The following is a 144,179-nucleotide window of genomic DNA, read 5'->3' on the forward strand; positions in this document are numbered from 1 at the left end:
TACTTGTCACTGACCCATAGCGTCCCAAAGTTTGCGTTGCTGCGATCACATACAATAAAGTCGGATCACTCCCAGAGAGGTGAGTTAATTCCAATGTTGATAGATCCTAAGTTCTAAGCCCCTAAGACTACTGTAAAGACATGGATAAACTAAGGGAGGCTGAGTCCCTAGCAACTGGCAGGCATACAGCAGGCCGTCAGTAGACATTCCCCGCCCCGTTTCTCTACTTTCCAACGACATTTTGGCATGCTGTAACAACATAGTCCTTTTGACCTCGTCTTCTCTTTTGTTTTTAAATATAAAAATCTGTACCTATGTATGTATTCAGTTTGATGAATTGTCTAACGGGGGGTGGACCATCTTTGCTGTCCAGGGTGTGAACTCTTTGCAGGCAAAATCCATGACTTACTCGCTATTGCATCCCTACCCTGTATTTTGCAAACAATAGTTATTAGTAAATGTCTGAATTAAATTGGCCCTGCTAAGTCTGAAATACGGAAGCTAAATTTATTGTGGAGTGGTTTACACAGGTTTCTCAGTGAACTGATAAAGGGGGTCTCGAGATGCATGCAGCGTAAGTAGGAAAAACAGACTTAAAGTTTGGGCTGATTGATTGTGAGACCAACATGGCTTGAGGATAAGAGACCCTCACCTGCCCAGCCTTTTCCAAAGCCCTATGATCAATGCACTATGAGTTCCATACAATCATATATTCTTGTTAATTTTGTCAAATCAAAATCGATGGCAACAGCTTTCTGTTTCCACTCCAGTTTGCTCTTCACCTCACTTTGTCTGGCAGTGGGGGCTATTGCAGTGGCTAGACATACTTTTGCTTTCCAGTACAAGGGAAACAGAGCTGAGAATACATTTAATCCAGTTAGGTGCTTTGCACTTACTTTTATCAACAACTCTTCCAGTATATAAATGGTTTCCAGTAGTACTTTTTTTTTTTTTTTTTTTTTTTTAGCCCATGCTGTCAACCAGTACAGCACCATGACCAATTTTCAGGCCCAAGAGTTGGGTCTGTGGAACATAACGGTATTGTAAATATGTGCATAGTATACAAAAAACAAAGTTTGAAATATATATCCAGCTGTTAGACTTGCAGAATTCTTCCAACCATCAGATGTATAAAAACATGGGTGGGAGCCCCATTTCTAATCAAAACAGAAGTCACCTCCTGGAAGAGGTATCCCTTAGTGATTCAGTACATAAATTATAAATGCGTGTGGTGAATTCAATAATTAGCTCAATTCCTTTGCATCTCTAGTCAACCCCATAGTTATTATGATCTCATTATTGGGAAATTACACTTGCCTGATCCTTGTCCAGTGGCTCATAAGAAGGAATGAGGTAAAAATATCAATGCACCAATTCTGGCCTGGGCATTCAGAAATAGAACACAGTTCTGCTTACCCGCCTCTCCTCTGCTATTGCCATGACCAAAATTGTCCTGGCTTGCTCCCAGTCCTAAGGCAATAAGAAAAATATGGAGTAGAGCCACCCAGCTGACCCACAGAACACTAGTAAGAAGCAGGGTTGTTCCAGCCATCTAGCTGAGCCAGCCTAGACCAGCCAAGTGCATCAAGTTGTAGACCCATGAGAAAAAGTAATTCTTGGCTAAGCCATTGACTTTGGTATAAATTTGTCAGGCAGTAGCATTAGGCAGTAGTGAAGTGATACAATACAATCACTATTTTTTTTTAAGATTTATTTATTTATTCATGAGAGAGAGAGAGAGAGAGAAGCAGGCCCCCCCTGCAGAGAGCCAGATGTGGGACTCGATCCCAGGACCCCAGGATCACCCCTGAGCTGAAGGCAGACACTCAACCACTGAGCCACCCACGCGTCCCGTGATCACTATTTTTTGATGGAGATTATACGACATACGATTTATTAGCACTGAAAGGTTTGAGAATACGGCAGTTGAAGTCTAGAGTACTAAGTGCAAAGCTGCATGTTTTATGCATCCAAGTATCTGTAATAAATTTTGATCAATAATAGAGATTAGGGGTGCCTGGGTGGCTCAGTCAGTTGAGCTTCCAACTTCTGGTTTCACCTCAGGTCATGACCTTGGGGTCCTGGCATCAAGCCCTGTGTTGTGTTCCACCCTCAGTGGATTCTCTCTTCCCCTCTGCCTCTGCCCCTCCTCCTGCTCCTGCTCTCTCTCTCTCTCTCTGTTAAGTAAATAAATAAATCTTTAAAAAACAGTAGATATTAAATTACCTCTCTATTTTTTTCTATGGAAAATAAAACAAAGTCAGGACAATATGAAAACTTCAAAGAGATTATAAACGCATAAGATACTGTTCATGCATGTGTGTGTGTGTGTGTGTGTGTGTGTGTGTGGTGTTTCTGGAAATGTCAATTCCTTTAAATTTACTTTTATTTTTCCAGTTCATTTTTAAGCTACTTTATTAAACTTTAGTTGTCCTAAAATAAATGGTCATGTTTCAAGTATATAATAAGTTTTGATATGTGTATACATCACCATAATCAAAAAATGAATATATCTATCATGTCAAAAACTTCCCTCAGGCCCTTTGGAGACCCTGCCTCCCATCTCTGCTGACCCATGACCTCCTTCACTAAGCAACCACTGATCTGCTATCTGTTGCTCTTGATCAGTTTGAGTTTCCTAGAATCTTGTGTACATAGAATTATTTGTTCTTTTTATGGCTTTTTTTATGCAGCACAATTTATCCATGTTGCTATAGCAATGGTTGGTTTCTCTTTGCATTTCTTAGTAGTAGTCTGTGGTGTGAACATGCCATCATTTGTGTGTACATTCACCTTTTGATGGACATTTGGGCTGTTTCCAGCCTTTGGGTAATACAAATACTGATGACATGAACATTCATAGACAAGTCTCTACATGGACATACATTTCCATGTTGTTTGGGCAAATACCTAGGAGGGGGGCAGCCCCGGGAGGCGCATCTGTTTAGCGCCTCCTGCAGCCCAGGGTGTGATCCTGGAGTCCCGGGGTTCCAGTCCCACATCAGGCTCCCTGCATGGAGCCTTCTCCTTCCTCTGCCTGTGTCTCTGCCCCTCTGTGACTCTCATGAATAAATAAATAAGCTCTTAAAGAAAAATACTTAAGAGGGGAGTGAATGAGCATATGTTAGGTGTGTATTTAGTTTTTTAAAGAAACCATTGAACTGTTTTCTAATAATAATTATTTTCACGCACTTTGTTCTGTGAAAGTTCAAATTCCTACCTATCCTTGCCTAAACTTGGTATGGACACCCTTTTTCTTTTCCTTTTGTCATTCTAATGGATGGGCACTGGCTTTTCATTGTGGTTTTCAACTGCATTTACATAAAATGACAAATGAGTCAAGTATCTTCCAAGTAATAAATTGCTATGTGTAGGTCTTCTTTGGCAAAGTGTCTATTCCAAATTTTTGCCTACTTACCTACAGGGTTGCTTTTCTTATTTTTGAGTTTTGAGTTTTGATCATTAAGTGCTCTTTTTTTTTTTTGGCATATAAAATTCTTTGTCAGATTTCCGATTTGCAAATATTTTCTCCCAGTCCTTGGTTTGTTTTCTGTTTTGCAACCCCCCTCCCTCCCACTCCCTAGTAGTGTTTTCTTGGGGGCAGAAATTTTAATTTTGATAAACCCCAGATTATCAATTTGTTATTTTATGGATCATTCTTTTGGTGTTGCATCTATAAAATCTTTGCCTACCCTATAGTCACAAAGGGTTGCTCCTATATTTTCTTAGAGAGTTTTTTAAGTTAGGTCTGATGTACTCTGAGTTAATATTCATATACGGCATGATGCATAAAGCTTATTTGTTTGTTTTTGTCTTTGCATTTTATAAAGACTATCTTCTTTTTCACTGAATTCTATTATCATTTTTATTAAAAACCAATTGATTTTACACATGGGGCTATTTATCTGGAATCACTCTTTTATTCCAATGATGCATCTGCCTATCTTAACATTAATAACATTATTAACCACTGCAACTCTATAATAAGTATTAAATTCAGATAGTGTACCTTTCCCAAAATAATCCCTTTTTTCAATGTCATTTGACTATTTATTTATATTTCCATGTAAATTTTCCATGTAAAATTTTAAATTCACATGTCAATTTCCACAAGAAAATTCTGTTGTACTTTTGGCTGAAATCACATTACATCTATCTACAGATCAGTTTGCAAAAGATTGACATTTTATATCAAATTTTCTGATTCATAAAAATGATGTATTTCTCCATATGTCCTTCTTAATTACTCTCAATAATATTTTGTAGCTTTTATTGTAGAACCCTGCATAAATTTAACATGATTTATCCCAAAGTGATTCATATTTTAATACCATATTATAATTTAAATTTAAAATTCCATTTGTTCATTGCTAGCATATAGAAATACAACTGAATGTTATATGTTGATATTTTATTCTGAAAATTTATTCAGCTCAGTAATTTATTCTACTAGCATTTTTATAGAATCCATGAGATTTTTCATGAATACTAGCTTGTGAACTGTTTTTATCTCTTTTTTAATTTCTTTTTCATGCTTTTTTGCACTCATTAGAATCCCCAACATAATGTTGAATTAATGTCTTGAGAGTTACATTCCTGTCTTTGTCCTGATATTAAGGGAAAATCACTGTCTTTTGATATTAATGATGTTATCTGTTTTCATTTATGCCCTTTATCAGTTTTTAAAATTCCTCCTTTATTACTACTTTTTTGAAAAGTTTTAGGGCAGCCTGGGTGGCTCAGTGGTTTAGTGCTGCCTTTGGCCCAGGGCCTGATCCTGGAGACCTGGGATCAAGTCCCATGTCAGGCTTCCTGCATGGAGCTTGCTTCTCCCTCTGCCTGTGTCTCTGCCTCTCTCTCTCTTTCTCTCTCTCCCTGTATCTCTCATGAATAAATAAATAAAATCTTTAAAAAAAAAAAAGAAAAAAGAAAAGTTTTAGCAAGGGTAAATTTTGAATTTTTATATGTTTTCATACATTTGATCATAGTTTTTCATTTTTAGTCTCAATATGTTATATTACATTGATTAATTTTCAAATATTAAGCAATTATAAATTCCTAAGTGAATTCCTTCTACTTATTGTATGTTATCTTTATATATTGTTGTATTTGGTTTGCTAGAAATTTGTTAAAATTTTTTGCACTGATTTTATGAGGAATATTGTTCTGTGTTTTTCTGGTAATATCTTTGGTTTCGATATCAGAGTAATGCTAGCCTCATAGAATGAACTGGAAATTTCCTGTTTTCTTCAGTTTTCTGGAATATTTTGTATATTTTGCATTACTTCTTCCTTAAATATTTGAAGAGATTTTCAAGGAAATGTTTTTAACAATACATTCTCTTTCTCTGATAGATGTAGAGGTAGTCAGGTTATCTATGTTGTGTTTTGTGAACTTTGATGATGTCCTTAAGGAAGCTTCTGCTTCATCTATGCTGTTTGATTCATCATCTTGAAGTGGTAATACTTTCTTATTATTCTTGTAATACCTTACTAACATTTTAATAGGTTTTATTATAGATAAATATTCACTTTGTGTTCATACCTTGGTATTTTTTGTCAAAAGAAGGCCTTCAAATTATTTCATCTTTTGGATATAATGGAAATGTTCCTGTTGCTAATGTGCATCACCTTGGTGTGGATTCCCTTCTCAAAGGCACTTAGCTAATTTAAAAACATTTGCAAGGACATCCTTACCTAATTGTCCTGGCATCAAGCCTCCTTTCACCTGAAGTTCACTGGTAATGAAGATGTGGCCAACAGATAGTTTTAGAAGATCACAGTTGCTGTGAGTAAGTCCTCTTAGTGCAGATCCATTCATTTTCAGAGTCAACCCTGAAATGCTAAAACTACTCTTGACCTAGAATTCGTTCCATCAAAACACCAGAATGATTTAAATTCCGCCTATCATGTGTACTAGGTAGTACTTTCATTAAGAATGGAGTTTAAGAAAAGAGGAAGAGCGATTTCAGTCACATGCCTGCCATGATTAGCTAATGTATACCTGTTCCTGGCATCTTTTACAGCAATAGTAAAGTAGAATTAAGAAAATATCATGAAAAAAATGCAAAGAACAAGAGATAAGTGATGAATTACTCAGTAAGATTCAGCAAGTCTCACTCATAGGTCTTCTGTTATGATTTTCTGTCCCACTAGTACCTGAGCTTTTGGCTTCTATTTACTTCAAAGTATATTATTGAACATTATTTCCATTATTAAAAAGGAACTTCAATTTATTTTTCAATTTCATGGTTTATCTGTCTATATTTTGGTTTTTGAACAATTTCTCTACCTGCTTCCTCACATACAACATCTCTGTCACCATTGATTCTCAGGGATAGATAATTCAAATTTGTCCGTAACCACTTAACACAACCCCAAACATGTTTTGGGTAAATTTCCATCTAACTGTATACTTAGCCATCATGTCATACTGGCTAACTTTGTGCATTACCATTTCTATTACTCCATAGAAATGTATATGTAATGGTATTCCAGGATTCTTTCACTGCAAAACTTTTAGAGACATTAGTAATATTTGTTCTGAAATTTTTTTTATTTATCAAGTTTTATTCTACTTGTCCAATAATTGATGATTTTGAAAGTATAAGATTAAATATTTGGCACCAGTTTCATGGTCCTACAAAACTCCTGACATCTGAATCACATCAGGAAAACCCTCACAGCACAGATGAAGGATTTTAATAGACCAAAGAGCCAGGATTTTGAGGACTGGTCCAGCTCTCAAGTAGCATTCCCCTGGGGTATGTCCATGTGTTCACATACCAAGGAAAATGAATGACAGCATAGCCAGGCAGAAAGCTGTGATAAAAATGAAGGAAAATGGGACCATGTTACTGACAATATGGGCAAATGCACAAAGACTGAGGTGACAGCAAGTTTTACTTCCTCGGCAGAACTGAAATCTCGCGTGCTGGGAACACAAGGCCTGCTGTCATCCTAAAGGAGCTTCTTGGACAATGGCAGTAGTTAATAGCTTAGTGGTTAATAACAAACTTTTATGCCATATGAAATTCTGGCTCCTCTTCTTCATGTCTCTGGGAGAATCTTTAAAAACCTCTCTAATTGCAAATTCCTCAATCTATATAATTGTGATAATAATAGTACTTAGTTAACACACTTCAGTGAAAATTACAGAAGAACTAATGAAAAGACTCAGTGCTGAGTCTGACAAAAATGAAGGAAAGAAATGTTAGTGTTACAGGCTGAATGTGGGTATCCCCCAAAAATTCATATGCCAAAACCTTAACCCCCAATGTGATGGTGTTAGGAGGTGAGACCTCTGGGAGGTCATGAGGGTGGAGACCCCATGAATGAGATTAATGCCCTTATAAAAGGAACCTCAGAGAATCCCCATGTCCTGTCTTCCACAGAGAGAACACAGGTGTTTATGAACCAGGAAGTGTCCTCTCACCAGACACCAGATGTGCCGGCATCTGGATCCTGGACTCCCAGCCTCCAGGACTGAAAAAGAAGTCTGTGTTGTTTATAATACTTTGGTATTCAGTTACAGAAGCCCAAATGGACTAAATATTTAGCATATATTTTCCTCGTTTAGGAAGAGAGACACAGAGAAGTTAAGAACACTGCCTGTTCCCACCCCAAGTGAACAGCAGCTTCAGGGCTCAAGCCAGGCTCCGACCTGAGCTCTTGCACACTACTCTTCCTCTCCTACTGACTTATTCTGTCTCAACTTTTGTCAAAGCCTCACACTTGTTACTATGTTCTTGTAACAGACATCATCATATAAATCTTCAAGGTATACAAGTGACTTCACAGTCTATGGAGATTATGTGAACCTACACCTGTGTCTAGAGAAACTACCAGTGGTGCAATCAAGATGTGCAGTCAAGTGAGAAAACCCAACGTTGCAAAGAGCAAAGGCAGAAAAGCACAAGATAAGTAGAACAACTCAATACTTAGCAAGATGAGAGAGCTAATAAAACAGAAGGAAAACAAAGCAGTAAGTATCCTCACAAATATTCAAGATGACATTGTTCACATAAAACAAGGAAACGATACAGTGAAGAAAGAAAGTTGGAGCAGAATGACCTGAGGTATGGTGAAAAATTGCTGTTTTCACCATGAACAGTTCTGTAACATTAGATTAGTATTGAAGGATAGCATAAAAATTATGGGTAAATAGCTTGAGCTATTATCACAAAATCATAAAATCAACACTTCTAGGTTAAGGAATAATGGCAACCCAGCATAACAGTAATACTATATTATGTTTTCATTACATACGTCTATCATTTGGATTTCAAAGGTTATAGGCATTTATTAATGATTACATTAATTATAGTTATAATTATATTCATTTATATTTCACCAGTGGGATCAGTTTTCCTAGGAGTTATTTTTTAAATAAAAAAACAGAATAGAAAATTCAGGATTTATAACCAAGAAAACTCCAGCCAAAAAGTCCAACTGGTAACTCTTCTGAGGGTTTATGCATATTCCCCATAATAATAATAGTATAGAAAGCGGATCTCAACTTTATAAACAGATTCCAGTGAGAATGACCTTGTATCAAACAAAAAAGGCAGAGAGAGAAAGAATCATGCCTTCTGTGATTTTTCTAGACTAGAAGAGAATATCCATTTACAAACAACACAGTTTACTCATTTGTTTTGCTCCTTCCTCCTTTGGGAGTAGTGTTTTGACGTTAGGAAGAGGTGCTTGTGAAGGTCTGTACCTAATAGGAGCCCTGAGACCAAGGCTGTCTTCCAACAGACATACACTAATGGAAAGATTGCAGTTTGAGTGGATAGTCAGATCCGTGGTATTCAATCTTAACACTGGAAGAATGTGAAACCATATATTTTGACACTAGATGCTTCATCATAGTTAGTCTGACGGGATGGGATGCCTGCCTGAGGAGATAGAGAAGGGATCTCCTCAAGCTTCTCTCTCAGGCCCTCCCACACTGTGGCTGATAGGAAGCATATCTGCAAAAATCTGTTCCTTCTACATAGAAACGCTTACCTCCCAGAGAGACCACCTCTCTACCTCACATATTTGGTAAAACGCAAGAATGGGAAGAAAATACTGCATCTTTAATAGATAAGTTCCACAAGCTTCTGTGATGATTAATTTTTGTGTCAATGGGACTAGGCTATAATTCCCAGATATTTGTTCAAACACCAGTCAAGATATTGCCGTGAAAGTGTTTTGTTGTTTTGGGTTTTTATTTGTTGTGCTGTGAAGGTGTTTTGTTGTTGTTGGGTTTTTGTTTGTTTGTGTTGAGAGAGAGCGTGAGTAGGAGCTGGGGTGGAGCAGAGGCAGAGGGAGAGGGAGAGATGAATCCTAAGCAGGCTCCATGTTCAGCACAGAGCCCAACGTGGGGCTCGATCTCATGACCCTGAGATCATGACCTGAGCCTAAGTCAAGAGTCACATGCTTAACTGACTGAGCCACCCAGGTGCCCCACTGTGCAGGTATTTTATTAGAGATGATTAACATTAGACTCAGTAGACTTGGAACGGACACGCTATCCTCCTTAATGTGCGTGGGCCTCAGCCAACCAGGTGAGGGTCCCAAAGGAAAGAGTGAGGTTCAGTGAAGACGACTTTCTGTCTGCAGATAGCTTTCAGGTCTGAATCGTAGCGTCGCCTCCGTGCCGTGTGTCCGGCCTGCTGGCCTGCCTTGCAGAACCTGGACTTGCAAGCTCCACAGTCGCATGGGCCAGCTCCTAACATAAAAAAATCTCTCAGTCTCCCTAGCACTTGATAGAACTCTATTTCCATCTACATCAATACTGACTGCATTACGTCTCCTCTGAGTGCAATTTACATGTGACTCGAGTTAATTCATCAGGACAGGTGAGGTCTTCCTGCCCTTCAATCGTACTGCGTGGCTGCCGCAGTCAGAGGGGACACTTCTCTTCATCACTGTCATCACAGCTCCTGCTGCTGGGGACCCATCTCCTCGAACGCACGCACCTACAAACGTGACTTGTGCACCGCCTTTTAAGGTTTCTGCCCAGAAAGGACTCAGTCACTTCTGTTCACATTTCATTGGCTGACACATGACATTACACCTCACTTAACTTCAAAGAAGGGTGAGGAGTGCGATTCTATCACAGACCCAGAAGGAAGATAAATTGATTTTTCTTTTTTTTTCCACAAGCGAAAGTAACAAAAGCAGTCTGTGTGCTGCTAAGCACGACATCTGGTTCAGTTCACTTTCTTCACATGAGATACGCTCACCCTGTTCCCCGGGTTTAGAATCTAAATCCTATCATGGCACAGCGTCAAGGTCAAAGTCGAGGGTCTCTGAATGACACACATTTTTCTCACCTGATATTCCACCATCGTTGCTCTTGACAGAGAGAACCTGAATCCCAAAGGAATCTCCCTTGTACTCACACAACCCGCAGCAATAGAACAGGAACAATGTCACCACAATAAATACCGCCTCCCGGAAAGGGGAACGTTGTGAGGCCCACAGATGTTACTGGTCCACAACATTCCTACAGGAGCACAGGGAAGATGCAGAAAGGTGTGAAGCGCATTCTCTGGTTATGCCTGATTCCCATCTGCAGAGGACTAGGGGTCTGCTGTGGGGAGAGGCCTTCCACTTCCATTCTCCCTCTTGGACCTATTTGCATCAGGCAATGGAGAACACGCTCTCCTGGGGCCCGCGCAGGCTCTGCAGGCTGCTTCCCCCCAATAGAACATGGGAAGCCTCTGTGTCACTGGACATACTGCATAGTCAAAAACCATTTTTGAGACCAGGATTTGAGTTTCCCTTAAAACAAATCTTATTTATTTAACTACAGGCAATCTTTACTACAACATTTTTTTTTCAATCTGAGGACTCACTGCCTCCATTTTCTTCCACTTACGAATATGCTTCATGTACACTGTAAATAACAGTGTAAATGGGCACTTTCCCTAAAATGGGCAGAGATTCATTTCCCTGCCCTGATTTCAGAGAAAAACCTGGTATAAGTAAGAGCAATAAACCAGAAGCAATTTTAGTAAAAGGATAAGAAGAAACTAAATGCAGGTCATTAATTCCTTGAAGAAATAACAAATACAAATCCAGTTCAATCATAAAATTCATAAGTACTTTATTCAGAGAACGAGCAGCTGAAGATGTTCAGGAATGCAAAATTTTATGATTTGAGTGAAAAATTATGATTTGAAAAGGAATTTTCTCTGTTTGAATTTTACCTGATAATGGCAAATATGACCATGTCAGAATGACAAAAATATAATTATTTGTAGAATTCCTCGAGAGAGCATGCCTCATTTCTATGTGCAAAATAGATATGAATCCATAAATCTGTTGTCCAGTGAATGTAGATTAACTTACCAAATCACTTCAAAAGGTTTTGGGCTTTTAGGATTCCACTTTATAAAATTATATAATTAGTGGAGCAAATACTCCATAATATTAGAACACTAAGAAACTAATGTTTCTTGTGCCAATATTCTTATATTTGTAAAGAAGCTACTTATTTGGAAGAGGAAGACAAATGTGGCATAAATTCCCCATATTTTTAAGTGAATATCAGAAAAAAAAAAAAACCTTGCCACTGGGATTTAAAGAATAAGCACATATATGTCTGTTTTAATCAGTATTATTCAAATATTAAATGTACAGTTTAATATTTCTTAGATTTTAAGTAACATACAATTTTAGTAAAAAGGTAAAATTGTGCATCACATTCAGATGAAAAGTACATTTACTAACACTCCAGAATTAGAATTCTAAAGATGAAAACTTGACATCTTTTAATTTTAAACTGAAGATATCATAAAATATTATATTAATATAAAAATATTCTATATATATCAATGTAAAAATATGAATGGCAACTAATCTTAATTAAATATTGACTCTAAACATGTGTGCTGTTAAAATATATGCTTATTTAATAAAAATATTGTTAGTACGTGCCAAAAGTTTTTCTAGTAAGGCGAGGTAAACTTTCATTAAATCAAACTTTATACTTGAAATAATCATAGGTTCAGGGGAAATTGCTATAAATAATAAAAAGAGATCCCATTGACCCTGCACCCAGTGACACCAGCAGGTAAGGCTACAGCACCACACCACCATCAGGATACTGAGCGGAGGCCCTCAGGTGCAGACACTTCCAGCAGCTCCAGAATCCCCACTGCCTGGGGGCCTTCTAAAGCCACACTCTCTTCTCTGCCCTCACCCCCACCCCAACACCCATCTGCTATTTCTGCATTTTATCATTTCCAGGTCATGACGTAGGTGAGTTTATACATTATACAACCTCCCTGTGGTGGTGTTTTCCCTGGAGACTCTTCTAAGTTGTTGTTGTGTGTGGGTATTTCATCCATTTCTGTTGCTAGGTATGGTTTCGTGGTATGTCTGTACCAGTGTGTTTAACATTTACCTATAGAAGGACAGGTGGGTTGTTTCCACGTCGGCTTATTAAATATAAATTTGCTGTAAACATTCACAAATGATTTTTTTTTTTTTTTTGGTATGAACAGAAGTGTTCATTTCTCTGGGATAAATTCCCAAGAGTGCAATTGCTGGATCATGCGGTGGCTGCATACTCAGCTTTTGAAGAATCCGCCAAGCCCGTTTCCAGCGTAGCTGCCCCATGTTACATCCCCCTCGGGAGTGTATGCCTGATTCACTTTCCCCACACCTTTACCAGCCTTAGGATGTTGTCATTATTTATTTATTTGTTTATTTTATTTTTAGCCATTCTGATGTGTGGGCAGTGATACCACACTGAAGTTTGAATCTCCATCACCTTAGTGACTAAGCATATTGAAGATCATTTTATGTGCTTATTTACAGTTTCTATGTCCTCTGTTGAAATGGCTCTTTTGCCCATTTTCTAATTTTATTTTGTTAGTTAATTCTTCCTGCTGAGTGTTGAGAGTTATGTATATATTCTGCATACTGGTGTGGTTTGCAAATATTTTCTCCCAGTCGGCAGGCTTGCCTTCTCAACATCCTAAAGGGGTCTTTCATAGAGCAAAAGTTTCAAATTACGCTGATGTCTACTTCATGCATTTTTTTCCCCTTTATGGTTTGTTCTTTTAGTGTCAAGTCTAATGATTCTCTGACTGGCCCTAGATGCTGAAGCTTTTATCTTTTCTCTTTTCCTAAAAGTATTAGAATTTTAAGTCTGAGATCCATTTTGAGTTAATAGCTGCATAAAGTATAGGGTTTAGGTAAAGGTTTCCATCTTGCCTATGGATGTGCAATTGCTCTATTACTGTATTTTCAAAAGGCTGTCCTTCCATTGACTTGTTTCTCTCCCTGGGTCGACAATCAGCTAGGCATAGCTGTTCACATCTACCTGCAAGTTCTCGGTTCTGCTGTGCTACTCTTTGCAAAACTCCCTTTAAGAATTAAAGAAAATATCACATGAAATGTATTTATTAGTTAATTCCCTTTGCTAATTGTGATTTGGAACAAACTGCTATCATATTCCATTCTCACTCTTCCCGGAATAGAGTCAGCCTCTATTGAGCATATGTGAGATCATGTCGATGAGTTATACGCATAGGTTTTACTTGTGGAATGTGGAAAGATTTTGTGTATATCCCTTACAGTCTTGGCTCCTAAAGTCTCTTTGAGAATCTTTCATGCTTTCCCTCTTCCATCTGCCAGCTAAATAAGGAATACTGAATGACAATAAAGGAAAGTGGGGACATAGGACATGAGGGCCATGAGCTTCTGAATGACTCCTGTGCTTCCAATACATGCGCAAAATAAACATTTACTGTCTTAAGATTTGGGGATTGTTTGTAATAGCAGTAGCTCATCCAGACTTTCCTATCCCCTCATTATTAACATCCTGGGATATTCCATCTCTCTATAAAGCATTGCCATAACTCTAAACCATTATTTTACTCAGAGTCAAGCTTTAGTAGTTACTAGGGATGGATAGAGATAAGAAGTCAAAGCCAGTGCCATCCTGTTTGATCTCACTGCCTGACAACCATCAACTCAGGCTACTGACTCTACTTTATCAAGGTGAGCACATTTTGGTTTTGGAGCGACTGGCAAACCCCAACTATACATGCATTATGAGTCGGCCTGGGATTTTTTCTATCAACAAATAAGGAAGTCCGGTTTCCTTCACACCTGCCAGCTTCAGGCATTCCCAAGAGGGAGAAACTGGTTATAAACCACCTTTTATATTCTCTTCCCAATTCTCACCTTTTATTCTCTTCCTAATTCCTTTGGTTGAAATGCTCTCTTCTATAAAGGATATGACTTTAAAAAAATATGTATAAGGTTCAAACTTCAACATTTTAACTAAATTAGTCAAATTTAGATGATTAAAAAAAGTAAAGGCAATGATTGGTTTACTATGCAATGAAGAAAGGACAAGTTAAATTTAAAATGCCTTATATGATAACTGTCCTTAAAAAGTTAATAAAGCAGGGACACCTGGGTGGCTCAGCAGTTGAGCATCTGCTTTTGGCTCAGGGCATGATCCCGGGGTCCAGAGATTGAGTTGTGCATTGGGCTGCCTGTAGGGAGCCTGCTTCTCCCTCTGCCTGTGTCTCTGCCTCTCTCTGTGTCTCTCATGAATAAATAAATAAATACATCTTAAATATGTTTATAAAGCAAAATATATAAATGACCTGTTATTTGGTTATCAGTGTTTGGGGAACTTGGCATATTTGACATTCTACTGGCAAAGTCTAAATACAGAGAGTTGAAAACATAATCCCACAGTCACTATGCTAAGTCTTTTTCATTTATGTTAGTTTTCAGTTTCATCCATCTAAAATTTTTAAGGAACTCTTAATAAATGGATCTCTTGTTATTCAGGTAAGCACAGTTTAGACTGCCTTCTAAAACTAGGAGAGATGCATTGTATCCTTCATGTTTTCTTTTTAGATAGCTAATATTTATCTTTTAAAATTCTGTACATAGAAAGCACTACTGCATAAAATGTTTTATAGTATACTATTAGAAATAATATTGATGTATATTTTTAAGTTTTTATTTTAATCAGCTGGTGTTCATTATGACACGAGCACTCCTTAATCCCCATCACCTATTTAACCCATCCCCCACTCCCTCTCTGGTAGCCATCACTTTGTTTTCTATAGGTAAGAGTCTGTTTCTTGGTTTCTCTCTCTTTCTCTTTTTTCCCCTTTGGTCATTTGTTTTGTTTCTTAAATTCTTCATATACTGTAAAATCATATGACATTTGTATGACATTTGTCTTTCTCTGACTAATTTATTTCACTTAGCATCATACCTTAGCTCTATTTATGTCATTACATAATGACATAAATCTCAAGAATGACCGATATGTTAATTTTTAAAATTATACTAAAATCTTCTTGGAAGTTATCTTTATTCTGTGTACTATTTTCTTTGAAATTCTCTAACAAATATACCTAAAAATAGATTGAAAGATTATATATTAGATTATATTATACTTTAGCATATGCTTATGTATACAGCTACACACAGAGCAACTCACTTTGTGAGAAATCTAGAAACTAGCTGAGTGACTTCTACAAATAAACAAACAAACAAACAAACAACTCACTCACTCACTCAACATCCAAACAAGCAGGAAAGGCTAAGACACAATCTTATCACAAACTGCACCCCCAGCATAGCACCATACAATCAGAGGGAAACCCTGACTCCAGCTTCTTCCCACAGAACAAGGGGTTTGGAGTGCACACTAGCATGCCAGTCTAAAACTGTAACAGGAGACATCACTATGTGATGATAAAGGGGCCAATCCATCCAGAGGATTGAGCACTTATAAATATTTATACACACAGCATCAGAGAACCTCAATAGATAAAGTAAATATTAATAGATCTGAAAGGGAAAATGGACGGTAATACAATACTACTAAGGGACTTCAATACCTCACTTTCAAAAATGGATAGATAATCTAGAGAGAACATCACAAAGGAAACACTGGAATTGAATTGTACTTTAGACCAAATGGACCTAAAAGACATAAATAGGACATTCCATCCAACAGCAGCAAAATACATATTCTTCTTTAGTACCTTTGAAAAATTTCCAGGATAGGTCATATGTTAGGCCACAAACAAGTCTTAATAATTTTAAGAAGACTGATGTCATGCCAATTACCTTTCTAACCACAATGATTTGATACTAGAAATCAATTACTAGAAGAATATTAAAAAATCCACATACATGCAAAAGTTAAATAACATGCATCTGAACAACTAGTAAGTCAAAAAATTAAAATAAAGTGGAAATAAAAAATGCTTGAGACAAATGAAAATAGAAATACAATAAACCCAAATTTACAGGATGCCATAAGCAGTTTGAAGATGGAAGTTTATAGCAATAAATACCTACATTAAGAAAAATGAAAGATCTTAAATAAACAACCTAACTTTATACCTCAAGGAACTAGAAAAGGGAGAAAAAACTAGCCTAACTGAAAGTTATTGGAAGGAAGGGAAAAACACAGAGGAATAAATGAAATGAAACTAAAAGAAATAGAAGAGACCAGTAAAACTAAGATACATTTTTTAAAAGATAAAATTGAAATGCACCAGGTAGACAAGCCAAAATAAAAAGAGAGAAGACTCATAGAAAATCAGAAATGAAAGAGGAGATATTACAACTGACAACAAATAGCAAGGATCATAAGAAAATATCATGAAATGCCATATGCCAACAAATTAGATAACTAAAAATAAGTGGATAAATTTCTAGAAAGAGAAAACCTTAAGGACTCCACCAAAAAACTACTAAAACTGATAAATGAATTCAGTGAAGCCACAGGCTACAAAATCAATGTACAGAAATCCATTGTATTTCTATACACTTTTAAGAACACAATCCCATTTATAATTACACCAATAATAATAAGATTCCTAGAAATAAACTTAACCACGGAGATGAAATATCTGCACTCTGAAAACCATAAAAAATAATAAAATAAATTGAAGATGACACAAAGAAATGGGAAAATATTTCATGCTCATGGATTGGAAGAACAAATATTGTTAAAATGTCAACATAACCCAAAACGATCTACCCATGTGATGCAATTCCTATCAAAATACCAAAAGGGTTTTTCATAGAACTAGAACAAATAATCCTAAAATGTGTGTAGAACCAGAAAAGAACCCCAATATCCAAAGAAATCTTAAAGAAGGAGAGCAAAGCTGAAGACATCAAAATTACTTACTTCACGTTATGCTACAAAGCTGTAGTAAACAAAACAGCTTTGGTACTGGCATAAACACAGACACACAGATCAATGTAACTGGATAGAGAGCCCAGAAATAAATCCACAATTTTATGGTCAATTAATCTTCAACAAAAGAATATGCAATGAGAAAAACACAGTCTCTTCAACAAATGGTGTTAGGAAAACTTGATAGCAATGTGCAAAAGAATGAAATGGGACTGCTTTCTTACAACATAAACACAAATAAACTCAAAATGGATTAAAGATGTAAATGTGAGACCTGAAGCCATAAACATACTAGGAAAGAATGTGAGCAATAATTTCTTTGATATTGACTGTAGCAATATTTTTCTAGATGTCTCCTGAGGCAAGGGGAAAAATAAAGCAAAAATAAACTTTTGGGACTACATCAAAATAAAAATCTTCTGCACAGAAAAGGAAATAACTAATAAAACTAAAAGACAACCAACTGAATGGCAGAAGATATTTGCAAATGACATATTCAGAAAAGGCATTCAAAATATATAAAGAAGTGTTAAAACTCAACAACAAAACAAATGAATAATCCAATTTAAAAATGGGCAGAAGACATGAATAGACATTTTTCCAAAGATGACATACAGATGGCCAACAGACACATGAAGACACATGCAACATCACCCATCATCAGGGAAATGCAAATAAAAAATACAAGGAGCTACCCCCTCACACCTGTCAAGTGGCTAAGATCAAAACCACAAGAAACAATGGGTGTTGGAAAGAAAAGAAATCTTGCACTGTTGGTAGGAATGCAAACTGGTGCAGGCATTGTGGAAAAGAGTATGGAGGATCCTCAAAAAGCTAAAAATAGAGCTATCCTATCATTCAGTAATTTCACTGCTGGGTATTTACCCAAAAAAGAGAAAAACACTAATTCAAAAGGATATACACATCCCTATATCTAGGGCAGCATTATTGACAATAGCCAAATTATGTTAGAAGTCTAAGTGTCCACTAATAGATGAATTAGACACAGAAGCTGTGGTATGGGTATACAGCGGAATATTATTCAGCCATAAAAAGAGTGAATTCTTGTCCTTTGTGACAACATGGATGTGGCTAGAGAGTATTATTTCAGGTGAAAAAAAAAGTCAAAAGAAGACAGATACATATGATTTAACACATATGTGGAATTTAAGACAACAAAACAAATGAACAGAAAAAGAAATATAGAGAGACAAACCGACACAGACAACCATAGAGAACAAATGAACAGTTACCAGAGGGGAGGTGGGTAGAGGAATGGATGAAATAGGTGATGGGGATTGAAAACACACTCATCATGATGAGCACTGAGCAATGTATAAAATTATTGAAAACTGTATCATACACTTTAAGCTAATATAATCTTGTATGTTAACTATTCTGGAATTAGTTTTTTTTTTTTAAATCATTAAAAAATTCCTAGAACCATACAAAAACAAAAAACCAGAGTAATTATAATTAAGGAGATTGATCAGTAATCACCCCCTGCCCCCAATGAAAAGTTCAGGGAAAGAGGTCTTTACTGGTGAATTTTGCCAACATTTAAAGACAAATCAATACTAATCCTTCTGAAACTCTTAAAAAGTATAATAGGAGACAATACTCTCAAATTAATTAATTATATGAGGCCTTGTATTACCCTGATGCCAAAACTATACAAGAACACACATACACAAAGAAAATTACATGACAATATCCCTAATGAACATAGATTCAGAAATCCTCAACAAAACACATGCAAATCAAATCAATGGTAAAGGATCAAACACCATGGTCAGGTGGGAATGCCCTGGACACAAGGATGGCCCAACATACACAAGTCAATAAATGTGATTAGATCACATTAAAAAAATTAAGGACAAAAATCATATGATCACCTCTGCAGAAAAAGCATTTGACAGAAATCAACATGCTTTCATGATTAAAAAAAAAATCTCAACAAATGGAGTATAAAAGAACATACTTCAACATAATAAAGTCATATAAGAGGAGCACACAGCTTACATCATATTTAACTTAGAAAAGATAAAACCTTTTCCCTTAAGATCAAACAACACAAGACAACAAGACAGAGGTGCTCACTTTCACTACTTTTATTTAACATAGTACTGAAAACCCCAGCCATAGCTATCAGGCTTAAAATGTTCCTTAATAATACTAAGTATTTATTTTAGAGATGAATTTAAAGAGAAAAATTCTCTTTTCATTCTGCCTTTAGGTACAAAACAGAGATATCTTTGTTAGAAAAAACAGGCGATCTCAAGTTAGAAAATAGTTAACAGAGTCAGATAGGAAATATAAAATGTAGATAATATAGGATGAACATTAAATTGGTAGCCACACTATGATTATAATTCACAGAATGCTTTTAATAGAGAAAATGGATTTTATTAATAGCAAAAAGCATTTTGAAACTATATTAGATTGTATTTAAGGAATGTCTACATTTCCCTCATTAAATGTTGATGAAATGTCCTAATTTAAAATTTTTCTCTTCTAATATAAACCTATAAACTCTTTTTTGAAGATTTTATTTATTTATTTGAGAGAAAGTGAGAGTATGAGAGAGAGAGAGAGAGAGCATGAGTAGGGAGAAGGGCAGAAGGAGAAGCAGAGTCCCCTCTGAGCAGGGAGTCTGATGTGGGACTCGATCCCAAAGATCATGACTTGAGCTGAAGGCAGATGCTCAGCCGCCTGAGCCACCCAGGTGCCCTGAACCTATAAACTCTTGACACTGTCTTTTATTAAGCTTTCTTGAGGTATAATTGACAAATAAAATAGCAATATATTTAAAGTCTAAATATGACGTTTTGATATACATAGACATTATGAAAAAATTCCTACTATTGATACCTCACATATCTATCTCTTTGTAAAATTTTAACACTTAAGTTCTAATGTCCTAGCAAATTTTAGTCATACAGCACAGTGTTAACAAACAAGGTTACCATACTGTTTTCTGTCGTTACATCTTTTGTAATTCATCATGATCTTTGTCCAAATGCTTGTTGATATATCTAGAATATAACTCCTTAAGGACAGAGAGCAGAGATATTTTTTAAATATTTTATTTATTTATTCATGAGAGACACAGAGAGAGAAAGAAAGAGAGAGAGGCAGAGACACAGGCAGAGGGAGAAGCAGACTCCCTGCAGGGAGCCCGATGTGGGACTCGATCCCGGGATCAGGCCCTGGGCCAAAGGCAGGTGTTAAACCGCTGAGCCACCTGGGCTGCCTGAGAGCAGAGATTTTACGGCATAATGTTAGTACAGTCCTAGAAGGAATGGGTGTGTGTGCGTGTGTATGTAATTTGATTAAATGATTGAATGAGTAGTTGGCACTCAGTTAATATTGGATAAATGAATAGTGCAAAGCAGGCCCCAGGAGGCCAACGGAGAAATAACAGAAAGCATTGGAGGGTTTTGACCTACACACAAAACATCATGTTTAACATGAGACTCACCACATCCATGCCATGGGCTCATCAAACACAAGAGGTTCAGTCTCCCACATGCCAGACAGAGGGATAAATGGTCATCAACGGAGAGCCCCAGTGATTACCAAAAAAATGCAATGATGAATATTCATCACAAAATATTTCATTTTTTAAATTGTATTGATTGACCTAGGATAGGAATTATATTTACATGTATTTCTATCAGTGGTTATCAAACTACAATCCTATATAATAATTTGAAAATTGGTATATCTGTTTAAAAGAAAATCGAAAATAAGTTACTTTGACCGTAGTTCTAGGTTATCCAGGTGATCACTGCCATGGGCTGAAGGCTGTGTCCCCCTAGAACTCATACTTGAATTCCTAATCCTCAATGTGATAGCATCGGCAATGAGGCTTTGGAGAAGTCCTGAGGTCACGAGGATGGCACCCTCATGATGGGATCAGTGCCCTTATAAGAAGAGATAGGGATGAGCATGCTTCCTTTCTCTCTCTCTCTCTCCATCATGTGAAGACACCAAGAATAGGACACTTACCAGAGCCTAACCACACTGACACCCCGATTTCAGACTTCCCAACTCCAGAACTGTGAGATGCAAATGTTTGTTGTTTAAGTCATTCAGTCTTTGGCCTTTGTTATGCAGCTCAAACTAAGACAAGAGAGTATAATGAGGTCCTGTCGCATGATTCCAGTCCCAGGCTTGGTTTTTGTTTGATAGCTTTATGGGGCCAAGTGATCAAGTACAGTGAGCACATTTAACTTGTAAGATACTGGGTGGTATGTTAGCTGCCAGTAAGTTGTCACCCTGCAGTGTCAAAATGACAACAGTGTGGCATATTTATAAACAATATTCTAATGTATGAAGTAGTTTAGGATGGAGGATTGTTAAGTGAGCTAAATTAAACGAATTAAATTAAAAGGCTTTACCACTTGAAGCTGTCATTCCTGGGTGTCACAGACCTGACAGGACAACTGGGGTGTCTGAGGGTGGAAATCACAGGTTTATAGAGGAATAGAGTAAGACTGACCCTTGTGCAACTTTGCCTTCTCACTTTTGACTCCTTGCTTTTTTTTTTTTTTCTTCCTGAAGGTTGTAAACCCAAAAGTACATTGGAAAAATGGCTCTCTATATATTTCATTTATATTTCACTAAGTATCTTTGATGATATCTTGGTGTCCCACTAAGCTTATTGTAATGGAAGTCTGTGTATAATCCACGCCTCTGTTCAGGCCTGAGACTGTTTCTTTTTTTTTTTTTTTTTTAGATTCAAAAATCTTAACATTCAGCAGCTATAAGCTGAGAAAGCACATCAGACAAGTGACAGGTTTAAACATAAACATATGTGTATGCCCAGGAGTGGAGCAGAAATCCACTCTGGTATGTGGACTTAATCTAATCTGCAAATGCCATATCCCCTTGAGTGTCTACTTTGTAAACTGTCCTAAAATTTCAACCCTGGAAGGGCTTCACTCTTCATCTACTCTTTATCTCCTCTTTCAGACAAGTGGTATCATAGCCCAGTAAAGGTAAAAGATATGATCAAAAGTGCCTAGTTTGCTTGTGGCAGAATTAAGGTTAGAATTTAAATCCCTTGGCTATACGGGCAACTGAGTGGGTCAGTCAATTGAGCATCTGCCTCTTGATTTCATCTCAGGTCATGATCTCAGGGTCTTGGGATTGAGCCCTACGTGGAGATCCATGCTCAGGGCAGAGTCTCTTGTCTCTGCTCCTCCCCTGTGACCCCTCTCCTGTTCACAGGAGTGCTCTCTCTCCCTCAAATAAATGCAATCCTTAAAAAAATTAAGAATAAAATTGTGTTAAATAATAAATCTCTTGACTATCGATCTGAAGATGTTAAAAAGAAGACATTACATTATGAACAGTATCATGTTTAAGCGTATTGATGACCTCTTTTTTTTTTATATTGACCCACTAGGTAGTAACAGTGCTTAACTGACATGATTACTGGAGGCTTGCAACCTGGTGAAGCACTTAGTACTCAGTGTTAATCGACAACAACAACAACAACAACAAAACAACAACAACAATACCATTTAAACCTCACCAGCATGGAAGGTCATCTAAAGCAGGAGCTTTGACTTTTATGTTCACTATTACATTTTCAGCTGGTAGGACAGTATGAGGTAAGCACTTCATAAATGGTAAATGTTTATTGAATGAATGATGTGACATATATAGGAAAGATCTTTATTTCTCTACCTATCCATCTCTTTTTTTCTACCTCTGTATCTATAGTCTTATCCAAAATCAGAATTAGGACTATGAAATTATATAGACTCCAAAACCTATATTCTCAACAGTAATATAGGAAAAGTGCTTTACATAATCAAGATACTCTGAAGGGCAATCTTAAAAATATAAAACCAGATCTAGGATAGAAAATATTTCACAGAAAACAAGGGGAAGTCTCTGTATTGGATTGAATGATGGCCCCTCCAAAATGTCCACATGCTAACTCTCAAAAACTGGGCATGTGACCATATTTAGAAAAAAGGGTCATTGCAGATATAATTAAGTTAGGGAGATCTTGAGATGAGATCATTCTGAATTACTGGGGGGGAGGGGGCATAAATCCAATTATAAGTGTCATCAGAAGAGACAAGAGGGAAATTGTAGAGGAAGAGAAAGGCATGTGAAGATAGAGGCTCATGCTGGACAGATGACATCACAAAGAATGAAGACAGCCTCTAGAAAGTGGAAGAGACACAAAGGAATTTTGTCTGAGGGTCTTCTGAGACTCTGCAGCCCTGCTGACACCGTGATGTTGGACTTCTATGATAGAATGAATTTTTACTGTTTTAAGCTCTTCCGTTTATGGTAATTTGTGATGGCAGCCACGAGAAACTAATACAGTCCCCAAGACCGAAAAACAAGCCCAACTGAAAATAAGGGACTATACTCAGTAAGTGAGAGAACCATGAGCACTAGGTGAGAAAGGGTGGCACAAGCACCAAGGCTGATGCTTGGACTGATGACAGCCCATCACAGATGTGCACAACAGGATTTGAAATTGCTGAGTTAAGGTATGACTTTTGAAAGACACTAGGCAAACAGGATTGCTACAGAAAAAAAAAAATCAAGCAATTAAAAATTACTAACACACAATGAATAAAAGTCAGAAATAACAAATAATTTGGAGTCTGAAAGCATAACCTTAAATATAAGATTACTTACAGCTATAAAATGAAAATGAAGACACCAATTAAAGAAATAAAAATAAATAAAGGAGCTAAAAATAATGAGTAGGCAGCAGGGGACTCTGAAAAGGGACCACAAACATAGGAAAAGAAATAATATTGTATATTAAAATGTGCTACTTTTAATTTAAAACTGGTGAATAAATTAAATGACAAGTTCAACACAGACCAGTGGAAATCCTGAATTCAATGGTGTATCCGGAAAAAAAATTACCCAGAAATTAGTGTAAAGAGAAAGGAAGAGAGAAACTATGAAGATAAATAAGAGATAAAGACAATAAAATGAGGATCACTATATAGCTAAGTAAGGCCCAGAAAGAAATTCTAGAGTGAAATGAAGGCAAAAAGTATTTAAAATGTTAAAAAAAAAAACTGAACATTTTTTACAAGACATGAACCCAAACACAGAGGCAAAGGAACTATCAGTGAAAATAAAAACAAATTCACTTGTAGATATATTAATGATGTATTTTTAAAATAGCAAAGACAACTCAAGGAAAATAGACATCATAGGAACAGATTCACAATCATATGAAAACATGAGTCATGGCATAGCACATGGGGCAAAATAATTGCTTATTTAACAATGATCCTAGAACAACTGGTTATCTTCATGGAAAAAAAATAAATTGGATTGTTACCTTAGGCCACAGCTTAAAATTGATTTAGGTATATTAAAACTTAAATATAGAAAGCAAAACTTTAAACTTTAAAAAGAAAATATTGAGAAATATTTTTAAGTACTTGAGGAGTGAAAAATTGATTATATACCACTTCATCATCACTGTAACTGAACTACATTAAAATTCAGATCTCCAATTATCCAGCTCTGTGGCTTTGAACAAGTAATTTAATAATGATAATAATAATAATAATAATAATAATTATTATTATTATTATTATATATTTCACAGAGTCAAATTAATTATCAGAAAAACAAAATATATAATGTTCAGGACAGTACCTCATACACAGATACACATGCACTGTTTAGTTTTTATAATTGATGCTTTCATAGATTTTATTATTATTTTGGGCACAATTCCGCATTTTAGAAATTGTTCCTCCACACGTAATCATGGGACATCAGACCACCTAATCCACATAGTTTATTAAATTACCAACATATTATGACTGCCTTGGCCTAGAGTCCTTCACTTTAAAATTATTACTTATAAACAGGAAACTTAATTGGGTACAACAGGCGTAGATCAAAGATGTTCCAGTTGAGGACTGCTTGGAATAGGAGGTGTGAGTTCTGGTGAATTTAGAAAAGCGACCCAGGACTTTCAGAGTTAAAGAAAGCTCTAAAATGGATAGGCTTGCATTTTGTTTCATTAAATTTTGATAAGGTGACCTCTGACTATTTGAATGATATTCTTTGCTGACCTGGTATTCCACCGGCAGCCAAGAATAAAAGACCTTTTGCTCCTCCTCTCTAATCTCTGTGGTGCATTCCTTTAAAATCCTGTGGAGTGTTTCAGAATTCTAAAATCAACTCTAAAATTGAGTTCTGCCCATTTACGTAGCCTTTTGTTTAGAAAATGTAATTGTTCACATAATCAAACCAAATTATTTTCTTTGTTACGTAGGATTTTTTAGGGGAAAAAATCATGAGGTTGCATGATTTTAGTAGGCTTTATCAGAGTAATAAATTTCTCACTCAAATCTAAGACCTGTGTATGTGTCACCTAGGTTAGCTCTCATCCATATGGTCTCATCTCACTTCATCATATTGGTTTATAAGCTAATGGAGGAAAGGGTGATTTTTATATCTCCCACATTGCTTAATAGTGTCCTCCTTTAGGTAGGTGGATGATGAATTCTTATCTGGTGAGTGAATCCAAGCATGGTCAAAATAGTTTTTGAATGATGCAGTGATTCTCTTTGAATAATTCTGGATAAGTGTTTCTAAATAATGCTCCCCCCCTTTTTTTTTTAATTTGAAGGATTCAATTAAAACCGTAAGCATCTTCCTCCTATAGAAAATATGATATGAATTGATTTAAAATTAAATATGTTAATGTAAAATATTAATTCAAATTTAGGACATCTTTATCCTATTAATGTTGTGATTATTTTCCCCCATTTCTGATAACATGCTATACATGCAGCCCTATATTCACTGCAAATAATCAGAACATTAAAAAAATGCTTTTTGAAACTCTGCTTTCTATGTAGAATACTAAACTGTGTTTTGAAAGCTGACTGATGATATGGTTTGTCATGAACTTTATCTACTACATATATATATATATATTATAACTCTCTCTATATATATATACAAATTATAGTATATAGTAAAATAGCTTGAATTTCAAATAAGTAACCAAGACCATGTGAGTGAAAATTAAACAAAATTACTTAACCCTATGGCCTATGGTAGTAGGGATATTTTTCATGTGAAAAAAATTAAATTGAACAAAACCTTGATGGGTGGATGTTATTTATGAGGCTTAAATAGCATAATAAATATGTTGCAAGCAGATGAACAATGTGAATGTGGGGGCCAAGGTCAGGCTGCCGCCAAATGTGCCAATACGACGTAGTGATTATTTTAAAATAATGTTACTTAAGGAACAGCCAATGCAAGAACTGCACTTTGACCCCCTTTGTCTACAGAAATCAGGAAATGAAACTCCCTGTACCAGAAGGTAAAGAGACACCCTTATCACCAAAGATAGGGAATTCAGAGCTGAAAAGGTTGTAAAAAAACAAATCTGTTACTTTTACTAATTTACTACCCTAGCCCAAATTTAGTTTAGAATTCCTTAATAATTACAGTTCCTAAACATATGTTTTCTTTGTCCCATAAATTCCTCACAGATCTATTGTTTCTTTGACTAAAAAGTATAAAAGTTGCCTGCCTTCATTATTTCTTTGGGTTTTGATTTTATTATCGGGTCTCTGTAAGCACACAATTAAACTTTCTTTCCCCCCTCCCCCCGTTAATCTGCCTCATGCCAATTTAATTTTTAGAATAGCTAGAAGAACTTTAAGGGATAGGATAAAATTTTTCTCCCAACATGAGTAAAGGAAATGATGCTTTGTGATGAAAACCACCCATGTGAGTCCCATACATGTTAAGTCCTTGCATCTCTTACAACACAGAATATTTTTATTATCTTCAATAACTAAGTACTACTTAAACAAGTCATATTAGTATAAATGACAGTATCTAAATCAAATCTAGCTTTTATTAATTAAATGCTTATAGAGATCACCTGATGGAATTCCTGAAAATAAACAAATCAGGAGGCAAGAATATTTAATGCGTTATTCATATGGTGTTACTGACCAACCAACACAGTCATGGGAGTCTCATTATATAAGTTTAAAAATAATACTGTAATTGCCTAAAATGTGGATATGTCAACTGTATCCCTATGTAATGATTATAAAATTATATATAAGACATACTACAGCAGTTTACTTCCCTGAAGATGGATGCCTGTGGATTAGAATAAAATTTTTACCTATTATGGTTTTAAAGATAAATAGAAATAGTCTAGAATAATTTCATCAAACATGAACCTATAGACAACAAATCCTTAGAGTTTGTTATGTCTCATCAGTCCTATGGAACAGCCCCACCTTTACTTTCCTATAAAATCTTTCCCTAAATTCTTCAAATGTGAATATGTTGCCATCTTCATCACATCATATCAAGGGCACATGACATCTTAGAAATCATACTTGATCATCTGACTAAAGTGGTGTAAGTCAAATTTCTTTAAAGTTGCTCTGTTTCCCCCAACTGTTCCATTCTGTCCCATTTAGAAGTAAGCTACTGTAAGCATCTGAAATCTATGGATGGAGGGATTATAGTCCGCCTCCAGGAGGTCAGAATATATACCTTAATTATTGGAAATTCATATGTATGGGACAGTTGTCCCTTTTCTTGCATTGACTTATTTATTCAATTCTTAATTTATAAAAGTTTGGATTCATAAATAAATTTTTAGTTGAGGTTAATCCAATATAATGATGATGATGATGATGATGATGATGATTATGCTCAAATTATCCTCATGTGTAGCCTTTTCATACTGCTTCTATCATTTAGCAAAATGCATTTAAGCATCCATGATGTCTTCTTATGGTCGGAAAGCTCATTCCTTTTTATCACTGAATAATATTCCTTTGTATGGATATACAGTTTATTTAGGCTTTATCTCATTGAAGGGCAACTTCTATGTTTTGATGGTCTTGTAAATCATGTTTTGTTCATTTCAAATTAAGATTGTTTATTGATGGTATTTAAGAAAGTAATTGACTTTTGTATATTAACCTGGGATCTTGCTATATTCATTTACTTGTTCCAGAACTTTTTTTTGGGGGGGTGGTATTTCTCTTAATTCTTTGGGATTTTCTATATATATGACGATTATGTCATCTGCAAACAAATATAGTTTTATTTTTTTCATTCTCAATCTATATATATTTTATTAACTTTTCTTGATTCTTTGTACCTGTAATTTGTAATATGATATTGAAACCAGTAGTGAGACAGAATATTCTTGACATTTCTCTGATCTTAGGAGAGAAATGTCCATTTTCTTAGTACAAAGTATATTAGCTATGGGTATTATGTAGATGTTCATTATACCAAGTTGAGGAAGTTCCTCTCTTTTACTGAGAATTTTTATTATGAAAGGGTTTGGATTTTGTCAAATGCTTTTCTGCATCTATTGATATGATCATATGACTTTCCTGCTTTAGCCTGTTGACATGATGGAAGCCATTAATTGATTTTCAAGTATTGATCTAGACTCACATATGATGTGAAACAAATGTCTGGTGGTCACGGTATATAATTATTGTATACATTGTTGGATTTAATTTTGTAATATCTTGTTGAGGATTTTTAAGTACATATTCATGGTCTATGCTTTGTTGCAGTGTCTTTTTCTGTTTTGGTATGAGAGTAATGCTTATTTTACAGAATGAGTAAGAATGTATCCCCTTTGATTCTGTTTTCAGGAAGAGAAATGAAAAACTGATATTAAAAAAGGAAAATTGATATAAATCCTTTCTAACTGTGGAGAATTAACCAGTGAAACCATCTGGGCCTGGTGCTTTATTTTTTTTTAAGTTAATAATTATTGATTCCTCTTCTTAAATAGATATAAGCCTAATCAGATGATCTTTGTCTCTCTGCGGGAGTTTGGGTAGTTTACCCCTTTCAGTAAACTGGTCCATTTAATCTATGTTATAAAATTTACATGCACTTGGGAAGCCTGGGTAGCTCAGTGGTTGAGTGTCTGCCTTTGGCTCCGGTTTTGACCCTGGGGTCCTGGGATTGAGTCCTGCATCGGGCTCCTCACAGGGAGTCTGTTTCCCCCTCTGCTTGTGTCTCTGTCTCTCTTTGTGTCTCTCATGAATAAATACATAAAATCATTTAAAAATAAAAAAAATAAGCATTGTGTGAGTTTAAGGTGTACAATATGATTTATGATATATATGAGAAATGACCACAGTGGAGTTAATTAACACCTCTATCATTTCACATAATTAGCACTTTGTCTTCTTTTTGGTGTAGTAAAAACATTTAAGATCTATGCACCTAGCAACTATCAAGTATATAATAATGTTAACTGTAGTCAGCATGCTATATACTAGGTATATAGAATATACTTATCTTATAACTGGAGGCTTTTAGGTTTTGAGCAATTTTCCCCACCCCCATGCAGAGGGTACTACCAATTCATGCTGTTTCTGTAATTTTGGCTTTTGTAGATTCCACACATAAGTGAGATCATACACTACCTGTTTATTTATGCCTTCCTTAATTCACTTAGCATAAAGCCCTCAAAGAGAATCCATGTTGTCAGAAATGGCAGAAATTCTTTCTTTTTAATGGCTGAATAATATTTCAACATATACGTATACCTCATTTTCTTTATCCATTCATTCCATTGCTGGACACTTAGGGTTTTCCATATCTTGGCAATTGTGAAGAACGCTTCAACAAACATGGGAATTCAGATATCTCTTTAAAATAGTGATTTAATTTCTTTCAGATATATAACCAGAAATGGAATTGCTGGATCATATGGTACTTTTATGTTTAATTTCTGAGGAAATTTCATAGTGTTTTCCATAATAACTGTAACAGTTTACATTTACAGCAACAGTGCATAAGAATTTCCTTTTTTCCACATTCTGCTCAACACTTGTCATTTCTTGTCTTTTTAATGAGACATTCTAACAACTTTGAGGTAAAATATCATTCTGGTTTGGTTTTCATTTTTCTCAATTAATAGTGCCGACTATATTTTCATGTACCTGTTGGCTATTTATATGTCCTCTTTGGAAAGATGTCTATTCTGGTCCTCTGCCCATATTTCAATCATACTGTTATCATTATTTTGTTACTGAGTTGTATGAATTCCTTACATATTTGGATATTAGTTTCATCAAAAAAAAAAAAAAAGAAAGAAAGTGGATCTGCAAACATTTTTTTCCTATTCTGTAGGCTGCCTTTCTCATGGCCTATTATTTCTTTTGCTGTGCAGAAGATTTTAAATTTGAGCTAGGCTCACTTGTTGGTTTTTGCTTCTGTTGCTTATACTTTTAATTCCATATCCAAAAAATCATTGCCAAAACCAGTTCAAGGAAATGTTTCCTTCTTTATTCTAGGAGTTTTATAATAATTTCAGGCCTTGTATTTACCCTTTAAATCCAATTTGATTTAATTTTTGTACATAGTATAGGATGGGAGGGTCCAGTTTTGTATTTTATTTTTTATTTGTATTTTTCATTTTTGTGATTATCAAGTTTTCCTCACACAACGTATTGGGGAGACTATCTTTTCCTCTTTGAGTTTTCTTGACTCTTCTGCCAAGTATTATCTAGCTTCATAAGCATGGATTTATTTCTGAGCTCTCAATACTGTTTCATTCATTGTTCTATGTTTTTTTATGTCAATAGCAAACTGTTAAAATACTATAATCTGTAGTATAGTTTGAAATCAGGAGATGTGGTGTCTCCAATTTTGTTCTTCTTTCTAAAGATTGCATTGGCTCTTCCTAGTCTTTTCTGATTCTATAGGAATTGTGGGCTGCTTTTTCTATTTCTGTTAAAATTGCTATTGGAATTTTGATAGGGATTGCACTGAATCTATAGACAGCTTTGAATAGGATGCACACTTCAACTATCTCAATTCTTCCAACCCATGAACATGAAATATAGTTCAATTTATTTTTGTCTTCTTCAAATTCTTTCATCAAAGTATTATAGTTTTCAATGGATAGATCTTCATATTTTTGGTTAAATTCATCCCTAACTAAAAAAAGTGTTTTTGATGCTATTGTAAAGGAGATGGTTTCTTTATATATTTTTCTTATAATACATTGTTAGGGTATAGAAACGGATTTCTGTATATTAATTTCTGTATGTCAATTTTACATGTTGTACTTTGTTGAATTTATTTTTCAGTTCTAAGTTTTTGATGGAAGTTTAACATTTTCTATGTATAAGATTATATCATTTACAATGAATGAGAATTTTACTTCTTCAGTTCTGATTTGGATGGCTTTTATTTCTTTTTCTTAATTGTTTTGGGCAGCTCTTCTAGTACTATGTTGATTAGGAGTGATGAGAGTGAGCAATCTTGTGTTTTTTTTCTGACTTTAGGGAAAGTTTGCAAACTTTCATCATTGACTAGATGATAGCTGTGGACTTGTCATATATGGCCTTCATTATGTTGAGATATATTCCCTCCATATCAAAATTTGTTGAGCATTTTTGCCATGAAAGGATGTTGTATTCATCAAACAATCTTTCTTCACTTACTGAGATAATATTATTTTTGTTTTTCATTCTATAAATGTTTATCACATTTATTGATTTTCATATCTTGAAACATCCTTAAGTCACAGGACTATAACCCATTTGATCATAGTGTATGATCCTTTTAATGTGCTGTTGAGTTTGGCTCCTAGTGTTGTTTTTTGTTTGTTTTGAGAATTTTTGCATCTATATTTATCAAAGATATTGGCCTGTAGTTTTCTCACAGTCTCCTTATGTGGCTTTGGTATCAGGGTAATATGTACCTCAAAAATGAGTTTGGGAATGTTCCTTGATACTCAATTATTTTGGAAAAGATTAAGAAGTACTGGCATTAATTCTTCTTTATTTTTAAATTTTATTTATTTATTTATTTATTTATTTATTTATTTATTTATTTATTTATTTATTTATCTTTAAACATCTGGTTGAATTCATCAATAAATTTATCTGCTCCTGAGATTTTTGTTGTTTCTATTGAGAATTGTTTTTATTACTGATTAATTTCTTACTTATTTTTGTACTGTTTTGTTTTTCTATTTCTTCATGAGTAAGTGTTAGTAGGTTGCATGTTTCTAGGAATTTATCCATTTCATACAGTCTTCCTTATTGGCATAAAATGATTTATTTGTACTTCTGTAGTGTCAGTTGTAATGACTCTTATTTTTGATTTACTATATTTGAGTCCCCTTTTTTTTTCCTTATTAAGTATAGCTAACAGTTCATCAGCTTTGTTATATTTTCAAAACAAAAACAGCTATTAGTTTGAATTTTTCCTAATGTTTACTGGTCTTGCTTTCAGTTTTTTCTACTCTGACCTTTGTTATTTTTTTCTGTAATGTTGGATTTAGTTTCTTCTTTTTTTAGTTTCTTAATGTGTAATTTTAGGTTGTTTATTTGAGATTTCTTTTTTTCTTAATGTAGGCTTTTGTAAAATTCCTTCTTGGAACTGCTTTTGCTAAATCCTATAAGCTTTGATATGTTGTTTTCATTTTCCCTTTTCTCAAGATTTTTTTTTCCCATATGATTTCTTTCATTGCTCCATTAGTTTCTCAGGAATATGTTGTTTATTGTCACATATTTCTGAATTTTCCAGGTTTCCTCCATTATTGAGTTCAAATAATGGTTGAAAATGGTAGTTGGTATAATTTCAGTCTTCTGATATTTGCCAAAACTACCAGATGATTTATCTGGCAGACCAGTCCATGTGCACTTGAGAAGAATGTGTGTTCTACTGCTATTGGATGGAATGTTTGTGTTAGTCTGTTAGGTCAATTTAGTCCAAAGTATAATTCAAGTCCAATATTCCCTTATTGATTTTCTGTCTGGATGATATATTCATTGTACAAGGTGAGGTATTCAAATCCCTACTATTTTGTTGTTTATCTTTTTCTTCAGTTCTATTAATATTGTTATATTCAGTTCTATTAATATTGTTAATATTTAGGTGCCCCAATGTTGAGTGCATAAATATTTACAAATGTTATATCTCTTTGATGAATTGACCACTTCATTATTAGATAGCGACCTTGTTTGTCTCTTGTTACAGTTTTTGGTTTAAAGTCTATTTTGTCTGATATACGTATAACTATCCTGCTTTCTTTTGATTTCCATTTATATGGATATCGATTTCTATCCCTTCATTTTGAACCTCTGTGTGTCCTTAAAGCTAAACCGGGCCCAAGGTAGGTAGCAAATACGTGTTTTTTTGTTGTTGTTGTTGTTTTTTTTTTTTTTTTTTTTTTTTTTTTTTAATGATTTAAGCACTCTATGTCTTTTGGTTGGAGAATTTAATCCATTTAAATTTAAAGTAATTACTGATAAGGACTTATTTTTCTTAAAGATTTATTTATTTATTTATTTGAAAGACAGAGAATGAGGCAGACAGAGAAAGAATGAACAGGGGAGGGGCAGCAGAAGAGAGAGAGAATCCTCAAGCAGACTCCTGGCTGAACGTAGAGCCTGATCTGAGGGCTCAATCCCAGGACCCCTGGGATCATAACCTCAGCTGAAATCCAGAGCCGGCCACTTAACTGACTGGTTCGACCAGGCACCCCAATAATTAAGAAGTTATTAATGATATCTTTAATTGTGTTTTATTTTACAGTTTTTATTTTCTTCCTGAGTTACCGTCTTCATTTGTGAGTTATTTTCTATAGTAATTATGTTTTGTTTCCCTTCTCTTTATCTTTGTGTATCTACTGTAAGTTTTTGCTCCGTGATTTTTCTGAGGCTTACATAAAACATTTTATAGATATAATACTCTATTTTACACTGATAATTTTGATCATATATTAAAACTCTACCATCTTACTCCCCTGCATACCTTTCATGTTTTGGATGTTACAATTTGCCTCTTTTGTGTGTATGTGTGTGCACCCATTAACAAATTATAGTACCTAAACTTATTGTTAATATGTTCAACACTTTATCCATTATATTAAAGTAGTTAACACACCACCATATTACAGTCCTAGAACATTCTGAATTTGCCTAGTATACTACCTTAATCAGTGTTTTGTATATTCTCATGCTTTTGTGTTACTAATTAGCGTTCTTTCATTTCAGCTGGAAGATGTTTTTTCATCATTTCTTGTATGGTAGGTAGACCTAATGATACTGAACTCCCTTCAGATTTTGTTTGCTTGGAGAAGTCTTTATCATGTCTTCATTTCTGAAGGACAACTTTGACAGATAAAATATTATTGGCACTTTTTTTTTCCCTTTTCCTTTTAGCAGCTTGAATATATCATCCCATTCCCTTCTGGCCTGCAAGGTTTTTTTGTTTTTGTTTTTGTTTTTTTTTAATTTATTTATTCATGATAGTCACACAGAGAGAGAAAGAGAGAGGCAGAGACACAGGCAGAGGGAGAAGCAGGCTCCATGCACCGGGAGCCCGACGTGGGATTCGATCCCGGGTCTCCAGGATTGCGCCCTGGGCCAAAGGCAGGCGCCAAACCGCTGCACCACCCAGGGATCCCGCCTCCAAGGTTTCTGCTGAGAAATTTGCTGATAGCTTCATGGTGATATCTGCTGGTAGCTTGTATGAGGTTTGTTTTTGTTTGTTTTGCTTTGAAACTGTCTCTTTGTATTTGAGTTTAGACAGTTTCATTATAATGTGTCTTGGAGAGAAATTCATTTTGGACTGATTTTGGAATGTCATATTAGCTTCATGAGCCTGATGTCCAAATTGCTCCCTAAACTTGGGATGTTCTCACAGCTTTCTGTCCACTTCTTCCTCTCTTGTACTTCTGGGAATGCAATAATTCCTGGATTATTCCTTGTAATGGTAACTATAGTTCATGGAGACTTTCTTCTCTCTTTTACTCTTTGTTCTTCTCTGACTTGGTAATATCAAAGGTATTCTGCTTCACAGATTCTTTCTTCACTTTGATCCAATTTGATGCTGATGGTCTCCTTTGCATTATTAATGTCATTCACTGTAATCTTCTGCTTCAGCATTTCTGCTTGACTCTTTTTCTATTATTTCTATATCTTTGTTACACCTCTCATTTGGTTCATGTTTTGTTCTCCTGATTTCACTGAATTGTTTTTCTGAGTATTCTTGTAGCTCACTGAACTTCCTTGAAAGAGCTTTCTGAATTCTTTATTGGGTAAATCACAAATCTCTAGATCTTTGGTGTCTTGTTGAGAAATTTTACTGTGTCCCGTTGGTGATGTCATGTTTCCTCTAATTGTCATACTTCTCAAAGTTTTTCATGCCATTTTCACATTTGAAGTAGCACTCATCTCCCCCAGTCTTTAATGACTGACTTTGGGATATAATTTCTCTCCATTTTGCTAGAGATTCTGAGGCTTTCACAGTCGTTTTGTATTGATATGCCTGCTCCACACTTCTTGCTCCCTCTTGTGGAAGAATTGTTAACCTCCTATGCCTTCTCTCAAGGCTGATAAGCCAGTCTGGATGCTGACAGAATGCTAAATGTTCAAGTTTCTGGTTTCTCCCATGCCCCCAGAGTCAGGCCAGTTTTCTGTATTCAGTAAATATCTGTAAAATTTCACTCCTTCAGAAGCATGTACAGGGAGTCCGTAATAAGGAGTGGGGGATGTGTTAGTGAGTTCTCCAGACTGTTCTTCTCATCCTATCTCAATGTGTCCAACTCAGATTGTATTTTTTTTTTTCCTCTAGCAGTATAGCTGTGGCTTATTCACTATCCCCTAGACTTCCACAAAGGCTCTTTTACCCGTGGGTGATTGCTTAAACTGGTGTTCCATTACTTGATGCATGGGTGGACACAAGTCCTCCCAAGTCCCTGAGTGTATCGTTCTGGTGGTGGAATCCATCCTAAACTGGGATGTAGCTAAATCCTGAGGGGTAGAGAACTGTGTCCAGGTCTGTAGCTGAGCTCATCACTGATGAGTCTGCCACCTGGGTGTGAGTCTTTGTTCTCAAAATGGCTCTCCACGGTCTCAGATTGCACTGGCGCTTCACAGTCTCCTACCTGGATGGCAAAACTCTCACAATAATGTGCTAGCCTGGAGACAGATGACACATTGTTGTTGAGGACATCATTATCTCTATATGCTTTATAAGGCTCTGTTTGAAAGCCCAGAATATAGACTATCTTAGTGAAAATCCAATGTGAGTTGTGTGAGAAGGTACATTCTGCAATTCATCTACTGTTGGACACTATATTACATCTAGTTGATTGAAAGAGCTGTTGAGGTCAACTATATCTTTACAGATTTCCTACCTGCTTGTTCTATCAGTTACTTAAGTATGGATGTTGAGATCTCCAGCTATCATAGTGGATTTTCTATTTCTCATTTCAGCTCTATCAGCTTTTGCCTCACATAATTTGATGCTCTGTTTGTAGGTATATACACATTTAAATTATTATGTTTTCTTAGAAAATATGCCCTTTTATCATTATGTAATTCCTATCGTCATTCCTGATAATACTCTTTGTTCTGAGGTCTATTTGTCTGAAAATAATACACCCACTCTACCTTTCTTTTATTATTATTATGACATGTCCTTTTGCTCTTATTTTATCTCTCTTTATATTTAAAGTTAATTTCTTTTTTTTTTAATTTATTTATGATAGTCACACAGAGAGAGAGAGAGGCAGAGACACAGGCAGAGAGAGAAGCAGGCTCCATGCACCTGGGAGCCCGATGTGGGATTTGATCCCGAGTCTCCGGGATCCCGCCCTGGGCCAAAGGCAGGCGCCAAACCGCTGCGCCACCCAGGGATCCCTAAAGTTAATTTCTTGGAAAAAAATATTGTTAGGCCTTCTTTAATTCTGAGAATCTCTGTCTTTTAATCAGTATATTTAAAATTATTAGGTTTAAAGTGATATATAATGATAGTTAATAACTACCATGTTTATAACTATTTTCCATTTGTTGCATTTTTCTTTGTACCTTACTCAATATTTTTGCATTTTCTGACATTACTTGAGTTTTTTAAAAGATTTTATTTATTTATTCATGAGAGACACACAGAGAGAGGCAGAGGGAGAAGCAGGCTCCATGCGGGGAGTCCGATGTGAGACTTGATCCCAGGACCCCAGGATCACACCCTGAGCCAAAGGCCAACGCTTAACTGCTGAACCACCCAGGCATCCCTACTTGAATTTTTTTTTAAAGATTTTATTTATTTATTTGAGAGAGAGACACACACATTGTGTGTGTGTGTGTGTGTGTGTGTGTGTGTGTGAGAGAGAGAGAGAGAGAGAAGAGAAGAGAAGAGAAGAGAAGAGAAGAGAAGAGAAGAGAAGAGAAGAGAGAACAAACACAAGCAGGGGCTAAGCATAAGGGAAGGTGGAAAGGCAGAAGGAGAAGAAACAGACTCCCATGCTCAGTGAAGATCCCAACATGGGGTTCAATCCCAACATCCTGGGATCATGACCTGAGCCAAAGGAAGACTTTAACTGACTGAGCCATCCAGGCTTCCCTTACTTGAACTTTTTATATGACTGTATTTTCTTATTTCTTAGCATATAAATTATATTTCTTTAAACAACATGTAGTTGTGCTTGCCCTAGTGCTTCTAGTGTACACTTTAATTTAAATTCACTTACAAATGACGCTTTAATGATTAACATTCAGTGCAGATACCTTATAAAAGTATTCCCAATTTCCTTTTCCCATCTCTTAAGACATTGCTGTTATTCTTTTTCCTTATTTGTATTCTATAATCACCCAACACATTATCACTACTGTTATTTTAAACAAATACATTACTGCTATTATTTTAAACATTCATCTGTATAACAAAGGACACAGTCAAGTGAAAATCGACCTACAGAATGGGAGAAGATGTTTGCAGATTATGTATGTGATGAGAAGTTAATATCCAGAGTATATAAAGAACTCCTACAACTCAACAACAGAAACTCTTTAAAAATTGCCAAAGGACTTGAAAACATATTTTTCTAAAGGAGACATACAGATGACCAACAAGCACATGAAAAGATGCTCAACATCATTAGTTATTAGAGAAATGTAAATCACAACCACAACCATAATGAGATACCACTTCACAGCCATTAAGATGGCAACTATATATTTGGAAACAACAACAACAACAACAGAAAATTAGAAGTGTGGAAAAAGATGTAGAAAAATTGGAGTTATCCTATTTCTGGGTATACATCTAAAAGAGTCAAAAGCAAGTTTTTTTTTTTTTTAAGATTTATTTATTCATGAGAGACAGAGAGAGAGAGAGAGAGGCAGAGACACAGGCAGAGGGAGGAGCAGGCTCCATGCAGGGAGCCTGACGTGGGACTAGATCCCAGGATCCTGGGGTCACGCTCTGGGCCAAAGTTGGTGCTAAACCACTGCGCCACCCAGGCTGCCCATCTGAAAGCAAGTTCTTAAGGAGATATTTGTATACTCTGCCCATAGCAGGATTATTCATAATAGCCAACAGGTGGAAGCAACTCAAGTGCCCATCCACAGATAAATGGGATAAGTAAAGTGCGGTAGACACACACACACACACACACACACACAGGAAAACTTTTCAGGCTTAAAAAGAATTGAAATTCTGACCCTTGCTACAATATGGATGAACATTTAAGATGTTGTACTAATTGAAATAGCTAGTCACAAAAAGACAAATATTGTGTGATTTTACTTATATGAGGTACCCAGAAGAGACAAATTCATAGAGAGTGGTGGATGCCAGGGTCTGGGGCACGAGGAGAAGGCAATGGGGAGTTATATTTAATGGTTATGAAATTTCAGTCATGCAAGATTAAAAGAGTTCTGGAGATTGGTTGCACAACAATGTGAATGTATGTATATATCGCTACTAAAATCTACACGTAAATGATTAAGATGGTAACTTCTATAAGTATTGTAGGACAACTAAAACACAATTCTTAATAAAAGAGATTAAAGAAAATAAAATATTTTAACTTCATTTTTTTTCCTCTTTTATGTCCTTTTTGTTCTGTAGATGGAGGATTCTAATCTATATGATTTCCTTCTTCCTGAAGAACTAACATTTCTTTCTTATGGGTCAGTTTTATTTGTCCAAATAAATTTCTATTTATTTGTCTAAATAAATATTTTTCCTTATTTTTGAGGTTAATTTCATGGGATATGGAATTTCAGTGTGTTGTTTTCTCCAACATTTCAAAAAATTTTTTTTAACATTTCAAATATTTTGATCTACTTTTTCCTATTTGTATGGTTTCTGGTGAGAACCTGCCATTATTTTTATCTTTGTTCCTCTGTAGGTAAAATATATATATATATTTAAAATCTAACTGATTTAACAATTTTCTCCTTGTCTTTTGACAAAGATTGACAAAGATATGAAAATTGAATATGACATGCCTAGGAGTATGTGCCTTTTATTTTTCCTGCTTTGTGCTTTTGAGCTGACTCTGCTTTTTCTTGTGTCTGTCATTAATTTGTAATGTTTCCAGTCATGATTACTTCATAATTTTTTTTCTACTTTGTTCTTTCCTGCTTCCCTTTTTGGTATTCCAATTTTGTGTATGTTCTCTTCTAAAATTGAACTACTATTCTTGGATATTTTAATCTGTTTTCTTTTGATTCTTCATTCACTTCATGTGTATGTGTGAGAAGTTTCTACTGACCTATCTTAAGGCTCAGTGATCCTTGCCTTACTGTGTCTGGTCTACTGATGAGCCTAACAAGGGCATTCTTCACTTAAGTAATTTTGATTTGTGATTTTTCTTCACTTATTTTGATTCTAGTATTTCCTTTTGATTCTGAGAGTGTCCAGCTCTGTGCTTACTTATATCCACCTGTTCTTTCATATAGTGTATTTTTTCTTCCATTAAAACCTTCAACATGTTAAACAGAAGTATTTTAAATATCCAGTCTGACAATTCCAACATCTGTGTCCTATCCAAGTCTGTGTCTCATGTTGCTTTGTCTCTTAAAATTGTTTTTCATTTCAGTATGCCTTGTAATTTATTGTTTAAAGCTGAACTTGAAGTATCGGGTGATAGGAACTGAGGTGGACAGGCTATCATGAGGTTTTGTGTTGTTCCAGCTAGGTCCTGCGGTTTGTTTAATACTTGCTGTAGCCCTACGTACCAGAGATACCAAATTCCTCCAGGGTTCTTGTTTTGATCCATGCAATTGACTCTGGGGTCCCCTAAGCAATTTTTCTCAGAGTGAATCTGTGTCATGATGCTCTTTCCACTGTAATCCAGTGTTAGGACACTGCATCCCTGTTGGATTATTTATAAGATGGATGGAGGGGAGAGTTCTACAGTCTTAGGATCAGATCTAAGTCTTATTTTTTTAATTTTATTTTTAATTTATTTGAGAGAGAGAGAGAGCAAAAGAGAGAGAGCAGAAGTGAGGTGAGGGGCAGAGGAAGAAGCAGACTCCCCACTGAGCAGGAAGCGCCATGTGGTGCTCCATCACAGGACTCTGGGATCATGACCTGAGTGAAAGGCAGATGCTTAACCCATTGAGCCACTCAGGTGCCCCAGATTTCAGTCTTATAATGGACCTGTGCTTCTAAGGCTGCAAACATCACTAGTGTTTCTCTCGTGTCACAGATTTTCCCTTCAGTCTTCTTTGTTGAAGGAGGGTTAGAGGGGCTGGAGTGGAAGCACTGTCCTTTCTCCAGCTGGGAGAAGCCTCCCTTAAATCTCTTTCCCCAAAGACTGTCTTTGTTGTGGAGAACACGTAGTGTGTTTCACAATTGTTACCTTCCCTTTCCTCCTTGCAGAGCCAGTGAGAGATACCTCCTGCCTCTTTGTGAAAACCTAGCAGGGTCCCTAGAGGTAAAACCTGCAGAAGTGTAGGCGAGCTCCCAAGCCACCGACCCCAGGAGTTCCTGCCACACTCCGCCTCCAGCAAGTCATCAAATTTACTATTTATATGTTCCTCCATGGCTTCGGCAGCTTCTGCTTTGGGTGACCCGGTCTCAGCTCTAACTTTCTGGATTCCCCTGTGCCTCTAAAGTAATGCTTTACTCTGCAACCTCAGTTCTCTGATGTGTCCAGGAAAGGTAATTGATTTTTGGTTTGCTTGGTGTTTTCTTGTTTTAAAGATGTGAGTGGCAGCTTCCAAGCATTTTATATGTCAGAGCTGAACCAGACAAATAAAGAAATCCTCTGCGTGGCACATATGTGAAAAGACACACAGAAAACAAGTATTGCAGTGGTTTCTGATGCTGGATTAGGGAAATAATTCTAGCCAAATTTCACTGCCTGATTAGCATTAATTTACTCACAATTTGAAAAAACAGCCATTAGTTTAGGAGTATCAGACTTCAGTAGTGGTAGGCCAAGTACCAGCCCTTGCCAGCTTCTTCCACTGCCAAGATTTAGAATGCCTGCCTGGATACAGAAGCACATGATTGTTGGCCACTGTTTTGGCCTTCGCCATCTGTCTTGCTTCCCATATAAATTCTCTCCCCTGCTGACTGATATATATGGCATTCTGTAGAAGGCCCATGCACAAATTTCTAAAAGGAGTTCTCAGGAAAGAGCTTTTCTTGCCATTCACGTCTGCCAGGTTTCTGCCATGACTTGCTTGTGTCCTCATTTGTAAGGCAACGTTCAGTGTAGCACCCGTGTGCAACATTTGGGGTATTGGATTATTTATCGCTTCCTGCTGCAGCCCAGGCTCACCCACTCCATGATTCTACACAGCGTGATTCAAAAACGAGTTTAACATAGCATGCATGGTATTTTGGTATCACTGCCCATATGAAAGTATGGGAAAACCCCAAGACATATATCACATTCACTAGCACAACACCACAATTGTGTTTGTCAGTGCATGTTTGTCTAATCTCTCCTCCTCTTTGGAAATATTCCAATGGCTACAAATGCAAAAATAGAGATATGTAGGTATTACCTTGTGGTAAAAGCAGATTTCCTGGGAATGGGGGAGAGTGGGTGCTCATGGTGATTGACCATTATTGCCAAAGATTTTGTTGGAAATAAGCCCAGAACTTTCTATTTTATTTATATTCTATTCAACATTTTGTGCTATACCAAGGTAAAATGAATAAAAAAAAAATCTGTTACTAACTTTACTCGTGATTCATTTGTCTTTTAAAGAACTGAAGACTCACTCTCTGGGTGTCCAAAGAAGGGGCGATATGTTAATCCAATGCTGCCTTTAGCTCACATACTGAGGTAACATAAAATATCTTTGAGAAATGTGTGTCCCAGTGACACTTTCGCTCTCCTTATGTTACTGAAAAAAATTTCAATAAAATTCACACTCATAAATTAAAAGCATGGGGAAGATCTAACTGAACTTCTATAATATGAATATCTTTAGTTCTCAATCACCTTTCTCTTCACATCTAATTTCAATCCCTAGAATATAGAAATAGAAGAGGAGAGGGAGGGACAGAGACAGAGAGGGAAAGGGAGTGTGTGTTTAGTACTAACAAAAGGTCTTAACAGTAGTTTATCATGTTAAAAAATCAAGCATTCCATCCACTATAGCTTTTCCCTCTACTCCTCCCTCAAAATACTTTTCATTACTGTGTTTTCTACTTTGAGAAAACTTAAAAAAAACATGGAAGCATTTTCTCGAGAACTAAGTGCTAAATCTAACCTCAACCAAAAGCTAAAGTCAAATTCATTTAAACAAGTGACTTTTTTTTTTAACTCAGAAAGCCACATCACCTGCATTAAAAAAGCTAAGAATCTTGAACATCATCGTGATAATGACAAAATACTTGACCACACAGTAGTCAGCAGAAAAGGGGATCATGAAATTAAAACAGCACTGTCACTTGTTTTATTTCCTAACAAATTCCCTTTTAAATATCAGTGGATATAGAATATGCACCTCAATTGTCTAGGATACTTTGAAAACAATATTAGAAAAATCCTAAAATACTAATTATTTAGGAGGGACGTAGGAGGTGATAAAAATAAAATGGAAAGGATCGTGAATGTGGAGTCTGACCCTTTGATTGAGCATTTAGTCTCCACTCTCTGCTTATGTGAGACCAGAGATAAATTGAAGCTCAGTTTCCCCACCTGCAAAATGCAGGCAATAATAGTATATTCTTATAGTCATTGTCCAAGCTTAATCCACAGTGTCTGTGAGCACACAGCAGATACAGAGAAAATATTTGTAAACAGAAATAGAGGTATATCCCCAGAAAGGGCCACACTTAGAATGGGGTATCACTTAAAAAATACTTCTTTTGTAGCTTCTCCTGGAGAAGAGAGTTGAATTCTCAAAAAGTTGTGAGAGAATAACAATCTCGCATGAAAATTGTAGAAGAGAGTAAACAGAGGGAATATTTTCAAATACACTTTATGAGACTAGCAAAGTGTTACGCCAAAACCTTATAGGACATTCCAATGAAAGAAAATTAGCAATCAATATTTCTCATGAACACAGATGTGAGAATTAAACAAAATGTTAGCAATTGGAATACGTTTACGTGTATAATAATGGGAAATAGCTTCAAGTAATGGGATTCATTCCCAAAGTACAAGGATTATTTAATATATTTTAAAATAAATGACTATAATTCATCACATTAGCAGAATAAGGTAAAATGATAATTTCAATAAATATAAAAAAGAATTTCATAAAATTAAAAAAATAAATATTTCTTGAGGTGCCTGGGTGGCTCATTTGGTTAGGTGTCTCGATTCTTGATTTTGATCCAGGTCATGATCTCAGGGTCCTGGGATCCAGCCCCAGGTCAGCTCCCTATTTAGCTTAAGGGGGAGTCTGCTTACTCTCTTTCTCTCTATCCCTCCCCCTTCTCTAAAAGAAGTACATCTTTAAAAAATTATTCTAAAAAATATTTCTTGATTAATTCTCAGCAAATGAGGAATAAAAGGGAATATTCTCAGTCTAACACAGAACATGCTAACATCATATCTAACAATGAAGTTTTTCCAAGTTTTTCCCTCACGGTTGATATGAAACATGGATGAGCACTGTCACCATTTCAACCCAACCTTGTACAGAAGCCCCTACCTAATGTCATAATGAAAGTGATTTTATCTTAATGGGGTCCCTGGAAACAGTCAGTACAAAAGTAATCAATCATATTTTTATATACCAGCAAGACAAGGTATGCAATACAAAAGACAGTTTATGAAATAAATCAACTAAAGTATGTGCACACTATAAACTACAAGATATTCTTTTTTTTTTTTTTTAATTCATGAGAGACAGAGAGAGAGAGAGAGGCAGAGACACAGGCAGAGGGAGAAGCAGGCTCCATGCAGGAGCCCGACGTGGGACTCGATCCCAGGACCCCGGGGTCATGCCCTGGGCTGAAGGCAGGCGCTAAACCTCTGAGCCACCCGGGCTGCCCAATTGCAAGATATTCTTGAGAAAGATTGAAGAAACCCTAAATTATTGGTGAGAGCTAAGTAGTGCCCATAGATCAGAGAACTTGATATATGCTAATTCTTCTAAATTTAACTATAGATTCAATGCAATGACATTGAAACCACAAGGATTCCTGGTAAATTAACTTTCTTATTCTAAAATTCACATAGAAGTGGGGTACCTTAGTTGCCCAGTCAGTTAAGTAGCCAACTCTTAATTCAGCTCAGGTTGTGATCTCAGGGTCCTGGGATCAAGCCCTGAGTCAGTCTCCTTGTTCAGTGAGAAGTCTGCTTCTGGTCCTCCCTCTGCCCCTCCCTCAGCTCATGCTCTCTCTCTCTCCCTCTCTCAAATAAATAAAATCTTAAAAAAATTAAATTAAATTAAATTCACATATAAGTACAAATATCCAACAATAGCTATGAATGTCCTTAAGTTGAAACCTACATATCTTACCAAGATAATAATGCTTTCTGTAAAGGTCCAGATTTTAAAAGTAATGGCTATTGACAAACAGGCCGGAAGATAGAATAGAGGGTCCAGAGAGAGATCTACTCACATCAGTTAACTGAAAGTATGGTATTCTCAACTAATGATGTTGGATCACTTGCATCGTTACTTAGAAAATCAACAAAATTTACCCTTGAGATGGATCATGTACCTGAAAGCAACGATAAATAGTTTGAAGCTTCTGGAAGAAAAAAAAAAACTAGGAAAATAGCTTCGTAACCAAGCTAGATTTATTACATAGAACTCAAAAAACACTTTGCCAGGACGCCTGGGTGGCTCAGTGGTTGGGCGCCTGCCTTCAGCCCAGGGCATGGTCCTGGAGTCCTAGGATCAAGTCCCACACCGGCCTCCTGCACGGAGCCTGCTTCTCCCTCTGGTGTGTCTCTACCTCTCTCTCTCTCTCTGTGTCTCTCATGAATAAATAATATCTTAAAAAAAAAAAACACTTTGCCTACCGGAAAAATTGGATAATTTGGCTTTAAAATAAAAACTTTCTCTCATAAAAATTCCATAAAGTGGGTAAAAAGTCAGGCCTCAGATGGGATACTATATTTGTAATATATTTACTTAAAATACTCATGTCCATCAAAATATAGAACAGTTTCGAATCAACAATAAAGAGATAAACTAATTAAAATGAGCAAAAGGCTTTTAAAAAAGAATATTCAGGGCAGCCCGGGTGGCTCAGCGGTTCAGTGCCTGCCTTCAGCCCAGGGCACGATTCTGGAGACCCAGGATCGAGTCCCACGTCGGGCTCCCTGCCTGGAGCCTGCTTCTCCCTCTGCCTATGTCTCTGCCTGTCCTTCTGTGTCTCTCATGGATAAATAAATAAAATCTCTTAAAATATTTTTAAAAAAATTAAAAAGACTTTAAATATCCATTAACATAGAAAAAGTTTTAAAAATATTTATTCATCAGAAAAATGAAAATTAAAAATTGATATCAAATAATCCTCTATGATAGCTGAAATTTAGAAGACAGACAGTATCTAAGATATAAAACAATGGAAATTCTCATGTATTTCTGATGTGAGATGCATAGATAGAAGAAGCATGTGGAAAAATGTGAGTCGTGTCTATTGAAGCTAAATATGAGCATAAATGGTGCATAATGTGCAACAAAATGTCTATGTCCATAAAAATGCAAGATGTACAAAGTACAAGAATGTTCCTACCAGCTTTATTTGTAATAGCCTCCAAATGGGAATAATCTAAACATATCAAATGTAAAATAGTAAATTGGGGTATACTCATACAGTGGAATAGCGCAGTAATGTATTGAAACGTTGTCATGTTGGGCTGAAATGTCAACAGTGCTGAGGTTGAGAATATCCTAACCCTGGCTTCAATGAATATCTACTATGACAGCCTTGGAGAGAGGCAGAGACACAGGCAGAGGGAGAAGCAGGCTCCCCATGAGGAGCATGATGTGGGACTCGACCCCAGGACCTGACCCCTTCTCTGAATGTAGGAAAATCTTAGCTCCAGAGCTCCCCAGAGGATTGGCTGAGTCTCAGCAGTCACCACAGAGCAGATCAGCTGTCTGTCCAGTCCCACTTTCCCATGCCCTTGCAGATGTGACTCCCAGCCTCATTCCCCAATACACCTTCTTTATCACAGTCTGTTTTCTGGGAGCTCAATCAATTACACATAATTATTTTGTTTATGCAATAAATATGTATTTTGAATATTTATTTTTTAGAGAGAGAGAGAGCATATGTATAAGGAGGAGAATGGGGTCGAGAGAAGAACCCTGAGCAGACCCCCTGCTGAGTGTAGAGCCCTACATGGGGCTAGAACTCAGAACCCTGAGATCATGATCTGAACAAAATCAAGAGGTGGATATTTGACTGAGCCATCCCGGTGCCCCTATTCAATAAATAGTTTATTAAATATCTATCACATAATATAATGTGCTAGATCCTGGGGATATGACAGTTAAGGATATTAAACAATTATGCAACATGAAGAAGACTCCCTCATGGTTGACACTTGTTTTGAACAAAAGAAAGGGTCAACTAAGACTTGTACTTTCCTTCAACCACAAAATTTTCGAATATCTTCTAAACTAAATGTGACATGTTTGTTCTTAAATCTGTCATATCTTAAAGTGGTTGGTGGTGGATGGGGTGGGTAGAAGAGTATGCCAGGATTTTAAGTGTGGTTTATTTTTTCTAAACAGTAAAAAGTCACAGAATAAAATTCTAACCTCAACTCTCATACTAATTTTCCATATAAATTAGTAAGTCACTTCACCTTCTTAAAGGTCATTCTTCTGATCTCAGAATGAGGCTGTGAATTTGTCTTTGAGATTAATTTTAGTACTGGATTTTTATGAAATTAGCCATGGAGGTTTTCCAGTGGCCATAAGGTAAGGTCTTCTGTTTGAGTGATAGGTGTGGGAGGAACAACTCTAAGACAAGTTATGTAGTTATACAAGTAGCAAAATTTGAGGAATAATCAGAACTTTGTGGTGTTTCTAGGTATTTCAGTATTTAGATGTAATAGTTCATATTCCCTAGTTTCGTCCTTTTATTTCCTAAATGTTGGCAGACATTAAAATAGAAGATGGAATTGGAGGATTCTTTTTAAATTTTATTTATTTATTTATGATAGTCACACAGAGAGAGAGAGAGAGAGAGAGAGAGAGAGAGGCAGAGACACAGGCAGAGGGAGAAGCAGGCTCCATGCACCAGGAGCCCGACGTGGGATTCGATCCCGGGTCTCCAGGATCGCGCCCTGGGCCAAAGGCAGGCGCTAAACTGCTGCGCCACCCAGGGATCCCAGAATTGGAGGATTTAAAGTGAGAATGGATCTGGATTTTTTAACCTCACAGAAAAATATTACTAGAAATTGATAGCACTTTAAATGAGGGGGAAGTGACAGACACACATCTGTAACATAAGAGCATGTTACAGTTTCAACAATTTCCTGATTTATATGTATTACATAAATATTATACAACAATAAAAAGTAATTTTTAAATGTCAACTACTGACTTCCATGAATTATGTTTTTTTCATTTTCTATCATGTCACAGAAAACAATGGAATGATTGGTCTGACTCTAATTTGAGAAAAATTTCAACACAGCTAATTAGACTCTTACAGCATCTCTCTGTTGGAGGCATTCATTTGTTTAAGAAATTCTGTTTTCATTTCTGCCTTGGTGCTCATGAATGAATCAAATCTACCACCTTTTTTTTTTTTTTTTCCATGAGACATTTAAACCTTAGTAACAAGTTTTTGGTCTGTTCTTTTCAAATGTGGTATATGAATCTAAGACCGAGTTGCTCAATCATCAGGAATGCAACCTGTACCCACATTGTCAAATTATAAGTGCGTGCTTTCTTTAGATACTTGACTTGGTATGAAATGATCTAAGAACACATAAGAAACTTATAAATCTGATCCAGAATACTCCATAGGTCTACTCTTCCTGCATCCTGAGAAATCACTTTGGAGTAGATTCCTTGCTTTTTATGGAACAACATGGAACAAAGGAAACCGTGCCAGCTGATTTCATACACAGAAGGATACAGTTTGTAAACAGGAATGAAGCAAAACAGAAATTGAAAGTGGAAGATGTGTCCTGGAGTTGGAGGGGCAAAGAGAGAAGCTGCTTTGGCAGAGGACGTTGGACTGTGTGCCCAATACTGGGATCTTGGAAAAGAAGGTCCCAGAGAATAACTAGGACTTCAGAAGGGAAATTGCCCGAGGGAGGTGAGAACTACTGAGGAGAAACTCTCAGATACCGTGTGTGAGAGAGAGACGGAGGGAGAGAGGAGAAATATATTAAAATTCACTTTAGAAAAAATAGAGCTCGGGACACCTGAGTGGCTCAATGGTTTAGCGTCTGCCTTTGGCTCAGGGCGTGATCCCGGGGACCTGGGATCGAGTCCTGCATCGGGCGCCCTGCGTGGAGCCTGCTTCTCCCTCTGCCTGTGTTTCTGTCTTTCTGCATGTCTCTCATAAATAAATAAATACAATCATAAAACAAAACAAAAACTGTGGGTTCTCCTTATTGCAATGCTAAGAGACTCAAGACTGCTGCGAGAAGTCTCTAGTTCTCTCTCAGTTGAGCGAGGCTTCCCTGTGTGTTGCCTACATGTTGCAGGGGGCCTCTTATGTTTTTCTTAAGGATTTCCTCTATGTTCTCTAGACTTTTTGGTTCTTACAGCTTAAGATCTCAGAAGCAGAGATGCAACCCCCTAGTGTTTGCAGGGAAGATCCAGATCCTTGATTATGTGAACGTTTCTGGACAAATGATTGGGTTGAAGTAGATGGTGGCCCTCTGGTCAGCTTGAGCCACATATTTGCCATGATGGGGAAGGAAAATGCCTCGTGTATGAGAGGGGACAATAAACATATAAACAAAAATAGGAAGCAAGAGCATAGCATAGAGAAGTCAAGTCACTATGTTGTGCACCTGAAACCAACGTAAGGCTGCGTATCAATTATACTCAAATAAAAAAAAAGTTACTAAATAAAAATTGGAAGCAAGATAGGTGACAGTCAAACCTATGTCTACCACATTTAGTACTATATCATTTTCACCGTCCTCTCTGTATCCATCAGCACATGGCTAGGCATGAACTGTTTAAATGGGTCAAGGCAATTTAGAAAGATAACGATCTGGAATCAAATGCCTTGATGAAAGTAGCAAAGAGCCAAGGTAAGGGCGGTGGACACAGTGGCTCTACAGTAGAATAAAAATCGAGTTTGAAAGACAGGTATAGGCAAATATGGTCAAGAAACTGCAAGAACATAGCTAGAGGTTGGGCATCTGAATTAGAAACATGACAGAGATCACTGATCATCAGACTTAGGTCTTTGGCCACAAAGATGAGTTTCATAATTTTGTACTAGACTTCCTTCAATCCCTCCTTCCTAGTTCCAGGCAATGGGAGAAAAGCTCTCTCCAACAGTGGGCTCTAGGAAACAGCAGTGACTGGCAAAACTAGATAAGCCCTGAGAATTTCAGTGCTTTTGACAGACATACCAATTCTTCTGTTTTTCAGAAACAGGCATTTCTAATTTTGTTTCATATAACATCAGGCTCATAGGTATTGTAGAATTTTCAGCTAAGCAAATGCTACTTAGGTCTCATTCTGCTATTGCTTAATTCATTTTCCTCTCCTCTTATTGATCGAGTTAAATAATGTAATTAAAGCAACACAGTTGGGGTATTGCCTGCAGTCAGGAGAGTATTCTCCTTTTTTTTTTTTTTTTTTTTGGAGTTGTATATAATTATATTAAACTTCAGCTTTTCAGAGTAACTCAATTGATCCTCAGTAGAATATTGAATTAAGTAATTGATGTCAGAAAAGTTTTTTTGGTGGTTATTATATTTTATTCACCCTGAGCGGAATGGCCCCCGATATTTTTGTTTGAATGATTCCATTCATGTCCATTATACGTTATATGCAACTTAACTTCTGTTCAAACCTCATTTATTCCTTGTATTTATTTATTTCTCTGTATATTTGTATAAATTTTGCCTGTAGGCTGCTCTGACCTTTCAGAGTTGCTGTAATTTTGTAAAAGTGGACCAATCCTTCAATCTTCCAATATTATAATTTAAGACAAAACTTCCATTGCCATCAATCATTCATAAAAACTTAATACCCAAAATACTGAAATACTGAAAAAAAAACGAAATAGCAATCCAAAAATAATATTTTCAACATTAAAAGAAGAAACAATGGCAAATTATGCATGAATGTGAACAGTGTAAGCTCTTGAGTGCATCTGATGGCTTTGTTAAATATTGATATCACAGAAGAGGCCTCCATTATATTTGACAAGTCTTACTGGAACACCCTGACATCATATTTATGGTGAAAGAACTGATGTATTGATAGCAATATCTACATTTGTAAGTAGGGTCAAAAATACCTCGGTGCCTATATTAATCTTTAAGACAAGAGTCTTTGATGAAAAGTAATTACGGGTGAGGCAAAGCTCTGAGTAAAGCTGTTGCAAACACACCCATGAGAGACACTCTGTGAGTTCAAGTTCTCCTGGAAACAAGCACGGTGAGAAAGTAAAAAGCAAGAAAATAGAGAGTGAAGCTTAAAAATAGGCATCTGAGTCAGCAGTGAAGTCTAGCACCGTGTGTCTTAGAGCAACTCATTACTTCCATTCCCTTAGCGCTAAACATCAATATGTCTGGGTACTACTTAGCTTACTGGAAGGAAACTTGAGAGTCACAATGCAGAGCGGCAGCTGCAGTATGAAAAGAAGGGGGCATGAGTGCTTCTCTTCTAGTAGTTAGTCCTACTGCCCACTTTTATGATCCTTTCTCTGTCCTATCCTACACGAAAACCCTTCAATGAATAATCTTACCCCATCGTGCAGTTACATAATTTACACTAAGGACAGGACAAATCCTTAAGGTCAAAATGTTTTAACTGGGGTGGGCCAGGTTTCCATTTGAGCTTCAGATAGCCTTTGAATACTGGATTTTTGTGTGTGTGCGTATTGACATACATGCATACATACATTTATTTATTTATCTATCCTGGAAAGGACATCTGTGGCATCACAAATGATTCTTAGTAGGACCTACAAAACATTTAAGAATTACTGCTGTTGTAGCTAGATACAAATAAAATTATTTTGGGGAGAGTAATTATGTTTTGGGGAGGCAATTCTTCATGGAGCTCTTGTGTTTCTACTGTCTCGCAAGCAGAAGTACGGATTGTTTGTGCAGGACTATTTTTACAAAAATGTTTGTATAGCAAATCTTCTTGGAAGGTAGAGAAGTAGTCTCCCTCTGGAGCAAAGAGAAGTTTTGCATAAAGCCCTACATGATGCAGAGCGTGCCTCTCTCTGGAGCCAAGGGCCAATTTGCTTACTGTAATTATGGCAAAAACTTTGGGCTCCCTAATCTAAGGGCTCCTTTCCTATAATGGAGGTCACTGCATGTGCAATTGTCACCTGGATCTCTTAGCATTGCCCTGTGGGAACTGGGACTCAGAGAACCAGGACAAGAAAATGCTGATACTTTGGCTCTTGTACTGCTCTGCGCAATCAAGTCCTTTGTCTTGACTCAGAAAATCTCATGCCTTCAGCCCAGCTAGCATCCATGAACTTATGGCAGGCTAACCGTACAATATCATTACCTTCACAGTTTGGGCCATAAGCATGGGGATGCTGACAAAGGCATGACTTTCAGAAAGAGGAAGAATAAAAAACCTCTTGGAAAGATTAATAAGATTCGAGGGAAGTCCATGGTCATTAGTAGCACCCATACTGGCCGAAATGCACAGTCAATTGCACAAGAAATGCACAGTGAATAGTTCTTCACACCATGGCTATCGATTAGCAGGGGCCAGGAGGTAATTGAGCACCGTAAAGTGGGCTAAAAGCCCCGTGTCCAAAAAAGTGCTTTAGTCGTGGCTAACTGTCCTAAGGAAAGGGGGACTCCCTGGCTAGTCTGATGACAGGCCCAGGTTTGTCCCTACTGTAAAACCAAACACTCTAATTCTTCTTGGGGGTGTAGAATTTTCCACCTCTTTAGACAAGAGTTGCAGATATGCGTACCCATACTGAACGTGAGAGGAGAGACATTTGCGACCACTGTGGGCAGAAACCAGGCACAGTGGGAAAACGTTGACTGGCTTGCTTCGGAGATGAGGGTGTGGGGTACAAAGTGTTTTGTTTAAAAAGGATGGTAACACCCATCTGTCTTATGGGTTGGCTTCTTCTGCAATCTCTCACACCAAACTTCAGATCATTCAGAGACAAGAATAAGGGGAGCTAGAGAATTTTGCAGTGTGTCCTGGCTACTATCAGAGTTTTGATCCTTGGAGGAAGATTCCCTGAGACAGAAAAATTCCTATGGGAATTCGGAGAAGAAGTTGACTCTAGTATAAGACTCTCGCCCCCCTGGGCTGGGTTTACAGTACAGATAAATATGACCCATTTGAGAATGAGACAGAACAAAGACATTTTAGGTAAATTATTCTAGCCATCCCTGCATTCTCAGAAGAGCCTCCTGACCCATTTGTTGGAAACAGGAAAGAATCTAAGAAGAGATGTTATCATAGTAGTGGGACATAGACGTGCAGATGTCTTTTAAAAAGATGCCATTGTGGGAGACTGGCCCAGGTCTCCCAAAGGGCACAATCCCTGCAACCCCAGAGACCACGATGGCTATAAATGCTGAGTCAAGAGGTCCTCAGAGCTGACTGAGATGGCGTCACTAATGATGACCTCACTACTTAATACAGGGAGAGCCAAATACATTAATTTTATTTGGTTGAACTTCAAGCAGGAACCACACCACTCCGTAACAAAAGCCCATGTGTCTTGTGTACTGCTGTGGAGATGGATTCTCTATTCATGACCCCATCCTCCCTTCCCCGTTCCTTAGACCTCAGATGGCCTAACGGAAAAGATGATTAGGGGATGAACCTAGGATCTCAGATTTCAGGGAAGGGAGGAGCTCCACATGCAAAACTTTGTTGGAGCTCTGTGACCAACCTACTTGATGCTGTGGGGAGAAGGGACGCCTTAATTCAGCTAAGTGAGCTTCAGAATGGTTCACAATGGGGAAAGGAGGTGAAATTAGCCTTAACCTTGGGGGTGGGAGTGATGGACGAAATCTATGTGCTTTATTTGCTTTTCCCACTTTTAAGCATGCAGTAAGAATCCGGGTGTTCTGTGCTGGTCCATGCATTTCAGAAGGTTTCTCTCAATGAGGTGTGCCTCAGGCAGAGAAGTGCCAGCACCTTTGCAACCCTGGAATCACGAAGATCACTTTCAGTTTCTGACTGAAACTCTTGCCCAAATGGAGCCTCTGGCAAAGGAAGGCACTCTCTACCTGGAGCCAACCCTCTAGGGTTTTGGGCTTGTCACCCCATTGACTCAGCTACCAGGCACACCCAGCAGCCATTAGCTCCCTAATGGTAATATGGGCTTTGGTTCAAACCAAATATCTGACCCAGGAGAACTTACGACTGACTTGCTCATTTGGGTGTGCCAACCAGACGCAAGGACCCACCCTATGGGATGGGTGTGATGATCCTCCCTTCTCAGATGGAAACGGCATATTCAAAAATGTGATAGACTCTTTCCTTGACCAAACTCCAGTCAGCATCCTCTGAGCCATCTTCCTGACCAGATCAGGCCTCAGCCGTGGCCTGTGAGAACTTCAGACTCTCAGCAATGAGTATTTTATCCTCCTCAAAACTAGGAGACTTGAAGATAAGTATCTTAGTCAGCTCAGGCTGCTATGTAAAATACCGTAAACCAGGTAGTTTAGACAACAGAAATTTATTTTTCACAGTTTCAGAGGCTGAAACTCCAAGATCAAAGTGCCAGTTAATTGGCTCCTGATGAAAGATTTATTTTTGGTTTGTAGACTATAGACTCTCACATGGTAGAGAGAGAGCTCTGATCTCTTCCTAATTCCATCAGGGGGCCTCCACCCTCATGACTTCATCTAAATCTAATTGCCTCCAAAGGCCCCACCTCCTAATAACATCACATTGGGAAGTAGGGTTTCAGCATATACATTTGGGGGAGTTGGGAGGCACGACATTCAGTCCATAACAAAACACTAGCATGGTTTCTAAACTCAAGACCACATCCCAGGATGACCCCAACCCCATTTAATGTGCGTACTGGAGAAAGGTCAGTGCTGCCAGGAGAATTTACTGTTTCAGTCAAAATTTGATGATAGGCAGATAGGCTCCTGAATCCAAAGACATGAACAGGAATCTCACAGAGGAAGACATAGACGTGGCCAACATGCACGTGAGAAAATGCTCTGCATCACTGGCCATCAGGGAAATACAAATCAAAACCACCATGAGATCCCACCTCACACCAGTGAGAATGGGGAACATTAACAGTCCTGGGGTAATGACTTTAGAAAGCTTGTAATTATAAATCTTTCTCTGCCCCTTTAAGATGTAATTTTTTTACCCTCCAAGGCTTTCTTTTCCAGAACCTGAGCACTGTCTCAGCAATCCAAACACTCAGAGTTAACTCCCTGTGAGAGGATGGGAGCCCGACTTCCCTAAGCCCTGTTAGCAAACCCAGATTTACCAAAACTCCACTCACTTTTTGGTAAATTTCCACTTCCCTAACTTTGAGTCCCCAGTCTCCCTTCTCTTCTCCCTCCTCTATTTAAAGCATTCACTCACCTCTGCACGAGTCAAAGTTGAGTTCAGTTCATGCTAGATCCTTTCTTCTAATATAATACTTATTACTGAATAAAATCTACCCTTGTCATTTTTAACTAGTGTCTAGGTTAATTTTTGTTTAACTACTGGGATTCTCTTGTTGAACTGGCGTGGTCCTGGATTGTAAGGATAATGACAATGTGTTTGAGTTCACCGCTTCCCAAGGTGCCCATCAGTAGTCTATGTGGGTCAAAGTGTTGACATGGTGGGTGTCTATAAATTCTACTAATATGCTCTCACAATTCTCACCCTGATCTTTTCAGAACATGGTCTGTGTGTGAGGAGAAAATTATAAGAAAAATATAAGGTTACTAAAATGGGGTACTCCCTCCTCTTTTCTTTCTTTCTTTCTTTTTCTTTCTTTCTTTCTTTCTTTCTTTCTTTCTTTCTTTCTTTCTTTCTTTCTTTCTTTCTTCTTTCTTTCTTTCTTCTTTCTTTTTCTTTTTCTTTCTTTCTTTCTTTCTTTCTTTCTTTCTTCTTTCTTTTTCTTTCTCTTTCTTTCTTTCTTTCTTTTCTTCTTTCTTCTCTTTCTTTTCTTTTCTTTTCTTTCTTTCTTTTTCTCTCTCTTTTCTTTTCTTTTCTTTTCTTTCTTTTTTTTTCTTTCTTGGAGGATAACATGCTCAGCACCTTGGAAGGGTAGCACCTTCTACCCTGAGATATGGGGGAAAGAGGAACATTAGTGATCTTTTGCTCTGGTGATCTTTCAGAGCCACCTGGATCCTGACTCAAGCAAGGAAATGCCATGGTGTGGTTCTCCCAAACTGCTGCAAACTCCTTACATTTAACTTGTTCCTGAGTTTAATATGCACCTCTGATGGCTCTGACCACGGTTTGATCATCACTGCCCTTAACCGTACAGAGAAGTTTAGTGACAACACAAGTGGCTGGCCCTTATTCCTGCACTTCCCACACAAATCACCTCCTCTTCCCATTGCTAGTTAAGTCACGAATGTTAGAGGCCGCTCAGATGGATGCAGAAACAAACAGCTCAGGCTGCACTGGCAGCCCTCTTGCAGAACCTACAATAACAATTAGAATCAATGGTTCCAACCACACTGGGAATCACAGGGTTGCTGGATATGCATGAGAACATGTTGGAGATACTGTCAACCTATGCCTCCCAAATGGTGGATTTCCCACTTCCAGGGACCCTGAAATATCAAATAGCACTTTCTTTCTAAGGGCACCATCTACATCCCTAAGATGGTATGTAGTCATTGTGTGGAAGTCAGCCGTTAATGTGTTTCTTCCCAGGAAGCATGATGACCTACAGCCTAGAGATGCTCATGAGCCCTCCAAGTGTCGAAGGGAACACCATCAGTGCATCACATAGATCTCAGATGACTGTAAAGGGCTCTTCCACATGAGGCTACTAATGGTTACATGGGGAAGTTTTGTGAAGGGATTGCTTCCTTGATATTTATGAACATAACACGGGCAATTATTCCTAGAACGAGAGTCATCCAATTAGAAGAAGTGCAAAAAACTCTGTCCCTGACATTACTCAAGTGGTCAGTGATGACCCAGACCCTGGAAGGCATTCAGTTCCACTCAGCCAGGGACATTAGAGTAGTGAGTTCCTCCTTGTGGGCCAGGGCAGAGTCAGTACAATCACTAATACATCTTGCTATGCCTGGATTAATGCCACAGGCCAAAGGAAAAGGTCGTATAGAAGCCTGGGGAGAAAACCACCTGGCATTCTAGGGGGGGCCCTGATGGTTTTTGACACTTGTTCAGGACACTGAAGCACATGCTTGAGGTCAACACTGCAGACTGACCTCATCTGCACACTTGGAGACCTTTTGATGGTTCCCTTAATTGGGTGCTGTCTGAGACAAATTGAATGGGTTTTGTCCCACCCCCTTCAGGTCATATTAATCAGTGTGGCTGGCAGAGTGGCTTACTCTTAGGAAATTTTGCCAAAAACTAAGACAGTTCAGAAACAAGCAGTGTTTATTATCAGCAGACAATTCCCTATGGGCTGCTCACATTTCTGCTTATCTTGCAATAAAGCAGAGGTACTGACTCCATTGTTCTATAATATCTTTGTTCCAAAATATCAAGGATGTTTTCATGGTAATCAGTCCTGGAAGATACAGAGAGCATCTCCGTCAAGAGCAAAGGGCACATTTATTTACTGGCCATTATAAAAGACTTATGCTCCCAAAGCTGGGCTCCCTCTCCCACAGTGGATGCAACCCAGTGGATGTGTAGGCATCACCCGGCCTCGTCATGCTGCTCTGAGGGAATCGGGGCTTGTGGAAACAGATGCAAGGAAATGCTGATGTTCTCACTTACTATGATTTTTGTGAATAATAATGCCCTATATTTCAATCTAGGAATCTTATGACTCAGCCAACATTCATGAAACACTTTTAGCTTGCAGGTAGGGTAAATTAAAAAAACCTTTCTTAATTCTTGACATATGTTTGTTTTCTGTGATTTTTTTTTCCTATCAAATCATTTATTTCAACAATTTTTTTATTTATCAGCTAAGTAGGAGCAGGACTGAGTAATGAATTGGGGTTACAAGAAGGTATTAAATATTAAAGAAAAATATACTGTTCTTTAGAAGCTTACTCTATTCTACATGCATTAATTCATTTAGTGAACAAATATTGTCAACAATGCTTCAAGAGTTATAGGAATACACATGTTTCTATGGAGTTAAACACACGTATTAGTTCACACACTTCACTGTGTTATAGCTAAGCTGAGGAGAGATAAATATCTGGTGCTTTGCATGTTTATCTAACTGAGGCACACTCATTGCAGTCTAGTTAGGTAGCACAGAAGTTGGTGCTGGGGGTAAACTAACAACTTTGTAGGCTGACCTCAGGTCCTCTTGGCCTCACCAACTTCTGTTTCATGTTTCAGCCACTATTCTGAAAGGGATTCACCCAATTTTACTCAAATGAAATATGACAGCATCTTTCCATAAGCCTCTCATCTGCCTAGAGCTTCCCATTTGACACTGAGACACAGGCGACCTTTGGAACCTCAGGATGGGCAACTGTGAACATCCTGAAGTCTAGGTAAGATCATGCCCTTGGGGTAAACCTTGGACCAGCGGAGTCCAGAGCGAGCAGATACATTTATACCCCTTTCTCCTTTAATATGGCCCAGCCCATGGAATATCCTGTAGGTCTATGTCATGCTGGAAAATAGTCTGATGAGAGCAAACACTTGACCAATAACAGGTGGCAAACATCCGAGAAATGTGGCTTTGTTTTGACTCACTCCTTTCTCAGCCTCACTCCTAATTCACGGAGATTACACGCCAATAAAGTCCTAACGTGTAAATGTTTGGTTGGGGTTGTGCTTTCGGAGAACACAAAGAGATGTGGATTCTGAAAGAGATAGTATATGAGTTGAGGGTGGTCACACACAAATGTTGGGTCGAGAGGCAGTAAAGTCAGAAACGAAAGGCCGTGCTAGCTGAATTATATCAATCATATCAGAGGGAAATGAAAGAAAGTGTGTGCAAGAGATGACAAGTTGAATTTGAATGTTTTATGTATAAAAGTCAGCTATGGTAACTCCGCACTGAGATTCTGATCATTCTGATGGAGGGATTCGTGGTCCCAATACAGAACCTACATGGCAGAGAGCACTGTAAGCAGGGTGCTAAGGATCCCGAGACAAAATTCCAGCTAATCACGTAACTGAAAGGAAGGCAAGCTGGCAACAAGGATTAGCAGCAAAGAAAGGAAATGTCCTCTTCAAAATCCAACACCTCTTCTGTCACCTTATGTTCAGCCTTGTTACTTTCAAATACGAGCCTGGAAGAGATTCCTCTGGAAGTCTCACTGGCCCCTCGGGGTTCTTTGGTTGTCTTCCACACAGCTGATGTTTGCTTTGGCCTGTCCTAGAAACGCAGAAGATGGATAGAATAGGAGCTGCTGCTGGCAGCACGGGGAGCTGTACACAACCTTGCTTGAATGGTTTTTACTCAGTCACAGGAGGATGAGGAGGTGAATGGAAGTAGAAACAATGGACAAGAAGAGAGACTGAGCAGGAAAGCTAAAAATCAGGCATTTAAGAGACAATGAGGATGACAGGAGATTCACTAAGGATACTTAACAAATTTAAACTCCAAGTTAGCAACATGGGACCGCCAAAGGATAAGGAAATGCGGAGAGAATCACTAAAGGGTGGAATAAAACAAAACAAGCAAATGAAAGACCAACAAACTTTGAGCCACAGGGAAAATAACCTATAAAAATATATTCAATTTCATTAGTAAACGAAGAAGGAAAAAGCGCCTTAAAAATAGCAAATTGTTTACTACAGCTTTGTACCATAACTTCAGGTCTGGAACTGTGACGCCTCCCACTTTGCTTTTCTTCTTTTTGAAGATTGCTTTGGCTACTCAAGGTCTTTTGTTGGAGACAGAGTATGATGCTAAGTAAAATAAGTCAGAGAAAGACAGATACCATATGATTTCTCTCATATGTGGTATCTAGGAAACAAAATAAACAAGAAGAGGAAAGAGAGAGAGAGAGAAAAGAGAGAGAGAGAGAGAGAGATTGGAGAGGCAAACCAAGAAACAGACTATTAACTCTAGAGAACAAACTGAGAGTCACCATAGGGAAGGTGGGTGGAGGGAGAGGGGAAAGAGGCGATGGGGATGAAGGAGGGCACTCACTGTGATGAGCACTAAGTAGCGTAGAGGATGTTGAATCGCTGTATTGCACACCTGAAATGAATCTAACACTGTATGTTAACTACACTGGAATTAAAATAAAACTTAATGATTTTTTTTTTAAATAGCTAATTGTTTTTAAAAGAATAGATCTAGGAAGCTTGAACCTATGAGCTGAGTCTCTTTCTTGCATTGATCTTGGGAAAGTCATTTGCTAAAATGTTTTGGGAACCATTAAAAATGTTTTATACTCAACTCACATTATTGAACTCCTATATGCGCACAGTTGGCATTTATTAAATGCATGCTATCTTTAAAATGCTCTGCTGGTGGTTTTCTGAATGTTACGTCTTTCCATTCTTTCCCACCCTAGAAGGTAGGGAATATCTTCCTCTCCAATCTTCAGACCAAGAAATCGAGGCTCGGTGATGCTAAGTAATTTGCACAAGTTCAGTTATAGTTTAAGTGATGGCGTCAGATCAGAATTGACTTCAGAATTATCACTTTTAACTACTCACTGCATGTGCTTTGCCCTAATTTATCCTAACTGGAATATGGACATGTCAATGATTATGAAGGTATTCTTGAAGCACGCAAAATAATTAGGAACAACCTCTATGTTCAACAACATAGGACTACATACGTGTTTTCCTTTGGGAGCATTACAAAGTCTTTGCAAATAATTGTAATGGGAAAAGAACTCACAAAAGATGATATAATATTCATGATACAGTCAGTTCTGCTATACACCACGTGCTTTGAAAACATTAATTTGTATCAATAGGATTGATATATCGGGAACAATGTGAGCATAACAGGAGTTCTGTGTGTTGTTTATGTGCATTTTCATCTACAAAAAGACCAGGCAAATGTGTAAAACCACGTTCCGATTAACTGAGCTGGATCAGAACACACAGCGTGCACAGACACACACATCCTCCCCCCCCCCCCCCACCTAGCTACCTCAGTTTGCCTCCTGTTTAGGAGGAACACGCATCTACCTCTGTCGTTCCAACTCCCATCCTATTCAGCCCCCCACCTCCCCGGTCACGACTTCACCTTGGCTCACAGCTGCAGCTCTTCTGAAGCCCCTTATAGAAGCAAAATCGAGATCTTTATTAAGGGAAAGTACCTGTTAACTATGGTATTATGTATCCTATAGTCCTTTACCATGTAAAACTGTGCTACTAGCTTTACCAGATTCCTCTTTTTTCTAACTGAGCCCTATCGGAGTCATTGAGTGGTGTGACCCCAGCCCTGTTTTCCCCTTAAGCTGTTTTGTTTTGTTTTGTTTTGTTTTGTTTTGTTTTTAACTGTATGATTTTCCATAGCACAGGAATGTGCAGGGACACCTATGTTGATTATAGCAGAACTAACCAAACAATGGAGTTCTATATATAGTTTATTAATTCTGTGTATACAGTAAAATAATGGAAGCAACCACATCAAAATATTGCATGATTGTTTCCCGGTGTTCCCATTTCTGTAAGAATTCATGGTTTGCAGCCATTTCTGGTATCCTTTTCAAATGTTCCATTTTTTCACCTTTCTCCTTTCTCTGTTGAATCTGAATTGCTCTCATTATGAAACAAAAATTAAGATGGGCTGAAATTTTAACTTTTTAAAATAGTTTTGTTTATTTATGTGACACAGAAAGAGAGAGAGAGAGAGAGCACAAGCAGGGGGAGTGCAACAGGCAGAGGGAGAGGGAGAAGCAGACTCCCTACTGAATAGGGAGCCCAACAGTGGGGCTCAAACCAAGGACCCTGAGATGTGACCTGAGCCAAAGGCAGACGTTTAGCTGACTGAGCCACCCAGGTGCCCTTGAAATTTTAATTTCTAAGTAAAGGACCTTTTATCTTCTAGTAATAAAAGTAAAATGCTAAGTGACCCCATAGCTTAAAATCCAGCGGCATTTATAGTTTGAAATCTCCCTATATATTGTTGTGAGAGAGAATATCCTTACAAATTTATATCAGACACAGAAGAAAACAGTGGTTCAGTTTTGAAAGGTGAACACATAGGAACAAAAGCAACCACAGCTAAATATTCCAATACGAATGTGAGCTAATGCTTGTTTGCTTTAAAACTATTGCTGAGCACTTAGTTACAAGAATTACAGGATTTCTGGCATGATATCCTGAAACTCTAAGAATTGAATGTTATTCAAAAAAAAAAAAAAAGAATTGAATGTTATTCAATATTTCTTCCAGATTCTTTGCTTACCAGTTACCCTACTGGGAATATCCCAACCTAACACAACCTGGAATGTTATACTGCAAGATTATTATGTGAAAACTTTAAAATTAGTTATTTTTTAAAGGTAGTGACCACTGATGATGGAGGACTGCTTACAAGCCAACTAACTTACTTGAAGGTGACAAATTAGGCTCACTTGTATCACCCAGAATCTCCACCTACCTAAAAGCTCAGTGAAGCACATATATTATGGGGTTTGCCCTGCTTTGCATTTTGCTGTGATTTCAACATGCGTAAGTCCCTATTAACTCAAGTCCTGATGCTCTCAGAATGGGGGGTGTGGTTCACAGGATGTGAGGTATGCGAGCTAAAATCTTGAAGTCCTCACTTCAGAAATTTGCTTTACAAGATTGAATGTCCCTGAGAATGCGTAGTATCAAATGCTGTGTAAGTAGCCCCTTAAAAGACTGATCTTTAGGGTCAGTTCTCTTGTTATTTTATATGGTGTTAAAAAAATCTTCATATCAATATCCTTTTATTGCATTCACAGGTAGTGGCTGTAACCTTGGTCCAACCTCCTGCCTCCTGTACATTTAATAACATTAAGATAAGAGAGAATTGTAGTGACCAGGTTTTATTTTTATGCTTCCTCAGATAGTACTTTAAAAGGTGATCTTCACTGTCCCAGAAAGCACCCAATTGAGGCTGACTATGTATTTTCACCAGGGTTGGAGGCCGGGTCATTTATACGAGTCTTCTTCCTTATGTATCACTCAAGACCAGCAAGTGTTAAATATATATTGAGAATACTCAGGTCAGTCACAAATAATTTCTTGGGTTCTAGAAACTCATATAAAATGAGACAACTGTCATCCAGTGTGAGAAAAAGATAAATCTGAGGAAAGAGAATTATCAATATAAGCCAAACAGGAATCCCAAGGAAATTTTTCAATATTTGTGTGCTGTGCACTAGATGGGTTTTTTAATATCAGCTCTGCCATTAACTGGTGTAAGAAAATTCCTTGTTTGTAAAATCTGAATAAATAATTCCCAATGGTGATATGAGGCATCGTTAAGAGAACTATGCGAATAGACTCAATGCAGCATCTGTCACACTCTGGTGGTTCTATGTCTGTGCTCATGTGGAAGAGAAAGACAAGGACGTTCACATCAGCTTCAGAAGCACATGCGATGAAACCAAATGAGGTATTTTCACTAAACTAGCAAAATGGCTCGACTCTAGGATAAGTTTGTCTAATAAATTTTCCTAGATAGGTTTATGTACTTTTCTGTAGATCATGTCTTAAGTGACCACTGCTCCTCATCCAGACCTAGGATAGAAATAAAAATAGTAACTCATTCATCTAACTGATTTGCACAAGTGCCTATCGTATTCTGGACATTTTTTTCTGGGCACTGGGAACAAATTAATGAAATAATTATTAATACTTCCATTTTGGAGTTGATTCTAGTACATTATGAGCTAATGCAAATGAAATTATATTATTGTCATTAAGACAACGCATATATTTCAGTGGACCTGCTATGATCTCTGAATGTGCCCCTCAAAAATTCATGTGTTGGAATCTTTACCAACCAACGTGATGATGTGATGGTGATTAGGAGGTGGTGACTTTGGGAGGTAATTAGGTCATAAGTGTAGAGTCCTCAGGACTGGGATTAGTGGCTTTATAAAAGAATTCAGAGAGCCTCCTTGCATCTTCCACTATGTGAAGATACAAGTTCACAACATGGCAGAGGGCCCTCACCTGACCATGCCGACACCCTCATCCCGGGCTTCCAGCCTCCAGAGATCTGAGAATAAATTTCCGTCGTTTATAAGCTATCCACTCTATGACGTTTTGTTATAGCAGTCTGGATGGACGGAGACAGACCATATACACAACATAAGCATGCACGCAAAACAGTGACCAGAGCCACAATTACTGCATGTAGGCTCCAGCTTCAGAAACAGAACACTGATGGGTGGCTTAGCTCCTCTAGGATATCTTGAGAGAGACAAGAAATGGTGCAAGGCCAGGATAACATCCAAAGCTGCACTCGAAAGTCAGGGGCTGCACGTAGGAGCAACCCTTCCAGAGAAGACGACTGTAAGAAGCTGCTCACCACACCTGAGGCTACGGATCATTGAAACACGCATCCATTACAAGAAGAAGAAGGACTTGGTAAGGCCACACACTTGTGTAACTGGGTCTGGGGTATCACCTGTGTCCCAGCAGGACATAATTCACAAGTGGCCAGCATATGATCTGGTTTGAATGTAGCCGAACAGAGGTTCAAGTCACTACGTTAGTATATATGCTTAGTATTCAGTGGAAGCACAAAAAAATGCCAGGAGCGTAGGAACTCCTACTGTCCGTATTACTAGCCACAATAGGAGAAATTCAATAGTCATAATGGTAATGATAATAATAGCAATCATGATTCCGTGATAAAATATAAGCTAATAGGGCAGCCCCAGTGGCTCAGTAGTTTAGCTGCCTTGGGCCCGGGGTGGGATCCTGGAGACCTGGGATCAAGTCCCATGTCGGGCTCCCTGCATGGAGCCTGCTTCTCCCTCTGCCTGTGTCTCTGCCTCTCTCTCTCTCTCTCATGAATGAATAAATAAAGTCTTAAAAAATATATAAGCTAATAATTTGAAGACAACGATGAAGACATTTTTGTAGAAATGTAAATTACCAAAATTAATTTAGAAAGAAAATTTAAAAACAGAATATCTTTAAATTCCTTAACTGTCCTCCCAAAAAGACATATCAGGCTAAAATAATTTTTTTCAAAGATCCATTTTACCCGAACATTGAAGAACAGATAATAATTGTGATGGTTATTTGTATAAGTCAACATGACTAGGCCATGGGCTGCCCAGATGTTCTGGGTGTTGTTTGTAAAGTTTTGGATGAGATTAACATTTCTTTGGTAGACTGAGGAAAGTAGACCGCTCTCCCTAATGCGTGTGGGCCTCATCTTATCAGTTGGAGGCCTCAATAGAAAAAAAAAGTAAGGTTGAGTAAGAGGCGAGTCTTCTTGTCTAACCTCTTAACCTGAGACATCCATCTTTTCTGGCTTTTGAACTAAAACACTGCTTTTCTTGGGTCTTGCTTGAGCTTGCTGGTTTCACCACTGAAACTATATTATCAACACTCCAGGTCTTCAGCTTGCTAATAGGACATCTTGGGATTTCTTGGCCTCTATAATTGGATGAGCCAATTTATTATAATAAATTTTATCTAGATCATCTAACTATCTACCTATCTACTTAGAGAGATACATCCTAACGGTTCTGATTTTCTGAAGAATAGTGACTAATACTGATCTTCTACATATACATAACTGGATCTGAATGGCTCTATAGGAAGAAAAAATAAAGTGAGATAGGGTAGTACGTGGATAAAAAAAGACTATGTTCACATGTGAACAAAATCAAAATCAAAGATGTAAAAGTCTTAACTAAGATATTAATGAATAAAACATAGCAGTGTGTGTTCCAGTCTATGTGTGTCTATGAGTATGTGTGTGTGTGCGTGTATAACTGTATATTCCCTAAAGTTTTAGTGCAGTCTCAAGCTTTCATAACTTCTGAAGTATAAATTCTAAAATGTTAAGATAACCACTATTTGAATTAACTTAAAGTGTAATTATTTATATTTGTTAATCACTTATCTGGGTGATGTTTTAATAATGTGTCTTCAGTTTCTTTCTTTGTGTGTTTTCATATGGAAAATGTGAATTAGCCCATCTTTGAGATTACTGATTCTTTTCCCAGTTGTGTCATACCCACTAATGAATCTTTCAAAGACATTCTTTATCTCTGTCACCACCATGCTTTTCTCTTCCAGCATTTCCAGGCGATTCTTTTAATTTCCATCTCTCTGCTGAAATTATCCACATATTTGTGCATGTTTCTTTCTATCTTTCCTTCTAGAGCCTTTCATATATTAATTATTATTTTAAATTAAAAATCATATGAAAGTCCAAACACCTGGGTCATAGTTGAACCCGGTTCTCTTGACCAGTTTACCTCTTGAGATTTTATTCTTCTTCTTTGTAGATCATGTAATTTTTGGTTGAAGACCAGGCATTTTGTGAAGGACAATGTAGACTGAGGTAGATAATATGTATGTCTGGATATGGGATGTGTCTTCTCTTGCCAAGCCTCCTTCTCTTGTTTTGAATGTTGAGTCCATCTGGTTGGGAAATGAGGCAAATTCAGTGTTCCTGTGCTGTGGTCATCCACAGCACACCACAGACTTAAAATGCTGAGTGTCACTTTGCACTTAGGTTTTCCTCAAGATTTGTTCTCCATTCTCTGCCTGGGGTCTTCAGAACCTTGTGCTGACTCTTGGAATTGGTCTGTCCCCAGACTCTGTCTCTCCTTCAGCACTTACTGCTGTTATATATTAGCTGACTCTTGTTAGCCTAGCGGGGCAGGGAGGGATCCTTCTACTGTCCCGGTTCAGCATCATATTTAGGCAGGTAACACATCCTTTGGCCTTGGTCGAGGCTTCTTAATGATCTGATCTCACGGTATTTTTAAGCTCCTCCCCAAGAGAGGGGGCTAGGGTTTGTTTGTTGTTTTGTTTTGGTTTGTTTTTGTATTTTTTTAAATTTTCTTTTGTCTGTTAGTTTCATTGTTTTTAGCACCTTTTGTTGGACTCTATTGGGTCTTCATCCACTCCTTGAAGATGACGGAGTTTTCTTCCTTCCCATAGCAGTTTAAAGCTTTTGTCCCATAGAGAAGACAGAGAAGGATTTATATGGCGCTTCATGCTGTTTCCACAGCAGCTCCCCCAGACCTGGGCCAAAAGATTTGCCTCTCTCCTGCCTCTTGACCAATCCTCCTTTTGACCCAGTGGGGCCTGTGCAGAAGGGATGCAAGCAGATGTAAACCCCCTTTTAAGCAGCCCCCAAGGACTCTGTTCTCTCACACTAATGTATACTTGGCCTTTCATAATTGGTTAAAAAGTTTAATGGAGTTAATCTTATTGGGTGATAAGGAGTCCAATGTCCGTTCCAGTGAGCACATGCTGTCACCCTGTCTCTCTCTGGAGCTGCCTGTCTTTCCACAGATTTCAGCTCTCAGGTGGGTCAAAGAAAAGTTGTGATTTTGTAGATTATAAGCATTTTAAATAGGCTATACATATAGTTGTAAGGGTCAGAGCAAGGCTTTATTCTGCTTTTTGTATTCCGATAGAAGTCAAAATGATTATATATATATTTTCACAAATAACAACTTTTAAATGTTTGTTTAAGTCCCTCTAATTGAAGATAGGAAAACTGAAAACTTAAAATTAAACCTTTTTTTCAAAGTTTACAAAATTTCAAAATAACACTTTTTTAAAAAAGTACCAATTACATGTTTGAAACTATAAAAGCTTAAAACTGCACCAGATTATTTTTATATATCTCTGTGTATGCACTTACACACACATATGCATGCACATAGCACATTAGTTTCATAAGGCTGTTGAACAAAGGGACAGCCTAAAGCAACAGAAATTCTTTCTCTTTCTGTTCAGGAGTCTGGAAGTCCCAAATTAAGGTGGTGGTAGGACCACGTTTGCTGAAGAATCTAGGGAAGTATTGGTTCCATGATTTTCTCTTTGCTTCTGGTGCTTTCTGACAATCATTTGTGTTTCTTGACTTGTACATGGAACACCTCACTTCCAGGCATCTCTTTGTAAGGCTTTCTTCTCTTGTGTACCTGTTCCTATATCTCTTTTGCTCTTCTTATAAGGACAACAGTCACATTTGATCAAGACTTCATCGGACTCTGGTATGGCCTCGTCTTAAATTAACAAACTGCATTTGCTTGACCTCATTTCCAAATAGTTAACATTCTGAGTAACCAGGGGTTACAAATCCATCCTATCTTTGCAGGACAAAATTTAATCCATAACACATACACACATACACAGTGATGGCAGAGGTGTTCCTCTAGGACTGGTCCAACATTGGAGATAATATGTCAGCATAATTTATTGTATTGCTATTCTTACAACCATCTCATTTGATGATGGAGGAACCATGACATTTAAATTTATCCATCTTGCGGTGATACTTATATAAAAAAGTTATCTCCTAGAAATCCTTATCAAATAGGTTATTATTTATGAAACTTTAGGACCACTCCCACTAGGATCGGAAGGGAAAATAAATGTCAGCCAATCTCCCTCTTGGTATGGTGTGTCGTTCTGGAGTTCTTAACAACTTCGGTTAAAACAAAGTAGACTTGTGTAAAAGTTAAAAAAAGAAGAAGCATTTTAATTAATTCAGATGATCATGTATTTCTAGAATTTCACATAGACTCATCAAAATGTATAAATATGTGTAATTTTTTCAAGGTCAATCATGCCTCACAAAAGCATGAAAAACCAATTAGGAGCTTAAGGAAGGAGAATGTCACTGACTTCAGTCCTTTCATTATACAGATAATAAAATAGTGATTAATAAAATAAAACCAGCAATAAAAAGTAGAAACACATTAAGGAAGTCTTATTTGTTCCAAGTGGTTATTATTTATGGTTTAACCATCAGAAAAGGCTGAGAACTGAGATTTAGAATCACAGAATGCAAGTCAGAAATAAGGGCCATTTTTTTTTTTTTTTTTTTTTTTTTTACTATAAATAGCTGTATCTAAAAAGAAATACTCAGCAGTATTCGAGCTGGATAGCATTGGTTAGTAACTCTAAACACCCATTTTTTCACACCTATGTGTAATATTTCTGTTTTATATATTCAAGTGTAAGCAGACTATAAGAAAGCATATCTATTGCACCAGATAGATTTAATTTGTCATATTATTTGCTGTCTTCCTATAACCTAAAGATCAACCACAACTATTATTAAAGAGAAAAATTGATCTTGGCGGATACAAATAATTTTGTAGCTACTATTATAGCATCCAGGTGTGCACTTTTTAATCTTGACAAACTATATGACAGACAACACTCGATGTTTGACTTTGAATGGCTTATGAGGCTGCATCGAGAAAATAAAAGAGGCTAGGAGCTGAACTCCAGGACATGGACCATGGCAGAAGCATTGGCTGGGCTGGACACAAGCCCTGTTGTGTTAATTATATGTAGTGGTCAATTACCCACACCAATGATGCCCTTTACAGCAGCAGAAAATAAAAAATTCCAATACTTCACTTAGATCACATACAAATCAGGTTGATCTTGAGTAAGAGCATCTTTGAACATGAAGGACAAAAAAAAAAAATAACCCTTTAATTACCATGTTTATGTCTCCTTTTTTAGTTACCCACAGAAAGTAAACATACTTAAGCGCATCTTAGCAATTACAGCCTGCTTTTCAGACTCTGTTTAATTATGAGTGAATCAATCAATATGCCTCTATTCACTGCCTCATTTCAATACTTTGCATTAGTTTCAAAACTGAACCTTTCCTATAGACTTGGGCCTGTGTTTCCTGCTTCTATAGTATTCTAATGCTTAAATATGATTAAATATACAAGTGTCCTGGTACTGGCTCCATGGTATTGCCTTCTCCCCAAGCTGTTTAATGCCCGTCCTTTTCTTTACACCCATCACATAGCCATTCCTGCATAAAGATGGCATGATTTCACCCGCCTGCCCAGAATGACTCTCTTACATATGCCTCAATGCCCACACTTTCACTTGCTCCTTAAAACTGAAAATTTTTAAATCAAACAATTTAGTGTATGCTAATATCTGCTATGCCACAGGGAAACTACCCATGACCTTGGACCTAGGGAGTGTCAGTCCCCCCCCACCCCATCCCCGGGATTGGATGCGCACTGTAGGCTTGCTGCCATTTTTCCTTTATTATAGCAACTGACTTTTTCATCATGCATAGAGTCCTATCTTGACATCCACACTCTCTTGAAAAACAAGCTGGGATTATCAAAAGACAAAAGAAAACAAGTGCTGGCGAGGTTGTGGACAGAAGGAAACTCTTGCACTCTGTTGGCGTGAATGTAAATTGAGAACGGCCATTGTGGAAACAGGCCTGAGGTTCCTTAAGAAGTTAAAAATAGAACTGCCCTATGATCTAGCGATCTCACTGCTGGGTACATATCCAAAAGAAATGAAGCCACTAATGAGACTGAAGAAAGAGAAATTAAGGAGTCAATCCCATTTACAATTGCACCCAAAAGCATAAGATACCTAGGAATAAACCTCACCAAAGATGTAAAGGATCTATACCCTCAAAACTATAGAACACTTCTGAAAGAAATTGAGGAAGACACAAAGAGATGGAAAAATATTCCATGCTCATGGATTGGCAGAATTAATATTGTGAAAATGTCAATGTTACCCAGGGCAATATACACGTTTAATGCAATCCCTATCAAAATACCATGGACTTTCTTCAGAGAGTTAGAACAAATTATTTTAAGATTTGTGTGGAAGCAGAAAAGACCCCGAATAGCCAGGGGAATTTTAAAAAAGAAAACCATATCTGGGGGCATCACAATGCCAGATTTCAGGTTGTACTACAAAGCTGTGGTCATCAAGACAGTGTGGTACTGGCACAAAAACAGACACATAGATCAGTGGAACAGAATAGAGAATCCAGAAGTGGACCCTGAACTTTATGGGCAACTAATATTCGATAAAGGAGGAAAGACTATCCATTGGAAGAAAGACAGTCTCTTCAATAAATGGTGCTGGGAAAATTGGACATCCACATGCAGAAGAATGAAACTAGACCACTCTCTTTCACCATACACAAAGATAAACTCAAAATGGATGAAAGATCTAAATGTGAGACAAGATTCCATCAAAATCCTAGAGAAGAACACAGGCAACACCCTTTTTGAACTCGGCCATAGTAACTTCTTGCAAGATACATCCACGAAGGCAAAAGAAACAAAAGCAAAAATGAACTATTGGGACTTCATCAAGATAAGAAGCTTTTGCACAGCAAAGGATACAGTCAACAAAACTCAAAGACAACCTACAGAATGGGAGAAGATATTTGCAAATGACATATCAGATAAAGGGCTAGTTTCCAAGATCTATAAAGAACTTATTAAACTCAACACCAAAGAAACAAACAATCCAATCATGAAATGGGCAAAAGACATGAACAGAAATCTCACAGAGGAAGACATAGACATGGCCAACATGCATATGAGAAAATGCTCTGCATCACTTGCCATCAGGGAAATACAAATCAAAACTACAATGAGATACCACCTCACACCAGTGAGAATGGGGAAAATTAACAAGGCAGGAAACAACAAATGTTGGAGAGGATGCGGAGAAAAGGGAACCCTCCTACACTGTTGGTGGGAATGTGAACTGGTGCAGCCACTCTGGAAAACTGTGTGGAGGTTCCTCAAACAGTTAAAAATATACCTGCCCTACGACCCAGCAATTGCACTGTTGGGGATTTACCCCAAAGATACAAATGCAATGAAACGCCGGGACACCTGCACCCCGATGTTTCTAGCAGCAATGGCCACTATAGCCAAACTGTGGAAGGAGCCTCGGTGTCCAACGAAAGATGAATGGATAAAGAAGATGTGGTTTATGTATACAATGGAATATTACTCAGCTATTAGAAATGACAAATACCCACCATTTGCTTCAACGTGGATGGAACTGGAGGGTATTATGCTGAGTGAAGTAAGTCAGTCGGAGAAGGACAAACATTATATGTTCTCATTCATTTGGGGAATATAAATAATAGTGAAAGGGAAAATAAGGGAAGGGAGAAGAAATGTGTGGGAAATATCAGAAAGGGAGACAGAACGTAAAGACTGCTAACTCTGGGAAACGAACTAAGGGTGGTAGAAGGGGAGGAGGGCGGGGGGTGGGAGTGAATGGGTGACGGGCACTGGGTGTTATTCTGTATGTTAGTAAATTGAACACCAATAAAAAAAAAAAAAAAAAAAGAAATGAAGCCACTGTCTCAGAAAGGTATGTGCACCCTCTTGTTCACGGCAGCATTATTCACAATAGCCAAGACATGGAAACCACCCAGTGCCCATTGACCGATGAATGGGTAATGACAATATACTCTATACATACAGTTATTCAGCCATAAAAAAGGGAAGGAAATATTGTGAAAACGCAGATGAACCTGGAGGACATGATGCAAAGTTAAATAAGCCAGACACAGAAATAAAAATACTGTATAATCTTACATGTGGAATTTTAAACAGTTCAACTCATAGAGCCAGAGACTAAAATAGTGATTGCTGGTGGCAGGATGTGGTTCACGAGGTAAAAACTTTCAGTTATAAGATTAAAAAGTCCTGAAACAAACAAACAAACAAACAAAAAAACATGAATAAGTTCTGGAGATCTAATATATAGCATTGTGTACTTGAAATTTGTTAAAAAAAAAAAAAAAGGTTTCTTGTAAGTGCTTTCTGCTGCTTTCACCATCACCAAAAACAAAAAGGTAACTGTGTGAAGTGATGACTGTATTAATGACTTGATTGTGATAATCCTTTTATATGTTTATGTATATCACATCATTAAATTATATACCCTAAATATATATTTTAAACACCTACCCTCCTATTAAAATAATAAATGAGTCAGGTTTACAATGTTATCTTGGACAACAAATTTGGAATCATTGGTTAGCAGAGGCCAGCTCTACTGATGAACTAGAATTTAACATTTTTGAGTCCCGTAATTTCCTGCTGGCCAGAGTTGGTGCATTCCTAACAATGACCTAGCCATAATTATGGCCTCAAAAGGTGAAGGGCAGATTTTAAGATAAGATAAATATCCCCTCAAAGACATTTGCCTTGTGAAATAATATCCCCAAGAAGTGTTTTCTCATTCTTCCCAGGGAGCCTGTAAGAACTGTGCACCGCATTACGGGATTGGTTGATACCTAACCAGGTACTCTTGTTGTTATTGTTCATTCGTTTCTTTTTGTCCTTTTGGTGTGTTCAGCATCTTTGTTTATTCTCTCCTGGGTGCTAGAAAAAAAAATGTAAAGAGAAACACAAATCTCATCCTGTTCTCTTATTTTAAATGGACATGTGATGACATCATTCAGCTGGGAGGTGTTTTGGGGTGGAATATAATGCCCAACCCAGGGCTGGCTCCACTACGGAGTGGCTGCTATGCTGCGCGGAACTGATATCAGAGAGATCGTGTAGGTTTATTCGTGTCAAAGGATTTGCGTGTTGAGAACAACTGGCAAAGCCACAGAGAGGAAACTCACTCACGGCGAGCCTGCAGGAAGCAGTGCACCTTCAGGAAAATGGTACTTGTGCAAGGTTTGTGAGCGCCCAGGGACAAAATCGAATCCTTTAGTCAAGACAAAGCAAAAAGGGGGCAGAGCTGGTTCTGTCTTCCTTGGCTTTATTTATTTATTTATTTATTATTATTATTATTTTTTTTTTTTACTTTTTTTTTTCTTTTCTTTCTTTTTTTTTTTTTTTTCCCTTGGCTTTGGACTTGATGGTTCCTACCTCTGTGTCCCCACACCCTCCCACCGCTCGTCCTAAGACTGTCTGTTGGTAAATTTTCCTTCATTAAAAATAGAGATAAACACAGGCGTCGGAATTCTAACATCGTCATGGCCTGTCCTCTCTCATCCACAAAGAGACACCTTCTCATGGTGACTGGCCAAACCGCTCGTGCTCCAGGCAGAGCAAACGTCATTCATGCTTTGACTGAAAATCCAATCAAAAGCCAACCTTAAATTTGCAATATTTTGGCAGATTGTTTTGAAATCCCCCCAATGCAACAATCGAATAAATAAAACTTTCCCTGGAGAACCAAATTCATGAAGAGAAGACGTTGAACATCTATGGTCAGGTGAGAGAAGGGTGGAGCCCAAACCAGCAAGCGTTCCAACTAGTGGAAGTGATGGAAAATGGAAAATGATTCAAGACAAGTATCTTGGGCCCCTGGGGGGCTCAGTGGTTGAGCATCTGCCTTGGGTTCAGGGGGTGACCTTGGGGTCCTGGGATCGGGTCCCATGTCAGGCTCCCCAGCAGGGAGCCTGCTTCTCCCTCTGCCTGTGTCTCTGCCTCTCTCTCTGTGTCTCTCATGAATAAATAAAATCTTAAAAAAAATATCTTAATGTCATGCCAAATTATATGCTGTAAAGTATCAAATTGTTTAAATATACATACGGCAATCATAGCCTATAAAGTTGTTAAAAGTTTTAACTTTTTATACCAAATATGGAAGAGAGCACTTTTTGTTTCTGAAACGATTTAATACCGTAGACATCGTTTCCTACTTAGTGTGAAACATGTTCCGTATTTTTGTCATCACACACGTACACAGACATAATCCTATTCTGTCCGCATAAAATGCTACTGCATCTTTTTGCTTATCACAGTGGCACGTATTCTAAAAGCAAGGATCCTGAATCTTAAAGGTTCAGGAATTTGCATTTTCCACAAACTAACCCCACATTTTTTATTGGAAAATGTAACTATAATGTGTAGACTGACAGTGTTTGAACACTCAAACAGGCTGTTTCTTGGGGCACTTGGGTGGCTCAGTGGGTTATACCTCTGCCTCTTGGTTTTGGCTCAGGTCATGACCCCAGGGTCCTGGGACCAAGCTTGAGTTGGACCCTGCACTCAGCGGGGAGTCTGCTTCTTTCTCTCCCTCTGCCCCTCCCCCTGCTCATGGTCTCTCTCTCTCTCTCTTTCTCTAAATTAAATAAATAAATCATAAAAAAAAAAACCAAAAGCAAGAACAAAAAAACAGGCCATTTCTTGAACGATCATTGAAACAACATGTAAACGACAGCCTACACTGAATGTGTGGCCACATGCAGGCAAAGGGGTCACAGAAGGACACAATTGAACCCAGCCTTTTGGCACATCTCATGGCATATTAAATAGGGAAAACTGAGCAGACTCATTAAAAATGACACGAAGAAATGTGCATTGATTTATTTGTGCATCATTTTATCGGTTCTTTTATTTTTTTAAAAGATATTTATTTATTTATTTATTTATTTATTTATTTATTTATTTGAGAGAGAGAGAGAGAGAATGAGCAAGGGGCAGAGGGAGAAGCAGACTCCTGGCTGAGCAGGGAGCCCGACGTGGGACTCGATCCCCAGGACCGTGGGATCATGACATGACCCGAAGGCAGATGCTTAACACTCTGAGCCACCCAGGAGCCCCTTATCTTTTCTTTTAAAAATTGAGAAAGATCGATACTGCTTTTAATAAAAAGAAAATCATCCCTTGGAGAATGAAAAACGGACAAAAGATGTATCATTTGGAAGTTACGGTTGAATTATGTAACTTTTTAAAAGGTGATGCACTTTAGGTTCACCTTCATCCATATTTAAAAAAATATATATCAATGCAAAGATACTGCTCAGATAAAACAAAAGATAAAACAAATCTCTTATGTCTGCGGATAAAAGAGCCCGTCTAATAGAAAATGTCAAAAGTAAATAAGTATAAAGGGGAGAGGGGTGGGTAGGATACAAATCATAAGTTACAAGAAAGGAAGACAATAATGATATGGCCGGCCGGCCCTGGGGAGATATTTGTCATGTGCCCTGTTGCAATTTTAGCCATGCAAAACTAAAAGTGAAAAAAAAATTGTTTATGGCAAAGCGTAGTGTACAAACAACGCGTGCAACGTGCAGCCATCCTGTGAAAGGCTGGTTTTCTGATCTGACTGGTTCCATTCATTTCAATCCAGTTCTCAGTGATGAAGAAAAATTTGGGGATAAATGGCTCATAACTTTGCTCTACAATTGTTTGTAGGTTTTCGCCACCACTCCCGGGGATCTTTTAGTATCACAAAACTGTTTCATTATGCTACACACTTGCCGTGTTACGTAGGATGATGTGCTTCTGGGATGTGCTAAGACATCACCTTGACTTCAAACCCCACTGTCTTCTTTCCTCATCGTGTATATTCCTTCCATGAGGGAGTGACGTCGTGCTTTGGAGTGACCTCATGCTTTGCTGCTTCAAAAAGAGCTAGCAGTTTCGATGACTGAATTCACTTAACCGTCTATGGTTTTCGAGGGTGAGAGAACCACCATCTGATGAAAAGTGAAGACAGGTTGGCCGGTTACTTGGCTATTGGGGAGAATCAAAAGGAAAAACAGGGGTGAGCATTCCTGAGACGGGGTGGGCCTGAGCTGCTCCATCGAATTCAGCTGCAGAAATGGTCATTAACTTGACTTCAGTGGATGCTTGAGTGGAAGGAAGTCGGTAAGTGTTTGCCAGGAGGACATCAGGCTGAGATAATGTACCGTGGTCAGGGCCAGGCAACCGAGGCACCGACCCAGTGCTTTACCTCCGCGTTGATTCCGGGGAGCAGAGAAGGGTGGCCGGGCAGGACCCAGAAGCTTTCCACTGTCGCGCACGGACAGATATTGGAGGTCACACCGCCTGAGCAGAAAATCACTTTTTCTTGCCTCTACCTGTGTCTCCTTAGAAAAGTATATCCTCTTCTTTTCTTTTTTCATTTCTTTTCTTTTCTTTTCTTTTCTTTTCTTTTCTTTTCTTTTCTTTTCTTTTCTTTTCTTTTTTCTTTTCTTTTTTCTTTCTTTTTTCTCTCTTCTTTTTCCTTCCTTCCTTCCTTCCTTCCTTCCTTCCTTCCTTCCTTCCTTCCTTCCTCCCTCCCTCCCTCCCTCCCTCCCTCCTTTCTTTCTTTCTTTCTTTCTTTCTTTCTTTCTTTCTTTCTTTCTTTCTTTCTTTCTTTCTTTCTTTCTTTCTTTCTTTCTTTCTTTCTTTCTTTCTTTCTTTCTTTCTTTCTTCTTTCTTCCTTCCTTCCTTCCTTCCTTCCTTCCTTCCTTTCTTTCTTTCTTTCTTTCTTTCTTTCTTTCTTTCTTTCTTTCTTTCTTTTTCATGCTTTCTTGCTTTCTTTTTCTGTCAAAATTGTTTTCTGATTGCAGAACGGAATCACAGAGGCTGTGGTCAGGGGTGCCTACAAACCCAAGACCTAACTCAGGGCAGCCTACTACAACTAAACACAACGGAGCAGGGTAATTTCCTTCTGGTGATTTCAAATATCCACTTGTCAAATGAGAAATGTGGAACAGACCATATTCATAAATTAGGGAAGGACGATGGCCATCATATGTGAGTAGCTGCAATGAAGCCCTTTGACTTCTGAGAATTTTCTCTAATCTAGATATACACGTCGGCTCAGGGAACGCTTCCATGTCAAGGTTATTCAAAATATGATTTTCAGCTAGTCAAAATAAGGTAACAGTTTTTTTTTTTTAAATGTGTTTTCTCACCTTAATAACAATACATCTACCATATTAGCACCGTGGACTGGAGTTCAATTTAGACCGAATCTTACAAGCATGCCAAAGTTTGTATCAAATGTCTCAACAAACCAATTTATTCATGAATCGTCAATCACTGCCAATACAGAGTAATGGGTTTAGTTTAATGTGCATGAATCTTTCAGACAAAATAAATATACTGCACACATTTAAAAAGTGATCTTTATTCATTTTTGAATCTATACAGTTCTATTTAAAAAGTGACATTTAAATTTACACCAATAACTGCAAAAAAAAAATCTGTAAGTGTAAAAGGTCGGAACCATAAAACATTGTAGTTAAGTAATTTTTGGATTTTATTTTTAAAATATGACTAGTCTTACAGGCTTATTTAAACGCACTCATATTTGGCCGGGGAAGGCATGTTAGAACTTTAAGTTCCGTGCATTTTCCTCCAACGTTGTCTGAAATGATTCTTCAACAGTCCAGCTCTGGAAAATGAAGTAATCAAAAGATCCAGGAGGAAGAAGGAAGGACGTTTACTTGATTGATGGAAGCACGACTCTCACGTAACATCTATGGCATGTTATTTTGTAAAGACTTGGGAAGTACTGTACTTTGGGTCGGTCTAAGGAGCAACTCGAAAATAAAAGTAAGAGCCTAAGAATGTGGACATCCCACCACCACCGCACGAGCAGCTCTGGGGCTGATGAATTATACTTTCACCCAAGTGCCCTGAATTACCTAGTTTACGAGCCACCCATGGGCAATTTGGACACGTTTTTAAGTAAATATTTTATCCTTTGTTTTAGAAAAGCAAACTCTTCAGGAAAAGAATCGTCCTCTGAACCATGCGCTGTGCATCAGAACATGTGCAAACGAATTGCCTTCAAGATACTGTTTCACTTCAATGTGAGGTATCTGGTTAAATAAAGAATTACCAACTATGCCGAGATAATATATTTTTTTTCTTCTCCAGTTTAAATTTTTTACCCCATCGTTTCTGATTCATGGAAGAGCTCCCAGCAAGAGCCATCGCTCCCACAAAAAGTCTAGAGCTGCCAAACACACGCGGCCCTGGTGAACGGGCACAGGGATGTTTCCCTGTTTGAATTGTATGATCCAAATGCAGAGATCGCTGCAGAGCCTGGCCTTTCTCTCGGCACAGATTCTTCATCTTCACCACATAAAGACAAAGACATCGGTCACATAAGGTGATTGGCTAAAAAAATCATTGATCGGACAACAGAAGTCTTCATACTACTGATGTATCAAGCTTACAGTCTTTTGATACGACCACTGTTTTTTATTATTAAAAAGGGGAATGGAAATTCATTTTGATCTAGTTTATTTTTTCTTTTTCTGACTTACAATTTATCACCTTGGAGAACATACTTTTTTTTTTTTTTTTTTTTTAAGATTTATTTTAGAAAGTACGTGAGCAGGGGCAGGGAGTGGGACAGGGAAGGGTGGGGGGAAGACTCTCCAGCAGACTTCTCTCTGAGCTCGGAGCCCAACTCAGGGCTTGATCTCACCACCCTGAGAGCATGACCCGAACTGAAATCAAGAGTCAGATGGTAAACCAACGGAGCCACCCAGGCGCCCCTAGAACATAACACTGTGATATATGATTAAGGGTTGACCAGTGGGCTCCTAAGTCTTACATAATAGAATCCTAAGAAAGTAAACATTTTTAATTTTTTTTAAAAAAATATTTTATTACTTATTCATGAGAGACACAGAGAGACAGAGAGAGAGGCAGAGACACAGGCAGAGGGAGAAGCAGGCTCCATGCAGGGAGCCCCATGTGGGACTCGATCCCATGACCCGGGGTCACTCCCTGGGCCGAGGGCAGACGCTCACCCCCTGAGCCACCCGGGTGCCTGGAAGTAAACCCTTCTCTACACAATCCTCACTGGATCTTCAGGTCATAGTAAGAGCCAAAAGGAACAACAAAATCCCCGTAGCACAGACAAAAAGGGGGCAAGACTCAGTCATTATACCAAAGGACTCCCACACAACACTGATTTCCCTGCAAACTGGATGAAATTCAAGTCCTTGAATTTGGGAATTAGTTCTGCAAAAGAGGAAATACTCATTTCCATTTAATCTTTGTATACTTCACGCAACTCACAAGGTGTCGGGTGTGTACGTGGGGGTTCAAGAGTGGAGCGCTCCCGCCTTGTTTTGTTGGGTTGACCAGGCGCCCGTAGCTCAGGCTTCAGGGTGCAGCACGGGCTCAGCACCTGGTGCAAAGGATTCCCAGGGCCCGGTCAGAAGCGCTGGTGTGTCCTCCACGCGGTGGCACCTCCCGGAGAGCATGGGGACACGTTACATGTATGGCCATCCATTCCCAGGTCTAAAAATTGTCAAGGGAATTGACTCCATGGCCTGTCTACACTGCTGCACTGAGGTCGGAGCGAGCCGACCCTGTCCAGGAGAGCGGCCCCGGGCACAGCCACCGCCAGCCGCCCGCCACCTTCACCCGGACACCTGGGCGCACAGCTCTGCTCTGGGCCGCGAGCACTTGCAGCCGATCCTCAAACTTTGCCCCAAAGGCCCCCTTTGTTAAAAAAAAGTTTCACTTCTTTGCCCACTTTTCCAGGAGAATTCACAGCGGTTCTTGCTCTCAGTGCATAGTGCCAGCCCTTCTGTGTGGTGGGGAGCGCAGAGTCACCCTGGCCCTGCCTCGGGGTGCAGGACACTGCGACAGTGCGTCCTCCTCCCCCTTGGAGCTGCAGCCTTGCTGTAGGGCCGGGCTGTGACCCTGCCTCAGGGTGCAGGACACTGCGACAGCGCGTCCTCTTCCCCCTTGGGGCTGCAGCCTTGCTGTAGGGCCGGGCTGTGACCCTACCTCGGGGTGCAGGACACTGCGACAGCGCATCCTCCTCCTCCTTGGGGCTGCAGCCTTGCTGTAGGGACAGCGCGTCCTCCTCCCCTTGGGGCCGCAGCCTTGCTGTAGGGCCGGGCTGTGACCCTGCCTCGGGGTGCAGGACACTCTGCGACAGCGCATCCTCCTCCCCCTTGGAGCCACAGCCTTGCTGTAGGGCCTGAGCCATGACCATGCCTCGGGCCGCAGGACACTGTGACAGCACGTTCTCCTCCCTCTTGGGGCCGCAGCCTTGCTGTAGGGCCCAGGCTTAAATATATATATATATATATATATATATATATATATATATATACACACACACACACACATATTTATATATATACATATTTATATATATACACATATATACATACATAAATATATATATACATATTTAAATAAATGGATGAATGAATGAATGGTGCAGTGTGGTTTTGTGTCGTTTTTCTCCACATCCCTCCTCCACCCGTTTACTGTTCCTGGATCCCATATTAACACCAGGGTGGCACCCTCAACCAGCGCTGGTTTATAGGGTTGGTTTCCTGGGGGCAGGAGTCTGGGCATGACGGGGCCTCCCGGGCGGGAGCTGGGCTGTCAGGCCGAGCATCTCATCCGGGGATCAGGGCGCCCCGAGCTCGTCCGGTCGGCTGGCAAAATGCAGCCCCTTCCTTCGTGATGGTTGCCCGGAGGTTGCAGCCCCCGCCAGCTGTCTGCGGGAGATCACTGTCACCTCCTCAGGGCCTAACTAACCCAAACAGCCGCAGCCTTGCTCCATAGGCCTTGCTCATCGGGGATTTGCTGTATTCCAGGCAAGTGTGAGCACATCAGCTTGACTTCCCACCTCCACCAAGGCTGCTCTCTAGATAATGTACCTCGGGGGCGCCCGGGGGGCTCGGCGGTGGAGCATCTGCCTTCGGCCCAGGTGACCCTGGGGTCCCGGGATCGAGTCCCACATCGGGTTCCCTACATGGAGCCGCCTTCTCCCTTTGCCTGGGTCTCTGCCTCTCTGTGTCTCTCAGGAATAAATAAATAAAATCTAAAAAAAAATAAATAAAAATAAAAATAAAAATAAAAATAAATAAAAATAAATAATAATAATAATAATAATAATATAATAATAAAACACAGAAGATATCGTGCCTCAATCATGGGAGTGACCGGCACAGCACCATTTGCCATAAGAATGAACTAAATCCAGAAACCGATGTTCACATCATCCCGATTCAGAGGTTGTGCCCGTCGTTTCCTGGAGGGAACGTGCAGGGCTTGCACCCCTGTGTCAGGAATCACGGAGGCTGTCAGAGTTCGGCTTTCCCAGGGAGCCGTATAATTCTAGAAGCTCAAATTCTAACCTTTTAGACCTATTTCCCATTGAGGGTCACAAGCTTCAATTTCACATACCCTAATTTTCTTCAACTACTTTTAGGTAGAAAATACCGATATTCGATTTCCTCCCATCCGGCTGGTTGATTCTAGCAACGGGCCCTGGGCAGGGGCCGGGAGGTGCCGCATCCTAAGACACCGGAGCCCTTGAGCCGAGCTGGACTGGGTTTTTATTCGAGACACAGGAGATCAAAAGGGAAGCTCCCACTTACAGTTTCTTGTAGTCCCATTTGCCAACGTGAGAAGCTATGAATGCTCAGGGTCCTGAAATCCATAAATGATTTCAACGTCTTCTGCCTGCAGCATGTGTGTACAGTAAGAGTTTATGTGATTATTCTCCATCGTTATTATATTTTACTAAGTAACCTCCAGGGGTTTGCTCACCTTCAGCATTTGAGGCTCTGGGTTTTTTTTTTTTTTTTTTTTTTTGGTTTTTCTTTTCCCCAGCAGCATGTCCTGCTGTCCTCCTCCTGTCTTTGGCGCTGCCACTGGGCCGAGCGCAGGGCCTCTGCTCTAGGCCTAGTAGCTCAGCACAGGGCCCCGGGGTCCCGGGCCCGGACGTGACCACGGCTGGGCCACTACCCCCCTCTGCACTTTATTTGTGTCCAAGTAGAGCACCTCACCTTCTTGGCTATTGTGAAAGGCCAATGAGTCAATACCTGCAAAATATTCGGGACGTGCCTGACACGCCAGGAGCAGCACGTGTGTGCAGCGACTCCACATCCTCCCGCTCACATCCTCCTCGGCTCCACCTCGACGCCAGATGCCCCCCCCATCTGTGCCTCAGTTTCCCTGCACTCTCACTATTTCCAACACACCGAACCAGCTCCCCGTCCTCCGTTACGGACAGCGCTGTATCTTGAGCATTTCCTAGTCATTCCTCGGAAGTAAATTTTGTCTTATTCTCTGCCCAGTTTTCCCATCTCGGACCTGACATTTTTCTCAGTGTTACAGGACCGTCTCTAACAATCCAAATTGCGTGTGTGTCAAAGATCATTTTCCCAATATTGAACACGTTATGATTAGAAACAACAACACCCTAGACAATCGGTAGGAGCAGAAGGAAGGGAAATCCTCTTCCCAAGGCCATCCGCTGCGGACTCTCGGTCTGCGTGCCGAAACACAGCCCCGGCGTGTTTATTTTTACAGAAATGCCATCATACGATTCGGGCTTCTGTGAAAGCGGCTTTCTCCCCTCAACTTTAGGTCGGCGTACCCTCATGTCAAAAGGAGCCCATATTACCATTTCAGTTGCTGGGCGGCGTGGGCAGTGTGCGGGTGCTGCACTTTATTGAACAATCTTGTTATCAGTCCTCTATTGTCTACGATTCCTAATGCACACGTGCACGTGCACACACACACGGATCCAGATCGCTCATGCGTGCGTTTTATATGCTTTCTGTTAGATTTCTCTTCATCTTGGAATGTTTCCCAAAATCCAGTAGTTTGAAGTGTGACTTTCTGGGGCACCTGGGTGGCTCAGTAGGTCAAGCGAAGGCCTGTCGATTTCTGCTCAGGTCGTGACCTCGGAATCGTGAGGTCAAGGCCTGAATCCAGCTTAGTGCTCGTGGGGAGTCTGCTTGGGATTCTCTCTCTCCCTCTCCCTCTGCCCCTCCCCACCATGCTCATGCTCTCTCTTTCTCTCTCAATAATTAAAAAAAAAAAAGAAGAAGTGAGACTTACTGTGAAGTGCATCATTAAGATTTTCTGCGTGTTGTTGCATTTTTACTCAAGTATTATACCAAGTCATGTCCTGATGACCGTATGCATGGGAGGCTGTGTCATTTCCGCCACCCCAGCAATGAGAACTGTCATTTGAATTAAGCAGCGGTCATCTCACTTCTCCAACAGACCCCGTGCTTGGTCACCTACCTTTCTCATCGCCACACTAACACACACCTGGCAGGTGCTGAAAAGCGCCCAGCCCATGACACGCAAGGGATGGACTGAAGGAAAGAAGCCTTATGCGGAGTTCCAGATTCAGTTCAGGCTAAAGAGATACCAAATGGAGAAAGAAAACTGATTTAACCCCAACATTATATATGAAAAAAAAAAAAAAAAGAGTAAGTCAAACGTGGCAAAAGATATACAACTTATTTCAAATCTCATCTCTACAAGACATGGAAGCATTGAAATGAAATGTTTGCAAATGACAACCCATCTCTGTGCTTGAGAAATTTCCTGGAAAACTTTGTCTCTCTCCCTCTCCTTTTTTCATGAACATCTCACTCATGAATTTTATTCTGAGTGCTGTTTTATCATTTTCAATCTCCTTCTGGGATAGTGGCTTAAAGAATCATTTCCAGAATATGGTAAGGTAATATGGTTTTCTGTGGGAGAGATTGTGAATTCTAAATATCTGCTTCTTTTTTGTCTTTATGTGAGTTCTTTTACATGATTTGCCTCAAAAAATAAGAGATTCTTGGAGTGATGTCAGCAAAATGGTAGGCTAGGGCAGCTCTAAGCACTCATTCTTCTACAGAAGCACTAAAAAAAACAAGCAGAGTCAACTTTGTTGGAGTTCTGGGAACCGTCAAAAGTTTGCATGAAGGAAACCATAGCTTAATGAAGAAAAAAATAAACACCTTCAAAATAATAGGCATTTTTTTCTTGCCCTAGACTCATCCCTCCCTGGCCCAGTGACAACCTGTCTGCCTAGTACCTTGAACCCAACGTTGCCAAGCAGACTGACTTGCAAATTGTTGTGTAGGGCTGCTCTCAGCTGTCTGGGGGACACCTAGGGGCACGCTGCAAGGGGCTTGCCTCTGTCTCAACTGAGGTAGAACTCAGGTGAGAAAAACAGCAGGTACTGTTGAACCAGCAGGTCCAGCAGGTCCTGTAGCCACCGAAAGCTTCACCTCAAATAAGGTGACCTGAGGCAAAGAAGGACATTATATGTATTAAGAAACATTGCAATACGTCGAGAAGGAATAATACATATTCCCATATCTAACAACAGATACTCGCATTACGTAAGCAAAACGTTGACAGAACTGGAGGGACAAAGAGACCTTTGAAAAATAATGATTATTTAGAGTTTATGTCCCACTTTCAACAAGGGAAAGAACAGCTAAGACAGCAAGAACATCAAGGACCTGGCCCCACAATGAGCCGGATTGACCAAGACGCATATGTGGGACTGTCTCCAGCACCAGCAAAACGCACGCTCTTCTCAAATGGACACAGAAGATTGTCCAGGAGAGACCGTCTAGTATTAGGGCCACACAACTGTTCAGAACCATAAACAAGGCTGAAATCATACAAAATACCTTTTCTGATCATAATGCAGGGAGACCGGGCACTGATAGCAGAAGGCGATCTGGGAAACTCAGAACTGTGGGAATTAAAGGGCACCCGCTTAACCAGCGGCGGGTCCAAGAAGCAAGCACAAAGAAAAGTAGGGACTCCCTTGAGCTAAATGACAACAAAAACAACACGTTGGTCCCAAAGGTTGTGGGATTCAGCGAGACAGAGATGCACGAGGGGATGGGAGCAGGGACCCAAGCTGCTCTGTGCTGCGGAAAGAAGCACGTGGAGCCCCCAGAAGCTGCGAGAAGAAGGGATGGGTGCTCCCGAGGGCCCTGAGGACAGAGAGGCAGCGTGCACCCTGTCACTCCAGACTTGAGGCCCCCCGGGCTCTGAGACAATACGTTTCTCTGCTTTCGAGTCACCCAGTTTATGGTGTTTTGTCCTTCGAGGTCCCATGTCAAGCCCTTTGAATGACAAGTGGCCAGACCCTGTCCAAGATCCAGGGACTTTTCTTTGATTCTTCTCCGTTACAACTTACAGCTTCTTTTTTTTATTTTTCACGCCGCCAAAATTGTCTTAATTTAGCTACCCCTGGCTAACGGCCCAAACAGAAGCTCTGATCCCTGGAATTTCAACATCATCCTGACCCCTTTGGCATTGGACGTAAAGTGAGGATATGTTTTATTTTGCTTCTTTTATGTCTTTGAAGCCCTGCTCATCGAAGTGTGTGGGAAATAATAAAGTGGCTGTAGACTTAATCGCCTTATCTTATATGATAAATTAGTCAAAATGAAACAACATCAGCAATAACAGTACCTAGTTAATCCAGTCTGCAACATTTGGATTTACAAGTCTCTTAAAACAGCTTTATTTTAACACTGAATAGATAGGCGTTTCCAGGTCTCTGGGTGGATTTAAAATCTAGAAGAAGATATACAGGTATCCTAATAACCGGACCCTATTCCTAATCTTGCAATAAGAAACTTTCCCGTGGAAAACAATACAGGCTAGATGTCACCCGCCACTGCTGCTGGGGTCATGGGATGTGTGTCACCTTTTCTGCCCCCTATTCAAACTCTGGACTTCCCTCCTCCACCTGTTGCAGCAACACATACAAAGGCACAAGGAAGGGAGTACACAGGCCTTGTGCTGGTCGGAGATCAGCTGGGGAGAACAGATTTCACTCCGATTGGTTTAAACAAAGATTAATTACAAAATATTGAACGGCATCGGGAAGTGTGGGGAGCACTGACAGGACAGATGCTGGGCTAAGTTTCCAGAAACAGCTCTGAAAGTTCCCTCCCGAGTGCATGTGGCCTGGAGAGCTTCGGCCTATGGGTCAGCGAGCTCCGTCTGCGACGCAGCAAAGCCAGCCTGCAGCTTCCAGCTCCTGCCACCCTTTCTAGGTCAGTGGAGGCCTCAGCATCCAGTTCTGAATTCGGAACCCAGAGAGCACACCCCTGCCCAAGGGTCTGGGAACGGTGAGCAATGTATGTTTTTCACGCCACCCACTGTCCGGTATCCAAACCCACTAAGACAATCTGCAATCATGCCGTGTTGCAAAGAAGTATGGTTTTATTTCTTCCTTTCCAACCTGTGTGCCTTTTATTTCTCTTTCGTGCCTTCCTGCAGTCGTCGTGAGAGCAGAAGGCCATGCCCTATTCTCTCATAGGAGAAATGTGTTCAGTCTTTCAAGATTCATATCTCTTCTCAAAAGTTAACATGAAGCATGAGGCTTATTGTATGTCTTCGGATGTTCTTTATCAAGCTGAGAAAGTTACCCTCTATTCGAACTTTTCTGATAATTTTTATCATGAAGGGGTGGTGAATTTTGTGAAAAGCTATTTCCACGTTGACTAAGTGATCATAAATTTCTTCTCCTTTAGCCTATAAATATACTAGATTACATTGATTGGTTTTTGAATATCGAACCAGTCTTGAATCTGTAAGATAAACTCTACCTTTCCGCGGTGTATAATTCCGTTCATATAATGGTGATTTCTATTTGGTACTATTGTGTTAATGATTTTTATAAATAAATTCAAAATAAATTTGTAATAGGCTTTGGTCTGTATTGGTTGCGTGTGTGTGTGTCTTTGTACTGTATTTGTCTGGTTTTGGTATTAGAATAAGACTAGCTGCATAAAGTGATTTGTAATTTGCTCCCTATTCTCATTTCTGGAAAAGATTAAATGGAACTAGTGTCAATTATTGTGTAAACTTCTGTTATAAATCTCTGGTTAAATCACCTGAATTTTTTTAAACTATGAATTAAAATTACCTAATAGATACAATAGTATTATTGAATTAATTTACTGTATATTGAGTGGGTCGAATTTGAATTTTTTTTTTCCTTAGAGGAAACGGTTCGTTTTACATATGTTTTCAAATTTACATGTGCAGAATTGTTTGAGGTATTCCCTTATTTTCCTACTGATGTCTGCAGGTGATTGTTTCATTCTTGATAGTGGTACTTTATGTTTTTGGTGTTTCTTCGTCAGTTTTGCTAAACGTTTTTAATTTTATTAATTTTTCCAAAAATAACCCCTCAGATCTCTGTTTTATTCATATTCTGGTTGACTTTCTTTTTTTCAATTTCACTTATTCTGGTTATCATTATTTCTTCCTTTCTCTGTTTGCTTTAGTTGGCTTTCTTTTCTTTTATGTTCTTGAGGTGGAAGTTTAGATTATTGATATTAGATTTGTCCTTTATTCTAACATATACATTTGCTGCTATGGATTTCTTTCTTTGCATTTTAACAGTTATTGATACATTTTCATTTTCATTTTCATTCACTTTGATGTATTTTTAAAATTTTATTTAAGGCTTCCTCTATCCCTGTATTATTTCAAATATGTTGTTTGTTTCCAAGTTTTTAAAAATGTTCCTGTTATCTTTCTATACTTGATTTCTAGTTTTATTCTATTGTGATCAGAGAACATACCCTGTATAGTTTAAATTATTTTAAGATTTTTCAGTCATGTTTTATGACCTAGAGTTTGATATATCTTGGTATCTATTCCACAGATATTTTAAAAACATACAGTTCTTACGTGGCATATTCTAGAAAATGTCTGTTATACCCTTTGATTGATGGTGTTGAATTCTATCTCCTTGATGATTTTCCAGTCCTTTCATTTTCAACCTGCCAATATTATAATATCTGAAGTGAATTTCTTCCAGATAGTTGGGACTCTGGTTTTTAATCCACTCTATCATCTAAGTCTCTTAATTGATATATTCAGACCACTTATACTTAATCTAATTGTTGATATGTTAGGTCTTATATCTGCCACTTTATTTCTTATTTTCTGTTTGCTTCTTCTGTTTTCCATTTCTTTGTTTTTATTTTCCTGCTTTCCTGTGAGTTATTTGAATACATTTTAGAATACCATTTTGATTTATCTGTAGTGATCTTATGTGTATCTCTGTATAGCTTTTTACATTATTGTTCTAGATGTAATACATATAAAACGTTTACTTTCTATTGGTGTCATTTTGCCAATTTGAGTGAAATATTAAAACCTACACCCTTTTACCTTTCCCCATTTTTAATTGTCTTAAGTATCTCTTCTTTATAGATTTGTGTTACAACTTATGCTTTAACAAACAAATATAGTTTAGAAACCTCAAAAGGTGAAAAAAACTATTGTGTCACCCAAAATTTTGCTTAGTGTGTTCTCTGTGTTCTTTTTCCTTCCTGATGTTCTAAATATCTTTCATTTATTGTTTCCTTTCTGCTTACAGATGTTTCATTAGCTATTCTCTCAGGATAGATCTTCTGGTGTCAAATCCTAGTTTTCCTTTATCTGATAATCTCTTGATTTCTCCTCATTCTAAAATGATATTTTAACTAAATATAGGATTCTGGCATTGACAGTTGACAGTTATTTTATTTCAGAACTTGAGAAATATTTTCCCACTTCCTTACAGCTTTCCTGAGTTGTGATGAGAAATACATGTCATTTAAATTATCATTTCTATCTCAATGCAATATTTTTTTCTTGAGTCAAATAAAAATACATAAAATTTCTGCAAAGCAACAGAAGTTTCCATCAAGAAATAGAAGACATAAAATGGAATCAAGTGGAAAATTTCAAACTGAAACTATAATAACTGAAATAAAAAACTCAATGGATGGGCCCAACAGCAGAAGAAGGAAATAGTAAAATGAATCAGAGAAGTTAAAGGTAGAAAAATAAAAAAATTATCTATTATGATCAACGAGATAAAATAAACTGGAAAAATGTAGAGCCTTAGAAACCATAGAGACTGTAACAAAGACCTAATATAGGTGTCATAAGCATCCAGGAAGGAAGGAAGAAAAAGTGTGAGAGTTAAAAAAAAATTCAAAAATTCAAAAAATTCAAATCTCAGTATCAATAGCTGTAGCCTTAATTGACAAACAACTGAAACCTACAGATTAAAGAGGCTTAGCACTCCAGAATAAGATAAACTCAATAAAGCCACCCAAGATATATCACAGCCAAACTTTTGAAAACTGAAAAGAACTATACTTATGTTTGAAAATTCAATTTGCATCTCTTCTCTAGGAATGACTCAAAAGACTGAAAGATTAGGTATTATTCCTCTAGACTTCCTTATAACCTTGGACACTCTTTAATATGACCCTTCCATCAATTAGGAACAACCAAAATTGGCTCCTATTTTCTCAAGGAACAATGACATTTTTTTTTTCTCATGCACAGAAATAATAGAGTTCAGCATTTTCAGTGTCAATGCAAATCTGTTATGCCAGAGATCTTGCCCAGAATTTGGGCAATTATTTTGCCTATTGCCCTAGTTGCAAGACAATGGCTTTGAGTTGTGGTCCTTATATCTGTAGATCATCATCTGAGACTTGTAAGAAAGAATGGACAGAAAAAGAGACATTTACTTTTATCGTGGAGAAAAAAACCTTCTGAAGCAGGCTTTCAGCAGATTTTTTCACCAATAACTCCTCCAGCTTGCAGGGAGGTTGCCAAACATGGATTTCTTCCTTAGCTTTATTGTGGGAGGTGACAAAGAAGACAGGTTTGAGAATGAATTTTGGATAGCCCACCACCAGTCAACCACAATCCCAATGATGCTACACTTATGTTTTCATCTAGCAATTTATCTCCTATATCACACTTTCTTGCAGATATATACTAAATGTTTAGTGGGTGAATTTTGAATAAACTTATAATGAATATCTGATCAATATCTCTAAAATTTGTGTAATGATAATGGGCCAGTGATGTACAACCTAAAGAATTGGAACATAATATTTCACTAATCCTTGAAGAATAAAAATTATCATTTTAATTTTTGTAACTGAGACTACATGAAGTTCATTAATGTACCCTAGGTTAAAGAGTACATTAATTCAAGAAGTCATTCTTTGAATCCAGATATATGTTTTCAAAGGCACTTTTATTCTGTATCACTTGTTCTGTCCCGGGAGCCTAGCACTGCTCCCACAGCATGGTGAACCTTGGTAAAATTAAGAAATTCATGGGAAGGGAGTAAATGCCAGGCATGGATTTGTATGAAAGACAAAGGACAGGATGACTTGTTTATAGTCTGTCATCCTATTTACTATTTCTTTTCTTCTCATCATATGCAACCTTATTGCATTTGTTCTAAAACTATTTTATCATGAGTCTCAGCCAATTGAAAAATGATTCCCATTTTTCTTATCTCTCCTTAGTCCATACTGTTCATAAGTACAAGGCTAATTTAAAGAATATTCTTGTTCAATGGATTTTCAACTAGACATAGGGGATCTTATTTTAGAGTTCCTGCAGCTTCACTCCAGTTCTAATTTCTATTCCAACAGCTTTTCCTATTAAGCCCGAATGGTTTGAGTTGCAAGATCAGATGATATGGTCACTCAAGTGCTTTGGTTTTAAAGCACTCAACCTAATAATGTATCTTCTTGAAAGTACCGCGAGATCCTTTTTTTTTTTTTTTAACACACTAGTATTTTTAGAATAATTCGATATATTTTATTTTTATTTATTTATTTTAGAGATTTTTTTTTTTTTTTGAGAGAGAGAGAGACTCTTGGTGGAGGAACAGAGGGAGAGAATCTCAAGCAGACTTCCTGCTGAGTGCGGAGCTGGATGGGATGAAGAACTTATTTTTCAGGCCCTTGAGATCATGATCTGAGCCAAAATCAAAAGGCTGAGGCTGAATAGACTGAGTCATAGAGGTGCCATCACTCAATATATTTTAGATTAATAAAATTATTAATCATTTAATATTTAATTTCAATGTGCTTATATTACCTCCTTTGTTAGACATCTGTAATCAGAATTATCTAAGCCTCACTTTCCTCTCATTTACTCTGAAAAAAAAAAAAAAAAGAAGCCGACTTCACTGAGACACATCCCATTCTCTATCCCCAGTGACCAGTGATCCTCACTATGAGTCCATCTTCCACTGTGTAGTATTTTCCAAGAACAATCCTGAGGTATGGGTAGATGGTATGGATAGATGACTATCTGCACATGTCTCATTTTATTGACCACTTCTGGAAGTCCAAATAAGTCTAAGCTGACAGAGATAAAATGATCGTCTTTTCTCTCAAGTGTATCCTCAACATAATAGTTCAGTGTTCTGTTCTCTCTCCGCTTTGTAAAAAGTTTGATGTTCACCGTAGTCAGCTATATTTGCCAGGACAGCCCTCGTCAGAGCTCCCTTCATGCCAAGTACACGTGTGTTCAGGTTTGCCACGTGTTGCACGGCAACCAGCCCACAGCTTTGCTGTGGCTCCTCAGGATGTGATTCATTACCTTCCTTTCTCAGAGCACCTCTATTGTCCTGGGATGAGGCTGTCACCTGCTGATGAGGAGCTGCCTTCCTGGCTCCTCCCACCCCTACAGCCCTACTCTCCTCCCCTTCAGGGCAGTAGTGATTCTTACAAGTCCCATTCACTAATTCTGCTCAAGATGCCACTGCTCTCCAGATGAATGCATCCATTCTCTTGTGGCCTTTGCTCTTCCCTCTTCTTCCAAATCTCACTCAGTTCCTTTTCTTCCCCTCCTTTCCTTTCCTTCCTTCCCTTTCATTTGTTCACTAGGATATGTAACTGAGGGAGCCAATCACTCAAACAGCCCTGATGATAAATTCTCATCATGTAAAAAGTCAAGCTAAAACTACATGAAATAAAATTTTACACACCACAAAACTATCATTATCAACCTCTGAATTTATGAACTAAAATATTCAAAAATAACTCTGGCTGTAAACAGGACCTACTTGAATTTAAATAGCAAATCACTAAATTCAAAAAGAAAAATAAAACTTGATGCTTAAAATTACTGTGGTAAAATTTTCATTTTAGGACTGTGATAGCTTTAAAATAAGCCCTGAAATACTATCAGCATTTTTTTTTTTTTTACTATCAGCATTTTACCAAGAAATAAAGCTTTTTTGAAACAACGTTGAATTTTAACCAGTATAATTAGGCATTTGTTAACATCTTGGCTATGCCATTTTGAGATTGTAAAACTAGGGACAATTTATTTAATCTCAGAATATTAATCCATAAAAAGATGAGATTGTAAAGGATAATCTCTCTTGTCCTTATTAAACTACACTATAGTAAACCTTTTCTGATTTATAAACCTGAAGGATGTGAGTGACTGCTGGGTTTTTATGTGTAAGTAAATGTGTGTGCGAGTGTGAGTGTGAGTGCACACACACATTTATGCCAATGTGTCTGCATGAATTTGTTTTTTCTCTGCCCTTACTGCATGAAATGGACTAATTTGATAAAGTGCTTCTCTTTTTCTCAAGAGCAGTGTCCAAGATGGAGAGCCCAAGGTGCTGTTAAAATTAAACGCAAGAGAAAGACCAAATTTAAAAATTCCCAGAGTAGACAAAACCATTTAACAATAGTGAAATGCAATTTCGCTTATTCTGCAAAAGCAGGTGAAATTTAAGTTGGGCTGCTTTTTGTAACTGTCTCTGATGATAAAAGAGACTTAAGTCATCACTCTAAAATGGTATTAGCCACTTTTAACCAATTCTCTGCTGTCTGAATCCCTATTATAATAATCACTCATTGTACAACTTAACTCCCTCATTTCCTTTTTTAGAATCCGTCCTGTAATATCATCACCCTGAGTTTTACATCAGGCTTTGAATTTGAATATTGCAAGATCTTGAACTGTTCTTGCATGTACAATAAACTCTAAGTATTAAAAATTTTAAATACTGAAAAATACTAAATAAAAAACAACACTACTTCATTGCAAATATATATGTGGATATGTGTGCATATGTATTATATATAATACATATATAGATATGTTTTTAATAAATTTGTGTCACTGTTATCCTGCCCAAATCCAGAAAACATTTAAGTTAGCATCAATGCACTTTACTTAAAAGGACCACAGGAACTGTACTTTCCATAGAAGAAAACTTGACACAATTATAGTTCATTCGATTATGTTTTTGGAGCATTGAAACTTTCACCTTGAGTCTCAAGGTTGAAAGAAATTGCAACGGTTTCTCCTCCTGGGTTTGGTGCTGCCTTACTCTGTTTAGTATAAGTGGCTCTGACTGCTTGTCAAAGGTATTTATGCACCTCCAAGTTTGGCTCAGCTCATTTTGACCATATGTAAATCATAGATTTTAGATTGAAATGTAACAACAGTGTAAAGAGGAAAAATTAATCTAATGGAAAGAAGAAAAAAATGATAAGCAAAATAAGGATGATAGTAAGCTGATAATTTATTCACAAAGTCTTGCCTTTTATGCTTGCATATTAAACATGCTAAACACAGCTACTGGGAAGCATTCCTCCTAATTTCCATTAGACAATCTGTTTTTAACAATACACCTAGGAAATGACTGCTCATGGCTTTGTTTGTTCACCATGGCTTGCATCTCACTGACGTTGTGTGCACTCTGATCCTAACTCGCTTACTGAGGGGATACTCGAAGTCCATCAGGGAATAAGCATTTATCTTCACAAGGATGCGTAGCTGCCATGCACAGAAGTCTGTAGAGTCGGCATTAGGGGAATCATGTTTAATTTAGATGCCACTTTTCTCAAATGGTAACTATAAGTGATCTTTAAAAATTCTGAAATATTTTTAAAGTAGATCACAGCATTTTTTAAATGTTTTCAATCCCTTGATTTTTTTTTTTACCTTAACTGAGAAACATTGATCTTTATATTGATAAAGACAAGTTTAACATAATTTAGATGACAGGATATTAGAATGCCATTTGGTTCAGATAAAAATAACATGAAAAATATTTATGACTTGAAATTAGTTTATAAACACATGCACAGTACTTAAAGAATAAATAAATGCTCATTTCTGCATCAGTTACAACCTACTAATGATGTCAATTGTTTCCTTAAGATATATCTATATATGATATATACAGATATATATGACATATATATGTCGATTGTTTCCTTAAGATCGATCTATCTATCCATCTATCTATATAATTGGCCCTGGAAGGGGTCCTAGCACCATGATTTGGAAACTGATCCTCAGTTATAATTGCTCTGCCATCTATTATGATCATTAGGCTAATTATTTCGGTTTTCTTTTAATGAAAATTCTGCTTTTGATTATTTTTCAAGCGCAAAGTACAGTGAAATGATTCAAAGCTCACCCTTTAAAGATGTCCTGGGTATAAAAGAAAGGGAGCGAAACAGTGACTTTAATGTCACATTTCCAGAGTTTAGAGCTTGCTTTATCATTACTGAAAGCCTGTCCTATTCTACTACACTTAAAGATCACAATTTCTTCACCTATTAATTATATAGTGATTATTTTCATTTTTTAAAGATTACACTAGTTCATTCATGTGGAAGTAAGCAATCATGAGTAATGCTGCAAATGTGACATGTGGGATACATTAAAAGCTTCATCATCAGTTTACAACAGAATCAAGAAGAAAAATTTACCCAAAAGCACTATTCATGGAGGCCCCAAAAGACAGCACCATTGCCAAGCTAACCTGTATAAGATTCAATATTATCAAGATTGCCAACGGGTAAGATCAGAACTTATGGTCAGGCCAGAAACCATTCTATAAGGATTCTCAATATTTTTCAGGACCCCTTAGTTATATTATTCCATTTATTAGCTATGGATTACTTATTGTATATTTTGGGTCTGTTAATTACAGAGGAAGAGAGAACATGATGATTTAGATGAACAAAACAATGAGGTAAAGTAATATGATCCACATCAACAGCATCCAAGGAATAACATAAATTTCATGAAACAATTAGAAAAAAAATTAGATTTTCTTGCTTCTTGTTGTTTCTGTTTTTTTCCTGCATCAAATTTAATGTAATTACTTAAATACTTTAAAAAATATCCACAGATAAACATGGAAACTTTGCCTCAGAGTTCTAAGAAAAAATACACAACAATTAGGAAGTTTTTTTGATATTAAGTTAATTTCTAAGTTTTCAGTGTCTTTTCAACAGGCTCCCTCAGTTTGTTCTCACAATAACTCTGACACAGAAGGGACAAGATCTTAAGAACCGTGTTCCTGGTTGAGCTAAATGGACCCACAATCGTGCACATGTACATTTCATCTACTTTTTAAGTGTATCTTTGCCACTTCTTGCTTTTGCATTTATAAATTATTCAGTGCAAATGGGTACATGCCAAGATGTTTTAAATTGATTTCTTCAGCACAATTATTTCTTCTTACCAGGTCTCCATTCCTTCATTCTGAGCATCAATCACAAGTTGTAATGCTGCCTTCCAAGGATCAAGTGGCTGCTCTTGGAAGAAGCATTTATCTGTATTTCAGAATCAGGAAATCAGGATTAGTTCATAAAGAGAGCCCACAAAAGCATTAACCACCTTTTTTTTTTTTTTTTTTTTCTTTTTTTGAGAGAGAGAGAGAGAGTACATGTAGGTGCAGTGGGGAGAGTGCAGGGCCAGAGGGAGACAGAGAGAGAATCTTAGGCAGGCTCCATGCCAGTGTAAAGCCTCATATGGGGCTTGATCTCAAGACCCTGAGATCATGACTTGAACCAAAATCAAAAGTCAGATATTTAACCAACTGAGACATCCAGAGGTCCCAGAATTAGCTGCCTTCTTACCTTTATAAATATCAATAGATTAATAAAAGGGTTGAAGTTGAGATTTAATTTTTTTTCAGAATTAGAAGACTGTCATTTTAACACACAAGACAAGAGACCAAGACTTCAGGGATAGAGATGGATTTTATTAGTGTGTTGTAGGTCTCTTATTGTTCCCCATTGTTTGTTTTCATTTTTCCATTCACTGTGCTCTGTTTTGTCTTAGAAGCAGTTGTTGAAAGTTAAAGTAACAGGAATCATCTATTTCTCCCTTGTTCAATCTGTTCCTCTCTATCTAGCAATTGTATTTCATTACCTACTGAGTAATTCCATAAGATTAGCTGATTCTTAATTTATATTCTTCTCTTCTATTACATCTTGATATTTTGTACAAGGTTTGTTTGGGGAAATTTCTGGAACTTTCCTGAGACCCATTTCCTTATTTTTCTACTAAACTTTTTGTTTTGAAATGAGTGTAGATTCACGTGCAGTTGTAAGAAAAAAACTCAGATCCCATGTAATTTTTACCAATTTTCTCCCCAAAGTTAACATCTTGCAAAAATATAATACACTAGCTAAGTCAGAATACTGATGTTGATATAGGCAAGATGAAGAATGTTCCTATCACTACAAGCATCCTTAATGTCATCCTTTCATGGCAAGAGTCATCCACTTCTATCTCTTCTTAGTAAACCCCTGGCAACTACCAATCTGTTCTCCATAGCCATAATGTTATTTCTAGAATGATATGTGAATGGAATCATACAGTATGTGAAATTTGGGGTTTGGCTGTGTTAGTCCTATGGCATAATTCTTTAGAGATCAATATAGGTTTTTCTGTAATCAATAGTTCTTTGGGGAAAGAAAGCAGAGAAGGAGGATCCTAAGCTCAACTCTTCCCATGCATGCAAAAAGATAACACACACATCATCATAAATAACCCAGAAAACAATCTGAAGACTGGCACAACAAACTCCACAGTTATAGGTAGAGAAGAGGCCACATCGAGGAAGGTAGGACAAAGATGTGGTTTAGGAGCAAAATGGACCATGGTCATCCATTGGTAGTATAGAGAAGGACAAAGCCAGACTTTCACACTGGAGAGTCCACAAATGAAGAGGGAAAATCCTCTTAACATTTACCCAATTATAAGAAAGTATTATAAAAAACCATATGCCAAGAAATTGGGCAATCTGGAAGAAATGGATAAATTCCTAGAAACATGTAAATTACAGAACTGAAATAGGAAGAACTAGAAAACTTGAACAGGCCACAAACCAGTCAAGAAATTGAATCAGTAATCAAAAAACTTCCAACAAACAAAATCCCAGGACCAAATGGTTTCACAGGTGAATTCTACTAAACATTTAAAGAAGAGTTAGCACCTGTTCTTCTCAAACTATTCCAAAAAATAGAAGAGAAAAGAAAACTTCCAAATTCATTCAATGAGGCCAGCATTACCTTGGTACCAAAACCAAGTAAAGACACCACAACAAAAGAACTACAGGCCAATGTTTCTGATGAACATAGATGCAAAAGTCCTCAAGAAAATATTAGGAAGCTGAATCCAATAATGCATTTAAGAAACCATACACCATGATCAAGTGGGATTTATTCCTCAGATGCAAGGGTGGTTCAACATTTGCAAAATTATATATATATATTTATATATAAATTATTATATAATTATATATATATTACATATATATATTAGAATATCAGCTATAAAAAAGAATGAATCTTGCCATTTCCAACAACCTGGATGGATCTAGACACTATACTACTAAGCAAAATAAGTCAGTCGCAGAAAGACAAATACTGTATGATCTCACTCTTATGTGGAATTTAAGAAACAAAACAAACAAACAAGCAAAGGGAAAAAAGAGAAGACGGAGAAAGAGAAACCAAGAAATGGAGACAGACCAAGAACAAACTTATGGTTACCAGGTGTGAATGGGATGGGGAGATGGGTGAAATAGGTGATAAGGATTAAGGAGTGCACTTGCCTTGATGAAAAAAATACATAAAATATAAGAATTAAAAAAGAAAAAAATACTCCCTTGTAATAGTTGCATAGTATTCTATGATCTCAAAGTACCATCATGAATTTAACCATCCACATGTTGAAAGGCATCTGGCCTGTTTCCAATTTTTAGTTATTCTGACTATAGCTGCTGTAAACATTTATCTACAGGTTTTGTGTGAACATGTCTTCATTTCTCTGGAAAAATGTTCAGGATGTAACTTGTGGGTCATAGCATGCACTTGTTTAAAAAAAAAAAACTGCCACACTTTAAAAATTATGGATTTGGTTTTCTTAATAGTTATAAGGCTATTCAGATTGTCATTTTATCTCAGGTGACTTGGGTGGTTAGTGAGTTTTCCAATAATTGGTCTGTTTCTTGTAAGTTTTATCCTCATGAGCAGTGTTGTTTGCTGCATTCCCTTATTAAAGGCTACAGGTTGTGTAGAGATATTTCCTGTTTCATTCCTGGCATTATCTTTCTGGAGGTTTGCCAACTTACTGATTTATTGACTTTCTTTTTTCTTTTCTTTTCTTTTCTTTCTTTCTTTTCTTTTCTTTTCTTTTCTTTTCTTTTCTTTTCTTTTCCTTTTTTTTTTTTAGTATAGCCAATGTTTTTGTTTTAATTATTTTCTTTATTGTCTGACTTCAATTCCATTGACTTCTGCTTTTAGCTTCATTGTCTTCATTCCTTCTACTTGTTTTGAGTTTATATTAACTTTTTTTAACCTTTACTGATGTAGAAACTTATTGATTTTATACATTCCCTCAATTCTAATATGAGCGTGTTATGCCACAATTTATTCTTTGTACTTCATTAACTACATTTCACATGTGATATGCTATATTTTCATTTTCATTTTGTCTTATGTATTTTTAAAATTTTTCTTTTGATCTCCCTATTTGACCAGTAATTTATTTACTTGTGTTTCCAAGGTTCTAGAGATTTTCCTATTATCCTTTCATTATTGATTTCTAGTTTGATTCTATTATGTTTAGAAAGCATTTTCTGAATGATTTCAATGCTTAATTTTTTTGAGGTTTGTTTTTGGGTCAGTCCATAGCCTATCTTATAGCTACTGCTGTTGGGTGGATGTTCCGTATATGTTAGTTTGATTATACCAGTTGACTGTGTTGTTCAGTTATTGTATATCTTTGCTGATTTTATCCAGCCAGTAATATTTATGTATTGAATCATCAAATTTGATTGTATCCTCTGTTAGTTCCATCAGGTCCTGCATTATGTGCCTTGAAGTTCTTTTATTGGGTGAGTACATATTTAGGATCCTTACATCTTCCATATCCATCCTTTGTCATCATTGTATCTAGCAATTTTCTCTTATTTGAAGTCTACTTTATCTTGTATTAATGTAACCATTCCTACTGTTGTGATTAATATTTGCATTATACGTAGTTTTTGTTCTTTTAAATTCAAACTACCTTTGTGGTATTTGTAATTAATTTCTTATAAATGCCATAGTAGGATGTGGTTTTGCCTCCATAAATAATTTTTTGATTCTTTAAAAATTGTACATATTTAACTTGTACAACATGATGTTTTGATGTACATATACAGTGCAATGATTACTACTGTCTGGCTAATTAATACAATATCCTGGTGGAGAGTTACCTTTGTGTGTGTGTATGAGGAGGACACTTAAGATCTATTCTCAACAAATTTTAAGTATACAATACAGTGTTATTAAGAATCATCACCATGCTGCACGCTAGCATTATCTCATATGTGGGGTTTCAAAAGATCAAACTCAGAAGCAGAGCGTAGAATGGTGGTTACCAGGAGTGAGGCTGGGGTGGGATGAAAAAGTTGTGGAGATCTAATGGGTCTCTCTCTTTCTTTAACCTATGCTACGAATCTCTGTCCTTTGATACATGTAGAGCATTTATATTTAAGCTACTTATTGGTATATTAGAGCTTAAATATGTCATTTAAAAATTATTTATCTTTTTTTTTGTTGGTTTCTCATTCCTTTCTTTGCTTTTCTCTTTCAATTACTCTTTCAAATGTTATTTGAACATTTTTAGGATTCCACCTTGATTTTGTGTACAGTGTTTTTAAAGATATCACTTTGTACCCTTGTCTTAAGGTTGTTTCAGGATCTGAATACAATAAAAACCTCATCATAGTCACTGGTATCATTTTACCATCTCAAGGGCAGTGTCAAGCCTAAGTTTTATGAAGGTCCATTTTTAAGTATAATTGCCTAATGATTTAAATAATTCATTACAAGTAGGATATTGCATTATATTTTGATTTTACCCATTTCACTGTTCTCACCAAAAGATTCTACTGAAACCACAGGTAAGTGAGAGGTGGGGTGCAGGTGAGTTTTTTTCTGTTGGCATTTTCCTGGAATAGGATGGGTATTGCTGAAAAAAGTTTCCCTCCCTTGTCTAGGGGTACAGGCCTCTCTTGGAGATTTTTTCTCTGTGCCTCTTGGTAGTTGAAAGTTGGAAGCTTCTGCAATATCCTGTCTGGATATTTGGGCAGGGGGAGGGGGATCAGTAAGGAAACACAGAAACATACCACCCCATGGTTCTTCAACTTCTAAGGTCCGCAGCTGCCTTCCTTCTTCCTACTTCCCAGATGTTTTTTATGCTTGTTTTTATATGAAGTCCAGGGAATTTTAGTTGTAAAGGGGAGTGTCTGAGAGATACCATCTTTGACTACAATCTGAAATAGTTTATTTATATATATATATATATATATATATATATTTTAAAGAGTATTTATTTTTTATTTATTTATGTATGTATGTATGTATGTATGTATGTATTTATTTATTTATTTATTTAAGAGTGAGAAAAAGAGTACGATGAGGGGAGGAACAGAAGGAGAGGGAGAAGCAGACTCCCCCTAGCAGGGAGCCCCACCTGGGGCTGGATACCAGGACCCTGAGATCATAACATGAGCCAAAGACAGGCAATTAACCCACTGAGCAACTCAGGCACCCCCAATCTGGATTAGTTTAAATAATAATGGAGTGAGGGATGCCTGGGTGGCTCAGTGGCTGAGCTTCTGCCTTAAGCTCTGGGCGATCCCAGGATCTCTTGATCCAGAATCTAGTCTGCCTTCAGGCTCCCTACAGGAAGCCTGCTTCTCTCTCTGCCTATTTCTCTGCCTCTCTCTGTGTCTCTACTAAGTAAATTTAAAAAATAAAATAAAAATAAATAATTATGGAATGATTACTAAAACTCTAGTTGTTTTTTTCAAATGATAATGTTTGTTTTAGATTTTCCAATGATGCCTGGCTTGGTCTATTCATACATTTCAATACTTATGTTACTGTGTTTATTTTTGCTTTGCTGGGATATCATTATTATTATTATTACTATTATTATTTTAGATTATTGCTTTAAAAAAAAAAGTTGAATCTCTGTGCGTCTCATTATTTTTTGGATTTTTTTTGGCTTTCCTTTTTTGTTCCTATGTTAAGTTCGTGAGTAGTTCATCTTACTTATATCTCTAAATAATTACCTTGCAGATTTATTTATCATTTACTATTATTTTTTAATTTATCATTTTCAGTGTTTCTCTTATTTCCCTTATCCAGCTTTGTTTTGTTTGTTTAAATATTTTTACAATTCCTTAAGATGTGCTCTAAAGACTTTTATCATTTATCATTTGTTTTGTTATTATCAACATTGGAAAGCTATCATTTTCATCTGACTATTATTTTGGCTGTGACCCCTAGACTGCTTTATAGATCTCCCTGAGATTTTCCATGTCCCTTCCTGAGACATGCCTGCAGTTTTAAATGAGGAAGTGATATGAGCGTGGGAGTGTTTCCTCTTGTCCAGGCAATTTATATTTATTTTTGACTTCATTATGTTATGCATAGGCATATTGCACTGTGAAACTCTCCAGTGTAAACCTAAGATAATCTTTGTTGTCATGACTAAACTTTCCGTGAAAAGTCAAAATATGTTTTCCTTGTTTACAGATGTAATGATCTCTCTGTATGGCTGATAAATCAAGACTGTTGACATATACAGCCACTTAGAGCTTTACTCACTTTGCCCTGTAGACTAGTACTACTCAAAGATGATGTATGGGCCAGAGCTGGTGTATGGTGGTTTATTACAATCCATGATGAGGTCAGCAAAGAAATGGAGAGTTAGTGTTTAGAAAATTTTTGTAGCAATTAGAGTAATTTTATTTTCATGACATCTAATATTAAAACCTTATTTCAATTTCCTAACTTTTTTTTTTTTTTTTTTTTTTTTACTGAATCAGTTCATGATGGGGCTAAAAGAAACAAACACCTAGTTCTTTACCACATGTTATTTGAGAAGCACTCTCATTGATGTCTCTGATTCTGAAAATGTTATGTTGAAAAATTTAACAACATCACACATACATAATGCTTCCATTTCCTTTTCAAATTATAGTATTTGGATATCTGGTCTGTATCAAAGACCTATCATGCTCTTTGATACATTCATTTTTATAAATGTTGTATAACCATCATAAATTTGCTCCTTAATTATTAGGTAATCTTCATCTTCTGTATTTATAACATTAAATTTCACCTTGTCTGAAAATAAGGTTGCCTCTCCTACTTTCTCTTGTCTGGTATTGATTTCTCCATGCTTTTATTTGTAACATTAAAAAGAAAAACACTTACTTTCCATTTTCAAAATATACTCATTGTCCATTAAATGAGTTTTTTTTTTAAAGTAGTACAGAAATGTTGTTTATTCTAACATAATCTGACAGTCTATCTCCTAAAAGAAGAATTCAGCTCAATTAGAATGTAACAATTGCTATATTTGGTTTTATTCTTTCTGCTTTAATTTACATTAATCATTTATTTTTTTCCTCATTTTCCTAATTTTGCTGGTCCCATCAAGATGCTATTCATTTACTTTTTTCTCTCTTTGTTTATTTGAAAGCTCTATTGAAATTTTACATTCCATTAGTAGCTGTCTTCTCTTTACCTCAATGAAAGAAAAATCTCTCTGTCATTATGTGAGACACAATAGCAACTCTTTCCCCACTAACATTCTCTATACCCTCTTCCACAATTCATTCACCTCAACCGCACAGGAGGGCTTTGAACACTCCTACGCCTTGTCTCACCACCACTACCCCTTCTATGTAGATGTGAGTAATACATCACCTTTCACATCCCTCTCCCCAGGATGTGCTATCTTGAGATAGTTTAATTTTGGATCATAGTTTGCATGTATAATTGTTTGAAATAACACTTAATTGTTACTCATTGCAGTCACTTTGTCATTCATGATGTCATTTATTTATTCAATAAGCTCACACAGTATTTAATAGGACATAGTCAGTGTTCTACTAACTCCACAAATATTAAATGAATTAATATCACATTAAGGATGAGTGGTATAATACTATTGAATTTATTTATAGATGAGGAAACTGAAGTATAGACAGTCTAACAACCTTTCAGTAGACACAGCTGATAAGTTGTCCAGACAGAATTTAAAGTCAGGGCAACTGCAAGTCACTGTAACTCAGCGACTTATTATTTGGATTTTTAACTTGTGTTCATATATGTGAGTGTGTTTGTGTATGAAAACACAATATTCACTGCATCCTAATAAATTCCTCCAATTATATCATCTCTGAATCTCTGTTTTGCTAACTTTATATTTGCTTAAAACTCTTCATGCAACTTACTTGAGTATTATAGTCGCTGAATGCTTGCATAGTTACAAAGAGCTTTAATTAATCCTTAGAGGGGAGCATCTTTGTCAAGAAGGGAATTCTTGAATAGCAGACATCTTTATCTCAGTAGTCTCTAGCTCTTTCCAAGCTTCTAGCTTGTAAGAAAGAGATGAAACATCGAACGAAAGGATGGTCTTACTGCTATTATTATCATTACTCCCTTAAATCATCTTCAAGTTCAGACTTTTCTTCTTCTCAAGGAAATTCTTTCTCTAACATTTATTTGTAAATTCATTTTTCCCTCTTATCTATATCTTAGTTTTTTTAACTTTTATTTATTTATCAAGAGAAAGAGAGTGTAAGCAAGAGAGAGAGGGAGAGCACAAATGAGGAGGGGCAGAGCGAAAGGGAGAAGCAGACTCCCCACTGAGCAGGGAGCCCGACATGGCGGTGGGTCCTGGGATTCCAGCCAGGATCATGACCCAAGCCAAAGGCAGATGCTTAATCGACTGCGCCATCCAGGCGCTCTGATCATTTTTATTTTAGTTTGATTATCTATATTTTAGTTGCTGGTTTTTCTGGATATATTCCTCAAGTGTCTTTAAATCTCCCAACTTAGTTTTTATATCTCCTTATATTTTATTCGTGGCTTTAAGCCCTTCCACTTGATGTTCCAGGCAACCATTTTACATCTCCGACATGTTTTTCTTCCAATGCATTTATCAAATTTGTCAGGTCCAGGGGGTCTTCTTTGTGTGGCTTTTGCACACAGTTATTCTTCTGTGTGAATATCCTTGGGTTTTCTTATTATACATCTGTTGTCATTGTTATTGTTAAAGTGTTCATCTTTTTCTTGAAGGAGTTCTATCTCATAAATAAAATGTTTCATGAAAAACATGAAGAATGGATTGTTGTTTCTATCACTTAGATGCTAGGCCCTCTTACTTGAACTGTAAGTTATTTGTATTATTGTCATTTTCTGGTCAAATTTTTGGGACTCAGGTACAACTGCTAGGTACTGTGAGTAGGTCCTGAGCCCCATAGCTGGCTGGGGAATCAGAAACCCTGCACTTTTTACCCATGTGCTCAATACCCCCAGAGATACTTGGCATGGGAGATGCAGATGGGATAGAGTCAGGGTTTAAAGTAGAGACAATTAAGGAATACCCTTAGGTCATAATCTTCATAAAATCTCTGAACTTAACTTATTCTATTTTATTTAAAATAAACATACATTTTTAAGACAGTAAGGTCCCTCAAAATCTATATCTATCTTTATCCATATACTTAGTATCTATCACGTGCAAGGTCCTGAGATACACTCTGGAGAAACAATTGTGGACACATGTAGTCCATGTTCTTGTGCTTTAGGTTAGTGGAAAGGATATAATATGATACCTGCTAGGACTGCACTATATTGTCCCTCTAGGAGGATACAGTAGAGGAAATGAACCTTGATGCAATGAGGCAGGTAAGTATTTCTAAAGGAAATGATTGCTAAGCTGACACCTGCGACAGAAAGCAGCATGTTTGCAGCTCAAAGCCAGAGAGTACGTGATATCCTCGGGAAACCAAAAATAGGTCTCTGACTCAAAGAGAGGATACATGAATAAAAAATGGCAGGAGAGGAAACTGAAGAGGCAAAGACATAAAAGACATGATCACTTAAAACTACGATGACTGTTGCAGGTTGAATTGTTCTCCCCAAAGTTCACGTACTAAAGTCTTAATTCCCAGGACCTCAAAATGTGCCTGTATTTGGAGATGGCACCTTTAAGTAGATGATTCAGCTAAAATGAGACCATTAGGGTAAGTCTTATTCCAAAATTACTGGTGTCATAATAAGAAAAGAAAATTTGGACCTGGAGATTTGGCGGATGCACATGCTCAGAGGAAAGGCCATGTGAGGACACAGCAAGAAGATAGGTTGCCTGTGAACCAAGTCAGGAAAAACCAGACTTATGAACACTTGATCCTGGACATCCAAATTAGACAATGTAAGAAATTAAATGTCTGCTGTTTAAATCACCCAATCTGGTATTTTGTTATGGCAACTCTAGCAAGTTAATACAGTGACCATATAATTTGTTTTGCTAAATCTAGTACACTTATAAGAATGAAATTGGAACTACTGATAATTGCACTGGATTGAAAAGCCTACATGGGTACTATCCCTGACAACTGAGGGGTAGAGGGGTATAGGGAAGTGTATGCCAGGCTGTACTGCCCTGGGCCATCTCTTCATCCTCTCCACTGGGGAAAGTGTTGGATGCCGATGGCACATAGTTGTGTCCTACTCAGAAATTGCTCTAAGCCAAAGGAAGCTGAATTTCACAAGGTAATATTCCCTTCCAGAGTCCATGCAGTGACTAACCTGTGCTAGCAGCACAAAAGCCTGGCCCTTTGTTTTAATGTGAAACAATTCCAAAGGGTATTCCAGCTCTGGAGCTTCCTGTGGGATTAATGGAGACATCTGTTACATCCTCATCACAGACAGTTCCTCCTCCTCCTCTCTCTCTCTCTCTCTCTCTCTCTCACACACACACACACACACACACACCAATAATATTGTCTCCTTCCTTTGCAGGTAATGCTTCTGAGAACATCCCCTAGGAAAGGTGACATCTCTCCCTACTGAAGTTTGTGACATGGATTTCAGAGTCTTAGCACGCATTTCCTAGAAAATCCCAATGAAGAGAGATAGCCATCGAATTGAACATGGATCTATCCATCTGTAGGAAACATTTAAGGGCTCTAAGGAAGATAGTGAAAGGATCATGTCTGAACTTTAGAATGATCACTCTGATTGATGCAGGGAATTGATCAGATGACTTCAGATTTCAGACAAAGAGAGACTAAGGAGGCTATTATACTAAGTCAAGCAAAAGGCAATAATCGCCCATGTCTGAATAGCGGCAGAGGGTAATATGCAGTGAATAAATGTGTGATCAAGTAGGATTAGAGTCCACAGGATGTGGGTATTTGATGTATGAAGAGATTGAGAGGTCAGAGGAGATTAACACCCAACTTTATGAAAACGTCATTTCCTGAAATAAGGGCTTAGATGGTAAAGATGATGAGTTCCATTTTGTCCATGTGGAATTTCGAGCAATTACAAATCACACAAAAGAAGATTTTAAGAGTGCATTTGGATATATCAGTTCAAAGCTCAACCAAGGGACTCAGACATGAACATATCTGCAAAATGAGAGTGTGGAGATGAAATGATTTTGAGGAAACATATAGAGGGAAAAGGAGTAAGGTCCTAAGACAGAATCAAACAGAGAGGGAACATTTAAGATACCAGCTCACCAGTAAGATTAAGAAGGAAGAGTCAGAAAACAAATTTAAGAAGAAGATAGAAATATGAATGTCAAAGCCAAAACATTCTAAGACAGAAAAAGTGACTTTGAACATATAGGTAAGGAAGTAATTAAGGGTAAAAATGGCCATTGAATTTCACAGCATGTACGTCAAAGGTGAGGGCAGTGACAGTGGGGAGGTGAGGACAAGATAAGCAAGAACAGGTTATATTGGATTTGGATAGAGAGGGAACTAGGGAAAGTGAGAGAGCCTTAAAGGTGATGCGGGCCTGACACCTCTGAAGGAAAGCAGGAAGGAAGGAATTTTGGCGGGAGAAGACTGATTGCAGTACGGTTCCACAAATGTTTAGCTGAGGCCCCTGGAAAGTGTGTAAGCCAGAGAGTTCCAATGGAGGAACCCCACATCTCACAGGCATGAGCCTATGTGGGTACCCAGCCATGTGCAAGCCCTGAGGGGCAAGAGGAGCTGTGAAACCAGAGCCAGTGGATGTGAAGCAGCAGTTGGTCTGGCAGTTGGCTGCATTCCCACAGGAGGTGTAACCAACATCTGCATGGTATGCTGGGCCAGGATGTTAGAGACCACACAAATATAGCACCTAAAGGGAATCAATAGAATGAGGTTCCCCAACAAGGTGACAGACATATAATAGGACACAAGCAGGGCGTTGGTTTGAGGCAAGATGAGGAAGATTGCTTGTTCTGGAATCACTATTCTTTCAGAGAGGTGATGGTAGATGAACATCAGTGACTAGGTCCTCCCACGGCAATATTTCTACTACTGCAGCATAAAGAGCAGATAAGCAACTGACATGGATGCAAGGACATCATCTAAGTCTTTATAAAAATAGTCCTACAACCAAATAGTTTCTGTATTAACTGTTGGCTTGTCAATATCCTAAAATTTGTGGACGGGAGTCATGTTAGCTTTTGGATTTTCTGTGATTTTAAATGTTACTATTTTGCATAGGATTACCAACTTAAAATGTATTTTAGTGACCAAAGATCATGGTCTTAATCCAGTTGCTCGCTGTGAATGCCTTTACGGTAGAGCTCCTTCTGTAAGCAAACCGTAAGGCAGGAATTGATTGTTTTATCATTGTCCTCAATGTTAAATTTCTAAAAAAGCAACTCATGTATGGAGCATTAACTTAATTTTACTCAGGGTCCTTTTCTATAAACATCTACACACAGAGTTTGTATTCTATACACATTAGACAATCTTACTAAGAAAAAATAGATTATACTATGACATCAAATTGTAGGAAATTATTCTGATTTTATTAATGTGTTCTATTTTTCTTCACAAAGAAAGAAAAAGGAAAGTGATTTATTTGCATGCACCAGTGAATAAATTTACATTTAGCTGTTTTGCTCATATGTACTGTAGTACAAGCCAAGAAACATGGTAGCGTGGAAGAGTTTGTCTTTCAAACAAAGAGCGGTTGTTTGGGGTTCAACAAGCTGCCTGTACTATGGTCTTAGAAAAGAAATTTAACCTCCCTGTGTCTGTGTTCTCATTTATAAAACAAGGGGGAAAATCCTTGCTTTCTATTTTTGTTTGCTTAGTATTTTTTTGTTAATTAAATAATTACCTTTTCTAGTTTCAGCCTTTAAAAACCTATTTCATCATCGATACAGTGTGCATTACAGTTTTGTTATTTGATAGATGGTAAATATAACTATAAGACAAAGACTTTTTTTTTTCTTGAGCCTGAAGGAAGTTGCTTTTACAAAAGATGCTCTTTATTGGGCATTTACTATATTCCAGACATTATCCTGGCTTTCCTCAAGTGAATTATATCACCTAGGGGTCAATTGTTCTTTTTTTTTTTTAAATATTATTTATTTATTTATTCATGAGAGACACAGAGCATGAGAGAGAGAGGCAGAGACACAGGCAGAGGGAGAAGCAGGCTCCCCATAGGGAGCCTGATGTGGGACTTGATCCTGGGTCTCCAGGATCACAACCCAGGCTGAAGGCAGCACTAAACTGCTGAGCCACCCGGGCTGCCTGGGTCAATTGTTCTTTACCTGGAAGGAATTGTTTTTTTTAAGTAGTTTTTCAATTTTTTATCCATTCACTCTAGCCTAAAATTTCATTGACCTTTATCAAGTCAGGTGCACATTAGAAAAAAGAAAGAAAGAAAAGATATATCTTAAACTATGCTAGTATATTCACGTATTAGTTACAAGAATGTGGTTTTAAAGGACCCAGTTGGGGATGCCTGGGTGGCTCAGTGCTTGAGCCTTTGGCACAGGGCATGCATGACCCCAGGGTTCTGGGATCAAGTCCCACATCGGACGATTGTGGGGAGCCTGTTTCTCCCTCTGCCTGTGTCTCTGCCTCTCTCTCTCTCTCTCTCTCTCTCTCTCTCTCTCTGTCTCTCATGAATAAATAAATCTTTAAAAAATATAAAATAAAGGACCCAGTTTTCAATATGGTAGAGCTTCCTTTTGAGAGACATGTTCTTTTAGCTATTCTCAGAATCTGAAGATTTAAGAATGAATTTTGTCTAGTAATATACCAAAGATGCTGGTTTTATAGGGTGTTCTTTACAATAGATGAAAGCATGTTTCCCAACGATGCTGCGATCTTTCTTGTGCTCTTAAAGTATAACGTTATAACCAAATTTTACCACATTAGCTCGCAAGGTTGCTTATGTCCATCCAGATTCACACAGGTGCACTTCTAAGTCCATTTAGTGATTTGACTTCATCTGCCTTACCAAGTGCTCATATTCTGGGGCAGATACACCCTGTTTGAACATCATTTCAAATCCGGTAGTAGGTGAATGGCAAACTATTGACATGTAGAATTTGTTGATCATTTCTGAAACAAGCAAAAATTGAGTGATCCTTACATAAGTCTTGTTGCTTTTCAAAAAAATCAGCATCTGAAAATTTCTTGATTAGAAAATGTACTTAATTTGCAGATTTTGTCATTTTATGTATGAAAATCTTGCACACATCCTTAGGAGCAAGAAATTCTTCTATTTGATTTCATAAAATTCAGGCAGACTGAAAATACTTTAAAATATTGCATATTTTATGAATTTATACATACGTATGAGATGATTTGGTAACGGAATGAATACAGATGAATACTTAACAAAAGCAATAGAACCAAACTCTGCATTTTTTAACTTTACCATTATTGATGATTTGGGCCCTTTTTAGCTACTCAATAAATACTGTTAATTTTATGAATCACTGAATGACTGAAAGAAATCTGGAGTCCTTTCTGCCATATGTGTTAGGATCTGAGAAAGCCCAAAGCCAAATCTAGTACATCTTCTCAGAGACTATTGAGAAAGAGAATTGATTAACTATTCTGACTCTGGAAATTATATTAATGGAAGACAAAGTGTTCCAGGTCTAATGATTTTATAAACACAGAGTGGAAGGGTGCAAATTTGCTTTTGAAAACACAAGAGTTCAGGCTTTTCCTTATTAACCAGTGGGGCTGACGATGCCCTCCTGTGCTATTTGCAATTCAAGAGGCAGGCATGTACAAGGGTACAGTCTGTGTTCATTATTTATTTAACAAAATCACCATTTTTCTCTAATGTCAGATTTGCCTATTATTCACTCTCACTCAGGGAGGCAGCTCAGCCTGAGTGTTATTAGAGAAAAATATGACCCATGGTGAACTCTGCTACCCTGTGAGTTTGTTATACCAGAAACATACTTAGAGAAGCTATTTGGATTATATCACTATAATCTGACATTGAGGGCATATACAGCATAAACAGTTTATCCTACAGCGAAGTTAACTGGGGACAGAGACAGAGTGGAAATATCTTATTTCCTTAACAAACTAACTGCTAGTCTTTTTTCTTAAGATTTTATTTATTTATTCATGAGAGACACAGAGAGAGAGGCAGAGACCCAGGCAGAGGGAGAAGCAGGCTCCATGCAGGGAGCCCAATGTGGGACTTGATCCCAGGACCCCAGGATCACACCCTGAGCCAAAGGCTGACTCAACCAGTGAGCCACCCAGGCATCCCACTAACTGCAATTCTTAAAGAATAAATGCATTCAATAGAGTGTTAGACACATGGCTTATATGATGAGTTTTAAACACAGAGTCTATAGGAGATAATTTGAATTACTAAACAAATACAGCATAAGAGACACATTAAACCCACCATAAAATCCCAAAGAACACTGGCCCCTTTATTTACACAACCCACAGCATGGAACCTACATTTTTACTCTGTTTCTGCCAATAATACAGCATGGCCTTGGGTTGTGATCCAAAGGGCATTTTAATGATCTTTCCATGACAAGATGAAAGATGAGAAAAATCAATTTCAATGCCCTAAAGACACAACTTACTAGCACTGGATTTCACCAGGCCTCTGTTGTTTTATAGGGACTTAAATAAGAACCCAAAACTATTAAGAGAGTGTGGGATTTACTGTAGAGGTATCCAATTGTCTATTCTTTGAAAAGAGCAAAAAAATAAAATGCATCACACACAAAAACGTATATAAAGGGAAAATTGAAAAGAACAAAATAAATCACACACCAAAACGTATATAAAGGGAAAATTGAAAAGAAGAAAATAAAGCAAAAATATTTTTGGCATTCTAACTATACACTATCTGGACTTCTTCAGCACAAGGCACAGAGGACCTCCAGTACATTTTTACCCACTAAACAGATGTTCTTGGGTTTGGGACATCTATCATTATGCATTTATGCATTTTTTCTGAACTGCTTTTTTAGACACCTTCGCATTCTCAAGTAATCCCCGAGAATATGGGATCCCAGCTTAATGTTTAAAGAGAAAAATGTTAACAGTTATTAATGATTTTTAATCATTAAAAAGTTGGAGCTTTTAACACTGGAAAAACACTGATGGATCACGCAAAATATGCAATATATCACCATATCACAGAATTCAAATTCTCTCTAAATAGATATTAACATATATATGCATTGTCCTGATTAGCACCAATTGCTAGAACGTAAAAGCATTTTCTTCTATTGAGCACTTTCAAAATACTTTTTAATCACTTTATTATTTATATCATATCAGGCCAAAGCATATTAAGAAATAGAAGGCTGGAGGTTTTGTTTTTTAATCCATTATAACCTATGCCTATAAAATAGGATGCTGTAGACAGTGTTTATGGAAATTAAAAATTAATTCACTTAACAGCATATGCCTGACCCAATGGCAAAATTCCCCTTTGAAAATGAACCATATATCCATGTGGGATGCATTTGCCCCTCTGAGTCAGGGAAGTGTTTTCAGATAGCAGCAACACCATCGTGGAGAGAGGAACACCACCCTGGGGTTGACTTTCACACATTTACATGGATGAACTCAGCACTATGTTAAACTTTTTTTTTCTCTTGAAATGTGAAAAACTGGAACTCAGAGAAACTCTCATTATAAAATTAAAACTCATTCAAATTTATGCAACTGCATAGGTCTGACCAAAATGTTGCTCTGAATGAAATGTCAGTTCTGTGTTGTGTTGCAGGAAATTTTCTAGCTGCTTTTAGCCCTGGAGACTGATGATTTTTAAAAAGGTTCCATGCATTTTCAATTTCATTTAGAACCATTCCTTTTTTTTCCCCCTAAAATGTTGCATTACTTTAGGAGGCTTCTCTGGACACACTTAGGGCACAAGCTTGGGAAAAACAAGACAAAAAACAATAAGTCTATGCTACCTGTATTCATAGGGACATTTCTTCCCTATTCCAAGTAGCAACTGAAAAAATACAGTACTTTGAAAAATAGGACCAGGGAGTGTCTATATCAGCACAAATATAGAATGCCTGAGAAAGCTCAAAGTTACACTAAAACATTCAAGAACAAAAACTTGTAAATATTCATAATACAGTTTTCATAATTGAGTGTTGATGGTTAACTTTATGTCAGCTTGGTCAATCTATGTTCCCCAAGATATTTTGTCAAACACTGGTCTATATCTTTCTTGCTGGCTCTATTTGTCTGAAGAATCCTGACTAATACAAGTGGAATATAAATCTTGAAATTAAAAAAAATCACGTTTATAAAAAAATCACATGCTTATTATATTCACTCCCTAATATTCAAGCCACTTAAATTAAAACCAGTCAGTTCTTCCAGCAAGTAAATGATTTACCTTCTTACGGCAAACTAGTGCCTTGAGATGATAACTTCTCAACTTCAGGTCCATATTGAAACACAGAATGCAACAAGAAAATAAATAAACTGTACCCAAGTCCAAACTTCAAAAGATAAATGAATGTCTCAAAATTGGTGAAAATTCTCCTGAATTGAATTCAAATTGACCAATCCAAATGAATATACCTATAGCATACTGATTTTTTTTCCTTAGAATTCATTGAAGCACATGACAACTAGAGCTCATACTGACAGATTCTTCCTAACACGCCCTACCCTGGAGGAAGAACAATGAGCTATGGGTAGGGAGAAAGCATTTATTCTTGAAATATGTTTGCCACTAGAGATCTAGAGTCTTCATACACTGATACCCGTCAGGCAATGAGTACAGACAATGGGGAACAAACAAATGAAGCTTGGAGGAAGTTGAATTCTATTAGATTCAATAGGCAGTAATACTAGGAAGCAAACCAAAGGCTGAGGACATCCCTGAGTGTAGCTTAGGCAAGACACACACACACACACACACACACACACACACAAACACACACACACAAAGGGGAAAGCAGAGCGCAGAGAAACAAATATAAAACAAATAAAAATAAGGATAGGAAAAGCAAAAGGTCATCCAGGGATTTCCCAGTCTCTTAATCCTAGTATGTTTCCTTTATATTGCTATATTGGTGGCACATCCATTAAAGAAATATTTACTGGGCAGAAACTGTACTGGCTGCTTTGGCTTAGAGTACATACCCTCTTAGAGCTTAGTTTGCTGCAATGATAAGTGCTGGGAAGGGGGAATGTGCAGGGATGTGACAGTGTAGAAGCACAGACTGACCTAGTCAGAGATTGGCCAATATTTCACTGAAGTTATGATGGAAAACACAATGAGGGCTGAAGGACAGTTGGATTTTTTTATCTAAGTGAATAAGAAGAAAAAATTGTTCCATGAGGAGGATGCAATGTGTACAAGTGCTTTGGAGAACAGGGCACCAACCAGACACTTAAATAAACTATTGTGTTGGCAGCCAGGAGCGATGGTGAAGTAGAGGGATGGCCTCAATGGTGGCTGGGGCTATAGCATGCAGGGCCTGATGGGATGTGCTAAACATTTTGGGATTTTTACCAAAAGGATCCAGACCTTTTTTGTTTTGTTTTGTTTTGTTTTTTTGAGAGAGAAGGAGACAGAGACCAGGGCTCAGAGGGAGACAGAGAGAGAGACCCTCAATCAGAGTCCACACTGAGCTTGGAGCCCAAGGTGTGGCTCTATCTAAACCATGAGATCATGACCTGCACTGAAATAAAAATCAGATGCTTAACGGACTGAGCCACCCAAACACCTTCATCCAGACAATTTAAGTAAGGGATTAAAAAATACTAGATTTGAAAAAAAAATACTAGATTTGAGCTTTAAACAGGTAATTTGAGCAACATTGTGGACAATGACTTGTAAGAGGGTGATAAGGATCCTGGGAAACCAGGTGGGAGGCTTTTCAGGAGATCACGTCAGAGTTGCCACTGCCTTGAATAGAGGCAGTGGTAGGAATGGATGGCAGGGTGAGATGTGAGACTTCTGTACGGTCTGGTTCATGGGGTATCATGGGGGTGAGACTCAGAGCAGACAGCTGTTGAAGGGGAAGGAGAAAGAGAAGGAGGTGCCAAGACTGACACTGGATTCTGGTTTGAATGACTCATGGATGAGGGCACCTTCTACTGACATAAATCAAACAGCAAGAGGTCAGGGGAGAACATGAGTTCAGCTTTGTGTTTGTTGAGCCTTAGATACATCAAAGAGAAGATATAAATTAAGCAGTTGGATGTAATGGTCTAGAGCACTGACAAAAATCTGGGGCTTGAGATACACATTCTGGAGACATTTCTACCATGAAACATTAGGCCTGGGTAATATTTCTCAAGATAAGTGTACAGAGTGAGAAGAGGAATGACTTTGGCTGAACACTGAGAAAACACAATATTAAAAAAAACCCTCACACCATAAACAATGAAGGAGTGACATGAAAATGGAAGGAAGACCAGGATCATGCTGGGTAATAGAAACGATGATCAAACTTTCAAGAAAAGAGAGAGATCAATGTTGCACAAAGCTGGAAGAGGTACAAATACAACAGTAATTTTCAAATGGCCACTGCATTTCATAGTGTAACCATCACAAATAGTCTTCACCAGAGCCGTTTGGTGGAAATAGCAGAGACAGGATCCACAATCATAAGGGATTGAAGAATTGGATGCAAAGTGTGCAGAAAACCCTTTTACAAAATTTGTCTGTAGTAGATGAAAGATAAGCACTGTGTGTGTGTGCACATGTGCGTGTGTGTGTGTGTGTGTGTGTGTGTGGAAGTGCACGAGTACACATTTTGGCAGAATTTAGGACAGTCAAAAACTAAAATCCAAATTTGAGTACAGCTAAATATTATTATTAAATGGAATGCTTAAAATATAAAAATTAATATAAAATGCATATACTAATCCATTTTTGTAAGTAGACTCCATACCCAGTGTGGCACCCCACATAAGGCTGGAATTCATGATCCTGAAATCAAGATCTGAGCTGATCATGATCCTGAAATCAAGATCTGAGCTGAAATCATGAGTCAGACATTTAACTAACTGAGCCACCAGGTGCTCTGCTACTAATTCATTTTTCATTAAAATTATTCATATGAATGAACATTGTTTGCTAATGTAGGAGTAGCACGCCTCAGCACTATGAGCTGGTAAATTGTACCTACAGTCATCAGCACACTTCCTTTTTGACATATGTACTCTGTTAATTTTTAATTTTAAATTACATATTGTCTTTGTACATTTGTATACATATACATATGTAGAGAAAGTGATGGAGAAGGAAAGTGCAACTACTGTAAATATGAATCTTGATGATATTTTACAATGTGAAGGTCACTGTAAAACAGCATACAAAAATAAAACTAAACCACTGAGTGCCACCTCAGTCACTATACGACATCCCCAGGGTATCTACATGTGTGCCCAAGGTCTCTCACCTCCCTGACTTCTAAAGTGGATATATTTTTAAATATATTTTATTATTTAAAAATAAATATATTTTTATTGTTATGTATGCCACACACTATGTATTGTTTAGGATATAGCATCTTTTATCTGACACTGTGGTTCTGACACCCATTTATTTGACTTCATCCCACTGTAATTTGTTTACTCTCATCACTATATAACACCCTATTATAGGAACATGCCATAATATTTTATCCTTTCTTCTGTTTGATGGACATTTGAATTGTGTGCATATTTCAAGCATTTTATACAGTGCTGCTGTTTATTTTTTTTGTTTTTTAAATAGATGCACATATTTCAAGCATTGAAATTTCTGGGACACAGAGTATGTGATAATTACTTTTCCTAGACAGCATTTATTATTGCAAAAATATACATTGGATCCAGTAATATACATATAAGAGTTAGTGATGGGTCCCCATCCTCATCAGCACTAACTGGTCAGTCTTCTCTCTTTAGCTATGATGGTGGGTGGGTATCAACTTCCCCATATGGGGCTCTCATCATTTCAGAGTAGATGAACAAACATCCACAACAAAGACCTTGGGAAATTACAAAAAAAGGAAACACAGGATTCATGAAGCATGCAAGAGCATGCTCAACAAATGAAAATGTTATATATTTTATCCAACAATATATGAGAAACCAAATGAGAAGACAACAGACTGGGATCATAAAGCACCTGGCTGACAGTAGAGAATGAAAGAGAGGCAAAAAAAAAAAAAAAAAAATAGGGAAAAGGCAAAGCAGTAGATAATTAAAATTGCGCTGGAATCAGTAAATCACACTTAAGTTAGGGAAAGAGGGCAAACTTAAGAAGTTCTTTGAAATTTTACCTCAAAACGACAAAGAGCTGGAATAAAATATGAAGATGATGTTATATCAGGAACAAAAAGAAGGAAGAACTTTGACATTCAGATAGGTTACTGGTTTTCTTGAAGTAAAGTCTGTAACATATTTCTGAATATCCAGTGGAGATTTTTTGTAGTCAATTTGAATATTTGAATGTAGTCAATTACCTAATTAATATGTAGTCAATTATCTAATTAATATGAAGCATCAAATAATTAAATCATTCTTCCCATTGAGCAGAAATATAAAACACAGAAAGCTTCCTACATCCAGGTGAGGTCAACAGCCCTCATCCAAGGTTTTCCTACCAGTTGCTCAAGGGCAGCAAATAATCGCTGTGAATCAGAACATCATTGCAAATCTTGGGGGAGTCTCTACTAACATTCCAGGACCACTGAGGAATATCTTGGAAAAGAGCCCTTGGTACTGACGTTCACCCACTAAGGAGAGTGCCTCATATCTCCATCCAACCAGAACCCCATTTGCAAATTCTAGATCAGTCTAAATATTGTGTCTCAAGCCTCTGAGCAGGTCCAGCTTTTGTTACACTCATCTGCCATCACAGGTCACATGTGCAGTGGGGGAGGCCCCCAGAAGTCAGCATGTACCACGGGTAGAAATAAAGTCACCATCCCTGTTGGATCAGGTAAGGCTGACTTCCAGAATGTTGTTCTTTGGCCCTAAAGCTCAATCTTCTGTACACAGCTGTCCCTCCCAACATGAAACTTCAGATACCCAGGCTGGCAAAAGGAAAGAGAAATAAAATTGTCTTTTTCTCTTAAAGTTTATTTCCTTGCTGGAACTAAATATATAGAGTAATCTACATGGTTTTCTTGACTACACTCTAATTTATAATATGATTAAAAGAACAACTGTCACCAGACTATTGAAAAAAGAGAAAAGCCTCAGGTTCTTAACACTCAAAAAACATAGTCATATTGAAACAGTCACTCTGGGGAATCAGTAGAACATTTTGTAATGTTTTTTTTTCTTAATGATAATTAAAAGAATATTTCTTCAAAAATAGCTTGAACTTGCTGTCATAAAAAGGGCCAAACTGACAAGAGAGGCTTTTTAGAATTGAAAAATGTTATTGCATTGCTGATATCTTAAAAAAAAATGAAAACCAAGGAAAATCTTGACAATAGAAAGAGTAAAACTAAAAAAAAATTTTTAAAAATGACATAGTGTATTATAAGATAGGCTTGAGGAATATACCTTACAATCAGAAAGGAGAGACCAAGATGGAATGGCACATGGCTGGAGAGAAAATGAGGAGTGGGGAAGGAACGACCAGAGATTATGGGATTGTGGTAAACATGCTACTATTGGGGATTCTGATTGGGGTTATATGAGAATTCTTTGTGCTACGTTTACAACATTTTTTGGTGACTGAATGTATTTCAAATAAAACATTAAGCCAATGAGCAAGGGATGGAAGACTCTGACAACAAACTGAGTTGATGGCATTTTTAGATTTATCTGGTCATCACAAACGCTATGAGTTCAAAAGTGTTTGTGTGTGTTAAAGTGTTGGCACCCAGAAAAGGCAATTTAATTAGGATTACCTATGGAACATAGGAAAATATCATGAGTTGCATCTTTCAGTGTTTTATGAGCATATTTTTTGACAGTTTAATAAAATATTCTATATTGCATACATTTAAAGTCCTCTCTAAATTTTAAATCATTTATGAACAGTAGTGAGAAGGAATGGCAGTCTCTACTTTAATTTATCTGGGTATGATTGGATGAAATATGATGTAGTTAGGATGAAAATTAGTGCAAATAGCATGTACAGAGGGATTTTTAATAAAATCATAGAGACTATATTTGATATTAACATGTAAATTTTGTACAGCATGATGATTCCTTACTTAATTCATAAAGAAGCTGATTAAAGGATAAAACTGCATGTCTCCACCACTTGATAATGCATTAACCTAACGTCCTCAAACACACATTTATTTCAGGCTTCATCAAATAATATTGTCAATTCTCAGTTTCAAAGTCTTGCTCCCCGGAGAAAGACTATCCATTAGAGAAAGATGAAAATGCCTTGAAGCAAAATAGTTCATGTTTGCAAGGGCAACATTAGAGATTATAATGTGATTTCATATATTTTTTCCTAAATCAAGAATAATACTGTATTTGCATGCTGGAATTGTAGAACCCGATCCAAATATGTTATCCTATTCAAAACACTCATAGACGTGCTTTAAAAGTTCAGTAAAACCCTGTGATTTGGGCAGAAGGTGTTGTTATCCCAATATTACTGATGAGGCAACAGAGAGACTGAGAGAAATGTATTTTCTCTAATTAACATAGCTAAAGGAATGGCAGCACAAATCTCAGACTAGGAGAAATACCAACATTGTTCATGACATCTAGGTAATCTCAAGATCTCTAAAGATTCACTTATTTATTTGAGAGAGAAGGAGAACAGGCAGGAGGAGGGGCAGAGGGAGAAGGAGAGAGAGTCCCAAGCACACTCCCCACGGAGTGTGGAGCCTGACATGGGGCTTGAACTCATGACCATGAATGAGTTCATGACCTGAGCCATATGCTCAACCAACTGTGGCACCCACTCACCCTTAGGTGATCTCAAGATCTTTAAAATATTTAATGTAAGAGGCACCTAATTGGCTCAGTTGGTTGCATGTCTCTCTCTTGATTTCCTCTCTGGTCATGATCTCGGGTGGGGAGATCAAGCCCCCTGTTGGGCTCTGTGCTCAGCACGGAATCTGTTTCAGATTCTCTCTCCTCCCCTTCCTGCTTTCTCTCTTTCTAAAAAACATAAATAAATCTTTGAAATATGTAATGTAAACCACTCATCAGTTAGATAAAATAGATATAAATATAGTATGAATGTTGATTTATAGATATAAATACAGATAGAAGTTTGGACAAAAATATAGATTAAGGGCCAACTGTTATATAGAGAAGCAATCTCCTTAGATGTATCTGAGTATATGTAAAAATTTTTCCTGGTAGAACACAACTTAAACTTCTGCTGAATTTTTAAAATATAGACAAAATTGTGAAGTATGGCCAGATGAAAGGAAAGTAAGATAATTTTTCTGATTATAAATTAAAAGGAAACATGACTCCTGAGGTGTAAGCAAGCTGTGACAATAGATTTGTTCTTCATTCTGGGTGAAAGCAAAAGTGAGCATTGTTCCTTAAGAATTTATAATCACAAACCCAAATTCACATGGTTTTGATTCAAAATACTCACATAATGTAATAAATCACAAACTGAAAACTAGTTTCAAGCAGGATTGTCAATACCAGAGCTATTGACATACAGGCCTGCGTAATTACTCTGGAAGGATGTCCTGTGCATTGTAGTAGAATGTTTAGCAGCGTCTCTGGCCTCTACTCACCAGATGCCAGGAGCATGTCCAGCCCCAAGTAGTGCAAGTTTGTCCCTCTTCCAGTGGGACTATTCGAGATGTTTTATTTTTAAGGCTATTTAAATTTACTGGTTATCTATCAATCCATCCATCCATTGATTCATCCTATCTCCCTATCAATTGATTTTCAATCAATGAATGAAATGAATTTATTAGAAAAGTGAACACGGTTCAAAACAGTGTTTACATCATGGTTGAAAAAACCCAAAACATAATAAAAAATTTACCCTCTGAATCATTTTTATAGTTCAGTCATATTAATATTAACATATTGTTGTGTAACATAACATATTGTTGTGTAACAGAACCCTAGAAATTTATCTTGCAAAACTAAAATTCTGTGCCCACTACACCACGAGTCCCCATCTCCTCCTCCTCCCAGCCTCTGGGAACTATCCCTCTACTCTCAATCTCTATGATATTGACTAATTAAGATAGCTCATAAAGTAGAAAAATGCAGTATTTGTTCTTTTATGACTAGCTTACCTCACTCAGCACATGTCCTCAGGGTTAATTGATGTTATATCGTGTGCCAAGATTTCCTGCTATTTTTAAAGATTAAATCGTATTCCATTGTACATATACCATATTTTCTTTATCCATCTGTCTGTCAATGGACTTTGGGCTTCCACCTCTCAGCTACTACGAATAATGAGTGCTACAATAGACAAGAGTGTGAAAATATCTCTTTGAGATCCTACTTTCTATTCTTTTTGATACATACACGTAAATGGGACTGCTGGGTCATACGGTAATTATATTTTTTGTTTTCTGACGAAACCCCACCTTTTTATGCAACAGATATATTTTACTTTCCCCTCAGCAGCATGCAAGGGTTCCAACTGCTCTATATTGGGTTTTGATTTCTGTTTCCCTAATGTTCAGTGATACTGAGCATCATTTCATATGCTTGTTATCCACTCATGTATCTTCTTTGAATAAATGTTTACTAATGCTCTTCACCCATTTTTAGTTGATTATGTGTTACTGAGTTTAATGCATTCTGGTTCTTAATTCTATGTCAGATACATGATATGCAATTATTTCCTCCCATGCCATAGTTTGCTTCCTTTACTTGTTGATTATTTCCTCTGATGGGCAGAAGTTTTTATCTGATGCAGTCTCATTTGTCTATTTTGATTTTTGTTTTTCTGTGCTTTTGGTGTCATATCCAGGAAATCACTACCAAATATATTATTTTTCCCCATGTATTTTCTAGAAGTTTTGTAACTCTTACTTACCTTTAGTACAAAATCCATTTTGAACTAGTTTTTGGGTATGATGCAGAGTAAGGGTCTAACTTCATCTTTTTGAATGTAGATACTCGGTTTTCTTGATAAGCATTTGTTAATTTTTTTTCCATATTTTGTGCTCTCAGAAATCTTGTCAAAAAACATTTGACCATACATGTGTTAGCTTTTTCTGGTGTGTCTATTCTGATCCATTGGTCTATTAAATTGTCTTTAGGTTAGCACCACACTATTTTGATTATTATAGTGATTAAATATATTTTAAAATGAGAAAGTGTAAGACCTCTGACTTTGTTCTTCTTCAAGATTGTGTAAAATATTCGTTTCCTTGAGATTGCATTTGAATTTTAGAATTTTTTCTATTTCTCCAAAAGATGCATTGAGATTTTGATAGGAATTTCTCTAAATTTGTAGATCACTTGGGGTGATATGGACATTTTAACAGTATTGAATCTTCTGATCCATAAACACAAAATAAATTTCCATTTTTAATCTATAACTAGTAAAGACACTGAGTCAGTAAACAAAAGCCCAGAACCAGGTGGCTTCAATGAAGAATTATATCAAATATTTAAATAAAAATAACATGAATCATCCTCAAACTCTTCCAAAATATGAGAAGAACATTTCCAAACTCATTTTATCCTACCATTACCCTTTTACCAAAGCCAGAGCAAGACACTAGAAGAAAGAAAAAAACAGAAGTCAATATCCTTGGTGAACACTGATACAAAAATCCTCAACAAAATACAAGAAAACTAAATGCAACAGCATATTAAAAGGATTTTTTGGCCACAACCAAATGAAATTTTTGTCTCTGGAATGCATGGTTGGTTAAATATATGAAAATCCAATAACCCACAGTAACAGAATGAAAAACAAAATCCACATGATCATCTCAATACAGTAAAAGCATGTGACAAAATCCAATACCCCTTTTGATTAGAAAACAAAACAAAACAAAACAAAACAAACAAACAAACAAAACCCCTCAACACATTAAGAATAGAAGGAAATTATTTCAACATGGGAAAGATGACATATGAAAAGCTCACAACTAACAAGATACTCAATACTGAAAAACTGAAAACTTTTCCTCAGAAACCAAAAATAAAGTAAGGATGCTTGCTCTCACCATTTCTATTAACCTAGAATTGTGAGTCCTGCTCAGAGGCATTAGTCAAGAAAAAGAAATAGAGACATCCAAAATGGAAAAAAAATAAAATAAAATTATCTCTGTTCACAGATGACACTATATTAAAAACAACAACAACAACAAAAAAAAACCCAAAAAACCCTAAAGATTAAAAAAAAGGACAGATGAGAAATCTTGGGCATTGTTAAACAGTACTTGTGAAAGTAACAGGGAATCCTTGCTCCAATTCTCATTGCTGGGGTAGCCAAGTTTACAGTAGTAATTCCCCGCAAATATATTTTCAGTTTCTATTTCACTTGTTCATGTTGTGAATGTTTTTATGGTGTCCTTTATCAAATAATTATGTTACTTTCTATCATTAGTTTTTTAAATATAAATGGAAATTAAATCATATATCAATTTTTCTCTATTGCTAACATTATTTTTGAAATTTTCTGTTAAAGCATTACAGTATATAACTGATTTATAAATGTTACCACAATCTTGCTTTCTTAGTATAGTCCACACTTAGTGGTGATAAATTTTAAACTTTTTGAATTATTGCATTTAATTTGTTAATATATCTTTTTTTTTTTACAACTGCATTTATGGCAGAAAAATTCTCTTTTCCCTTATTCTGTACTCTCCTTGTGTTTTAGTTTTGTGCTGTCTTCACTAGTACCACAAATTTAGTAACTGAAAACACCACACAATGTCTCAGAGTTTCCATGGGTCAAGAGTCCATCACACGTCAGCTAGATGCTCTGAGTAGGTCTCACAGGCTGAAATCAATGTGTCAGTGATGCTATCATGCTGGTTTGAGGCCCAGGGTCTTCTTAAAGCACACTGATTGTTGGCTGAGTTTATTCCCTTGTGGTTGTAGCACTGAGGTCTGTGTTTTCTTTTTGGCCACGTTCAGCTTCTCGAGGCCCCCTCTCTCCACCAGCAACTAAGAACTTACATGTTCACTTTCTTCCTCAAGGCCGGTAAGAACCCATCTCTCTGAATTATCCTGCTACCAGCTAGAGAAAATTCTTCTGCTCAGGGCCTCATGCAGCTTGTAAGTCTAGACATGCCAAGAATTCGAATATCTGGAGGTCAACAGACTTAGGACTTAATTACATCTGAATATGTCCTTTACAGCAGTAGCTAAAATAATGTTTTTACTGAATAACCAACTGGCAAGGATATCAGAGGGAAATATTTTCAATTTTGCCCACCACGGTATGCACTCTGCCCCCAAAAGATTCACATTTCTTCTAAATGCAAGATACAGTCATCACTTTCCAAATTCTAAAATCTTCAGCCCTTTATAGCATCAGGTCATGTCGGGTCAAGTCGTATCATTGATATCAAGTATAGATAAACCTTTTTGGATATTACATCTCCTGCTATTTAATTCTTCCTCTTCCATGAAACTTTAAAACTAATAGATAAATCATTTTCCTCCAAAAGTACTATACAATGATGAGGAAGGTACAGAATAGTAGTTACAGACATTGTGGTTCAAAAGTATAGAAATGGGAGGTAAAAAGGAAGTGCTGGTCCAAAGCAGTTTTGAAATCTAGCTGAGCAAACTCCATTAGACTTCAAGGCCTAGAGATCTTCTTCCATGGCTCTCAGCTTTGACCTCTGAGGTCTCCTCTTTGCCATAAGGCCATTCTTCATTTTTCACTACTTCCTTGAAAAAAAAAATTACTACTAGATATACATCTAACAATCATGGGCACAGTGTATACCAAAAGATGTGGACCAGAATGTTCTTGGCAGCACCATTTGAACAGTGCCAAACTAAAACAATTAATGTCCATCAACAGTAGACAGAATAAACTTATGTATAATATAAAAAATATATATTTTCACAATGACATATACATGGTGCTGAGAATTAATGAACTGTGGCTTCATGCAACAATATGCATGAATGTCACAAATATAACTGAGTAGGAATGACAGAAGAGGAAACATACTGAAGGATTCTATTTACATCATCTATAAAATTTAGCAAAGTGACGTGATGCTGCTAGAATTCTGATAATGGAAAATTCAGATAGTGGCAACCCTTAAAGGGCCACTGCTTGGAATGATGTGGAGAGAAGGGCTTTGGGGAGTGCTGTAAAGTTATGTTTCTGGAAATGACTTCTAGTTACAAGAATAAGCTGACAATTAATGAAAATTCATCACAATCATTCATTTGTAATATGTACATCTTTGCAGGTACATATTTTAATGATGATGTTGTCAATATGGTAAGATTTCTTTATGTAGCTTTTTCATCAATTCTTTCTTACCCCAATAGTGTGATTGCATTTGTGTGTATGTATGCAGATCTCCTAGTGTCATGACACACCTAAAGATCAAATCTATATTCCCTAGCATGACTTATAAGTCCCTACAAAATGTATCCCACAGTCACCTCTCCAGTCTATTACTGGTTACTTGTGAGCTTGCTCTCTGTGTTCAGGAGAATAAGGGAGTCTTCTTCCAGCTTTGAGAGGTCCCATCATCCTTGGAGCTGGGGACATGAGATTCCCTTTCCCTGGACTGTTCTTCACCCAAACCCCAGGATGGATAGGCAAACCTAAATGATGCATCCAGGTTTAATTGTAATAGTTCTTCCTTACAGATGTCTTTGCTGAAACTTCAAACTTTATGAGATCCCTTTAATCCATGCTTTGCTAATACTCTATGTTTCTCCTATTCTAACACATATGAAACTTGCTCCCCATATTTCCTCTCTGTTAGACCACAGCTACATGAGAACACAAAGACCTTCTAATCACTATTGTATCTCAGTCCTACTAAGAAAATTAATACACACCTGAAAATGAGTCTACAGGTGATGACACCATGATAACGTATTTTCCTTTCTTAACTCTAAGATTCTGAAGTTACCAAGGTCTGAAAATATTTCAGAGTTAGATTAACACATATTTTAAGGAAGAGTAAGAGTATGTTAAAGATGGTTAAGATGGAGCTATATTAATATCAAATTGAAACAGGGTGATTATGCTGTGATATTATTGCAAACAAAAGTAAAATTAAAAAGGATGTGGATAAACAGATGTTTCCTACTTAATTTACTTAAAATATTTTAACTACTGAGAGGTTACTGAATTGATACCTTCTAAAGAATTTAACATTGGAACAAAGAAAACATTCTTAAAATCTTTTCCATCAATTTCATCTAGAAAGAACTTTAATTTTCTTGCATATTAAAATAGTTTTTGAATAGCTTCATTGCTGCAAAATGCATGTGCATCGACTGATCTACTCTCTCAAAACTTCCATCTTAGTTACAAATTGCATCTATACCTATCCCTGAAATAACATTTATCTGATTTTTCCCATTAGCCTCTTTTTTTTTTGTTGCTTTTAGAGTGAGTCCCTTAAGAGTGTACATTAAATGTTTTTTGCTACTTATTGTGTGTTTAGGACACTATGGAGATTTTAAAACTAAACTTTTTAAAACAGAAATGTTTAAAACTTTTTGGGTTCAATTGCTTGCTTTCTTCTATGCACTTTTAAAAGTAGATTATTAATTGCTCTGTGTCTAAATAGCATTGTTAACTTGAACATAATTTATGCCATTTGACTCTAAAGGTTTCTTGTTACTTCACACTTAACACTAAGAATTTGGATAACATTTTAGCTAAGAACTCTGGGGCTAAGGAATAAAGAATCATGGTTTTATTTTGACTTATAAAATGTCTTATCTTAATAAAATATTTATTAATATTTATTACATACGAACCATATATAGAATATATAGTATTTATTTTTCTAGTGGTATCAGTATATCTGAAGTAGGAAAAAAGATACACTATTTTTGTGACTTTAAGCAAGTCAGTGTTGTTTTGTTTGATGACATTAGGTATGTGAACTAAAAAAGTATTTAAAAGCAGATGTAAAAGTACATAAATGTAAAGCATCTTATATGAATAATGGGCTATTATATAAATACAAGGTGACTATTTTTAAGATTTAAAATATGGAAAGTGCTTCCCAAATATAACACTTTAGTTAAAATTGAAAATATAAATTTATTGTAATTATGCCTCTTTTTAAATTATATGGATTTAGTATTAAAATATAGAGAGATATTTAATACTGGTGAGCTGGAGTATTTATTTCCCCATGTTAAATGTGTCATTTGATATTATTTTTATAACTTTTTTACTTAAAAATTAGAATTCTGTGTATTGTTGGAAGTGATCATTAAGAAAAATAGTTCTTCCTTGCAGGTGATATGTATCATTCCTAATACAATAAATTAGCATACTTGAACTAACCTTTTAAAGTCTATAATATAAACAATGGTATATTTGTACTTCCCCATCAATCACATATTCTGAAAGTGACTTTGCCTATTTAGTCCAGTGTGTTCCAGGAAGCTAAACAAAACAGAGCAAGTCTAAAATGATCACTAAGAACTATCTGAGGTGGGGCTGGGGAATAATGTTTCATTTAAAAGAAAAATTTTTTTTTTGCGGGGGGAACACCAGGGTGGCTCAGCAATTGAGTGTCTGCCTTCAGCCCAGGGATCCTGGAGTTCTGGGATCAAGTCCCGCATAGAGCTCCCTGCATGGAGCCTGCTTCTCCCTCTGCCTGTGTCTCTGCCTCTCTCTCTGTCTCTTATGAATGAATGAATGAATGAATGAATGAATGAAACTTTTTTTTTTTTTGAAAGAGAGAGAGTGTAAAGAGCAGGGACAGAAGGTGAAGGAGAGAGAATCTCAAGCAGACTCAACACTGAGCATGGAGGGTTGATCTAATGACTCTGAGATCACAACCTGAGCTGAAACCAAAGGCTGGATACCTAACTGATTGTGGCCCCTAGATACCCTTGGGGAATAGTGTTTTAAAGGAGCAAAAACCCATTTTTAAACAAGAAATGAAGTTTCAAAAATTTCATTATGTGCCTAATTTATGGTCACCAGTGTGGCAGTAGCGGGAGGTGTGGGAGGGAAGACAAAAGCAACAGATGGATAAGGAGACTCCAGGATTACATTTACTCTTGAGCATGAAAGACAAGAGGAGCTTTAGAGGGCACAACAGCACAGGGAAAGATAGAGGAAACAGTTGCAAACCTCTAGAAGCATGAAGCAATGCTATTTGTGCAGGGACTTGGCATGACATCCACATGGAGGGAGGAGAGGGTTATCCTGGTTATATTTCTGGTATCAGCTCTGATGTGTAAAACCTGGAGAGTTGTCACTCCTATCCTTTCTCTTCAGAAAGGCTGATATATCCGTACCTTTTCTTGTATCCATCAGAGAAGTGAGGTCACAGAAAAAGTACCACCCCAAATCCACAGGGATAGGTGAATCTAGAGTCACGGTCTCTTACCTGGAACATAAGCTGCTAGCTAGAGCCACATAGGTGAGGGATATTTAAGTGGCAATTTTAATGAATTGCTGGAGACCCGATAAGCCTCTCTTGAGAGTGAGAGCTCCCTGAATGCTAAGCTTTAGAGTGTCCCCATACTTTCTTTGGTTTTATTTCCAGGCACTCCACCAGGTTCCCACCAGGAATCCCAGGCAAGAATGATCCCTCTTAGTCCTGGTATGTCTTGCAAGACATACCCAGAGCATTCTCCATACCAAAGGTCTGTTCCTCAGCAGAAAATACTTTATGTAGACTTTTCTCATTTAGAAGAGCAGTATTTTTCCCATTTTAAGTCTCTCTACCTTTCTTGTGTCACCTAAGAGAAGGGGGCAGCTAAGAAATATGTGTGAAGGTCATGGCCCTGGGAAAAACCCCACTGAAACACTGAATATTAATCACAGGATTATAGGATACTTTCCTTCCCCCACATTTTTACTGCCACCTCAAAAGGGCACCAGTGATTATAGCTGAAAGAGCTGCAAGACACAGACTTCCCTTCAAAAGGCAGACTTCAGGAATTCCAAAGTTAAGAGAGATAACAAAATTAAGGACACCAGAGGATTTGAAATCTCTGGCACCCAGAACTATAGCGAACAGTGCACATAGCCCTGCTCATAACATACACCTCACACTAAAAAACTAACTTAGTTCAATTCCTATTACTCAATAGATCTTGTTCAGCCTTCAATGAGAAATTACAAGGCCTAATAAAATATGAGAAAAGCACAGTCTGAAGAGAAAAAAAAGCAAACATCAGGAACCAGATTGAGATATAACAGAGATATTGCAATTATCAGACTAGAGATTGGAAATAAATAGGATAAGGGCTCAGATGGAAAAAGTAGAAAGCATACTAGAACTGACAGACAGCATACACTGATAGACACTCAAAGAAAGAGTCAAAAGGAAATGCCAGAAATCAAAAAAACTGTAACAGAAATGAAGACTGCTCTAGATGGGCTCAGCTTGAGATTGACCAAGGCCAAGGTCAGAATTAGTCTGATGACAAATTAAAATAGAAAGAAGAGGAGAAGGATGCAAAAACAAAACAAAATTAGACAACAACAATAAAAACCAGGATAGCCCAATAAAAACCAGGATAGTGAGACAATTTCAGAAAGATTAACATACACATAATTTGATTATAAGAAGGAAAAGAAACTGAAAAGGAGAAGAAACATTCAAAGTAATAACAGCTAAGAACTTTCCTAAATTAATGACAGATATCAAACCACCTGATAAATGGCAGACACTTCATACAGGAAGCTCAGATAATATTGAAAGGTAAAAAATGTCAAAATGTCTATACTTAGACATATCATTTTCAAACTCCTTAAAACCAAAGACAATGACAAAAATCTTGAAAAATGCCATTGAGGGTCAAGGGACACCTTACCAATAGAAAAGCAAGAAAAACATTTACTCATTCTTCTCATGAAAAATCATGTATTGTGGATTTAGTGAGATAATATAAGGTGTTGAAAGAAAATAAAATAGGGGAAGAGAGAGGAATGGAGGGAGGGAAGGTGGGAGGAAGGAAGGGAGATAGGGGAAGAGAGAGGAATGAGGGAGGGAAGGTGGGAGGAAGGAAGGGAGGGAGGAAGGAAGGAAGCAAGAAAGAAGAAAGAAAGAAAGAAAGAAAGAAAGAAAGAAAGAAAGAAAGAAAGAAAGAAAAAGAAAGAAAAAAAAGAGAAAGAACGAATCAACTTAGAACTCTATACCCAGGGAAATTACCCTCCAAAAGTCAAGGAGACATAAAGACTTTCTCAGATAAACAAAACCGAAGGGACTTTATTGCTAATGTATTTTCTTTGAAGAATGTTACCAGAAGTTCATCAAGGAAAAGGGAAGCGATACACATTAGAAACTGAGATAACATAAAGGAAGGAAAAGTGTTGAAAATAAATAAAGGAAGATAAAATAATATTTTTAACTCTTCATTGATTTAAAAGATACCTACTTAAAAAAAAGATACCTACTTAATAATGTAGTAATAATAATGTATTGAGTGATTACATCAGATGGAGAAATTAATGAATAATAGCAGTGCTCTAAGGAGTGGGAGGGGAAAACTGGAAGTACTGTTTCAAGTTAACTTCACTCCAAGAGTCATCTTTCCTTCTCGTGAAGGGTATTGTATGTTTGAAGCGGAGTAGTTTTGTCACACTATACAATGTTGCTCTCCCTCTGCTTCTTTCAGCACAAGCTGGAAATGTATCTGCTGATATAAAATTATCCAAACCTTGTGGGTCTCATGAGTATCTCACAGATTTACTCTATTAGACAAGACGTTCCACCACAGATCATTCCTAGAGACTCAAATCTCTATTTTTGCTTTTGCTGAAAATACTGGGGAGGTCTTTGAGTTAAACGCTGAATCCATTCAGAATGCCTTCTGTGTGATTGCACATTCTGACCTTTGGATATATCTGAGGAATCAGCAAAATATAGTTCATCCACACCTTCTGCTTTTCCTTTAGAGTACAGATTCCTGGCTGGAAATCTCTTAATTTTCACAGTGATGTGGCTACGTCCAAAGCACACAAGAGTTAAGTGGAAAAGTTCTCAGTGAACAAAGCTGGAATAATTAAGGCAAGAAAATAAAATGGTATTGGTGTATAGCCTAAAGTACAAAGAAAATAACAAAAATAAATATTCATGATTCCATACCAATATAAATGAATGATTGAATAAATAAATAAATGTGAGAGAAGGGACAAATCTTTGTAGAATAATGGCAAATAATTCCTGAAGATACTCTTATTCTCAAAGAGATGACACAAAACTCCTCACTCCTTGAGTGTGGGCCGTGCATGGTGACTTCCATTCAAGGAGTACGGCACAGAAATAGAAGAGAAAAGGAATTCTACAGGAGAGAAACGGACACACCCTGTCTCAGCAGGTGGTCAAGGTCAACACTGATAGTGGTATGCTTTGTGGATACCATGCACTCTTGATGTGGCATGATGAAAATAATATTCTACTGCTGTGGCCTTCCTCCCCAAAACGATAACTCCAATCTAATCATGAGAAAAACATCAGGCAAATCCCAGCTGAAGGATATTCAAAGAGATATATGGCCAGGTCTCCTCAAAATTGTCCAAGTCATAAAAACACAAGGAAATTTTGTGAAACTGTCACAGCCAGGAGCTTATGGAATCATGATGAGTCAAAGTTACTGTGATATTATGAATGGGATGGTGGAAAAGACGAGGGATATTGTGGGAAAACTAAGAAAATATGAAAAAGTTGTTAATTAGTAACAGTGTATCAGTATTGTTAATAATTGTGACAAATGTGCCATGTGTATGGATTATACTAACAATCGAAGAAACTAGATGTAATGCATGTAGGAAATCTCTCTATTCTATCATCTGTAATTTTTCCATAAATCGTTTGCTCTTCTAAAACATAAAGGTTATTAAATTACAGGGGGTGCTGTTAGTGTTAGGAGTGGTAATTGACATTATGGAAGGCTTTTTATCTTAAAACAGAGAATGATTCATTTTGTTCCAAAGCCTTTAATCAGTGTTGGTATGCAAAACATCTCGTTAAGACAGGTACAATGTAATTTCTACAAAACATGCTGATCTCAACAACATAGCACACATTTGATGAATTTTGGAAAGATAATTAGTGATTGCTCTTCACTTGATGCAGACACACCTTTCCTTTCTTAAAAGAGAAAGGCTTTTTCAGGGAAAATTGGTAGAAAAAATATAGAAAGTGCTCTCAATATCACAAAGTTGGGGTTGGGTTGGAAGGTGGAAGGCAAAAGAGGCGCTGGGAGAAATGATACTCAGTGAATTTGCTGCCGTTTTCTACTTCTGAGGATTTAGCCGTGAAGCTGGGAGGAAAAAATCCTGTAAGCACTACTCATGGATTTACTCCAGCCCTACAGTTTTCCTGATATATGTCTCCTACAATGTGGTAGAGATCTTCTTAGCTGGATAACTTAAATGTGGGGAGGGAAAAAAAAAAAACGGTAAAACTCAGACAGATAATGATAATGAGACCACATGAAGCCCGTGTTTCATTCCTCAGAACGAGATCAGTAAAGTCCACTGTGCTGAGAAAGTCATTCATGTCTGGTGCACTTTCAAGTGAAAGAATATTTTATGCAGGCAAAGGAGCCACCCTAATAGACAATGAGGCTTTTGTTCTTATTTATAAATAAGTTTACAAAGACTTTAGGAAGAATCGGCAAGCTCATGGAATTCAACAGACCACAAGCAGAAAAGAAAATCAAACAAGGAAAGCTGTCTGCCAGTGAACTGAGAGGCTGAAAAAATTGCTCAGAATTCAGTGAAAGAGAATAGAAAGGTAAATATAGCGAAAACACGTGAAGCATGCACATATTTTTTTTTCCTGTTGGAAAGAATAAGTAGAGTGTAAAATGGCAAAATATATGAAAATAGTGAATCTTTTCATATTAAATAGGGAACCTAAGTCTGAAGAAGTTCTCAGACTCACTTCGTGTCCGGTCTCATGCAAAACAGTAGGAAAAAATGTCAGTTCATTTGAATGAAAAAAAAAAAACAAAACATTTTATTTAAACAGCCAAATGACGAGAACCATATATCTAGAAGGGAATAGCAAACCGATTCCCATTCCACTTACCAACAGCAAAGCCCTTACTCTAACTTTACCAATCATATATCCTTAACACTAACTGAATTTCAAAACCCACAACTTTATTCTTGGTCTAGATTTTTTTTTAGATTTTATTTATTTATTCATGAGAGACACAGAGAGAGAGGCAGAGACACAGGCAGAGGGAGAAGCAGGCTCCTTGAGGGGAGCCCAACGTGGGACTCGATTCCAGGACCCCAGGGTTTCAACCTGAGCTGAAGGCAGACTCTCAACTGCTGAGCCACCCGGATGTCCCTTCGGTCCAGATTTTAAGAAAGATGAAGATCAAGCAACTCAACAAGAGCATCAGTGGCACAGTGGAAGTCTCATGACCCCCAGGTGAAGCTTTGACTTTCCCACTCCAACCACTCATGAGATGCAGCTGATGATTATAGTTACAACTAGGAGGTGTGGATCCCCTTTATGCAAAGAAGCTCTGGAGTTCCCTCAGGTTTTATTTTTTCTAGTCAGTCGCAGCCACTCAGAGCTCCATGAAGAGCACGCATTTCCCATTACAGATGTATGATCAATATAACTGACTCATCAATGCAAGCACTCACTACTCAGCAATGTCTACAATGAGCTACAGATGTTTAACTTGATACATAGCAAGTTCCATAGGAATCTCATACCTTAAATCTCCAATAGAATACTTTTTTTTTTAATTTTTATTTATTTATGATAGTCACAGAGAGAGAAAGAGAGAGAGGCAGAGACACAGGCAGAGGGAGAAGCAGGCTCCATGCACCGGGAGCCTGACGTGGGATTCGATCCTGGGTCTCCAGGATCGCGCCCTGGGCCAAAGGCAGGCGCCAAACCACTGCGCCACCCAGGGATCCCCAATAGAATACTTTTTAAAGTCAGTTAGGAAAGTTATAGTAAGCCAAGATTCAAATCCTCACATGTCCTGGATCATATAGCAGACAGACTGTGGAACATCTTCCTTGTACTATAAAATTCTGAAAGGAAATATTTGGATAAAGAATTACCAATCATAATGGGTAGACATGTGAATCACTGTGTTAAACACCTGAAACTAGTATTACATTACATATCAACTATACTTCAATGAAAAAGAAAATCAGGAAAAATGGCCTCCTGCCAAAGCCTTCTGATACAGGTTTGAGAACTTCACATGAAAAAGATCTCTTTGGCTCTGGTTCTGGCACTAGCCTGCTGGAGTTGGTTTTGAAAAAAAAATTACCAAAATCTAACAAAGCTGAAGCAAGAACTTCAATATTAATATGAGAAAAAAAGCAGACTTCAATTTAAAAATTAATTGTGCAAAAACCCATCATGTTGGGGTGATTAAACAAACATTTGCTCCACAACAAATGTACAGATGTCATAATTTAATATATGCCAAACAGAGTAAACCTAAAATAGAAATTAATGCTAGGAACTGAAGGAAACATTTTTGTTGACAAATATTAATGGGAGAGCTGAGCTTATGCTCATATATAAACATGCCAAACCAATAATATAGAGGTTTTGAATAATATAATTTTTTAAAATTTCCATTATATACCCACATACACATAATTTTTTCTCACATGTAAAAAAAAAAAAAAAAGTTCACCGTCCTCTCAAGCACCTTGAAAAATTTACAAAACGGCTGGTTATCGGGTTTCCAAAGCACAGAGTGCAGGTGACTACAAAATCTATCATTCCCACATTTTCTTGACAGGAGTGTAAATAACAAAGTACCTAGAATAGAGCAGGTGAAGAAAAATAGCGTGTGAAGGAGGAGAGCCTTTCACAACAGATGAAGAAGGCTAATGGTATAGGAATATGAGTTCTAGGAAGAAAAAAAGGACAGAGAGAAGAGTTCCAATTATTATTATTTTTAGACATAGAAGAAAATATTCCCAAGTTGCAATAGAAATAACAGGAAATATGAAAAAATAGCTCATTAGAATAATGCTGCCAGAGAATTACTATGGAAGTACACTGAATAAAATGAAATAAACAACAGTTTGATGGAATCCAGAGACAATACTTGAAGAGCTGAGTTCCCAGTCAAAAGGAACGTACAACAAAGTGTACTCTTCGCTCTCAAAAACATTTTCTCCTAAAAAATGTATTGATTTTTCCAGGGCATGGAGAAAAAGGAAAGAAAGCAGGAGCCTAGAAGCTGTGACAGTCTCACTGGCTGAAGATCTAACATACTGGATTCATGGATAACAACACAATCAATCCCAAAGAACGCATATGGCAGAAAAATGGAAAGTGGAACTGCTGTTCTCTGTGCAATTTCCCCTCAAATCATCTGCTCACTCACAATTTATATATGAGAAAGAAAAACTATGGGTGATAAAGGGATAGGTTGAGGCTCAGAAGCCAACAGCAAATTTTACCAACCTCCCTCGCTCTGGGGAGACCCAAATTGGAGATGACGGTTCTCTAGAGAGCAATGAATCTGGTGGACACTGCACGATGTCCTTTGGGAGCATGGAAAGGGGTCCGTCACAGGGCTAGGTCAACTGGCAATGGGTGAGCCTCAAGTGGATCAAGTCACCTAACTCATACAGGGATTGCCTAGAATCAATTTAAATAAACTTTGGAAGAAGATAGCCTTATCTATAACCTTACCATTTCTATCACTGGATTACATAAATGATCTAAAATACTATAATTTTCATATGTAAAGTCTAATATTAAATGAAAACATCTTGATATTTTCATCGAAGTGTATAGTAAGCACAAAAGCAAAAGAAGTAAGCATGCCTAGAAAACAAAGGAAAAGAAAATAAAAATATATGCCCATGTTATTCGGATACTGAAATAATAGACACAGAACAGCAAAAGAGCTATGCTTAATTTCTTCAATAAACAGGTGAAGAGAGAGAAAATTTCACCAGAAAACTTCAGGATGTTTTCTAAAGGAAATTCTAAAACTGAAAATCTGGCCCAGTCACAAATGGACTCCAAATGCTTTTAAGAATAACATCTTAAATGCTGTCTTATGAGCTTCTAACATCGCTGCAATCCTCCAGAGACAACCCACCCAGGCCTCACAGTCACTTCCAACATTACTTAAAATTCCAGTTGAAAATAGCCTTTAAAAATTTCATACATATCACAAACCTAAAGAATACAATTGTGAAGACGTATTTTTACAAAAAGAGTCTCTCTGTTAGGAGTTAAGTGGACAGTCAGGTGGTCAGGGCCAGGGTCCCCAACAAGGAAGCAGGGAGTCGGGACAGCGAAGCGATAACAGCACTGATGTCCCATCTTGCAGCTCAGACAGGACCGCGCTGACCTTCTGTTTTGCAGCCCTTGCAGAAATGACTTCTACAAAACGTCCTAAATTGAGACAATTAGCCACAAAGGCATTTGTCAATATCACAGGCAAAGGGGCAGTTAGGCCCTAAGCCCCAGATGTCAGCAAAAAAAGGACCAACCGCAGGTGGACATTCACCTGGTAGGGAGACAGACGTGACCAAAGCCCTAATCAGCACGACTCAGCCCACCCCAAAGGCTTAAGAGAGTTCCCCCAGAGAGCTTAGAAACTCCCCTAAACTTAGACACCCTGGGGGCAACCCACTTGGATCCCTTCCCTCCCAGGAGCTCCATACTCTTGCTCAATAAATTCTGCTTTGTCCCACCATCTTCATCTGCTCTACTTCTTATTCTTCCAAGTGGCGCGACCAAACACCTGGGTGCTAAGGGGACATAAGCTCTATACCATCTCTGTGGCTCCATAGCAATCTAATGATATTTCAAGATGGCAGGGTTTTGATTGTTTTTTTGTTTTTTGTTTTGTTTTGTTTTTTCCTTGAGAGAGAAAGAGAGAGAGAGAGCAGGAGAGGGATGAAGAGACAAAGAGAATCCCAAGCAGGCTTCACCCCCAGCAGGAGACCTATGGGGGGATCATCTCACAACCCTGAGATCAGGACCTGAGCTAAAATCAAGAGTGGCTTAACCAACTGAGCCTTGCAGGCCTCCCAAGGATGGCAGTCTTAGTGATGTGAGCAAAGGAGGCCAGAAAAGCCAACAAAGTAGAATTATTTTTATTGATAAATACATAATTACTATGTTTTTCTTTTATTTAGTTATCTTTGTTCTATGTAATTCTCTTTTGTTTTCTCTTTTGAGAAGAAAGCAGAGGGTCACCTGGATGGCTTAGTCAGTTGAGAGTCTGCCTTTGGCTCGGGTCATGATCTTGGGGTCCTGGGGTCGAGCCCTATGTCTGGCTCCCCGTCAGGAGGGGGTCTGCTTCTCCCTTTTTCTCTACCCCTTTCCCTGCTAATGCTCTCTCTTTCAAATAAATAAAATCTTTTTTTAAAAGAAGAAAGTAGAATTTTTACTATTATTTTAGGCTATGTGAAAAACTAGGGGCTAGACCCAGAATTTAATCTGAGGTGGGAAGCAGGCTTCATTCCCTCAAAATACCAGCAGACCTTGAATAGTACAGTCTTTGATTCCTTCAACATAATTGACATTTTTCAAGCTACTTAAGTAGCTATAAAACTTACAATAATATTTCTTCTACATCTCATTAAGTCAAATAAGCATAACTCTTAAACAAACTTATAAAACAGTCCAAATATAGAAATCTAAAAATATATCTGACCTATTAAATGAGGTCCAACATTCTAGAAAAATAATATTAAATAGAATCTAGTAAATTAAATAGTAAACAACTACTTGTATGAATCCAAAAACAGTCCCATGTTTGAAAGGTAGTAGGCTAACTATATATATGCTTTTTTATCCCTCTTTCTCTAATGTGATCTCTCATCTTCTTGAGGCCACATTAACTCACTTCAAGCATTTTGCTTTTACTATATTGTTGTGTAAGAACTCTTGCAATTTTCTCCAAATCTTCTCATGTTCCAAAATTCTCCAGATGGGAAAACCAGACTCCACACTAAGAAATAGTTACAATGGGGGAATGACCAAAGTCCCAAGACAGCCAAAAATAATAGAAAAAGCATGTAGGTAGTATCCTAGGGGAGACTCCTCCCCAAGTCCTGTGCCTGGGCCCCTGTGCTTAGAATCTTCAGAAATGTTTACATTGTCTGAAAACAGAGAAGCTATGAACACCGAGAAACAATGGAATTTTATGTTAGATCCAATAGCTTTAGTTCAATTTTGCAGAATTTTAATGGAAAAAAAAATAAAAAACAGCAAAGGGTAGTGGGAAGAGGAAGATAAAGAGTTTCCTCATAATGTGGATTTTCCCAAATTTATTCTGCGGGAGTGCAAGCCATCAGTTATCTGAATGGGATACCACCTCAATTGCAAAAATTGAGCCGCTTTATGTCATTCTATCCTTTAAGTGTCCTCTAGATCTGCAACATACAGGTAGACAATGAAACCCTGCAGGACAGTGTACACAAACTCAAAAGATAAAAACAAAAGCACAGAAAGGAAGCCATTCGTGATTTAATTAAGCATTTGAGTTAAAAGGTTAGAAAGAGACATACCCCTGAAAAACACTGAAAATGTTTAAAGTAATCAAACAGAAGTAAAAGGAAAATGGTAGGATCTCAGTGAAGTGGGCTGTCCTTTTTTATAGGCTAAGGAAGGTGAAAATGAATCCTAAAAATGTGGCCCAAATAATTTCACCAACTGGTAAGTGATATCAAAATTATCAAGAAAAATGATGGTTTGTACACTTTTATTATTAAATTAGCTTCAGAGAGTCTTAATCTCACTATGTCATAAATTACCTAGATTAACTTCAACCACGATAATCATAAACAATAACTTTTAAACCTTGTGGGGAAACATATGTTAATCCCTGCATAACCTCTGATAATCAGTAAATCGAATAAGCATATATTATAGGGAAGCAGGTGTGTGAATGGATTTCCTCTCAAATTAGTTACAGGAGATGACAATATTGAATTATCATCTTCCTCCATGTAAAAAAAAAAACTAAATATAATTTTGAAATATTGGGATCCCTGGGTGGTTTGGCGGTTTGGCGCCTGCCTTCAGCCCAGGGCGTGATCTTGGAGTCACGGGATCGAGTCCCACATCGGGCTCCCTGCGATGGAACCTGCTTCTCCCTCTGCCTCTCTCTCTGTGTCTTTCATGAATAAATAAAATCTTTAAAAAAAATTGCAATATTTGCAAACAGGTTAGACTAAACAGAAGTTATTCAAAGACCACTGTAAAGTAATTAAAGTTGGACTCCCTAAGATTTATTATAGGAACTGAAACTCTGCTCTCATCTGCAAATATATGGTCTATTAATAGCTGTGAAAATGTGCACATCCAACTAAAAAGCCTTAAAATATAAAGGAACCACTATGTTGAGCAGAATAAAGGGAGGTAAAGCAGTGCTGTACTATGAAGAACATTTTGCTATTTCTAGAATGTTAAGCTACTTAAACGCTTAAGAGATATGTACACCTTATTTTGGTCTCAAGACCTAATTTTCCTGATTAATGTTTAAGCATCCCTCAAGGGATTTTTGATGGTAAGATAAACCTACTTAAAATGGACAAATTGTTTGTGGCCCTAATTCTTTGTGAAACTCCTCAATATATTTTGCAAAATTAAAACACCACTCAACAGATACTTGTTTTTTTTTTTTTTTTATATTTTATTAAGATTTTATTTAGATTATAGATTGTGTGATTAAATCAGTATTATTTGTTTAACTCGTATAAACAAAAGACTATTCTCTTCCAGGAAGTGTTATTATCAGGAAAATATTTGATTTCTTTTTATTCCAGTTTGTTTCTACATAGTTCTTTTTTTTTTTTTTTTATTTTTTTTTATTTTTTATTTTTTTTTTTTATTGGTGTTCAATTTACTAACATACAGAATACCCAGTGCCCGTCACCCATTCACTTCCACCCCCCGCCCTCCTCCCCTTCTACCACCCCTAGTTCGTTTCCCAGAGTTAGCAGTCTTTACGTTCTGTCTCCCTTTCTGATATTTCCCACACATTTCTTCTCCCTTCCCTTATTTTCCCTTTCACTATTATTTATATTCCCCAAATGAATGAGAACATATAATGTTTGTCCTTCTCTGACTGACTTACTTCACTCAGCATAATACCCTCCAGTTCCATCCACGTTGAAGCAAATGGTGGGTATTTGTCATTTCTAATAGCTGAGTAATATTCCATTGTATACATAAACCACATCTTCTTTATCCATTCATCTTTCGTTGGACACCGAGGCTCCTTCCACAGTTTGGCTATAGTGGCCATTGCTGCTAGAAACATCGGGGTGCAGGTGTCCCGGCGTTTCATTGCATTTGTATCTTTGGGGTAAATCCCCAACAGTGCAATTGCTGGGTCGTAGGGCAGGTATATCCTCAACTGTTTGAGGAACCTCCACACAGTTTTCCAGAGTGGCTGCACCAGTTCACATTCCCACCAACAGTGTAAGAGGGTTCCCTTTTCTCCGCATCCTCTCCAACATTTGTTGTCTCCTGCCTTGTTAATTTTCCCCATTCTCACTGGTGTGAGGTGGTATCTCATTGTAGTTTTGATTTGTATTTCCCTGATGGCAAGTGATGCAGAGCATTTTCTCATATGCATGTTGGCCATGTCTATGTCTTCCTCTGTGAGATTTCTGTTCATGTCTTTTGCCCATTTCATGATTGGATTGTTTGTTTCTTTGGTGTTGAGTTTAATAAGTTCTTTATAGATCTTGGAAACTAGCCCTTTATCTGATATGTCATTTGCAAATATATTCTCCCATTCTGTAGGTTGTCTTTGAGTTTTGTTGACTGTATCCTTTGCTGTGCAAAAGCTTCTTATCTTGATGAAGTCCCAATAGTTCATTTTTGCTTTTGTTTCTTTTGCCTTCGTGGATGTATCTTGCAAGAAGTTACTATGGCCGAGTTCAAAAAGGGTGTTGCCTGTGTTCTTCTCTAGGATTTTGATGGAATCTTGTCTCACATTTAGATCTTTCATCCATTTTGAGTTTATCTTTGTGTATGGTGAAAGAGAGTGGTCTAGTTTCATTCTTCTGCATGTGGATGTCCAATTTTCCCAGCACCATTTATTGAAGAGACTGTCTTTCTTCCAAATGGATAGTCTTTCCTCCTTTATCGAATATTAGTTGCCCATAAAGTTCAGGGTCCACTTCTGGATTCTCTATTCTGTTCCACTGATCTATGTGTCTGTTTTTGTGCCAGTACCACACTGTCTTGATGACCACAGCTTTGTAGTACAACCTGAAATCTGGCATTGTGATGCCCCCAGATATGGTTTTCTTTTTTAAAATTCCCCTGGCTATTCGGGGTCTTTTCTGATTCCACACAAATCTTAAAATAATTTGTTCTAACTCTCTGAAGAAAGTCCATGGTATTTTGATAGGGATTGCATTAAACGTGTATATTGCCCTGGGTAACATTGACATTTTCACAATATTAATTCTGCCAATCCATGAGCATGGAATATTTTTCCATCTCTTTGTGTCTTCCTCAATTTCTTTCAGAAGCGTTCTATAGTTTTGAGGGTATAGATCCTTTACATCTTTGGTGAGGTTTATTCCTAGGTATCTTATGCTTTTGGGTGCAATTGTAAATGGGATTGACTCCTTAATTTCTCTTTCTTCAGTCTCATTGTTAGTGTATAGAAATGCCACTGACTTCTGGGCATTGATTTTGTATCCTGCCACGCTACCGAATTGCTGTATGAGTTCTAGCAATCTTGGGGTGGAGACTTTTGGGTTTTCTATGTAGAGTATCATGTCATCGGCGAAGAGAGAGAGTTTGACTTCTTCTTTGCCAATTTGAATGCCTTTAATGTCTTTTTGTTGTCTGATTGCTGAGGCTAGGACTTCCAGTACTATGTTGAATAGCAGTGGTGAGAGTGGACATCCCTGTCTTGTTCCTGATCTTAGGGGAAAGGCTCCCAGTGCTTCCCCATTGAGAATGATATTTGCTGTGGGCTTTTCATAGATGGCTTTTAAGATGTCGAGGAATGTTCCCTCTATCCCTACACTCTGAAGAGTTTTGATCAGGAATGGATGCTGTATTTTGTCAAATGCTTTCTCTGCATCCAATGAGAGGATCATATGGTTCTTGGTTTTTCTCTTGCTGATATGATGAATCACATTGATTGTTTTACGGGTGTTGAACCAGCCTTGTGTCCCAGGGATAAATCCTACTTGGTCATGGTGAATAATTTTCTTAATGTACTGTTGGATCCTATTGGCCAGTATCTTGTTGAGAATTTTTGCATCCATGTTCATCAGGGATATTGGTCTGTAATTCTCCTTTTTGGCGGGGTCTTTGTCTGGCTTTGGAATTAAGGTGATGCTGGCTTCATAGAACGAATTTGGAAGTACTCCATCTCTTTCTATCTTTCCAAACAGCTTTAGGAGAATAGGTATGATTTCTTCTTTAAACGTTTGATAAAATTCTCCTGGGAAGCCATCTGGCCCTGGACTCTTGTGTCTTGGGAGGTTTTTGATGACTGCTTCAATTTCCTCCCTGGTTATTGGCCTGTTCAGGTTTTCTATTTCTTCCTGTTCCAGTTTTGGTAGTTTGTGGCTTTCCAGGAATGCGTCCATTTCTTCTAGATTGCCTAATTTATTGGCGTATAGCTGTTCATAATATGTTTTTAAAATCGTTTGTATTTCCTTGGTGTTGGTAGTGATCTCTCCTTTCTCATTCATGATTTTATTAATTTGAGTCTTCTCTCTCTTCTTTTTAATAAGGCTGGCTAATGGTTTATCTATCTTATTAATTCTTTCAAAGAACCAACTCCTGGTTCTGTTGATCTGTTCCACAGTTCTTCTGGTCTCGATTTCGTTGAGTTCTGCTCGAATCTTTATTAACTCCCTTCTTCTCTTGGGTGTAGGATCTATTTGCTGTTTTTTCTCTAGCTCCTTTATGTGTAAGGTTAGCTTTTGTATTTGAGTTCTTTCCAGTTTTTGAATGGATGCTTGTATTGCGATGTATTTCCCCCTTAGGACTGCTTTTGCTGCATCCCAAAGATTTTGAACGGTTGTATCTTCATTCTCATTAGTTTCCATGAATCTTTTTAATTCTTCCTTAATTTCCTGGTTGACCCTTTTATCTTTTAGCAGGATGGTCCTTAACCTCCATGTGTTTGAGGTCCTTCCAAACTTCTTGTTGTGATTTAGTTCTAATTTCAAGGCATTATGGTCCGAGAATATGCAGGGGACAATCCCAATCTTTTGGTATCGGTTCAGACCCGATTTGTGACCCAATATGTGGTCTATTCTGGAGAAAGTTCCATGTGCGCTTGAGAAGAATGTGTATTCAGTTGAGTTTGGATGTAAAGTTCTGTAGATATCTGTGAAATCCATCTGGTCCAGTGTATCATTTAAAGCTCTCGTTTCTTTGGAGATGTTTTGCTTAGAAGACCTATCGAGTATAGAAAGAGCTAGATTGAAGTCACCAAGTATAAGTGTATTATTATCTAAGTATTTCTTCACTTTGGTTAATAATTGATTTATATATTTGGCAGCTCCCACATTCGGAGCATATATATTGAGGATTGTTAAGTCCTCTTGTTGAATAGATCCTTTAAGTATGATATAGTGTCCCTCTTCATCTCTCAGTACAGTCTTTGGGGTAAATTTTAGTTTATCTGATATAAGGATGGCTACCCCTGCTTTCTTTTGAGGACCATTCGAATGGTAAATGGTTCTCCAACCTTTTATTTTCAGGCTGTAGGTGTCCTTCTGTCTAAAATGAGTCTCTTGTAGACAGCAAATAGATGGGTCCTGCTTTTTTATCCAGTCTGAAACCCTGCGCCTTTTGATGGGGTCATTAAGCCCGTTCACATTCAGAGTTACTATTGACAGATATGAGTTTAGTGTCATCATGATATCTATTCAGTCTTTGTTTTTGTGGACTGTTCCACTGAACTTCTTCTTAAAGGGGAATTTTAAGAGGCCCCCTTAAAATTTCTTGCAGAGCTGGTTTGGAGGTCACATATTCTTTTAGTTGCTGCCTGTCTTGGAAGCTCTTTATCTCTCCTTCCATTTTGAATGAGAGCCTTGCTGGATAAAGTATTCTTGGTTGCATGTTCTTCTCATTTAGGACCCTGAATATATCCTGCCAGCCCTTTCTGGCCTGCCAGGTCTCTGTGGAGAGGTCTGCTGTTACCCTAATACTCCTCCCCATAAAAGTCAGGGATTTCTTGTCTCTTGCTGCTTTAAGGATCTTCTCCTTATCTTTGGAATTTGCAAGCTTCACAATTAAATGTCGAGGTGTTGAACGGTTTTTATTGATTTTAGGGGGGGATCTCTCTATTTCCTGGATCTGAATGCCTGTTTCCCTTCCCAGATTAGGAAAGTTTTCAGCTAGAATTTGTTCAAATACATATTCTGGCCCTCTGTCCCTTTCGGCGCCCTCGGGAACCCCAATTAAACGTAGGTTTTTCTTCCTCAGGCTGTCGTTTATTTCCCTTAATCTATCTTCATGGTCTTTTAATTGTTTGTCTCTTTTTTCCTCAGTTTCCCTCTTTGCTATCAACTTGTCTTCTAGGTCACTCACTCGTTCTTCCACCTCGTTAACCCTCGTCGTTAGGACTTCTAGTTTGGATTGCATCTCATTCAATTGATTTTTAATTTCTGCC

General features: G+C 37.5%; 1 long non-coding RNA gene across 1 annotated transcript; it reads left to right on the forward strand.

The window, feature by feature from the left end:
• Positions 1 to 7,767: 7,767 nt before the first annotated feature.
• LOC140605429 (uncharacterized) lies at positions 7,768 to 108,323 on the forward strand. Its single transcript, XR_012008090.1, has 3 exons — positions 7,768 to 7,983; positions 22,607 to 22,814; positions 106,063 to 108,323. It is a non-coding gene; the product is annotated as an uncharacterized lncRNA (long non-coding RNA).
• The last annotated feature ends 35,856 nt before the right edge of the window (positions 108,324 to 144,179 follow it).

Source organism: Canis lupus, chromosome 15 (assembly GCF_048164855.1).
Source record: "Canis lupus baileyi chromosome 15, mCanLup2.hap1, whole genome shotgun sequence".
Classification (NCBI taxonomy): domain Eukaryota; kingdom Metazoa; phylum Chordata; class Mammalia; order Carnivora; family Canidae; genus Canis; species Canis lupus.